At 49.1% G+C, this 131,883-nt stretch overlaps 2 protein-coding genes across 8 annotated transcripts; one reads left to right on the top strand and one right to left on the bottom strand.

Annotated features, from left to right (window-relative positions):
* The first annotated feature begins 29,568 nt into the window (after window positions 1-29,568).
* Window positions 29,569-103,062, top strand: ZNF710 (zinc finger protein 710). 7 transcript variants are annotated; one of them, XM_043922628.1, is made up of 6 exons: window positions 29,569-31,290; window positions 82,704-82,955; window positions 86,887-87,036; window positions 89,265-90,750; window positions 93,941-94,132; window positions 94,757-95,172. In XM_043922628.1, exons 4-6 carry the CDS (start codon window positions 89,293-89,295, stop codon window positions 95,144-95,146), a joined length of 2,040 nt encoding a protein of 679 aa, XP_043778563.1. In that variant the 5' UTR covers window positions 29,569-31,290; window positions 82,704-82,955; window positions 86,887-87,036; window positions 89,265-89,292; the 3' UTR covers window positions 95,147-95,172. The 7 variants fall into 7 exon arrangements, with proteins under 7 accessions (XP_043778563.1, XP_043778562.1, XP_043778561.1 ...); XM_043922627.1 differs by lacking the exon at window positions 82,704-82,955; XM_043922633.1 differs by lacking the exons at window positions 82,704-82,955; window positions 86,887-87,036 and adding an exon at window positions 100,257-103,062 and having other exon boundaries at window positions 29,572-31,290; window positions 94,757-94,931.
* Window positions 103,063-104,821: 1,759 nt separating this feature from the next.
* IDH2 (isocitrate dehydrogenase (NADP(+)) 2) lies at window positions 104,822-120,748 on the bottom strand. The gene is made up of 11 exons (XM_043922634.1): window positions 120,493-120,748; window positions 112,522-112,613; window positions 110,974-111,139; window positions 110,312-110,472; window positions 110,077-110,220; window positions 109,116-109,252; window positions 108,783-108,934; window positions 106,295-106,407; window positions 106,024-106,121; window positions 105,857-105,949; window positions 104,822-105,226 (listed from the first exon to the last, which is right to left on the bottom strand). Exons 1-11 carry the CDS (start codon window positions 120,605-120,607, stop codon window positions 105,139-105,141), a joined length of 1,359 nt encoding a protein of 452 aa, XP_043778569.1. The 5' UTR covers window positions 120,608-120,748; the 3' UTR covers window positions 104,822-105,138.
* Window positions 120,749-131,883: the final 11,135 nt, after the last annotated feature.

The following is a 131,883-nucleotide window of genomic DNA, read 5'->3' on the forward strand; positions in this document are numbered from 1 at the left end:
CCATTTCTTTCTCCAGAGGATCTTCCCAACTCAGGCATCGAACCCGGGTCTCTGGCATTCCAGGCAGATGCTTTAACCTCTGAGCCACCAGGGAGGCCCTATGGGTGACAAATTGATGCGCAATTTGGAGGTCAAAGGAAATCAACCCTGATGCGTGTTTTCCATCTCCCGCCTCCCCTGACACTCCAAGGCCTTCTCTCTGAATGACTCATATCCCCTGGGGCCTTGGGTCTCCTGGTACCTGCCCTGCTCTGGCTGAGCAGGGCTAGGTGGGACAGGGCTCCATTCTGCATTCTGGGGGTTGACATGAGGACACCTCAGTCCCTGTGAACGCCCTCTGCTGGAGGCTTCTGGGCTGGCAATGGTTGCACGCTTTGGGGGCTGGACCCAGCAGCTTTCATTTTTAATTAGAAAGATAGGATGTCTTTTCGGAGCCTCGATGGTATTAATTACAGCCTTTGTATAACAACGTGAGGTTTCATAGAGGACAGAGTTCTCTGTTCCAGAGGCACCTGGCCTCCAGGACCACACTTCCCCCCAAAAGAATTGACTTCTCCAGAATTCTGGACTCCTTCCTCTTTCTGCTCCTCAACATGAGGCTTCAGCCCTCCAGCCTGTCCTCAGGAGGACCAATCAGGCAGAACCCTGGGGCTCCTAGTGGGTTATGCTGGAAGCTGCTCCTTAACGATAGAGAATTCTAGAACTCTGATCTAAAAGCTGGACACAGGGAATTCCCTGGCCGGCCAGTGGTTAGGACTCCATGCTTTCACTGCTCAGATTGCTGTTCAATTGGTAAGTCGTGTCTGACTCTTTACGACCCTTTGCAGCACGCCAGGCTTCCCTGTCACCGCCAAGGGTGTGAGTTCAATTCCTTGTCGGGGAACTGAATCTCTGCCAGATGTGTGGCACAGACAAATAAATAAATAAAAATAAAAGCTGGATACAGATGACCATGCCATACAGTCAATTCTCCAGTAAAGAAAGAGAGTGAATTCTACTGCTATAGAATTATTCCTCAGCCTCACACTAAGAACATCATAATGGATCCAGGCACTGGACTACGGGGTTTTCAAACTTCTTCTAGCAGCCAAGTCCTGGAACCCTGCCTGCTGGGCCTTCCTGGCTCTGAGGCAGCTCTGCAGAGGCCAGGATTCCTGGGGCCACAGCTATTAAGCCCTGACTAATATCCCTTCCAACCATAAAAGTCCACACTTCACCATTCTAAGTCAATCAAATAGTATTAAATGAAGTAAGCCAAGTATATTTGAAAGTCCCAGACTCACCTTGAAACAGAAGGGGGGAGGGGATGGCACAACCCTTAAGAAATGATATAGCCCCTGAGGATGCAACAGAAACTGGTTAGAAATGATTAGCCCAAGAGGGCAGAAGATTCGACTTCCAGTAGACTGTGAGCCTCATTATACACTCATTGTGATACATTAGCCTATGCAAAACGATAGGCCCACAGGCACTATGGCAGTTCTAACTGACCAAAAACCACCAAAAACTGGGTGGGTGAACCAGTTCCTGGAAATGCCTGCCCCTTTTCCAAGAGTGTTGGAATAATCCTCCTACTTGTTAGCCTATGAAATTACCCAGTCTATAAAAACGAACCACTCTGTATTTTGGGTCTGCTCTAACTTTCTGAAATGGACCACATTCTGCCTATGGAATGTGTGTCTCTCTGAATAAACCTACTTTCCCACTTAGTTCCGCAGGCAGAGCCCTCCTTGATTGCCTACTCATATTCCTCAGAAGCGTCCTATATTAATAAATCTACTTCTTACCTATCACTTTGCCTCCTGATGAATTCTTTCTGTGCTAAGATGTAAAGAACCTGATTGTCAGTAAGTCGAGTGGGTTTAAGTCCCAGCCCATGGGTTCAGGTTCCAGTCTGAATTTTAGCTGGGCTCAAATGCCATCTGAGGTGCAATTGGGTTCGAGTCCCAATCTGTGTGTGTGGTTTCAACCCTGGGAGGGTTTGTTTCTGAATTAATGGAGACTAAAAAACTGGTGTGCTGCAGTCCATGGGGTTACAAAGAGTCCCTGGTAGCTCAGACAGTAAAGAATCCACTCACAATGTGGGGGACCTGTGTTTGATCCCTGGGTTGGGAAGATCCCCTGAAGAAGGGCATGGCAACCCACTCCAGTATTCTTGCCTGGAGAATCCCCATGGACAGAGGAGCCTTGTGGGCTACAGTCCATGGGGTTGCAAAGAGTCAGACACAACTGAGTGACTAAGCACGAAAACTGTGGTGTTGGGGAAGACTCTTGAGAGTCCCTTGGACTGCAAGGAGATCAAACCAGTCAATCCTAAAGAAAATCAACACTGAATTTTCATTGGAAGGACTGATGCTTAAGCTGAAGCTACAATATTTTGGCCACCCAATGTGAAGAGCCAACTCATTGGAAAAGACCCTGATGCTGGGAAAGATTGAAGGCAGGAGGAGAAGGGGACTGCAGAGGATGAGATGGTTGGATGGCATCACTGACTCAATGGACATGAGTTTGAGTAAGCTCTGGGAGATAGTGAAGGACAGGGAAGCCTGGCATGCTGCAGTTCATGGGGTGACAAAGAGTCAAACAAAAACAAAAACAAGCAAGGGATCATACTAAGTGCTTCAAACATGTTTCTCTATTAGTCCTCACAATAGCTCTCTCATCCCCATGAATAAAGGGAAGCTGGAAAGTTCATAAGTGATCTGCCCAAGGTCTCCAGCTGGGGGCCAAGATTCAGATTCAGGTCTGTCTGACACCTAAGTGGATTAGCCTGTCTCCATTCCACCTCTTCAGCCCCTGCCCTCTTTAACAGCCCCACCCTAGCCACCTCCTCCATCAGGGAGCCCACATTCTTTGTTGCTGACCCACCCAGGTCCCCACTGTGCCCATCCTCCAAGGCATGAAAGAGATATAGAAAAAGCATGAGGTTTTTTTGTACTTTGTTTTTTTGGCTGCTGCCACATGGCATGCAGGATCCTTAATTCCCAAACCTGTGACCCTTGCTGTGGAAGCAGAGTCTTAACCACTGGATGGCCAAGGAAGTCCCAAAAAAGGGTGTTTTTACAATGTGCAACATACACTGGAAAATGGCAGAACCTAAACCATAGAATATGAGGACCACTGGGGGCAATAAGAGGATTCTGGAGAATTTTCAAAGTGTTTCTACGTTCATTCAATGCCCACAGCCATCCTGTGAAAGAGAGCAGTGTTCACGGCCCCATCTTATCGATAAGACAAGAGACTCAGAGCGGCTGTGACCCTCCGAGGTCACACAGTTAAGGAAGGTGCCTCGGCCAGGACTGAAGGGGTCTGAGTATCTGGTTGGAGAGGCACTGGCTAGAACCCAGGTCTCAGGAAACCTGGATCAGCGCTCCTGCCATCAGCTCCAGGAACAGCAGTCTGCATAATGGTCTCATGACAACATCTCTCCACCAAGCTCTTCATCCCCAGCACAGACTGTTCTCTCCTCTTCTTTTTTCTTCTCTTCCTCTTCTCTCATCATAAATCACAGCCCTTGTCTAAGGAATAATTAATGCTGCTTGAATAAAGTAACAGCAGCTTCACTCCTCTGTTCATGTAAATAAGGATCATCGCTTGCATAGCCTGCCCATAGACACAGCTGAGGTATACCCACCACTCCGGAGGTTTGAACAATGTGCCAAACAGGTGCTCATTACATCCTCACCACACGTTTCTGAAGTAGGTTTTCATTTGCCCATTTTACAGATGAAGCAGTGGAGGCTCAGAGTGGTCACTCATGACTTGTTCAAGGTCACACAACTGTATGTGACAGAGCCCGACTTGAACGTAGGTCTACCCGAAGCTAAAGTCCATCTTCTTCATCCCATGGTTCCTATTGAGAGGTAATCAAACTGTAGCCAGATTTGGCCTTTCCTATATTTTTTAAATCTTAAAAAAAAAACATTATTTATTTATTTGGCTGTACTAGATCTTAGTTGCAGCACCAAATCTTCAGTCTTCGTTGTGGCATGCGGGATCTAGTTCCCTGACCAGGGATCGAACCCGGGCACCCTGCATTGGCAGCTTGGGGTCTTAGCCATTGGACCACCAGGGAAGTCTCTTTTTCTGTCTTTTGAACTCTTCCAGTTAACAGAATGTTTTAGCATGCTTAGAGGTTAGACCAAGCTTGGAGATGAAAATAGTAACTATTTTTTCCCATATAGTGGGTATTGCCTTCAGGCTTTGTTTTTTATAGTCATTCAGTTCCCACCAATACTTTTGAGGTGGATACTGTTTTTGTTGCTGTTGCAGTTTAGTCGTTAAGTGTCCGACTCTCTGTGACCCCATGGACTGCAGCCCGCCAGGCTCCACTGTCCATGCAATTCTCCAGGCAAGAGTACTGGAGTGGATTGCCATTTCTTTCTCCAGGGGGTCTTTCTGACCCAGAGATTGAACCCGTGTATCCGTATCCTGCTTGGCAGGCAGATTCTTTACCAGTGAGCCACCTAGGAAGCCCTAGGATACTGCTATTCCTATTTTACAGATGAGAAGACTGAGGCTCAGGGGCTCAGGTCCTTGCCACTGGCACATAGCTCGTGTGTCCTAAGACCCAGACCAGGCTGATGCCTGAGCCCTTGCCTTTAACCACGTCTCCTTACCTTGCCCACCAGATTGACGGTTCTTCCAAACACGGCATGAATTCACTCTGCCTCTAGAGATGGGCCAGGAGAGGTAAACCTGGTCAGTTAGCCCATAAGGAGACTCAGAGAGCCCTGAGTTCCCTGTCACCTTATTTCTGCCTGAGGCTGGCTGCCTCTCCCTGCAGGAAAACTGCTCTGGGTTTCAGGACCGCTGCCAGATATCAACCAGAGTGTCTGCTGGAGCCCTAGGAACATATGTGACTCGCCTATTTGGAGGTACGGAGGAGACTGGAGCTCACACTGTTTAAAAACTATTCCTGTTCTTCCAGCAAGACATGTACGCAGTGCTGAGCCTACAAAGACAGGGAGAGGAGTGGGGTGTTTGAATCAACAGTGCAGGATCCCAGAGTCTGCCTTGGGTTCACTAATGCAGAAGCAAACGGGTATTAGAGAGAGGACTCTTGGTTCCCGAGTGACAGAAGACCCTACCCAAACTGAATTAAGCAAAGTGTATTTATTGATGCATAGGACTAAAACCTCGGTGTAGGTGGAGCTTCAGGTGCAGCTGGATCAGAGGATCAAAGGACGATTAATTCCAAGTCCTGTTTCTCAGCTCTGCTCTCCTTCACGTTGGCCTCACTTTCCTGAAACAGCAAGATGGCAGCCACGGCACCCAACCTTAACAGCCTCTCAGGAAAATGGAAAAGGAAACCCAATAACTCAAACAAGTAGCTGAGTTTCACTGACTCTAGCAAGCCTGACTTGGCTCAACACCGACGCACAGAAATGGGATGTGTTGATTGGCTGGGCCTTTGGGGTTGGAGTTAGCACCCACCTAATAGCACGGACTTAGAGTGCCTTGGGGTCGATCGAGACCTCGAAGCCATATTGGGATACGTTTTAAGAAGCAGGAGAGGCGGGTGTTAGATGTCATAAAGATCGAGAAGGAGTAAGGTGAAAGCCCACCTGGGGTGACCAAATGCACAAGCAAATACACAATTATATGGTTAGGGAAAAGTGCCTAAGAGCTCCCAGACAGGTTATGCTGGAAAAGGTCTTTTGTAAATCAGTTTCACACTCCACAACAGACACATTTTTACTCAGGTGAAGAGAGGAGAGGAGAGATTTGTAATTGTCAAGTTCCCAGGCTAGCCTGAAATTTTTTATTTAATCCATTATATAGAGGAAGTGCTTGGATATTTGCAGTAAAAATTAGAAAGCAAAACTTACAACCGCGGATGACATACAAAAAAGATTTTGGATCTGAAACCTGGACTTGATTTATTAGGAGAGCTGGTGCTTGAGAAAAAGCAAGCTTAATTAATGAGAATCATCCAGCAGATGGAGACTCCAGTGGGGAACTGAAGGGGCTTCTGAACGTTTCCAAGGGCTCAGGGGGTTGGCAGCAGGGCTTCCTGCTAGGCTGAATGTCTCTTCATATATTACGGGGTTTTTTTTCTTGATAGAGGTGTGTCAAGGAGAACGTTCTTAACATCTGATTTTTACAGGTGTACAAGGAAGACTGACGTGAGTCTGCAGCTCCACCACGAGTCAGGCCATTTTGGACTCACACGTGGAATCCAAGGGAGGAGAGGAGAGCAGGAGATGGTCCCACTGCAGCTGAGCAGGGTGTCCAGGGGTGGGGGCGGGAGGGCCTGAGAGGCTGGACAGTGAACGTGAGAGGCCCGGGCCTGCAGAGGAAGTCTGTAGAGGAGAAAGCCGCCAGGTTCCCCTTATTTATCACAGACACCAGATGTCTTGAAACCCATCTCTCTCTAGCACTCAGCATTTCCCCTGTCAGACCCTCTAGATGTATGAAGGCAGCAACCAAGCCAAGCCTAAGCCCAGTGCTCCCTTTGTGGGTGGGTGAAGTCAATTCTCTGGCAGGCATGTGAGTCTCTGTTTTCATGAAGCTGGTGGATTGTATATTTGCCTTCTTCTCCTTTTCCCTGTGCTTCTTCCCCCCAACTGGCAACTGGGCCACAGAATTTCTTGGCCTAGAACATAAATCTGGGGATTTCCCAGTGGTTGTGACTAAGACTCTACACTCCCAATGCCAGGGACCCGGGTTCACCCTAATTAGGGAACTAGATCCCACATGTCATAGCCAAAATAATCCCATGAGCCACAGCTAAGACCCGGCACAGCCAATTGAGTAATTAATTATTTAAGAAATAAAAACATAAATCTGACGCCATTGCTTTACACCCCTCAAAACCTTTCAGGGTTGCCCAATGCCTACAGCAATACTTCTCCAAGTATCTTCCTTAGAACCTTCATTCTTTTTTTTTTTTTAATTTTTTTAAATTAATTAATTATTTATTTATTTTTTCAGTGGGTTTTGTCATACATTGATATGAATCAGCAATAGATTTACACGTATTCCCCATCCCGATCCCCCCTCCCACCTCCCTCTCCACCCGATTCCTCTGGGTCTTCCCAGTGCACCAGGCCCGAGCACTTGTCTCATGCATCCCACCTGGGGTGGTGACCTGTTTCACCATAGATAGTATACATGCTGTTCTTTCGCAACATCCCACCCTCACCTTCTCCCACAGAGTTCAAAAGTCTGTTCTGTACTTCTGTGTCTCTTTTTCTGTTTTGCATATAGGGTTGTCGTTACCATCTTTCCAAATTCCATATATATGTGTTAGTATGCTGTAATGTTCTTTATCTTTCTGGCTTACTTCACTCTGTATAATGGGCTCCAGTTTCATCCATCTCATTAGAACTGGTTCAAATGAATTCTTTTTAACGGCTGAGTAATATTCCATGGTGTATATGTACCACAGCTTCCTTATCCATTCATCTGCTGATGGGCATCTAGAGAACCTTCATTCTTTGATCAAATAAGTTTAAGAAATTCTCTATACCATACCCATGTTAGAGAATCCAAACACAAAATGACAAATTAAGGGCTCCAAGTAGTCTTTCGGTAAAGACTTTCATTTTTTTACCCTGCTTTTTTCTTTTTAGTTGGAAATGGTTGTTTGTTGTTGTTATTCTATTTTGTTCTTTTGGTGGTGCCGCACACAGCCTATGGGATCCTAGTTCTTTGACCAGGGATAAATTCTGGGCTCAGTGAAAGCACAGAATCCCAACCAGTGGACCACTAGGGAATTCCTTATTGATGTATAGTTGATGTACAATATTATGTGTTACAAGTGTACGGTAGAGTGATTCCCAGTTCCTAAAGGTTATAGTCCATTTATACTTATTATAAAATATTGACTATACTCCCTGTGCTATACAATATATCCTTGTAGCTTATTTTATACTCCATAGTTTGTACCTTTTAATCATCTAACCCTATGTCACTGTCCCCCTTCCCTCTCCCCACTGGGACCACTAGTTTGTTCTCTATCTCTGTGAGTCTGCTTTGCTTTTTTTTTTTTTTTAACATTTATTACTTTGTTGTATTTTTTATTCCACATACAGTAAGTCACCTATGTATGAACCTTCAAGTTTCTTTGAACTTTCAAAAATTTGAATGTGCCATGTCCGATCACATAAGACAGTTCACATGTCTAATAGTTCAAGTATCTGGCATACATTGTCACGTGCCTGCATCCTTTATAAGTGCCTGTGCTTTTCTGCACTTTACTGTACACTACTATATAGCATATATCATATAGTACTACAGCATCATTATTTCAAGCCCAGGATGTCCAAAAAGAGCGGTAGTGGTACTGATGTAGCTGGTACTCTACTGTACTTTCAAGGTCACTTACTTGTACTGTAAGGCTACTTACTATACTGTAAGATTAAAAATGTTTTCTTGGACTTCTCTGGTGGTCCAGTGGTTAAGAGCCTGCCTGCTGATGCAGGGGACTTGGGTTCAGTCCCTGGTCTACGAAGATCCCACAAGTCTCGGGGCAACTAAGCCTGTGCACCACAACTGATTCTGAGCTCTAGAGCCTGTGCTCCACAACAAAAGAAGTCACTACCATGAAAAGCCTGGCTGCTGCAACTAGAGAAAGCCTGCCCACCGCAGTGATGAACACTGGTGCAGACAAAAATAAACATTTTTTAAAAATAAAAAACAAACAAAAATGTTTTCTTTATCTTTTGAGTTTGTTTTCTATGTACTCTTGTTCAGTCACTTAACTGTGTCCAACTCTTTGTACCTCCATGGACTGTAGCATGCCAGGCTTCCCTGTCCTTCACTATCTCCCAGAGTTTGCTCAAACTCATGTCCGTTGAGTCGGCGATGCCATTCATCCATCTCATCCTCTGCCGACCCCTTCTCTTCCTGCCTTCAATCTTTCCCAGCATCAGGGTCTTTTCCAGTGAGTCAGATCTTCTCATCAGGTAGCCAAAGTATTGGAGCTTCAGCTTCAGCATCAGTCCTTCCAATGAATATTCAGGGTTGATTTCCTTTAGGATTGACTAGTTTGATCTCCTTGCAGTCCAAGGGACTCTCAAGAGTCTTCTTCAGCACCACAGCTTGAAAGTATCAATTCTTCAGTGCTCAGCCTTCTTTATAGTCCAGTTCTCACATCCATACAGGATTACTGGAAAAACCATAGCTTTGATTAGACAGACCTTTGTCAGCAAAGTAATGTCTCTGCTTTTTAATATGTGTGAAAATTGTTCCGTTCAGTTCAGTCACTCAGTCATGTCTGACGCTTTGCGACCTCATGGACTGCAGCATGCCAGGCCTCCCTGTCCATCACCAACTCCTGGAGTTTACTCAAACTCATGTCCATTGAGTCGGTGATACCATCCAACCATCTTAATCCTCTATCATTCCCTTCTCCTCCCGCCTTCAATCTTTCCCAGCATCAGGGTCTTTTCAGATGAGTCAGTTCTTCACATCAGGTGGCCAAAGTATTGGAGTTTCAGCTTCAGCATCAGTCCTTCCAATGAACACCCAGGACTGATCTCAGTTAGGATGGACTGATTGGATCTCCTTGCAGTCCAAGGGACCCTCAAGAGTCTTCTTCAAAACCACAGTTCAAAAGCATCAATTCTTTGGCACTCAGCTTTCTTTATAGTCCAATTCTCACATCCATACATGACCACTGGAAAAACCATAGCCTTGACTAGACGGATCTTTGTTGGCAAAGTAATGTCTCTGCTTTTTAATATGTTGTCTAGGTTGGTCATAACTTTTCCTCCAAGGAGCAAGCGTTTTTTAATGCTTGCTGTTGCAGTCACCATCTGCAGTGATTTTGGAGCCCCAAAAAATAAAGTCTGCCACTGTTTCCCCATCTATTTGCCATGAAGTGATGGGACCAGATGCCATGATCTTAGTTTTCTGAATGTTGAGCTTTAAGCCAACTTTTTCACTCTCCTCTTTCACTTTCATTAAGAGGCTCTTTAGTTCTTCACTTTCTGCCATAAAGATGCTGTCATCTGCATATCTGAGGTTAATGAGATTTCTCCCGGCAATCTTGAGTCCAGCTTGTGCTTCATCCAGCCCAGTGTTTCTCATGATGCACTCTGCATATAAGTTAAATAAGCAGGGTGACAATATACAGCCTTGGTGTACTCTTTCTCCTATTTGGAACCAGTCTGTTGTTCCATGTCCAGTTCTAACTGTTGCTTCCTGACCTGCATGCAGGTTTCTCAAGAGGCAGGTCAGGTGGTCTGATATTCCTATCTCTTTTAGAATTTTCCACAGTTTATGGTGATCCACACAGTCAAAGGCTTTGGCATTGTCAATAAAGCAGAAATAGATGTTTTTCTGGAACTCTCTTGCTTTTTTGATGATCCAACAGATGTTGGCAATTTGATCTCTGGTTCCTCTGCCTTTTCTAAAACCAGCTTGAACATCTGGAAGTTCACGGTTCACATATTGTTGAAGCCTGGCTTGGAGAATTTAGAGCATTACTTTACTAGCATGTGAAATGAGTGCAACTGTGTGGTAGTCTGAGCATTCTTTGGCATTGCCTTTCTTTGGGATTGGAATGAAAACTGACCTTTTCCAGTCCTGTGGCCACTGTTGAGTTTTCCTAATTTGCTGGCATATTGAGTGCAGCACTTTCACAGCATCATCTTTCAGGATTTGAAATAGCTCAACTGGAATTCCATCACCTCCACTAGCTTTGTTCATAGTGATGCTTCCTAAGGTCCACTTGACTTCATATTCCAGGACGTCTGGCTCTAGGTGAGTGATCACACCACCGTGATTATCTGGATTGTGAAGATCTTTTTTGTACAGTTCTTCTGTGAATTCTTGCCACCTCTTCTTAATATCTTCTGCTTCTGTTAGGTCCATACCATTTCTGTCCTTTATCGAATCCATCTTTGCATGAAATGTTCCCTTGGTATCTCTAATTTTCTTGAAGAGATCTCTAGTCTTTCCCATTCTATTGTTTTCCTCTATTTCTTTGCACTGATTACTGAGGAAGGCTTCCTTATCTCTCCTTGCTATTCTTTGGAACTCTGCATTCAAATAGGTATATCTTTCCTTTTCTCCTTTGCTTTTCACTTCTCCTTTCACAGCTATTTGTAAGGCCTCCTCAGACAGCCATTTTGCCTTTTTGCATTTCCTTTTCTTGGGGGTGGTCTTGATCCCTATCTCCTGTACAATGTCACGAACCTCCATCCATATTTCATCAGGCACTCTGTCTACCAAATCTAGTACCTTAAATCTATTTCTCACTTCCACTGTATAATTGTAAGGGATTTGATTTAGGTCATACCTGAATGGTCTAGTGGTTTTCCCTACTTTCTTCAATTTAAGTCTGAATTTGGCAATAAGACTTCATGCTCTGAGCTATAGTCAGCTCCCAGTCTTTTGCTGACTGTATAGAGCTTCTCCCTTTTGGCTCAAAGAACATAATCAATCTGATTTCAGTGTTGACCATCTGGTGATGTCCATGTGTAGAGTCTTCTCTTGTGTTGTTGGAAGAGGATGTTTGCTGTGACCAGTGCGTTCTCTTGGCAAAACTCTATTATCCTTTGCCCTGCTTCATTCTGTACTCCAAGGCCAAATCTGCCTGTTACTCCAGGTGTTTCTTGACTTCCCACTTTTGCATTCCAGTCCCCTATAATGAAAAGGACATCTTTCTTGGGTATTAGTTCTAGAAGGTCTTGTAGGTCTTCATAGAACCATTCAACTTTGGCTTCTTCAGCATTACTGGTCAGGGCATAGACTTGGATTACCATGATATTGAATGGTTTCCCTTGGAAACGAACAGAGATCATTCTGTCGTTTTTGAGATTGCATCCAAGTACTGCATTTTGGACTCTTTTGTTGACTATGATGGCTACTCCATTTCTTCTGAGGGATTCTTGCCCACAGTAGTAGATATAATGGTCATCTGAGTTAAATTCACCCATTCCAGTCCAGTTCACTGATTCCTAAAATGTCGATGTTTACTCTTGCCATCCCGTTTGACCACTTCCAATCTGCTTGATTCATGGACGTAACATTCCAGGTTCCTATGCAATATTGCTCTTTACAGCATTGGACCTTGCTTCCATCACCATTCACATCCACAACTGGGTGTTGTTTTTGCTTTGACTCCGTCTCTTCATTCTTTTTGGAGTTATTTCTCCACTGATCTCCAGTAGCATATTGGGTACCTACCAACCTGGGGAGTTCATCTTTCAGTGTCCTGTGTTTTTGCTTTTTCATACTGTTCACGGGGTTCTCAAGGCAAGAATACTGAAGTGGTTTGCCATTCCCTTCTCCAGTGGACCACGTTTTGTCAGGCCTCTCCACCATGACCTGTCCATCTTGGGTAGCCCTACAAGCATGGCTCACAGTTTCACTGAGTTAGACAAGGCTGTGGTCCATGTGATTAGATTGGTTAGTTTTCTGTGATTGTGGTTTTCAGTTTGTCTGCCCTCTGATGGAGAAGGATAAGAGGCTTATGGAAGCTTCCTGATAGGAGAGACTGACTGAGGGGGAAACTGGGTCTTGTTCTGATGGGCAGGGCTATGTTCAGTAAATCTTTAATCCAATTTTCTGCTGATGGGTAGGGCTGTGTTCCCTCCCTACTATTTATCTGGGGCCAAACTATGGGGAAGGTAATGAAGATAATGGCAACCTCCTTCAAAAGATCCCATGCATGTACTGTTACACTCACTGCCCCCAACCCTGCAGCAGGCCACCACGGACCCAAGCCTCCACTGGAGACTCCTGGACACTCATGGTCAAGTGTGGGTCAGTCTCTTGTGGGGTCACTGCTCCTTTCCCCTGGGTCCTGGTGCACACAAGGTTCTGCTTGAGCCCTCCAAGAGTCTTTTCCCAGTCCTTTGTAAGGTCTGTGGGAATTGTTATAACCCTACGACAGTGCTATATAGCTGACAGTGTTAGCTGGGTACCAAGGCTAACTTTGTTGGTCTTAAAAACAAGTTGGACTTATGAACATGCTCTCCTCTTGGAACGGAACTTGTTAGTATGCAGGGGACTTACTGCATACGTGATATCATACAGTATTTGTTGTAACCTTATTTGACACTGGGCCTCCCTGATAGCTCAGCTGGTAAAGAATCTGCCTGCAATGCAGGAGACCCTGGTTCAATTCCTAGGTTGGGAAGATCTGCTGGAGAAGGGATAGGCTACCCACTCCAGTATTCCTGGGCTTCCCTTGTGGCTCAGCTGGTAAATAATCCACCTGCAATGTGGGAGACCTGGGTTTGATCCCTGGGTTGGGAAGATCCTCTGGAGAAGGGAAAGGCTACACACTCCAGTATTCTGGCCTGGAGAATTCCATGGACTGTAGAGTCCGTAGGGTCACAAAGAGTTGGACACAACTGAGCGACTTTCACTTTCACTTATTTGACACTAAAGCCCTTCTTATCCAATGTCATTTAACAAACACATTTGGGGGATCACTAATCTACAAGATAAAGCCCAGATACCTCAACACAGCATCCAAAACCATTCCATTCTGGCCACAACCTCCCTTTCCAGCCTCAGCACCCAGAATTTTTCCATGGTTACACCCTAGTTCCCACCACTCTGACTACACACAAATGCTTTGCACTCTCTCTGTATTTTGGTTCATATTACTCCCCTTTTCTTCCCTTTTCATTTTTCTAAATAAAACCACCTTTCTCAGGAGCTCCACGCAGATTATTATTTTATTAATAGGAATGGCCCCCATTTGGGGGTACTTACCATGTGCCAGACCCTCTCCAGTCAGCTTTCCTCACTCAGGCCCCTTAAGCAAGATGCTGACCATGACCTTGTTGCCTTCTATGCTTTGATACCTCTTTCCACTTGGCCCCTACAGTCCCTTGTACCAATGAGCCCCCCTCTCCCTTGTCCTAGACCTCTCCCTGGTTTGGGTCTTCAGTCAAATTTCCCCTCATTGCCAACGTCCCTCTTAGAAAAGAGCTTTGCAGCACTTACTTGACAAGGATGATTGAGATCTCTGGGGTTCATTCATTCATTCTATAAGTACTGATTAAGCACTGGAGGTTTTAAGATAGGCATGGTCCCACCCTCATCGCAACCCAGGGAGGACAGGCAGGAAACACAGTGTAATGATCAATTCAATAACTGCTAATGTGCAAAGTGTTGCCAAGAAGTGGGGGGATGGGCCGATGAGAGGGGCAGAATGAGACAGGAAGAGGACAGGGCACAACCTTTAAAAGAATGGCATAGCCCAAGGACATGACATAAGCTGATTAGAACCAACTAGGTCCCAGATGGTGCTCAGTATATGTTCATTACAACACATCAAAACGTTAAATGACATACCCACAGATGCCAGGACCATAAAGGCCAAAAAGTGGGCGGTGGCCCAATGCCTGAAAATCCCCACCCCTTCCCCAAAATAGCTGGAATACTCCTCCCACTCATTGTTGTTGTTCAGTCACTAGGTCCTGTCCAACTCTTCTCGACCCCATGGACTGCAGCAAGCCAGGCTCTTCTGTCCTCCGCTATCTCCTGGAGTTTGCTCAAATTCATGTCTATGGAGTTGGTGATGCTATCTAACCATCTCGTCCTCTGCCACCCCATTCTCCTTTTGCCTTCACTCCTTCCTAGCATCAGGGTCTTTTCCAATGAGTCAGCTCTCCGCATCTGGTGGCCAAAATATTGGAGCTTCAGCTCCCATTCATTAGCCTATGAAATAACCCACCCCTATAAACACTGACAACCTCATACCCAGAGGTCTCTTGCCACTCTTGCCTTCCAAGATGGCCCACACTCTGTCTATGGAGTGTGTTTTCTCCCTGAATAAACCTTTTTTCACTCTTCTGTAGCTCTCTCTTAAATTCTTTCCTGTGGGAAGCCAAGAACCCATACTTGGCAGCCATTCCAAACATTGGGACGTGACCAACCTCTTGGGCCCCACTATCCTTCCTGCAATAATACGTGCATGCTCAGTCATGTTTGACTTTTTACAACCCCATGGACTATAACCCACCAGGCTCCTCTGTCTGTGGCATTTCCCAGGCCAGGATACTGGAGTGGGTTGCCATTTCTTCCTCCAAGAGATCTTCCTGACCCAGGGATCAAACCCACATCTCCTGCATTGGCCAGCAGATTTTTTTTTTTTTTTTTTTTTTTTTTTTACCACTGAGCCACCTAGGAAGCCTAGAAGAAGAAAAGAAACACCACTGGGCCAGCACACCCCATCCCTTGAAGGCAAGAAGGGTCTGCCTATATGCTCTGGCAGTCTCCACTATAGCCACTGCACATTTAGGAGGAGCAGAAGCTGGGGGTATCCTTGCCTGGGAAATCCTATGGACAGAGGAGCCTGGTGAGCTGCAGTCCATGGGGTCACAAAGCGTCAGACATGACTGAGTGACTGAGCATGCACACCTGCAACAACCTGATCTGGTGTCCAGGGAGGGCCTCCTGGAGGAGACGAAGGCCCATACGAGACGGGACAGCATGCGAAGGACACAGGTGGGGACCTGAGGTGCATTTAGGGGCTGCAGTGAGTACAGCAGGTGAGGGGACTTTGGAAGAGCATGGTGAGTAACAGAAAATGGCCTGGGAGTCTCCTGGAAGACTCAGCTCAGGGATGGGCCTCAAGAGGCTTGGGTATGAATCCTGATGGGGTCGTTTACTCTCTGTGGGGCCTTGGGTGAATATCTTTTCTTTAGTTTTTAATATTTACTTATTTGGCTGCACTGTTAGTCCCAGCACTCACTCACGAGCTTCAGTCTTGGTTGGGGGATGCGGGATCTTTAGTTGTAGCACATGGGATCTAGTCCCCTGACTGGGGATCAAACCCAGGCCCCCTGCATTGGAAGCACAGAGTCTTAGCCACTGGACCACGTGGGAAGTTCCTTGGGTGAGTTTCTTAACCTCTCTGTTTCCGTTTTCATAGCTGCAAATGGGGCATCTTCTCCAACACCTAGCTGAATTTAATAAGCACTTAATACAAGCCAGGCATTTTTTCAGAGAACTTTACAGGACATAACTGATTTAATCCTTACAATATTCCTAAGAGATAAGGTATTACCACTTGGCAGATAATGAAACTGAGTCACTAAATTAACCTGTGGAAGGTGACTCTGACAGGGTTTCCAGAGTTGAAAGAGATAAATAAAGTATAACATTTAACACAGTGCCTGGCACACAACACAGTCAGCCTTCCATACCTCCAGGTTCCACATTCCCAGATTCAATCCACCTTGGATATTTGGGGGGGGAAAAAACCCAGAAAGTTCCAAAAAACAAAACTTGAATTTGTCAAGCCAGTGACTATTCACATAGCTTTTACCTTGTACTGATAACTATTTGCATAGATTTTACATTTTATTAGATATTACAAGTAATCTACAGATGACTTAAAGTACAGAGGAAAATGTGCTTGTGTTATATGCAAAGTGTTACTCTCAGTCATGTCCGACTCTTTGTGATCCCGTGGACTATGGCCCACCAGGCTCCTCTGTCCGTGGGATTCTCCAGGCAAGAATACTGGAGTGGGTTGCCCTTTCCTTCTCCAGCGGATCTTCCTGACCCAGGGATCGAACCCCGGTCTCCCACCTTGCAGGCAGACTCTTTACCGATTGACCCCACCAGGGAAGCTGGTTATAATGCATAGACTGTACCATTTTGTATAAGAGACTTGAACATCATGGAAGCAAACCCCCACAGATAGTGAAGGAGGAATGTGGTGCTTAATAATTTTTACTATTTATTTTAATTTATCCTAAGGCCAGCGGGAAGCCATTAAAAGGCTGTAAGCCATTAAGAGGATGCTTTTTTTTAAAAGAATGGCTCTGAGGAGTCCAGGGTAGATGCAGAGAGAGTAATTAGAAGGCTGTTACAACTAGAAGTTCACATGCTAGGCTAAGGATTTCACATCCCACCACTAAAATATCTTGTGTGCCACAACTAGGACCTGGTGCAGCCAAATAAGTAAATAAATAAAAATACTAAAAAAGAAGAAGACTGTTACAGGGGAGGGAAATACTAGCAGCCAAATCAGACTTGTGTGAGTAGGGTAACGAATCCCTGAAAGGTATTTCCAGGGTGGAATCCATGTGTCTTGGGCATTGAGGGGCACTGAGGTTTAAAGAGGAGTGCCGGGTTTCTGGGCTTCCCAGGTGGTGCTAGTGGTAAAAAAAAAAAAAACCCGCCTGCCAATGCAGGAGACATAAGAGATGCAGATTCCATCCCTGGGTTGGGAAGGTCCCCTGGAGGAAGAAATGGAAAGCCACTCCAGTATTCTTGCCTGGGAAATCCCATGGACAGAAGAGCCTGGTGAGCTACAGTCCATGGGGTCGCAAAGAGTCAGACTCAACTGAAGTGGCTTAGCATGGTTTCTGGATGGCCTCGGATGCAGTGACATTGACAGGAGCCCAGTGTGTGGGACAGGTTAGGCATGGAGACTTGTCTATTTTGGACAAGTGACATGTAAAGAGAACATGCGAGTAGAGATGGCCAGCAGCCATGACCTGCACAAGTTCAAATCCATGACCTGTGTTGTGCTATAAGAGGCCAGGCCTTTAGCGAACAATGGACCACCTCCTGTTTGCTAGCCCTCTACTCTGCCTGACCCGGTTCTGATGCTTCACTGTCTCATTAAATCCTCCCCACACCCTGAGGGAAGCTCTGTTCTGGCCTTTCATTTAGAAATGTGGGGGACTTCCCTAGTGGTCCAGCGGTTAAGAATCTGCCTTCCAATGCAGGGGACACAAGTTCAATCCCTGGTTGAGGAACTAAGATCCCAGAGGCTGCAGGGCAACTAAACCCATGCACTACAACTGGAGATGCCCTCAAGCTGCAACAAAATATCCCACATGCCACAGGAGGATCCCATGTGCCTAAACTGCAACTTGACACAGCCAAATAACTCATAAATTAAATAATAATAATAATGAATAAAGAATGCTTTTTAAAAAGTGAAAAATGAGTTCAGGAAGGTTTGATTACTTTCCCAGTATCAAGTAGGTAGCAAGCAGAGCTGGGTTTCAACCCAGGTTGTGTTGTTGTTCAATTGCTAATTCATGTCCGACTCTTTGCAACCCCATGGACTTCAGCACACCAGGCTTCCCTGTCCTTCACTATCTCCTGGAATTTGCTCAAACTCATGTCCATTGAGTCGGTGATGCCATCCAACTATGTCGTCCTCTGTTGCCCCTTCTCCTGACTTCAATCTTCCCCAGCATCAGGGTCTTTTCTAATGAGTCAGCTCTTCACATCAGGTGGCCAAAGTATTGCAGTTTCAGCTTCAACTTCAGTCTTTTCAGTGAATATTCAGGGTTGATTTCCTTTAGGATTGACTGGTTTGCTCTCCTTGCTGTCCAAGGGACTCTCAAGAGTCTTCTCCAGCACCACAGTTCAAAAGCATCAATTCTTCAGTGTTCAGCCTTCTTTATGGTCCAGCTCTCACATCTATACATGACTCCTGGAAAAATCATAGCTTTGACTAGATGGACCTTTGTTGGCAAAGTAATGTCTCTGCTTTTTAATATGCTGCCTAGGTTTGTCATAGCTTTTCGTCCAAGGAGAAACCCAGGTTGTACTGATGCAGCAAAAGAGGTCACCATGGGCAGGTACACAAGCAGCTCCAGTGTGCGCGGGCCCACACAGTGTAGACTTCTGCTGCTCAAGAGTGGAACCAACGCTGAGGATCTAAATAGCAAAAGAGAAGATCCCAACGGGTAAAAGTGAGGGTTTCCACTCTACCCCACGTACTTCAAAATCCCTTTGTGTTCATCAGTCCTGCTCACCTCTTCCCATGGTTTCCTCTCAGCTTGAGGAAGCCCTAAAGCTAACCTTTCCCCCATGCTTTGGAGCTCAGTCCCCAAGAAGGGCACTTGCGTGGGGACACTAGACCAAATATCCTCAGTTTTGTCTGCAGACTAGGCCATCCTACCAGTTCTCTGCTTCCTTTCTCCCTGAATCGCACTCTCTTGCAGAAAAGGCAAGGAGGTAAAGTAGGACCACCCACCCCAGAAGAAGGGTTAGCATCCAACACCAACAAAATATCCAGTTGAGAGAATTTAAGTTGGGCCTCCCATTCTCCCCTCTGCTGCAGATTCCCCTAAGCTGCCTATTTCCCAAGATTGAGCAGGACCCTGGTCCAGAAGAGAAGTTGGAATCCTAATCTTCAGTGCCAGCTTTCACTCTGGATTTATTTAAATGACATGAGTGCAAACATTTTCTTCTAGTTTTGTTTCCGGTATTTTCTGTTCAGTGACCTGACTCATGTTAACTTTTAACGATTTGTCTATTGGGATTTTACAGTTTAAAAAATCATTTACATAAAAATATCTTTATGTAATTTTTAAAAAGGTATTAAACATATTTAACACTGTCTTTTCAGTTCTGTCATCACTTTTTCTTTTAAAACTATGCAAGTGATTTATGAGTATGAGGAGGAGAAGGGGGCAATAGAGGATGAGATAGTTGGATGGTAGCACCAACTCAATGGACATGAGTTAGTGCAAACTCAGGGAGATGGTGAAGGACAGGGAAGCCCGGTGTGCTGCAGTCCCTGGGGTCGCAAAGAGTCGGACATGACTTAGCAACAACAAAGTGAGTGTGCTCTTGTTGTATGATTAAAACCCTTACAGTTCAAATAAATCAAATGTCCCGTCAGTCCACTCCAAAGGCTATCAGTTTGTGTAGCTGACCGTATTCATCCTGACCACCGTCTAGGTATTTACACACCTAATACATTCACAAAAACACATAGTTTTGTTTTGTGTACATTTTTCTTCTTTATGTGAACATCATACTAACTGCAACTTGCCTTCTTTGCTTAACAATATATCTTAGAGGGGCCTCCCTGGTGGTCCAGTGGTTAAGAATCTGCCTTCCAATGCAGGGGACAGGTTTGATCCCTGGCGGGAAACTAAGATCCCAGAACTACAGTTAGAGTCGCTTTGCTACAGGAAGATTCCGCATGATAATGAAGATCCTGCTAGGACTGACACAGATAAATACATATTTTTCAAAAACAAACTAAAAATCCTCAATATATCATTTAGAGATAATTTTTGTTTTCTTGCCATGTAAAGTTTGACTTATTTATACAACCAAAAATGTTCTCTTTTTCCTTGATTTCTTCCTTTGGTTCTAAGCTTAGGGAGTCATTTCTTCTCCAGGTGCTTGAAACTGTCTATTTTCTTTCCCTCACATTTTTAAATTTGGTCTTTATTATTGTTGCCATCATTATGTCCAAATAAAATATATTTGGTGTATTAAGTGAGATGAGGATACAATTTTTTTCCCTAAATTGCCAGCCAGTTAGCCCAAAATAATTTTCTAAATTACCCTTTCTTTTCCTGATGATGGTACTTTATTACACATTACATAATGTATGTATCATTGTCTCATTCTAAAAGTCCTATTTTAAACTACTAAGACAATGACAAATTTTTGTCCTCATACCACACAATTTTAAATATCACAATTTCCTAATATGTTTTGTGGCTAGAAGGTTTATTCCCTCACCCTCACTCTCATTTTGCAAAACTTTCATTGAAATTCTACCTCTTTATTCTGCTAAATGAATTAATGAATTTTATAATCTTTTCCTTTTTTTTTGAAAAGTTAAAAAAAAAATCACATTTGGATTTTCATTAAGCCTGTAAATTAAATTGACCTTTCCATCTTTACATTATTTAGCCTTTGCACTAGACATAAAGAATGTCTCTCCCTAGTCATCTCTTCTTTTAACCTTAGGAAAAAAAATATAGATTTCTTCATAGAGAAAATGCTATATTCTGGATTAGTTTATATATCCCATGCTTCAAAACTTTAGAAAATAAACCCTCTTCCCCAGAAAACCATCTGAACTCACAACTTTGGGGAACAGCATTCTTGATATGTGTCTTAAATTCTTCCTCAACTTGTTTATTCATTAAACTAGTATTTATTTCAAGTGCCTGATATGCTTCAGGCCCAGGTTTGTGCATAGGGATACAGTAGCAAGTAAAATAGCTTTCTTTCTTTTTTCTTTTGACAGCTTTCTTTTGACAGCTCCTCTCGGCTTGTGGGATCTTAGTTCCTCCACCAGGAACTGAACTCCAGCCACGCCAGTGAAAGCCCAGAGTCCCAACCACTATCAGGAATTCCCAGATAGTTTTCGTACAATCATCTCAAAATATAATGCTTACTTTAAAAAAAAAAATCACGATCATCTCAAAATAAAAAGTTTAATTAAAAACACTAAAGTTCTCTCTTCTTAGGAAGCTGGTATTCTAGCGGGGAGAGAAGAAGGGAAACAAGTAAGCAATTAGGCATATGTCATATCAGATGGTGCGAAATGCTGCCGAGAAAAAGTGCAGTTTCGGAAAGCTGGTCAGGGGCAGACGCTCTGTCCGCTGATTTTGAACAGAAGCTGAAGGAGGTGGCTTAGATTTTCTGCTTCTGACAGAGAAAGTTCTCTATTTTTTCTCCCAGAAAATTATCTCAGAAGTATTCAAATTTGTCTACAATCTCACGTCATACTCTTTTATATTTTTTAAGTCTATTTTTATCATTTCTACCATTTCTCCCCAACTTTTATTTCTGCTTTTTTCCTTCATTATATTTGTCCATCGTATTATTTAGACCTCGTTTTTTACATAAAGAATCAACTCAAGGATGTACGTGTTATGTACTGTTTTTCTATTTTTTAATTTATTTTTTTCTGTTTCTTTTCTGATCTCTTCCTTCCTCATCTTTATTTGGGGTTTTGTTTTCATGTATTTCTCAAGTATTTAATGAGTATTTTGCTTGTTTAAATTTCTCTGGATTTAATAGTAAAATCACTTTAAAAACTAAATAACATTTTGAGTAAAGATTTGGGCACATACTGTTGATTTTCCTAGGTGTGACTCTATCTTTCTTTCCAAATTAACACAACTCCTAGTATATATAACTGAATCATTGTGTGGTATACCTGGAACTAACACCATATTGTAAATCAACTACACTTCAAAAAAAAAAGTTAGACACACACACACACACACACACCCCGAAAGAAAACTGTATTCATGCAATAAATAAATAAATAAAGGCAGTGAAGCTCACACACACAAACTCCACTTCATTCCTGATTTTCTCTTTATCCAAAAGCTTATTTGGGAGAATTTTAAATAGTCAATTTCTAACAATAATTTCTAGTGTTAGCATATTGTGAACAAAGGATGTGATCCACATGACATTTGTACTTTGAATTCATTGACTTTTCTTTGTGGAGGAAACTGTGATCCACTTTTAAAGTTATTTTCTGGATCCTGGGAAACAGGCTGAGTAACTTACAGCCCAAGCCAAAAGTCAGTATATCTTCAGGAACTCGGGAAAAGAACAAAATGTGAACAGGAAGTAAGCTTCAAAGAGGAAGTGATTTTGATACAGAGGAGACAAAGGACTGGCTTTTTTCAGTACCCACTAAAGGCCAGGCACTGTGCTGGGTGCTTTGAATGTATTGTCTCATTCTGAGGCCAAGCAGGATTCTTCAGAGCAGGAAATGGTGCCCCGGGGAGGTTAAGTAACTTCCTAAAGTCTGTTCCTTGCTCACAGTCCTGTCCCCTCGCTATGCTGAGCAGCTTCCCACTTTCCTTTCAAGACTCAGTTTAAACATCACCTTTTTTCTCAAAGAGAAGTGTTGGGCACCCCTCTTCTATTCGTGTAGAAGTCATCGCTAGTCACATCTGCCACCCTTGGTTACCTAGCCAACACATTGTGGGTTCTCAATAAATATTTATTATGAAGTGAAGAATACAGGCAAAAGGACCAACATAAAGGACCAAAAAAGAGTTCCTGTATGAAGAAAGAACACAGCAAAGCCATCAGCCTAAGGCACCCTTCTCCTACCCCAGCCAAATGGCGATGCCTCCGGGTTTACAAGTAATAAAATTGGCATTAATAGCTCATTCTGTTTGCGAAGTGTTTGCTGTCTACAGAGCATTATCCTATCTGCACTATCTTATTTGGTCTCCAAGAATGGGTTGCCCTAAGCCCCATCTTCTAGGTAAAATACTGAAGCATTTAGAAACTGAGTCTGGCCAAGGTCAGACAGGGAAGCCTGGGCTGCTGCAGTCCACGGGGTCGCAAAGAGTCGGACATGACTCAGCGACCGAACAACAAGGTCATACAGCTTGCAAGTCGCCATAACCAAGAGCTCCTCAGACTCCACTTAATGCCACATGCAAACTTGAACCCAGGTCCCTCTGATGCTAAAGCAGACCTGCAGACACACAAGTGCACGCTCACGCACACACACACCTTGCTGCCTTAGTGGAGGAGACGTTCAATTCCCCTCCTGCCTCGCTCATCATTGCGGTTTCACAATGGAGTCTTTCTTCTTCAGACAACATGTTTAATTAATGCCTTAAAGGAAATTCATGAGAGTGATCCCTGATGTTACATGCTCATTCATTCATCTGTTCTTATGGACGATAAACACTGACAGAACATTTACTGAGCCCATGGTAAGAATGCAAAGCCAGGTAATCTGCTAGCTCTGGACACTGGGACCCAGGTGAAAGTTGAGGAGGACAACTTAGAGGGACCTTCAGGACAGCTCTGCTCGCAGTCCACTCACCCCGCTTCCAGGCCTGCCTCCTCCTCCCCCACCCTCTCAGTTCCCACCCCACACCCTCTTTATCTCCCTTCACAAAAAGCCCCATTCTCTTTTTGCACAATACACTTTCACAATAGATAGTCTATTCAACCCAGAGCCCAAATCATCAGCAACCAAAATGCTTGGTTCCTCTTTCCTCCTAGGTCTTCAAACGTTTCCAGGGGAGGAGGAATAATTGCATTCTGTAGTGTAACTTCCTGTCCCTGTTTGCTTGGCTGTTTCTCCTGCAAACTGGAAGGTCCTCGAAGGCCTGGCCTGGGTCTTTTCACTATTGACTGTAGAATAAATGAGAAACCCAGGTCTTGCTCTCTAAATATATAGGTTATTGTTTAAAATAATATAATCATTAGAGAAATTTGGCAAATACTTTGAGACAAAGAAGAAAATAAAAAGTATCTAATATTCCAACAAACACACATAACTTTTTATTGATTTTTACTTATTTTAAAATTTTTGGCCACACTGTGTGGCATGCAGAATCTTAGTTCCCCAACCACGGATCAAACCCATGCTCCCTGCAATGGAAGTTTTAACCACTAGAATACCAGGGAAGTCCCACAAGTAACTTTTAAACTTGTTTGTATTTCCTTCCAAATTTTTATATGTACTTTTCAGGATAAATATTCAATATATATGTATATACAAAACTGGGCAAGACTACAATTGCATATGCAATTTTGTATCTCACTCACTACATCAGAAACATTTTTCAGGTCATTAAATATTCTTCAAAAACATGGCTTTTAATAGCAATGCAGTTACATCAAACGTGCATGCAGTAACTTCTTTAAACATTTCCTCACTGTTGAATACTTGGGTTATTTCCTTTCTTCCTTCTGTCCTTTTCCTTTTTTTTGGCTGTAATTTTTGCCAACGTAAATAACATTTTGATAAACATCCTTAACTCACATCTTTGTCCACATTGATGACTCCCCCTACAATAGACTTCTAGAACTAAAGCTATTAATCAAAAGACATAAACTTTTTCAACTTCTCTTGACTTACAATATCAAATTATTTTCCATCAGCCTTCTCATGGCAATACATGTCATCATTGTGGTTTTTATGTATTTGTGTGTTTTTAACTGTTTAGTGAAGCTAGCAGTTTCCTGTTTATGGTAGGTGGCCCATGTTTCTTTTAGCTTATTTTTAGTCTTATATTTATGCAAATAAGGCCAGTTAATTTACTGGTCCAAACAATGATGGGAATAAAGCCACCAACTATGCACCCTTGGTCATAAGGGGGATGGGGAGGTTCACCCTATCATCATTCCCTGAAAAATGATGCACAAAGGTCAGATGCTCACCCCATCTATCTAGCTACAAAGACTTGCTTTCTTTGGGTTTTTCCTACAAACCCTGAAAGTGAAAGTTGCTTAGCTGCGTCTGACTCTTTGAGACCTCACGAACTATACAGTCCACGGAATTCTCCAAGCCAGAATACTGGAGTGGGTATAGCCTATCCCTTCTCCAGGGGATCTTCCTGACCCAGGAATTGAACCAGGGTCTCCTGCATTGCAGGAGGATTCTTTACCAGCTGAGCTACCAGGGAGGTCCCCCCTGAGTCTCCCTAAATTGCTACTACACTTCTGAGAATTTTGAGCTGCTGCCCAATATGACTTCTGTGGGACTCCGGTCCCTGACTTAGTTCAGTGACTCTCCAGCTCTGGTCCTCCTGCCATCTCCTACATCCCATCCTTTCAGGAGCTCAAGGTTTGCCTCTGCTCTCTGAAACCCTTGAAGTTCCATCCCCAGGGTCCTGCATCTTCTATTGACTGGAATCCATCCAGTGGGGAGGTTTGATTCTCAAAACTGAATATTAGATGTTGCAAAGTCATTGATACATATATATGTATATACACATATATATTATACTGTTCAGTTGCTCAGTGGTGTCCAACTCTTTGTGATCCCATGGGCTGTAGCACACCAGGCTTCCCTGTTCTTCACCATTTCCCAGAGCTGGCTCAAACTCATGTCCATTGAGTCAGTGATGTCATCCAACCATCTCATCCCCTGTCATCCCCTTCTCTTCCTGCCCTTCAGTCTTTCCCAGCATCAGGGTCTTTTCCAATGAGTCAGCTCTTCAAATCAGGTGGCCAAAGTATTGGAGTTTCAGTTTTAGCATCAGTCCTTCCAATGAATATTCAGGGTTGATTTCCTTTAGGATTGGTCTTTGATCTCCTTGCGGTCCAAGGGACTGGTAATGGTGGAGAGTTCTGACAAAACGTGGTCCACTGGAGAAGGGAATGTCAAACCACTTCAGCATTCTTGCGAGAACCCCATGAACAGTATGAAAAGGCAAAAAGATATATATGTGAATATATATAGTATTTACAAAAATATTTCTTTATCTGGCTGCACGGGTCTTAGTGGCGGCATGCAGGATCTTTTAGTCATGGCATGTGGGATCTAGTTCCATGAACAGGGACGGAATCCAGGCCCCCTGTATTAGGAGCACGAAGCCTTAGCCACTGGACCACCAGGGAAGTCCTTGACATAAATTTTTAATGTTTGTTTGGTTCTGCCAATGAAAGCAACAAATTTTAATAATCATCTGCTGATCTCCCAGCAGTTACTCTGGTGAATACGTCGATTGGAATACTGAAGAGCTGTGTTTCATCCCTTTATTTGGCTTACTAGATTCCTCAGATTTTCAGAGGTTTCAGAGATGGTTACGAACATTCTTGAAGGTCTGTGACATGACTGCATCCTCCCATTAATAAACCTTATACTAACAAATATTCCCTCCCATTCCAGCCGTGGGGGCTCCTGCAAAGCCCAGGGGAGGCTTCCTTTACTGCTTCTGCATCGGAACAGCTGATTTCTTTCTCCCTCGTGTGAGTGAATCTGAAGGCTTCCTTCCTGGGTTTCAGAGGATCAGGGGACTGGGCTAAAGGTGGTGGTGTCTGTGACCGTAGGCCCTTGCGAGTACTTCCTCACGGTCATTCACACAGGCTTCACCATTTACCAAATGAAGTATCACGCATCATGTGTCATGCATCACCTGCTTTCATGCCTGCCCACAATCCCAGGAGATGGCCATTACTGAAGCTACTCAGGTGTCAGAGAAGGAAGTGGGTCACTGCCCAGACAGGTTCTTGCAGGGAGGTGATCTGAGAGAGAAAACGGGGAAGTATGAGGAGGGGATGGGCTTCCCTGGTGGCTCAGATGGTAAAGAATTTTGATCCCTGGGTCGGGAAGATCCCCTGGAGAAGGGAATGGCTACCCACTCCAGAGAATCCTGGAGAATCCCATGGACAGAGGAACCTGGTGGGCTACAGTCCATGGGGTCACAGAGTCAGGTATGACTGAGGGACTAACACACGTGAGGAGGGGATATGCGAAAGAAAAGAAGAAAACAGTGATGCTCAAAGGAACTCCCACCTAGAAACTCTGGCTGCAAATTCTGGCTCAGTCATTCCATAGCTGTGACCTTGGAAAGCTTTTTTTCTTGGAAAGCTTTTAAATTCTTCTGTGCCTCAGTCTCCTCAGCTGTAAAATGATGACCAGAATATGACATTGATCTGGCACAAAGGTGACTGTACAGTATGTTTATCACAGCGGGTCCATAAAAGGGGAAAACTGGGAATATCCCACCAGTCCAGTGATTTGTTTTTAAACAAGTAAGATAAACGCATGCTATAGGAAAATACCATTTGTTAAGAATGACAATGGATGTTTACAGACAGAAGATATCTGTGACATATTATCAAGTAAAAGTGGTTGCTATTTGGTAGGAATAACATTATGTCATTTTTGTTAATTTTCTTCAAATAATATATTTACATGTACAGTCATTCATCTGGTTAACATTTACTTTGCGTAGTTTTATTACTATGCATTTATGTGCAGATGTGTGCCTATAAAATGTCCAAGGTTATATACCAAACTGTAATGTCTCTACAGGAGTTCTTTTTCAGATTTGCTTAGCTGGTTATCAAATTCTCTCACAATGAACTTGTGTCATAAAGAAATAGTAGAAGTGCAAAAGGTTTACGACGCAGGAACTGGAATCCTGGTGTCTGCCTGGATCTAGGGGGCAGGCTGCTGATACCAAGTTCATTTGCAGGTTGCCTGGAGAACGAGGAACCCAAGCAAAGGACTAAGAGGTTTCAAGAGATTTAATGTGGGCTCTAGAGGAGTCAAAAGTCGCTCTCTCCCCCTCTCTTCTCCCCAGTGCGAACTTCTGGGTCTACTTTTCTCCATTGAGCAAACAGCCAGGCACACACTCCTACGGGCCCTCCGGGATTTTACAAGGCCCACTCGCCTCTGTTCCAATTTGCTCTTCAGGCAGGCGACATCTCCACCCATCAGGCCAGGCCTTGGTAACCACAGTTGTCACATTCTGGTCTCGTTCCTGAGACGACACCCTGGCCATCCTGGTTGGATGGAGGTGATCCCCAGCCCCAGCTACCCATGAGGACACAGGGCATCTCTGAAGGAATGCTCTCTCCACAGCCAGTTCATTACATTTCAGGTATGGTGACTCACTCAAGTTTCAACCCTTAACATAAATCTCATTTTCAGTTAGTAAGAGTGCCTCCCGTCACTCCCTAACACATAATAACAATGAATAAAAGCTATCATGTATTGGAGCTTATGTCCCAGATGCTGAGCTGGGCACGGGCTTTTTTTAGCCTCATAGAAACCCTGTGAGTCAGTTGTTTTTACCCCATTTCACAGATAAGAAAACTTACATTCAGAGAGGTCAACTGGCCCAGGAATATGCAGCAAGTCAACCTGGACCCTTAAACATAAAACACCGTTTCTGCGGCCCATAGGTCTTCTTTGTGGTTTAGTCGCTCAGTTGCATCCAACTTTTCAGACCCCATGGACTGAAGCCCACCAGCCTCCTTTGTTCCATGGGATTTCCCAGGCAAGAATACTGGAGTGGGCTGCCATTTCCTTCTCCAGAGGATCTTCCCAACCCAGGGATCAAACCCAGACAGACCCAGGCAGTCCCCTGCATTGCAGGAGGATTCTTTCTGACTGAGCCTCCAGGGAAGCCCATAGGTCTTCTTACCCTCATCTTATAAAGATGGAAACTAAGGCTATTAACCACCCAAGTTCATGATGCGAGCAAGTGGGAGAGGCAAAAGTTTTTAAATCTCCCTATCCTGCCCCTCCCCAACTCGTGCTCAGACACCCGGGTGTCCCTGCTCTGCCACTGTACTCTTCACTGCAGCCAATATTTGTGGAGGTTCCAAGAACCTAGAAGAATGTGCTCTCTTGCCTTGGCACCTTCAGACAGGATGTGCCATCACATGCATTTACCTAGACATCTAGACATAACTTCCTCCAGGAGCCATCCCTGACCACCCTAGTCCAAGCACCCCTTTTCTAGGTGCTTCCTTGGGTCATCCTTACGTGTAACATGCGGCACTATGGTTGCCTGTCTTCTTGTTTCTTCCCCTGCCAGTCTAAAGCCTAAGTGACAACCACAGCCACTGACGGTTGTTAGAGCCTTAGCACCCAGCTTGGAGTGGGCACACAGTAGGTATTCAGTAAGCATGGGTAACCCGAATGCTCCACTATCAGTGCTGTTTATTTGGAGGAAATAATTTAGGTGCACTAAGCAGAATCTAAGATGACAGAAATGTGGCTCCCTGGACACCCCATTAAGAGGGCAGAATGGGTGGGGGATGGATGCTCTGGGGTCATCCAGGGCTCAGTGCGGTGACATTAAAAACCACGGAGTCCTCCTTGCTAAGGCAAGTCCCAGGCTACTGTTTTCTCACTTCCAGTCAGAAACAAATCATGTTCTGAGTGACTGGAGTCATTGCTCACAGCACCGGGAGCTGGTTTAGGGTGGGGTGAGGGGCAGTGGCCTTGGGGCTCCAGTGTCTAAAGGCCCAGGCCTGCGGGCTGGGGGGAGGGGTGCAGAGTGGCAGGTCCTGTGTGTGTGAGTGGGGGGCGGGGGGGAGACAATGGGGCTCAGCATCTGCTCCTCGCTGGGAGAAGGGACCCTCCAGTGAAAAGCCAGGGAGAGCAGGGAAGTGTGGGAGGAATTGATGAGGAGAAGGGGTGGAGCCAAGGAGACGCAGCCGGGAGGAAGGAAGAGAAGGGGAAGGAAGAGCGGAGGGAGGGGAGAGGATCCAGGCTCTCCTTCCTCTCGGTGACTTGGTCCGGAGCCGCAGCCTGCTCTCGCATTGTTTCCTGCGGAAACGTGGGGGGCCCATGGAGACTCACGCTTCTCCCCAGCCCCTAGCAGCAGCCCCCAGTCCAAGGGCCAGGCATCCAGCAGGTGCTCAATACTTAGTTGGGCAAAAGAGACATGTGGCCCAAGTTTGCTCTGGGAACTTTTCCCCTCCCTTCTCCCCACTTCTCTGGAGAAGGCAGAGCAGGTTTTTGGGAATACGCCCAGGCGCCCCATGAATAATTGACCCTCCGTGGGGTCTCTGCCGCGTTGGGTCCGAGGGCTCGGAGTGGAGAAGCGGCTGGACGTTAGAGGCCAGTCGGGAGCCGGGGGAAGGCAAGGCTGCGCCAAGCCCCACGGCCCTGCAGGGAGGAGCTCGGGGCCCGACCCCCGCACGGCCAACGGCCACGCCTCGGCGCCCCCCAGCAGCGCGCCCGGGGGCGGAGGCCCAGGCTCTGCGCTGGGCGAGCCTGCGGGGGCCCGATCCCAGCGGCTCCTCCGAGCCCCTTCCCCACCCCGGCCCAGGCGCTCGCAGTACGCCCCGCTCCCTCGAGTCTGGACGTCCAGGGCTCTGCAAACAGCTGTTCAAAGGCTTTTTACAGTTCAGTGCTCTGCGGGGATGTTTGTTCCAAGCCCATCTGCCTACTTTAAAAATATATAAGTGAAGAACACACCCAACCTTCCACCTCTGGCTGGGGAGGGGCGGGCTCGGCGGCCCCCGCCCGCACTTCGGAAGGAACCCGCACCCGGCACCCGCGGCTGCGTTCCCCCCACCCCCATCGACTCTCCTCTCGGGAGGACGTCCCATGCTTCCCACGGGGGAGGGGGGCGTCCCCTAGGCCCCCTTTGTACCAGGCAGGACCGGGCCCCCCATTTCCATGCGAGGTTCTTATGCTCCCCCTCTCCCCCGCTTCAGTTAATCTTTGTTCCCCTTTTCTGCTGAGAGGAGAAAAAAAAAGAGAGAAAGAAAAGGAGGAAAAAAAGGCGTGACTTGATTCTCAAACGAAACTCCCACAGCAAACAAAACCCTTTTAGAGAAATAAGAAAGGAGGAAGAAGGAAGAAAAGAGGGAAGGAAAAAAAAAGAAAGGAGAGAGAAACCCCTCCAGGCTTTCAATTTGAGTGGGAGAGTTGAACCGAAAGAAAGAGAAAGAAAGGAAGAAAAACCCTCTCTGCGGTAGAAAGAGAAAAGAAAACTTGGGCTGACAAGAGGGGGGTGTTGGGGGGGGTGGAAGGAAGTGAGAAAACAAAAGAGAGATAAAAGGGCTGCTTTTCTGTCTTTCTCTTCCTCCGCGAGCTGGGTTAGGAGGAGCTGTTTTGCATCCCTTCACGTCAGCCCTGCCTCATTCCCTTCTTCCAGGGAGGGAGAGAGAGCGAGCGAGCGAGAGAGGGAGAGAGAGAGAGAGAGAGAGAGGAGAGGGAGAGAGAGGGGGAGAGAGAGAGAGAAAGAGAGGAGCCGGAGGGAGGGCGGCAGGAGCAGGCGGCGGGCGCGCGTGGAGGCGGGCGGCGGGCGCGCAGCAGCAGCCCGGGCGGTGGGCAGCCAGGAGCCCCCCCGGCCCCGGCCCGCCACGGGCCCCAGCGCAGGAGCCGCGCCCGGACCCAGGGTGAGTGTCCCGCGCGGCCCCCGGGCCCCGGCCCCGCAGCCCCGGGCGGCGCGCCGGCGGGGGCGCGGGGGGCGCGGGGGTGGGTCGCTGCGGCCGCGGCCGACCCGCCCCCCGCCTCTCCCCGGGGACGGCGGCGCGCAGGCCCTGGCCGCGCTGCAAATATGTCGTCTTTTCCTTTCACTTCCACATTCCCTCATGCCGGAGAGCTGGAGGGAGAGAGGGAGAGCCGGGGAAAGAGGGAGAGATGGCGTCTGGAGGGAGGGAGGGGGTGTGGAGGGGGAAGGGAAGGAGGGAGCGGGCGAGCGAAAGCGGGCGAGAGCGAGGAGAGCGCGCGAATGAGAGAGAGAGGAAGAGAGAGAGAAAGGGAGGGGAGAGAGAGAGAGAAGCAAAAATGAAAGGAAAGCGCGGCGGCGGCGGCGGGGCGGGAGGCCCGGAGGAGGCGGCGGCGGCGGCTCGCGGGCCCGCACGTGGGTGTCCCGGCGCCCGGTGCGCTCCCCCCGCCGCCCGCCCGGGACTCAAAGTTTCACCCCCTGGCCGCACCGCCCCGCCCCGCCGCTGCCCACAAACTTTATTCTCGGGGCGGGTGGGGTGGCTGCGCGTCCCCGCCGTCCGGGGTGGGGGAGGGCCGGGCGCGCCGCTGGGCTGTCGGGGGGCGCCCCCCCCCGGGCCGCCGCGCGCCCCCCACGCCGGGGCCGGGGACCTGTTGAAGGCGCTCGCCGTCCGGCCGGGTGTCCACGGCTCTCCTTGGTCGGTCTCGGTTCCCCTTCCTCGTCGCCCACCCTTCTCCGTCTCCTCGCGGTCATTTTCCTAATTGGACAGAGCCGTGGGGTGTGATCGCTGGCGTCAGACTGGGGGCCCCCCGAGGCTGCCAGGTGGGCGCGGGGGACTCGGGGACCGACGGGACAGCCCCAGCGTAGAGCCCACAGATCCGGCCCTGGTGCCACCGCCCCCCTAACCGCGGACTTGCTAACTAGTGCGTATCGGGTTTTTTTTTTTTTTTTTCCAACTTGCCTTTAAAGATGACTTTTATGGTCGCTGCAACTGCTTCCCTTCACTCTGTGCTGTAGTTTGGGAAGATTTAAGAGGCCAGGGAGGTCCTTGCGTGGGTTTTAACTAACCCAAAACGATCATTAATGTATCTCTTAGCTCTGCGAGGGATCGGGCAAGGCGTACTCGGAGCCCGGGTGCGTTTTCACAGGGTCACTACGAGGTGCTGGTCCTTTCCCGGTCTGAGCGGTCCAATGAGGGACCCTCCTGGAGGCCCACCCTAGAGCTGCGGGCCGAGCGCCCTAAGTGCTAAGGGCACCCAGAACGCCTTGATTTCTGCGCAAAATGGAAACTCCCAGCCGGCGCAGACCTGGAGGGGATATAGCCAGTTCCGGAGGGCTCCGGGGAAACTCAAAAGATTACCCCACAGGTGTGCGGAGAGGGACTTTGAACTGTGGGGGTCAGCCAGCCAACTTCGAAGCTGCTGTTTCAGTGCTGCCTTTGTACACGTGTAAGTAAAACAGTCAAAGTTCATTTCTGCCAAGCAGAGGGCCTGGAGCCTGCATCCCTGCTTTTGCCCTGAGACCAGGGGCCTTCAAAGGACCCGCCGGACCAGGTGGGGGAGGGGTGGTGAACCGCCCCTAATTGTCTTTAGACTTTAGAAAAGGCATTCTTAGAGTTTGTGATCAAAGCCATGGGCCAGTCCGGTTTTGATTTTTGAGACTTATGGTAGTATGGTAGTCCCTTTCTCGTTTGTTTTAAAGCTAATATTATTCTCAAGAACTTTGGTGGTGGTTCTGTCAGCTGGCCCTCCAGCCACACATCACTGTGTGCCAGGCACCTGCCAGTCTGGGAACAGGACCTCTAATTGGTCACCTGTAGCTCTAGTGACTCTAGTGTTCCAGTAATCTGCAGGAGCCGGCCTTCTTGCTTGAGGGCAGTGGGGGTACAGCTGCTCTCTTTGAGGTAGGGTGAGTTGGCCATTTGGATCATGTTTTTCTTTCCCCCAGGCTTGCCTGGTTGCCTGTATGCCCATGGAGGGAGAGGCAGTGAGTTGAAGTGGGAACGGAGGTTCCTGCTTCTCAGAGAAGATTCCTGGGTGAGTCCTTGACCTGTGGTGTGTGGCCATTGGGCCATTTCTTCTGTACTTGAGGCACTTCCATTCCAACCAGGCATTTTCTACCAGGGAGACTTATTTTAGGCTCTCCGTCTGGAGAAAAGGAGACGGACAAGGTCTGGCACGGTTTTTGAGTTGGAGGAAGGGAGACTAATGGGCCCACCAGAGATTTTGCATACCTTCTATTTTAGGTTTGCCTTGTGGCCCAGGGATGTTTCTACCAGAGTTGTGCTTGGAATGCTCAGGTTTGAAGTTGGAAGGGAGTAAATAAACAAAGGAGGAGTCAGCGCATCTCAGGATGCTGTTTACAGGCTCCTCATCTGGCTCACTCAGCCAGGGATCTGAGGGCGGGGGCTCATCTTGTTGAATTAAGGAATCTGCTGAGTCTCATGTTAATGGTGGTGGATCCTAGCCCTTAGACTGCAAAACTGGAAGAGGACCTTAGAGCTTGTCTGAAAGATAGAGACAAGAGAAAAACTTTATGCCTGAAATCACGCAGTAATTGACAGAGCCAGCACTCAAACACAGGCTTTCAGAGTCCATTTCCAATGATCTCTGTCTTTTAATATGTATTTATTTATTGGGCTGCACCCGGTCTTAGTTGTGGCATGTGGTATCTAGTTTCCTAACCAGGGATTGAACCCAGGCCCCCTGCATTGGGGGTGTGGAGTCAGTCACCGGACCACCAGGGAAGTAAGTCCCCCAAGGGCTCTTAACACAAAGCTGCTGCCGGTTCGCCTCCTGGGGCACCTGAGTCACGCTCTATCCAAAGAATGTGGCAGTGAGAACATGAAAACCTGAGATATGCTCATGACATAAGTAAATGAAGGACCTTATTTTCCGGTTGTGTTCCGCATACTGTTCTGGAGGATTTGACGGCCAGTGTGACTACGTGGGGAAACCGGGTGTTTCGGGTGTTTTAACACGGACTTCTTCAAAGTCTGCCAGTTCAGCGGGGCAGCAGTTTAGTCATCGGCTTGTGCCTAAGTCCCACTGAGCATTTTTTGATCTGGAATTCTTTCTGCCTGCTTTGTACCTCTGTGTGATTTATTTAGGCATGGTCCGGGAGAAGAATGGGGATGGAAAGGAAAGGCCAGAGACCCAAACTGGTATCTCTTCCTGGGTTACATCTCTTACTACCTTCAGTTCATGAGGTGTTCGTGATTCATTGCTAATGATCACCTGTGCCTAGAACAGGGCCCGGCACATAGTGGACCCTCCATAAATTCTTGTTGAATAAATGCACTGGGTGTTAGGAAAAAGAGTTCCCTCCCAGAAGGGACCCACAAATGACAGATGGAGGCAGAGACAGGGAGGTAATTGATGGGAGCTGCAGAGTTTTGCCGTGAGTCACGGCTTAGAACAAGCTCCAGACAGGTAAGGCAGGAGGGGCTGGGAAGAGCAAATCTCACGAGGGGTGGAGCCACTGGGTGGAGACTTGTGAAACAATAGATCTTGAATTGGACTGGATATGGGGAGGATAATAACCATAGATCTTGGGCCAGGCTTGTGTAAGTGCTCTATGTGTATCGTCTCTCTTAAGAGTCCTCACAGGTGCTAGTTGCTGCCTGCATGCTGAGTTGCTCAGTCATGTCTGACTCTTGGTGACCCTATGGACCATAGCCCACCAGGCCCCTCTGTCCATGGGATTCTCCAGGCAAGAATACTGAAGTGGATTACCATTTCCTCTTCCAGGGGGTCTTCCGACCCAGGGATTGAACTGCCTGAATTGGCAGGCGGGTTCTTTACCACTGCCTGGTTTTTCCCATTTGGCAGATTGGGGAATTGAAGCACAGAGGAGCCAGTAACTCATTCAAGGGCACAGAGCTGGTGGTTCTGAACTCAAGCAGACTGACTTCAGACTTGGCTGCCCTAGAATGATGATGAGTTTAGGTATTTCTGCCCACATCAAGGAGCTGGGCATTCAGAGCTTTGGGGTTGCTAGAAAGGACAGCAACAGAAAAATTGGAAAAGAAATTCTTGGTCTGCAATGCAGTGAGGCTGGTCAGGGAGATGGCCCTCTGCTTCCTTTATCAAGGCCCTCAAGGTGTCTGAAGAGTGTAAGAGGTTTTATTTATTTATTTTTTAAAATATTTATTTGGCTACTCTGGGTCTCAGTTGTGGCATGTGAACTCTTACTTGCTGCTTGTGGGAGCTAGTTCCCTGACCAGGGATCGAACCCTGGCCCTCAGCATTGGGGGTGCTGAATCTTAGCCATTGGACCACCAGGGAAGTCCCCTGTAAGGGAATATTTATTTTGGGGACCTAACTATTTCCCAGGCACAGTGGCTAGTTCCAGATTGGGTCTGTTTTGCGCTTGATGAAGATTTAGGAGACTTTTTTTTAAGGTTGCTTTTCAAGTTACGTTTTAGTCCACATGTATTTGAAACTGGTGGGAATTTTAAAGCCAAAAGTATCACCTTTGGCCATGGGGCCTCTAGAAAGTGTTTCCCACCCACTCAAGCCTTCCCTTCCTACTCCAAGTATGCTGGTCCAGGCTACTCAGTCCACAACAGCTGCCCTTTAAAAAAAAAATTATTTATTTTTGGTTGTGCTGGGTCTTCATTGCTGCTCTGGCGTTTCTCTAGTTGCAGCAAGCGGGGACTGCTCTACAGTTGCCGTCTGCAGGCTTCTTCCTGTGGTGGTGTCTTCTATTGTTGAGGCGCACAAGGCTTCAGTAGTTGCAGCATGTGGGCTCAGCAGTTGCAGCTCCCGGACTCTGTAGTTACAGCGCACGGGCTTAGTTGCTCCGAGGCTGGTGGGATCTTCCCTGATCAGGGATCGAACCCGAGTCTCCTGTGTTGGCAGGCGGATTCTTTGCCACTGAGCCACCAGGGAAGCCCACAACAGCTGCCCTTTTATTGACAGTCTGCCAGTCCCGTCCTCGTGGAGCTTGCAGTCTCCCTGGGAGACAGACATTAAACTAATAATTACACCAATACTCTTTAATTACAATTGTTACAAATGCTTCAAAGGAAAAAGTACAGAGACCACAGGAGCTGATAATCAAGGGGGACCTGGGGGTGGGGGGCGGGGCAGGGAGGCTTTCCTGAAGAAAAGGCGTTTAAACAACCATACAGAGGGTGGGCAAAGAGGCTTTAACCAGGTGGGACAGTCCATTAGCCTTGATGTAAGCCTTTGCTGCTCTGTATGTGGCCAGGCACCAACAGCAGCAGCATCACCTTGTTAGAAATGCAGAATCTCGGGCCTGCCCCAGACCTGCTGAATCTGCAATTTAAGATTCCCGTGCGTGGTGGAGTCTAAGAAATGCTGATGGAATCAAAGTACCAAACTGGGAGGTTCCCAGCTTTGCTGCAAGTGAGTTGGGTGACCTCAGGCAAGTCACCCACTTTGAAGTGACTTGGAGGAGTAATAACAAGGGAATTAGATCATCCCACAAGTTCTTTCGCAGGTGGTTTAGTGGTCAAGAATCCACCTGTCAGCGCAAGAGACACAAGAGATGCGGGTTCAATCCCTGGGTCGGGAAGATCCCCTGGAGGAGGAAATGGCAACCCACTCCAGTATTCGTGCCTGGAGAATCCCATGGACAGAGGAGCCCGGTGGGCTACACAAAGTGTCGGGCACAACTGAGCACACAGTGCATACACACACAGATTCCTTCTGGCTCCTCAGATCTTTGGCTTTTGCTGGTGGGTGCTGTCTCCAGGCTTATGGAGAGAGAGGACCTGGGCTTACAGAGCATCCACCTGTGCGATGCTCTTGGTCGGAGGGCCAGCAGTGGATACTAGTCCATGCTCTAGTCTGACTTCAGTGAGCAGTGAAGAGGGGCCAGGCCATTCTTCGGGGAAAAATGAGAATAATTCACAAAAAGCATGTGGAACTTCGTAGCACATACGATACTGTCTTTTTATTTTTAATATTTATATATGTATGCATCTTTATCTGACTGCACTGGGTCTTAGTTGCAGCACAAGGGGGTCTTCAGTTGTGGCATATGCACTCTTAGTTGCAGCACGTACGATCCAGTTCCCCTGACCAGGGATAGAACCCAGGCCCCCTGCCCTGAGAGCATGGAATCTTAACCACTGGACCACCAGGAAAGTCTTGGGAGACTGTGTTAAGGTGACCCAGGGATGAGTTGACCTGAAGCAAGAGAAAAATGGGCAGGGTCAAAGAGACTTTGAGAAAGAAGGGTGTAACATTTCTTACCTAAACTGAGGGCGGGAGGGACCTGCTTCACTGCTGTGCATGTGAACATAATAACGTCAAGAACTGCCATGGTGTTTTGACCCTGAGATCCTCACATGACTGTTGAGAGAACCAGAGGGCTGGAACCAGACCTTCTTGACCTTCACAGCCATGGGGGGCTTCAGTTACATCTGCAGCTGTACAGAGGGTTACATTCTAGGGCTAGCACCTGTAGCTTTCACCAGCCTCAAAGGGGTCTATAGCCTACCAGAACTAGGGACAAAGGGCTTTCTTGACTAATGTCTCCCAGCTCTTTTATTATGCGGCATTGACGATGTCCCAGGCACTATTCTCATATATGTATTAGCACTTTCCATATATGTATTAGCCCATTTAGGTTAAATACTAGGTCACACACCTAGTAAGTTTCAGAACCAGGATTGGCACCCAGGCAGTCAGGCCCCAGAGTCCCTGTGAGCAAAGCCCACCTTAGAAACAGGGCAGGTGCAACCAGGGGCTTGCCGTTGTCAGTAGGAACAGAAATTGAGATTACGGAGGCCTCCACTTTACAAGTGTCTCCCAATTGTTCATGTATAAAACTGCAAGGATTTTCCCAAGGAAACGTGTTACAAGTAGCACAGAGTTGCCAGGCTAGTCAGTGAGAGCCTGTGTCACTACTGGACTCAACTCATGATAGTTTGGAAAAAAAAAAAAAAATTAGAAAACAAAACTGCTGCAGTACTTCAAAGAAAATTAAGAATTCTAGAATCCAGGAACTTCCCTGGTGGTCCAGTGGTTAAGTCTTCACCTACCAGTGCATTGGATGCACGTTTGGTCCCTGGTCTGGAAACTAAGAACCCGCATGCCTTGCAGCTCAAAAAAAAAAAAAAAAACAACCCCAAATCCAGAACATAAAACAGAAGCAACATTGTAACAAACTCCAAAAGGCTTTAACTAAAATGGTCCCTATCACAAAAAAAGAAATCTTAAAAAAAATACAATTAATAATGTGTTTTTAAAAAATTCTTGAATTGGATAGAAGGTGTTTGAACACAGTCAAATAAGGGAGGTGAGGTGGTTGCAGGAAATTGGGGTAGATTCTGAAAGGGGGATCAAAGAATGTTAGAGGTCAAAGTGGGGCTAAATGTATGTTGAATCAGCAGCTTCAAAAGGTGAAATAACTGGCTTTTATTACCTACTAATTAATGTGTATGGCTCCCAGAACAGACCCTTCCTGCATCCCTAGGCCCCCAAGTACAGAGGCCTTTTGTATTCTCTCTTACTCATTTCTGTGCTATTTGAATATTTATCGCTATGTATTACCTTTCTAATCTGTATGTTTGTAAATGGAGTAAAAGGACTGTTAGAAGCAGGTTGATCTCTAGAGGGGGTTTTGGTTCTGTCTTCTACCACCATCATGGTAAAGGAGTTTCTGCTGTTAAATCCTAGTTTAATAGTTCCCGGATCGCTCAGTGGGTAAAGAATCCACCTGCAATGCAGGAGACGTGAGTTTGATCCCTGGGTTGGGAAGATCCCCTGGAGAAGGAAATGGCAACCCACCACAGTATTCTTGCCTGGAGAATCCTGTGGACAGAGAAGCTACAGTCCATAGGGTCACAAAGAGTCGGACACAACTGAGGAGATGGAGCAAGCCCCATTTGTATGTTTTGGGAGTACCAAGAGAACTGTTGGAAATGTGAGGGTTTTCGGTGTAGTCAGAAGCAGAGAGTAGGAGATCACATTGTGGCCCAACTGCGTTCTCTGCCTCCCGGGGTATAACAAATAGGGAATCAGAATCAGGTAAAAATGATCACTACAGAAAACATGAATGGGGACTTCTCTGGTGGGCCAATGGTTACAACTTCGCCTTCCAGTGCCAGGGGTACGTGTTCGATTCTTGGTGGAGGAGCTAAATCCCACATGCCTCGTGGCCAAAAAAACCAACATATGAGACAGAAGTAATATTGTAATAAAACCAATATATATTTTTAAGTACTAAAATCACCTTAAAAATAATTTTCTAAAAATTAAAGCAGGAATGTCCACCCTGCAGACTTACATGGGAGACTATAACTTCTGTGATGACTCTTAGTTATGTGTGGTTTGTCTTTTGAGTGGTACCTAAGCACCATCCCCAACCCCATCTTATTCCCCCTGGGGCTGCAGTGGGATGCAGTTTTGAAAGGGGAAGGTTGTCCTGCATGTGTTTGGTGTAAAAACAAAAATCATACAAACTTTAATAATGGTTGTTTTATGTGCCATGTCAGAATGTCCTCATGAGGACATGCCCAAGTTGGCCTCTCAGTAAGCCTCAGGGAGGCTTCAGAGGCTGGCAGTGCTGGTTGGTTATCCCCACCCTGTGATGGACTGCAGCATGCCAGGCTTCCCTGTCCTTCACTGTCTCCCAGAGTTTGCTCAAACTCATGTCCATTGAGTCGGTGATGCCATCCAACAATCTCATCCTCTGTTGCCCCCTTCTCCTTTTGCCTTCAGTCTTTCCCAGCGTCATGGTCTTTTCCAATGAGTTGGCTCTTTTCATCAGGTGGTCGAAGTATTGGAACTTCAGCATCAGTCTTTCCAGTGAATGTTCCAGGATGATTTCCTTCAGGATTGACTGGTTTGATCTCCAAGAGGTCCTTGCCGTCCAAGGACCTCTTAAGAGTCTTTTCCAGCATGACAATTCGAAAGCATCAAGTTTCTTCTTTTTCTCATTCTTTCTTCTCTGTTTTTTGTTTGTTTTTTCCTCTTTATTGTTTTGGAACTTATACACTCTATTTCTGTTCTTTTGATGCATGAAGACTGTATGAGGTTTAAAGTTAGTTGGTATTTATATCTTTTTTTCAAGCGATTCAAGGATCTTAGGATGCTTTATATAAAGTCACCATTGTCCCTGCTTATGTTCAGTTGTCTTGTGGTGGTTTAGCTCTGTCTTGTTTACTGTTTAATACCACAAATTAGACCTTTTCAGTGTTCTATATGGTTGGTTAACTTTTGAGTTCCACATAGTTACCATTTTGTTTACTCATATTTCTTCCCACATCTCAGGCTTTTTTTCTGAAATCAGAACATCTGTGGTGGAGGTGTTTTAATCATAAACTTCCAGTTCCTGTTTGGTTAGAATTTTATTTCATAGAGAGTGTTTACTTGGTATAAAACTTTAGCTTGACAATTGTTTTATCTGAGTACTTAAAGATGGTATTCTACTGTCTTTCGGCTTTCCTTATTGATACTGAGAAGCCCAGTTATTGATTTCAGGCAATTTCTTCTCTCTGGTTGTTTTGTTATTGTGATGGTGGTGGTGGTGGTGGTGTGTGTTCACACACGTTCACATGAGTATGTGGGTTTTTTGGTTGTTGGGGTTTTTTTGTTTTGTTTTGTTTTCAGCTTAATGTATTTAGGAGTGGATTATATTTTGTTTGGCTCAGAATTCATTAGACTTCCTGAAACCAAAGATTAGTGACTTTTATCAGTTCTAGAAAATTTTTATCCTTTATCTCTTTCACTGTTACCTATCATTCTCCCTATGATTTCTCTTTCAGAACTCTAATTAGATATATGCTAGATCTGGTTCTGCCCTTTACATCTGTTAACTTCTTTTTAATTTCAACACTTTTATAGTGTTTTCTGGGTAATTTCTTATTTGTCTTCCAGTTCACTAATTCTCTCCAGTTATCTCTGATTTTCTGTTCAGCCCTTCCACTGATGTATTTTTTTTTTCACTGATGTATTTTTAATATCAATATTAACTCACAGGTTTTAATATACTTTTTGTGTTTTAATCCATTGCAGTTATTTTCTTTGATGTTCATTTTTAAGTTTATAATCTGGGTGAGCATCGTGTTTCTTGTTTTATCATTTTTCAAATATGTGTGACTTTTAAAAATCTCTAAATCTTTACCTGGGTTTTTAAATCCTCATTTCCTTAATCATGTTATACATACCTTTCCTTTTTTTGTGTCCAGTAATTCTAGTATCTGCAGTATTTGCAGGTATGGTTCTATTGTTTGATGGTTCTGCTCACTCCCACTCATGAAGGCTTATTTCCTTATGTGTTTTGTGATTTTCTGTTGTGAGCTTATGTTTGTTAGAATTCCATCTGTGAGAATTCTTTAAGGTGTGGGATGAGAGTACATTCTTCCTGGGAAAATATGTGTTGCCTTCTGCCAGACACCTTAAAGTCTTACATATAAGTCATTATTTACAATTCTTAGCTTACAGTTTGGGGACCAGAGCCCAAACCTACAGGCAGGCTGGCTAATGACCGTGGATTGTCAGAGGAGCCTTTTTGTTGAAAATTCTGCCCACAGTTAACACTAAGCCAGATGACTTCCTACTTGCCTATATACCACCAGATACCTCACTTTGTCCTATTGTTCCTGTATTGCCAAATGTCTTTTCTCCGTATTTGGACAAAGCCCTAATCATGTCAGGCACAGTTGAAAACTCTATGTCTTTTGAGCCTTCCTCATGCCATCCCTTGCAAAATTAACCAGTCCTTGTACATTCATTCGCCCTTGTCACCTTACCTATTAGGCTGTGGGGATGTGTGTTCAGACCCCACACTGGACTCTGAACTTCTTAAAAGCGCAGAGCTGTGTCATTTATTTCTGGAGACCTAGTGCCTGGCTCACTGTTGGGCAGAGTAGTTGCTTAATAGATATCTATTGATTGAATGGAATTTATGGCAAAATCAATGTTTCTGTTCTTGAATAGTAATAAAATCACAAGCATTAACCTCCCCCGTGATCTTGGACAAGTCCAGTTTACCGCTTTGTTTTTTTGTTTCCGTTTATTTATTTTTTGGCTGTGCAGGGTCTTTGTTGCTGTGCATGGTCTTTCTCTATTTGTGGAGAGCAGGAGCTACTCTCTGGTTGTGGTACTCAAGCTTGTCATTGCAGCGGCTTCTCTTGCTGTGGAGCGCAAGCTTTAGAGCACATGGGCTTCAGCAGTCGCAGCTCCCAGGCTCTAGAGCGCAGGCTCAGTAATTGTGGCACACGGGCTTAATTGCTCTGTGGCATGTGGGATCTTCCCAGATCCGGGGTTGAACCCGTTTCTCCTGAATTAGGAGGCAGATTCTTTACCACTGAGCCACCAGGGAAGCCCACTTTACCTCTTTGGATCTGAGTGACTGAGCTTTAAAATGAAAGGATGCTTCTGAAATCTCTACCTACTCTAAGATACTGGCATTCAGCATAACTTGCATGAGTGTCAAGCGTGATAACATGAATCACCTCTTGGCTCACAAATGGAATGAAGGGATGGGAGGGCCTTAGAGAGAAACAGTATGATTCTGAGAAAATGGACATAATATGGAAGAGAAGGGACTCAAAAGTAAATTAATATGAAAGGTGACATTTTAAAATTTGTGACTTGAGACAACCTGATGGCTACATTAAAAAAAAAGAACACGCTATAACAAAATAAATTCAAACGGATTAGAGATGTTAGATGTTAAAAACGAACTCAGGGAAAATAGTTTCTAAGTACAACTTAAAACCCAGGAACCATACTTGACCCTACACAAGTAAATTTCTACAAGGCAAAATCATCATAAATAGTCAAAAGAGTCTCCTACTTCTCAAAACTTCTCAGAGAGCTAATTTTCTTTAATATCTAAAGAGGAAATCAATAAGAAAAAGACCATCACCAAATTTGTTTTAAAAAATATTTACTTCTTTGTGCCATCTCTTAGTTGTGGCGTATGGGATCCAGTTCCCTGACCAGAAATGGAGCCTGGGCCCCTGCATTGGGAGTATGGGGTCTTAGCCACTAGATCACCAGAAAAGTCCCATTAACCCAATTTTTTAAATGGGCTAATGGACCAGTCACAGAAAAGGAAATACAAATGGTTCTTAACCATATGAAGTGTTCTTTCAACCCACCAGTATTAAGAGAAGTGTTAACTCTGCTATGAAGAAGTGACAGTGGGAACAGTTACTCTCCAAATTATTAAAAGAGTATAAGTTGGTACAACCTGTATAGAGAGTGTTTTGACAATATTTATTAAAATTGCACAAGCAACTCCACTTCTGGGGATTCCTCTCACAGGTATGAGTATACGTGTGAAATGATGCATTTATCAAGATAGTTCATTGCATCATTGCTTGTAAAAGCAAAAAAAAAGCAAGGGGAATAACCTTATTGTCTATCAGTAGAAAACTGTTAAATAAATTATCCTGTGTCCATGCTCTGAAAACTCAGTGCAGCAGTAAAAAAGCGTGTGAAAGCTCCCATATATGGATGTGGTTGCCAAGCTATTAAGTAAGAAAGTGAGAGACAGAATGACCGGCTGTGTGGCATGCTGTAAGGACACCTGGGAGACTGGTAATAGTGGTTTCCCACAGCAGACGCGGACTCTTCAGCATGTTCCTTCTTCTTTTTGAATTTTTCACTTTGTGTGTATACTACCTAATTTATTTATATGGCCACACCACGTGGCTTGCAGCAACTTACTTCCCCGCCAGAGATCAAACCTGTGCCCCCTGCGGCGAAAGCGCAGAGTCCTAACCACTGGTGGTGGTGGTTCAGTTGCTAAATCATATCCAACTCTTTCTGACCCCATGGACTGAAGCATATCAGGTTTCCCTGTCCTTCACCATCTCCCGGAGTTTGCCCAAACTCATGTCCCTTGAGTTGGTGATGCCATCCAACCATCTCATTCTGTCACCCCTTCTTCTACCTTCAATCTTTCACAGCATCAGGGTCTTTTCCAGTGAGTCAATCCTTTGCATCACGTGGGCAAAGTGTTGGAGCTTCAGCATCAGTCCTTCCAATGAAAATTCAGGGTTGATTTCCTTATGTCACCTAATTTTAAAAAAAAAACTTTCTTTTCAAAGAAGGAGGTTGGGGTGGGAAGGAGGGAGGAAGAGAAGAAGGATCTCACCTTTGCTCTGCTTTTTCACATAGGCTATTTTAGTTATTCAGCTCAACAGCCCCTAAGGAGGCTACCATTTTATAGACCAAGAAACTGAAGCTTGGAAGTCTGCACTGACTTGCCCAAGTTCATGGAGAGAGCCCTGGAACCCAGCACTGAATCCAGCTCTCACTCCAGAATCGTCGGGCTCATGTCTGTAGATCAGTACTTTCTTGTTTCCTTCCTTTATTTTTAACCAACCTCTCATAGGTCAAGGACTGAAAGGCTGTGCATCAGGGCCTGGCCCCCCAGGGCAGAGGAGTGAGTGTAAAGTTCCATCCCGGGAATTCCCTGGTGGTCCAGTGGTTGAGACTCCGTGCTTCCAATGCAAGGAATTTGGGTTTGATCCCTGGTCGAGGAGCTAGGGTCACACATGCAGCACAGACAAGAAAATATTTTAAAAGTAAATTTTATCGATTTCTACTCTACAACAGTGCAAATCAGTCATAATTATATGTATACATCCCTTCCTTCTATCCCCTCCTTCTTTGGGGCTTCCCTTGTGGCTCAGATGGCAAAAAAAATCTTACCTGCAGTGCAGGAGATCCAGACCCGGATTCAGTCCCTGGTTGGGGGAGATCCCCTGGAGGAGGGAATGGCACCCCACTCCAGTATTGCCTGGAGAATCCCATGGACAGAGGAACCTGGTAGGCTACAGTCCCTGGGGTTACAAAACACTGGACAAGACTGAGCGGCTACCACTTTCACTTTTTCCTCCTTCTTGGGCCTCCCTCCCACCCCATCTCACCCCTCTAGGTTGTTACAGCACCAAGCTGGGCGCCTTGTGTTATGTATCAGCTTCCTACTAGCTGTCTGTTTTACCAACACAACATTGTAATGCAGTTATCCTCCAATTAAAAAATAAATTTAAAAAATAATTAAAAGAATAGCCATAAAAGTTTTTTTTTTTTTTAAAATGAGGTTCCACCCTACCTCTATAGCTGGCTGGCTGGCTGGCTCACAAGTCCTACTGGGCAAAGCTGGGGCAGTAGGTGGTGGAGTCAGCCCAGAACCCAGCCCTTCACATCAGACACAATGAGGAGGATGAGGGATGGGCTCTGCGGTCTTACCTTTGAAGTTCCGGGCTTTTATCAGAATGTCTGAAGCTTTACGTTATTTCAAGGGAGCTTTTATTACTGTCTGTGTGAACTGGCCTCGGGTAGGTCCCAGGTGCCAGGTGCCAAGGGAGCGCTTCCTAGTGCCTTCAGTTTGTTTTACAGCGGGGAAGTTTTCAGGGCTGATGGTACCCAGAACGTGGAACATTCTGGAAGAACAACTTTTCCTATTTTTCTTTACACAGGTGCAATTGGATGGCATCTCTTTAATTAAAAGGAAGGGGAGGTGGTTTTTTGATTTGGGGTTTTGGTTTTTGTCTGGCAGAAAACACCTGTGCTGATTTCAAAGTAGGGTATTGACTGCTTCCTCTTCGCTGAAGAGAAATTCTCTACAGAGAGCAAAGCTAAAGGTGTTGGCCGTATATAATACGAGGCTGTCATCTGTAGGCTACAGCTTCACATGGGGGGGAGAATTTGATGTCTTTAAGAGACACAGAATCATCCAGCACCAGCTGTCCTCATGGGCAGCGCCGTATTGATTATCCAAGTTGGAATCATCATTTCTGAAGGAGGAGGCAGGGTCCACTGGGGCTGAGGAATGTTCGTGGCGGTCTTTGGAACCGTGGCCTGGAGCTGGCGTGTCCAGCCCCAGGTCACTGTGCTACTCGGCATCTTTACAAAGGATGCGTCCTAGTGGTTCACGCTGCCCGTTTTTGTTTGTTAGGCCAGTGGAAGTGGAAGCACCTTGCGCATTACAGAGTGGTACCCACATTAAGTTCGCACTGGGCTGTTGCTGCTTGCATGCATGGATAGGAGGCACCCCATAAATGTTTCCCCAATGGACAGATTTTGATCTTTGAGATAGATTTTAAAGCTTTCAGTCAGAAAGAGGAATGGAGAAATTCAGACAGCTCCCATTGCTCCTCAAGTTTTCCTGATGCTTGAATAATTAAGTCCATGGCTGGTGAGCTTTTTCCTTTCTTGGGCTCTGGCTCATCTTACACAAAGGCCAGCTTCTGTAAATGGTGCACGTGTACGCCCATGCCTTCCCAACAGTTCCCAATTCTGTTGTCCTCTTGTGTCCTAGCTCACTATCTGGAAAATTTCTGTGTAACATCAGCTAAGTTCTTTTTTTTTTTTTTTTAAGGATTTTTATTATCTATTTATTTATTTGGCCTCACTGTGTGGCATGTGAGATCTTAGTTCCCTGAGCAAGGATGGAACCTGTACCCCCAGTATTGGGAGTGTGGAGTCTTAACCACTGGACCATCAGGGAAGTTCCCAGCTAAGTTCTTTTGCTTCAGCTGCAGAGCTTGTCAGAATTTCTCTTCCAAGTGCCTCTTTGGGGTCTTCTGTATCTTGGTTGTAAAAATTTGTTCCCTATGGCCAAGTAGGTGGACAAATGTCACTCAGCTCAGCAGTAACTGGCCGTTTGTTTTCATTTGTTTGTTTTTTAATTTTATTTATTTATTTGACTGTGTTGGGTCTTAGCTGCGGCCCGTGGCATCTTTCGTTGTAGCGCATGCTCAGTCGTGTGGCACAGGCTTAGTTACTCCAGGCATGCGAGATCTTAGTTCCCTGACCAGGGATCAAACCCACGTCCCCTGCATTGCAAGGCAGTTTCTTAACCACTGAACCACCAGGGAAGTCTCAGACTGGCCATTCTGTAATTCCCCCCTTTGAATTCACTGTCAAAGGAGATGGTCATTGTCCTTTCCTTGATCAAGGACGAAAGGAACGCTTGTTTTGTTTTTGCGTACATCAGCCGCTCTGCCTGCTCTCATCCCCACCCCCTGTTCTCCCCATGGTGGTCACTCTAAGGACAGAAAAGTTGGGTCCTGACTTAGCTCCCTGCTCTTGACTCACACTCGCTGCTCCCACTTGGGCTTTTTGGAGGATTTTATTTTATTTTTGTAAAGATTTATTTGTGGCTGCCCTGGCTCTTCATTGCTGCCCGGGTTTTCTCTAGTTGCAGCGATTGGGGGCTACTCTAGTTGCGGTACATGGGCTTCTCACTGTAGGAGTTTCCCTTGTTGTGGAGCACAGACTTCAGCAGTTTCGGAGCTTGGGCTCAATAGTTATGGCACATGGGCTTAGTTGCTCTGCGGCATGTGGGGTCTTCCTGCACCAGGGGTCGAACCCCTGTCCCCTACGTTTGCAGGTGGATCCTTATCCACTGAGCCACCGGGGGAGCCCTTCTGGAGGATTTTAATTCCTCTTCAGTGGAATGAATACATCTCTTAGTCCTTAAAAATATTCTTAGGTGGTTTTAAGTGTCTCTATCCAGTTTTGTTTTGTTCCAATCCAGTTCAGGTTCAAATGTCCAAGGAATGCAGAGTCTCTTGGATCTCTGCCTTTTGTTTTTTAGAAAATAGCTTTTATTGATTTTTTTTTCTTGTTACAAAGGGATTTATGGTTGTTGCAAAAAATTTAGGAAATAGAAACAAGCAAAAAGAAGAAAATTAAATTGCCTGTAATTATTAATAATTCAGTGTATGATATACCCTTCCGTATATTTAACCAGTCTCCTAAATTTAAATTTTTTTCCTCTTTTTCTCTTGTAAAGAATGCTGTGGTGAACATCCTTGGGTATTTTTTGATTAAATCACTGGCATACATTTCTAGCAGGGAATTACTGGGCCCAGGACACATTCTAATGGCCCTGAATCTAGATGGTTAAATTGGCCTCCAGAAATGTTATGTAGTATTTTTGATTCCTTTTAAGTGAATACTAAGTCTTATTCATTTATTAATAAAATTTAGTTCTGCGTTTTTAAGATACTGCTTTTCAACGTTTAACACACATTGATTAAGAGGGACTGACCTGGGAAAGGCCTGATTGACCCCGGGCACAGCTGACCCTTGAAAGAGAACCCTCGGATCCTTGCCCCTTTGTTCACAGTGGGCCTTGAGCATCGAGACTAGAGCCTTTCTTGTCTCTGACTGCAGGCCTGTGGCTCCCTAGGGAATCCTCAAGGAGCCCATCCTTAGGGTGCCCGGGGCAGCGCTGGCTTTGAGGATTCCAGACTTAGGCTGGCCTTTCTTCGGAGAAGATGCTTGTGAAACAAACATCCTGTCCTGACTCCGGAGCCCGAAGCCGGTCATGCCTGGCTGGGTTGGTGTTTGTGGGGCTGGCATGGAGGATGCCATGGTGTGCAGGCTTCAGGATTCTGCCCCAGGGGAGTACCTCTCTCCAGACCTTCAGCCCTTGCAGCCCGATTCCCCAGTCATCACCTTGGGGTGGGGTGGGGTGGGGTGGGGTGGGGGAGGTTTGATGGAATTACGGAGGAAGTAACACGTGCTTGGGCTAAATTGGGCCTTCCTGCTCCAGCTCGGGGCTTGCTCTTCCTCCTTTTCTGTTCTCTTCCTCCTCCACGCCAGCACAGTCTTTAGGGCAGTTGGCGAGGCCTCTCAGGACCTTCCCTACTTCTTGGTTCCTCCTCTCCTGTTGGCTCCTGGTGACATCTCTGCTGCTGCCCACCATCTGGACCTGGCACTGCCGGCTCTTTTCTTGCACCCGCTCTGCTCTGGTTCCCAGCCCCCCTCCTTGCTCCCCGTTCCAAGCAGGGCTGTCCCAGCTGAAGCTGCTTCTAGCCTGCCTTCCTTTCTCAGGCCTAGTGGGAAGACCCCGGGGGCTCAGGGAGGCCCAAGTCCCCCCACCCCCCAGAGACACAGCGACAGAACAAAACGCAGCCCCTAGAGGTGAGGGACATTCAGTTTCTGTGAACTTAGTGACTTGTGAGCTGGAGATGGGAGGCAGGGGTTGGGAGACAAGGCTGGAGGTTCCCCCGGGGTGGGCTTTGTTTAAAATTTAATATGCTCTTTCTTTCTCTCAACGCGCCAGCACGGCTTCCAGCTCCTTTGTCATTGTAGTCCCGTAATCTGTCTGGTGGATGCGATCTCTTATCTGCCTGGCCCTGCCTCTCGTCCCTCCATGGCCCATCCTTCTCACAGCCTCTACCCCGCTTCCGCCATTTGAGACACAGTGTTGCAGGCCTCATTCTGCAACCTTAGATTCCAGTGAAACTCCTCATCTTGCTTCTTAGCTCATTGATTTGGAGAAAACCAGGGTCCACTTTTGGTGATGGTGGACCCACCAGGGGCATGAGAAGTGGGCAGCTTTGGTGTCCAGTGAGAGATGGCGTGTGGCACCCACCCTTAGCAGGATGGGAGAGTTGGGTCCGAGGGTGAGGGTCTTGGCCCTGGGTCGCCCAAGACACAGTTGATGGTTTGCTCCCAAGTGTGCTGCTACTTCTTTTTTTTATAAAAAAATTAATTATTATTTAATTTAAAAAAATATTTATTTGGCTGCGTCAGGTCTTGGTTGCAGCACGCGGGATCTTTCATTGCAGCACATGGACTCCACAGCACTTGGGCACAGTAGTTGCAGCACATGAGCTTGGTCACCCTGGGCATGTGAGATCTTAGTTTCCTGATCAGTCCCCAACCAGGAATCGAACCCATGTCCCTTGCACTGGAAGAGTAGATTCTTAACCTCTGGGCCACCAGGGAAGTCCCTGTGTTACAACTTCTGGCCTGGCACCTTCTTGGCCTTGGGAAGCCCTGCAGGGGCTTAATCACTGAAACACAGAATTGTTCTTCTCCCCAGAGGCAGGGATGAATCTAAAGGGTTGCCTGCCACAGAAGTAGGATCACAGGCAAGTGGAGGATCTACTTCAAGCCATGGGACTCAGGATCCAAGGAGCCACGGCCTTCTGTCCTGGCTTGCCATCTTCAGCCCTGACAAGCCACAGCCTCCCCCAGCAAGCCTTGATTTCATGGCCGGAGAAGTGGGTTCATGTGCTTACTTTTTATAGGTGTGCGCTGTGCTGTATTGTTGTTCAGTCGCTAAGTTGTGTCCCGTGCGACCCCATGGACTACAGCATGCCAGGCTCCCCTGTCCCGCACTATCTACCAGAGTTTGCTCAAACTCATGTCTGTAGAGTCAGTGATGACATCCAACCATCTCATCCTCTGTTGCCGCCTCCTCCTAACTTCAGTATTTCCTGGCATCAGTGTCTTTTCCAATGAATCAGATCTTTGCATCATGTGGCCAAAGTATTGGAGCTTCAACTTCAACATCAGTCCTTCCCGTGAATATTCAGGGTTGGTTTCCTTTAGGATTGACTGGTTTGATCTTGTAGTCCAAGGGATTCTCAAGAGTATTCTCCAGTACCACAGTTTGAAAGCACCAATTCTTTTCAGTGCTCAGCCTTCTTTATGGTCTCACATATGTACATGACTACTGGAAAAACCATAGCTTTGACTATACAGACCTTGTCTGTGCTGTGTGATACCTGGTAATGATTGTTACCTGTGGACTGCAGGCATGTGAAGTCAGGGGGAGCCCTGCTCCATTGTGAGTCCTCTTTTCTCTTACAAACCTCCATCATTTTCTTTATCCCTTCGTTCAGTCAGTAAACACCAAGCACCTAGTAAACTGATATAAAGGGGAACGGCATGGTCTTTGACCCCAGCAGGCCCTCAGCCTGAAGGGATATGGGATATGCAGACAGGAGCATGAGAAGTTCGCTCTGCAGACATGGTGAAGGTGGGGAGCAGTGCAGGGAAGACTTCCTGGTGGAGGTGCTGTTTAGCTGAGTCTTAGCAGGTGAGGGAAGCAGAAGCATTCCACTGGGGGACTAGAATATACCAAGTCAGAAAGAGCAGGGGCATTCAAAAAGTCAGTGGTGGTTTGGTGTGGATGGGAGGTAGGATGTCGAGGTGGGATGGCAGAAGATGGAGCTGGAGAGGCCAATTGGGAATGTGTCCAAAGACTTGAACTTCACTCCGAGACCTGGGGGAGTCACCAGTGGGTTCTGAGCAAAGAAGCCATTGACAGATCACTCTGGTATAAGCCAGGGGACTTGGGGTTTACACTGTGATTCCATGTGGGGAAATCCCCTTGGAAAAGTTGATCTGTGGATTGAAAAACTCTTCAGAGGAATAAATACAGTATTTTTTGCTTGAATTCCTTCTCGTTTCACCTAAAATTTCTGCTCTGTATCAGCCGTTTACAGATCATTTATAAAATTATATTTTCTATGCTTGACTGTGTTTCTTAAAACTGACCCAGGAAATAATCCCAAGTAAAATTTTTCCACTGAGTTATATTCTTTTTTTTTTAAACATTTTTTTCTGGAGTATAGTTGCTTTTTTTTTTTGGCCATGCTGCACAGCATGTGGAATTTTAGTTCCCCAACCAGGGCTAGAACCTGCACCCCTAGCATTGGAAGCACAGAATCTTAACCACTGGACCACTAGGGAAGTCCCCACTGAGATGTATTATTAATACATGTTTATAGTTACTGAGGGGCTTCCCTGATAGCTCAGTTGGTAAAGAATCTGCCTGCAATGCAGGAGACCCCAGTTCGATTCCTGGGTTGGGAAGATCCATATTTTTGGACTTAACACATGGCTCAGCTGGTAAGGAATCCGCCTGCAATGCAGGAGACCTGGATTCAATCCCTGGGTTGGGAAGATCCCCTGGAGGAGGGAAAGGTTGCCCACTCCAGTATTCTGGCCTGGAGACTTCCATGGACTGTATAGTCCACGAGGTCGCAAAGAGTCGGACTCAACTGAGCGACTTTCACTTTCATAGTTACTGAATGGGATTCCCTGTGGCTCAGTGGTAAAGAATACCGCCTGAAAAAAAAAAAAAAAGAATACCGCCTGCATTACAGGAGCTGCAGAAGATGCGGATTTGATCCCTGGGTTGGGAAGATCCCCTGGAGGAGGGCATGGCAACCCACTCCAGTATTCTTACCTGGAGAATACCATGGACAGAGGAGCCCGGTGGGCCTCTGGGGCCCATGGGGTCACACAGAGTTGGACACAGTTAACTAAGTGACTAGCACGAACACTTTCCCCAATTCCAGCAAGGGAAGGATGAGGAGGACCAATGTTTGTTGAGTACCTGCTCTGGGCCAGGCACTTCTAATTCAGTGACTCTGTAAGAAACAGCATTCTTGACCCATTTTAGAGGTAGAAAAACAGATTCATGAAGGCAGCCAGCTTCCTAGGGCCTTGCACCTGTAAGGGATGGTAGTGGGATTTGAACCAGGTATGAGTGAATCTCGAATATACTCTCCATTCATCGAACCACTCTGCTACCTAATTTCCAAGACACAGAAAAGTAAAGTGGGGAACTTCCCTGGTGGTCCAGTGGTTGGGAATCTGCCTTGCAATGCAAAGGACAGGGGTTCAGTCCCTGGTCAGGGTGCTGAGATCCCACGTGCTGTGGGACTACTGCGTGCCCGCTCTCTGCAACAGGAGAACGCCGATGTGCCGCAGCGAGGACCCGGTGCTGCCAAAGGAAAAGAAAAGAAAAACAGGAGATGCAGAGGTGGGTCAGATGAGCCGCTGGAGAGCCTCTTAATTTCTAGATAAAAATTAGAGCTGAGACACCTCCCTGAGGACCATTCTTCCAAAGGGTAGTGGCTGCACTCTGGTTTGCGTGACTCTGCCCACTGTGGAGACACTGCATGGAGCAGAGGGCAGGAAGTTGTTACCCGTAAGTGACATCAGTTTGAAACAGACACATACTTGAAGGTCACTGCCCAGAACAGTCAGAGTGGTGGGCAGAGCTGCCTGGATATAGGAAGCCACTGTGGGGTGGGGGTGAAGGTTTATGGAGAAAGAGACAAGAGTCATTCCCAGGAGACAAGCCGCTCCTCTGGGGTGCTCGGCACATGCCGGCATCTCCTTGTGTGTTGCTGCATTTCCTCTGGCCCTTGCCCTCTTTGCTTAGCCATCTTATTACGTTCCCTGTGGGTCAGGATTCTCTTCCCTGATTTTCTAAGACTGCCCCCAGACTCCCCGGGGTGGGGCTCAGTGGAAGCCAGCTGAGACATCTTGTCTTCTAGCAGAGGACAGGGCTGAGCAAGGATGGAGGACAGAGAAACAGCAGAAAAGACCCCAGTGTAAAAGGACTCTTTGGGGGTTTTATTGGTTTTTTTGCGGGGAGGGGTGGTATTTTTGGCCATATCGCGTAGCGTGTGGGATCTTAGTTCCTGAACCAGGGATTGAACCTGTGCCACCCACAGTAAAAGTGTGGATTGTTGACCACTGGGCCACCAGGCAAGTCCCATGGCTCCTTGTTAGGAGTGCCTGGGCTTCGCCAGTCGCATGCTTGTGAAATGCTTCTGAAACCATGGGCCTCCCAGGAACCGCCTGGAACCACCACTCCACTTTCCTTAATGCTTGCTGTCACTCACACCTGTTCCCTCTCACCCTCTCTCATCTCTGCTGCCTCTCCCTTACCTTCCGTCCCTGTTTTCTCCCCTGTCATGGAGCAGGCTTCTTGACCTCTCTGGACTTTTCGATCCCACTCGACGAGCGGGCCGCTCGTGGGAACTCGGCCAGTCTCTCTCCAGAGTTGCTGGTGTTGGGCTGAGAGTGGCGTGAGCTGGAGGCACAGCCACCCTGTCCATTTCCAGGGGCCAGAGCCTCTCTGAATTTACAGGGGCTCTGCAGTTGATCTTGGGTTGAAAAGGCAGTTTTTGGAGTGGGCCTTAGAGATCGTGTAGAGGTAGAAGGGAAATAAAAGCCTGCATGCATCAGTTGCAGAAGTTGGATTTCATTGTTTTTCCCTTTGAGGGAAAACTCAGTGACAGTAATGGAGGGCTCATCATTAAGCATGAGGAGCGTGGAGAGATGAGGAGAGATGAGGGGGGCCCCCTGGGGAGTGAGTCTCCTCCAGCAGGGGGGCCCTCCACGGCCTGAGTGACTGTGAGCTCCTCGAGGGGCCACGGTCTTCAGGTGTAGGCACTGTTTGAGGTCCAAATCCAATTATTCCTCAAGTTCTTCCTGGTGACTTCTTAACTCTCTGGCCAGAGGGAGCTTGCAAAGATAAAGCTTGAAGCAAGCATTTTCGTTACCAAACACCGAAAGAAATCTTATTAAAAGAGTAAATCTTATGCAGAGAATTGTAAAGAAAGTGAAAACTGCCCCTAGTCTCACCCATTAGAAATTACCAACATAGGGACTTCCCTGGTGGTCCAGTGGTTAGCCTTCCAGGGCAGGGGCTGCAGGTTCCCACAGGGAACCCACAGCGGGTACATGAGATCCCAGGGGCCTCATGGCCAAAAAAGCCAAAACATGAAATAGAAACAATGTTGTAACAAATTCAGTAAAGACTTTAAAAATGGTCCACATTAAGAAAAACACTAAAAAAAAAAAAAAGAAAAATTTCCAGCACTGTTTAGTACCTTTATATATTTTTTCACAGTCTTTTTCCATCCACATGGGTAAATATATATTCTTTTAAACTGGTTACAAGCACACTGAACTTTATACCCTCCTTCATTTGACATAACATTATGGCAAGCAGAAACTTTTCAAAAGCACTAGGGCTTTCCTAGCGAGCATATGCTCTGCAGAAACTTCTGTCAGCCACCAGTAACTGAATGAAGAGCTCACTCACGGTCTGCCCAAAGTTGTGCCAGAGAGTCCTTTGATCACCAAGCAGTTAAACCTTGACAAAATATTGTAAATTTATACAGACCAGAACTAAAACCTAACTGCTTGAAAAAAAATTAAAACGCTTCCCTAGATTGCTGTTGGGTCAAGGAAGAAATAAAGAGCACAGTAACAAATATTTAGAAAGCATTGGAAACTGGAGTGCCACATAAGCGCACCTATGGGAGACAGCTGGCGCTGTTCTCATAGCCTTAAATGTTTTTATTATTAACAAGGGAGAGGGAAAAAAGAGACTAAGTATTCAGCCTGAGATCTTAGGGAAGAAAAAAAGAATAAAAAACAGCCCCTAAGGAAAATGGGAGGGGGGAAAAAGTAAAAATAAAGGCAGAAATAAGTGAATTAGAAAATTGAAATGCAGTGAAATTAGCAAGTATATTCAAGAGCTGATTCTGTGTTTGAACCAACAGTAAAGTGGCTTAACCTTCGGCAAATCTATTTGAAAAATAAAAGAGAGAAAAGAAAAGAAAATAACAATAGAAATGAGAAAGGGGACATTGCGGTAAGTAGAAAGGTTTTAAAAAATGAAAATCTGTGCACACTAGGCTTAAATTTAAAAATCTCAAACGAATGCTTTTCTGAAAATGGATGTGTTAATTGAGAAAAAATTTGCAGTCGTTATCAAAGTGCTGCCCTCTCTACCTAAAGAAGACACCAGTCCCAAGTGTTTTTACTAGGTAATTGTTTCAAATTTGATAATACTGTTAACGTTAAGCTATTCCACAACTTAGTAGAAAAGATGGAGAGCTCTCCAGTTCATTCTACAAAGCAAAATTAGCCTGATATTAAACATGGCAAAGAGACCATGTTAAAGAATGAAAGTGCTAGGAGGAAATAGAATTCAATAATATATTAAAGAAGTCATTCACCAAAACCCAATGGGGCAAGTGGGGGGAAATTGTCAATAATATAGAAAGAAGCTTAATATAGTAACTGTGTCATGCTAATGGGTTAAAGAAATAAAACCAGATTGATTCCAATATATGCAGGGGGATAATTGATTAAAATTGAACAACCATTTCTAACTAATCAATACACCAAAAAAAGGAGTAGAAAGGTGTATTCTTAGCTTGGTTAAGGATATCTACTTCAAACCAATAGCCAAAATTATAATTAACTGAGAAACACTTGAGGCATTCCTGTTAAAACTAGTAACAAAATAAGGAGGCCTGCCATCACCATCACTGATTAATATGGCTTTTAAAATGCTAATCACCAGGATAATACCGAAACAAATATATTAAAGAGTAAACATAGCAGTTTGTACAATTTATACCAAATCGTGGGCTAGAGTTTGATTTCCAAAGTTTAGAAATAAAAAAGGTCATCAAAGAAATTCAACAGATTTGACTACATTTTACAAATCGTAACTGCTGTGTCAATTCCACAGAACACTTGGGAGCTAGGGGGAAAAGATCGTCTCCTAAGACACTTAAAGGGTTAATATTTTAATTCTTCCAAGAACCTATACATACTGGTTTTAAAAATCAAGATTTAAACTAAAAGACAAAGTGAACAAACTATATATAATTAGCAAATAAAAACCCACCCCAAAGAAATGCCAGATGGTATGTTCTATGAGGTTGGATCAACTCACCAGATGACAGACACAGTATTGAATTAATATTTGTTGAACAAATAAATGGATATAACGCAAGTTTTTAAAGCGTAATACCATTTTTTTAACCTTTTGAATTAGCAAGAGGTTTTCCCCCAAGGTTTTATTATGAAAAATCTCAAATACATAGAAAAGTTGAAAGAATAGTACTGGAAATACTCATACACCACAGATTGGATGTGACAGATGTGAACATTTGGCATGTTTGCTTCAGCTGTACATGTATATGTTTTTTTTTAATGCCTGAACCATTTTTTAAGTAAGTTGCAGAGCACTTATCAACTTCCCTCCTGGATACCTCAGCTTGCAAATGCTTCATCTCCCAGAATTTAGCGATCTGTGTGGAGGGTGTGGGAAGTTGGCACTCCATGCTCTGAGGGTGTCTCTGCTGATTGCCCTAGTCCTTGAGAAAGGCACTCAGGAGTCAGTCAGGACCTTGTGATGTATAAGAAAAAAGAAGGCACATAATTATTGAGCATCAGGCTCCTTGCGAGGCGTTTTACTGATGGTCTCCTGTTAAATCCTCTTCACAGCTGTGTGATGGAGGTGTTATGCCCATTTGAGGGGAAACTGAAGTTTGAAGAGGTTAGTTCAGTAACTTGCCCAAGTTCATACTGTGGCAGTATTCGACCCAGGCCTATCTGACACGATCACATTACACAACAGTTGTCGCTTCCCTCTGTCTTTCTGCATGAATGCATGAAGGCGTTTAGTGGGTAGGGTTGGACAAGTTGGAAACAACCTGAATGTCCTTCCCTGTGAGAATGAGCAGGCAAATGGTGACCTGTGCATTCTTGCAAATGTTCTGTGTTTATGAATATGGATCATCAGTTCTGAACACGCAGCATGGAAACTTGCTCGTGTCCAATCCAGGGAAAATAAGCAGGACACCAGGCTTATACACTCCATGATTAAAACCGTGCAAAAACCATATGCTTGAAGAGGACCAGAAAGAAAAAACACAAGTCGTGGTTGAGTTAGGATGAGGAGTATTAATTTTTTGTTCACTTCCATAACTCTTTGCAGGGGATGGTTTTATGAATTTTATAATGGAAAATTTTAATCAAAACCAATTTATTCCCACTTGAAAGTTTTGTAAGTTTATGGCAGGGGAAGACTCTGCTTCATTTATTGCAGTTCTTTTATTTTCCAGTGTCCAGCCCCATGCCTGGCATATTATGGACATAATAAATGTTCTGGATGAGTGCCCACTGTGAAACCTCTCAGAGGGGCTCAGCCTAGGAACATGCTTGCAGGGAACTTCCACCAGCCAGTTGGTCTCCCCAAGAACAAGTGCAGGCCAGGTGTGTGTCCAGGGTGGGGTATTTGGAGGGTGCTTGGCCCTCCTGGCCCAAATGGAAAGTCTCCACCAAGGTGCAAGGACAATTCTGGCCAATTAGCATCTCCAGGGTATTTAGTGTTAACAAGAACCATCTGGGATAAGCAAATTCCAGCTACAGAGACAGATTTTATGTAATCTCAGAATTTCAAAATTGGTAGTGATTATCTGAACAGCTCTTATTAAGTGTTTACTAGAGACCAGGCCAAGTGCACTTGCAAAGACATACCCTCATTTAATTTTCACAACAACCATGAGAATTGGCGAGTATAACCCCCATTTTATGGATAAGGAAGCTGAGGCACGGAGGAAAAGAGGCGTGAGCCCCGGGGCAAGTCTTGGTTTTTCTAAGAATTTGACTTTCAGCAAATGACAAGCCTTCTGGGCTTTGATTTCCTGGTCTGTGGACAACAGCTGACACTAGCTGAGACTATGCTGTGTGTTGGGCCCAGCCAAGTGGAGAATATGAGACCAGCTTCAATAAATAAGCAAATTGGATTTATTCCACGGGTCTCTCTATGCCAGGGCTTTGTATCACTAGCACTTGCTCCAGTGGAATAAACCCAGTTGGTTTTATTTGGACCTCTTTTACTTTATCAAGACCAAATCTTTTGAGCCACCGGTCACTCCTGGTTCTTTCACAGAAGGGCAGCTTCTGTGGCCACACCATTTGTTATTCCCTGCTAGAGGAAACTGGTTAAAATGCAGTTCCCCGGGTACTTCCCTGGTGGTCCTATGGCTAAGACTCCACACTCCCAAAGCAGGGGGCCTGGGTTTGATCCCCGGTCAGGAAACTAGATTCCACATGCTGCAACTAAGAGATCTCACATGTCGCAATTAAGGCCCAGCACAGCTAAATAAGTAATTATTAAAAAATAAAATGCAATTCCCTGTGTCCAGTCCCGAGTTTGCAGGATCTGGGCGGGACTCAAAAGTCTGTATCTTACAATGCCTTCGGGTAGTTCCCAGTTACCAGTCTTGTTATGGCCAGCGTGGGCCAACTGTGAACTGCTGCAGCAGCCTTTCTCTTCTGAGATTTAACCTACAGAGATGCTTGGGCTGATGTAAACCAAAGCCTGTTTTCATCTGGAGGAATCCAATGGCGCTGGAACCCTGCCTAAGAACTGCAAATTTTGTGCTCTGTGAATTTCTCATTGACAGAACATTCTCTTCACACTTCAGCTTCATGGAGCTCAGTGGGTCACGTGTTGCTGAATGTAAATTCCAAGAACGCTTAAGAAACTTTAATGTATTATTTTCTGTTTTTAAGAGAGAGGAGAGGCAGGAGAGATGACTGGAAAATCAACCGCCCCCAAACAGTGGCGACTACGAATGCATGTTTGAAATATTAAGGGCGGATTTGAGGCTCTATTACCTGTGAGTAGAATTTTCACCTAAGAGGAAAGATATCCCTCTGCATTTAAAATTCTTGAATTTATAAACACAGTCATGCATTCTGAGGCCAGCGCCACGTAAAAGGATGGGCCATGGACCATCGCTGGTCTGCACAGCATTACCCAGCTAAGAAAAATTGAAAATGAGGCTTAGAAACTTACATAGTTTCACGTTGCCATGACAACATCCAAGTGAATGATTGACAGCTGCATCTTGATCAGAGTGGACCAAGATGGGCATCGCTGACTTCATGTGACAGGTGGTGGGACCAGGAGCTGCTTGTTAGTGTTAGTTCTTCCAGGGATTCAAATAAAATGGCTTTTCAACTGCAGAAAGTTTGAGAAACACATGCATGTATGCTCAGTCAGTCAGTTGTGTCCGACTCTTTCCAACCCCATGGACTGTAGCCCACCAGGCTCCTCCATGCATGGTGGTATGTTTAAAAAGTGTACTCTTAAGCTGAAGAAGTGGAAAGCAAAAGAGTCGGGGGAGAAGTGGAAGACCTCTCGCCCCCACCCTCCAAATCTCAATGGGTCAGTTCATGCAGAAGGGTGTCTACTGCCACACTAGCTGGTTCCTTACTTTTGAGTCCTTCCTCTCATGCCGTAGGATTCCTTTATCTTTTATTTAATATTTATTTGGCTGCACTGGGTCTTAGTTGCGGCTCACAGGATCTCCAGTCTTCATTATGGCACGTGGAATTTTTAGTTGCAGCATGCAAACTCTTAGTTGCAGCATGTCGGATCTAGTTCCCTGACCAGGGATCCAACCCAGGCCCCCTGCGTTGGGAGCTTGGAGTCTTAGCCTCTGGACCACCAGGGAAGTCCTCCTAGGATTCCTTTAAGCCCTGGTCTTGGAGTCTGTGGGAGAGATCTTTCGGCCCAGGGTGGAGCAAGATGGTTAAAAACTGGCCTTTGGAGTCCTGCCAGGCCTAGCCTTGAAAACTCGAGCACCGTTAGCTGTGACCTAAGTCCTCTCACTTTGCTTCACAACTCAGAGTTTAGAAAATGGGGAATGATAGGTTTTCATGCAAGATAGAAATAACATGCAGGAGGGGCTCCTCACACCCTCTACACTTGGGAGAGGGTGGGTGCTTTGTGTTGTTTGGTCTAGGGTATTTGAAAAAGTGGTTGCATTGTGGGTCTCGAGGAAGTTGCCAGCTGCCCTCCCTGTTTCCGAATTCCTCTGTGTGTGTGTGTGTGTGTTTTCTGTGCTCGTGGTGGTGGTGGTGGAGTGGAGTTGTCAGGAAACAGCCATCAGTTTCCTGCTGATTAATTCAGTTCCTGGCGGGTGCTCCCTCGCAGGCCTGGCCTCCTGCTTCCTCCGCTTACTCTGGATGGCCCCTTCTGAGCCGCCTGCCTGCCCTTGGCCAGGACACGATGCTGCCCGCTGAGCCTGGCTTTGTTCTCACCGTGGGCGGGGTGCCGGGACCCAGCTGTCTCTGGTTTTGCCTGCAGGTGTGATCCTTGGCGCACCTGGCACCTATGGGGACTCATGTCTTCCAAGTTACCCTCAGGTCGGGCTTGAGAAGTACAATGATCTGACTGCAGGCCCTAGGAAATTATGCTTTTAGGGTCCTCTGCCCCTTCAGAGGAGGAGGCCTGATGGCAGGGATCTTGGAAAGGACCCTAGGCAAGAGCAGTGGACCCCAAGATTTCCCTGACCAGATTTCCTGCCGGTGAAAGGGTAGTCTGCAGGGCCTCTGCCTGTGGTCTTCAGAAGGGAGGTGCTGGCAGGGGGAGAGTCCCGTATTGTATTGGGATTTGAGGATCCCTAGCCTGCATCTTGGGGGGCACTCGTAGGGAAGGGGGCCTGGGTTGGGCCAGGCCTGCCTTAGCCTATCACTTGGAGACCTGGCAACCCCACGGTGGTCTCACGAGCTCTGTAGGAGCCACATCCCCAGGTGTAGCCTCGGTCCTAAACACCCTGGGTGGCATCTCCACTCCACACAGTGGAGGACGCGGATGGTTGAGAATGTGGGTTCTGAAGCCTCGTCGGCCACTAGCGGAAGGCGGGTCTCCTGGGACTAGGCGGGTTTCGTCAGGCCGGCTTTGCTTTCCGCACGCAGGGCTGGAGAGGTCAGGACCACTCGGTGCCCGGACTGTGGCAGGCCCTGACCGCCTCTGGACGATGACACACACAGCACACGCAGGGGCACAGCTCCACACCCGTGTCGTCCGAGGCTGGCTCTTCGGAGGGGGAGGCAGGGACCCCGTGGCTAAGTCAACACGCCGGCCACGTGTTTGGTTAGCAAACAGGGAGCAGCAGTCAGAGCCGGCCCCTGCCTTCCTGATTCTGCCTTTCTAGCAAAACGTCCTCTGAAAAGGACAGCCAGCACCGACCATGCAATGTATGCGGGCCCTGGGACAACCTGGAAGTGAGGGCCCCTTTGTTTGAAAATTAGTGGGAATTCCTAGACAGCCAAGCTCGATTCCCGGGGCCCCAAGGGACAGCGTCCCGAGGCCACGTTGCCCAGTCTTGTGAACTGTTTTTTTTCCCCCTTAATATTTCATGTATGTATTTGGCTGCGATGGGTCTCAGCATGCGGATCTTTAGGTATGGTGTGTGGGCTCTAGTTCCCTGACCGGGGGTAGAACCCGTGCCCCCTGCAGTGGGAGCGCAGAGTCTCAGCCACGGGACCACCCATGGCTGCAGGGAAGTCCCAGCAGCCTTGTAAACCTGTGACTGAGGCCTCTAGGCTGGCAGCAGTGGGCTTCTCTTCGTTAGAGGAGGGGCTTTCTGCCCAAACCCAGCTGTGGGTTCTGAGAGGCACTGTCTCCACTCTGCCCCACCGGGCAGCTCCTCTCAAGGGCTGGAGCGATTCCCACCTCAGCTTCTCCTTTCTGTTCCTCCCTCTGTTTCTTTGTAACCTGAGAAATCTCTGAGCACCCCCCCCTTCCCTCCCCTCCATTCTTGCTGCCCTACCCCCCTCCCTCCACCTCCATTTCTCTCTTCCTCTTTCCATCCCTTTTATCTGGGTGCAAAACCCTTCCCGTGTTTGCTGTGTAACATTTTCCACCCATTCATTTGGTGCCGTTTGTTTTCCACGTCCCTTTGAAGGGCAAAGGAAGGGTGCCCCTTCGGATTTCCGAAGCCTCTCTCTGGAGTGGCCCAGGCGAGCACCTGCCCCCTACCAAGGGATGGGGGATGTCCCGCCAGTGGCCTCTGGTCGGGTCCAGATGGTCTCTGCCCACCGGGAGCCTGGAATGAATTCTCATTGTTAGCATTCGGCACTCACCGCCTCCGCTGCACGTTCAGCTGTCAGCGCTGCCGGCCACGGTGGGAAGCAAGCCTGTCCCGTTCTCCCCTGTGACACCCCTGAGCCCTGGGGATGGACCTGACGATGGCTCCCAAGGCTGCAGCTTCCATGAGGGCCTGGAGCCCCCAGTGCAGGGGGTTGGGGGGGTGGTGGGGTGCAGGGGGCCTGAGTGCAAGGGGTTAAATGGATACGCCTGGTGGGACCCTGTCCCGGCCTCCCTCACCCTCTCTGCACAGTAACCAGAAGATTTTCAAAGCAGCCATTGGCTCATGTGTCCTCTCCTAAAAGCCTCCTCAGGTTTCCCACTGCCTCTGAAAGGCACCCGGCCCTGCGTGTGGCCTTCCCCAGCCTTGCCCTCCTGAGAGGCAGGCAGCCCGGGATTCTGAAGAGATACTTGAGGCACAAGTATCTTGAAGAATGCGAGGGGTCTGGGAAGGAGAAGGTTGGTTCCCGGGCAGGCTCCTGAAGCTGGGCTTCGGGAGAGGCTGGGGAGGAGAGGCCTTGGGGCTGGACTAGAAGTAAAAGTCTGACTCATCCCCGAGGACCTGGTGCCTGGGAGATGGACTCCACCCGGGTCACGTTTGGACTGTTGGAGGGCCTTTTAAAAATCACCAGAGTCTGGGGGTAGATCATCCTGGCATTTGCGTTTGCACCCTTGAGGCCACAGGTCCAAGAATCTCTTATAAACACTTTGGGAGGCAGCTACGTTCACCACTATACCACCAATGCCGCACTTGATGAACACTTTGGGAAGGTGGCCGGAGCCAGTAGGCAGACTTGCCAGCACATGTAGTATGCTCTAGGACTTTTCTCCGTGGATGGGAAGGCCTGTCTTGCTCACTCTGCTCTGAGTCCCCGGCCAGGATGAACCAGGGAGCTCTAAGCAGACTGCAATGGTTCAGACGGTAGAGAATCCACCCGCAGTGCGGGAGACCCAGGTTCCATCCCTGGATCAGGAAGATCCCCTGAAGAAGGGGATGGCAACCCACTCCAGTATTCTTTCCTGGAGAATCCCATGGATTGTGGGGCCTGATGGGCTACAGTCCTTGGGTTCGCAAAAGAATCAGACGCGACTGAGCAACTGGCACAAGCAGACTTGGGGCCCTAGAAGGGACCTTCTTCAGAAGGGGACACCAGGCCCCATCGCCAGCGAGGACCGCCTCTGGGTAGCAGAGCCTGGGGTTTCAGACCTTTGCCTCCACCTGGCTAGAAGAGAGCTGACTAGAACGTGACAGTCAGAATGATCCCTCACAGGTGTGCTGTGTGGTTCTGACTGACCGCATCTTTTGCACTCATAATCCCCACAATTTACATCCTTTTCTCTGACCTTCAGGTGTTATTTGTTTTGTTTTTTTTGATGTGGACCACTTTTTTTTTTTTAAGTCTTTATTGAATTTGTTACAATATTGCTTCTGGTTTATGTTTTGGGATTTTTGGCCTGGGGGCCTTGTGGGATCCCTGCTCCCTGACCAGGGATCAAACCCACACCCCCTGCATTGGAAAGCAAAGTCCTAACCACGGGGTGGCCAGAGAAGTCCCTTCTCTGACCTTCAAGTGAGAGATCTGTGCTTGATGAGGAGGGGGGCAGAGCTTCAGCCCCCAAAGAACTGGGGACCTGGGGAGTGGTGGGTTCAGGCATAAAGAAATCAAACCTGGATGTTGTCTTTCCAGACCTGTAAGGGAGATAGGTTTGAGGGGGAAAGGTCCCCCTCTTCTGCCAGAGGAGGATTCAATGAGGAGACAGAGAAACAGGTAGGACCTGAAGGTTTCCACCCTCCTTGACCGCAGGCCTGGCTTGCCTGCCGACACTCTGGGCTGAGTGCTGGAGCCACTAAAGCTCTGCCTCGGCTCACAGGCAGCTAGGTGGGGCGGGGCTGAGTACAGACCGGGTACAGTACTCTGTGAACAGATTGGGATGCGCTGCAGAGGCCCATCTCTCTCTCTTTAAAAAAAAAAAAAATTCATTTGGCTCTGCCAGCTCTTAGTTATGGCATGTGAGATCTAGTTCCCTGACCAGGGATTGAACCCGAGCCCGCTGCATTGGGAGGTCAGAGTCTTAGCCGCTGGACCAACTTGGAAAGTCCCAGTGGCCTATCTCTTCAACACGAGCACATCACTTTCTTCATTGGGCAGGTTGGGTAACAAACCAAGATTGGCCCAACAAATGCAAAGAACAAGTGACAGCTCACCTGCATGGTCTGTATCCTCACCACTTTATTCTGAAAATGTCAAGCCTCACAGGAAAGCTAAGAACCTTCTTCTGGAGTCACGATCATTACCATTTTGCCACATTTGTTTTATCTTTTGTCTCACTCTCTTTCAAATGGCTTTGCTGAATCATTTGAAAGTGAGTTATAGGCAATATGATGGTTCACCCTTGAAAAGATACTTCAGCAGGTGTCTTTAGTAGGGACAAGGGTTTCCTCTACATAACTACAGTAGCATCATACCTAAAAAATTACAATTAGTCAATAAATATCTAACAAACAGTCCTATGCAAATTTTCTCAGTTGTCCTCCAAAACTGCTTTTCAGGTTCTTGTCTTGATCTAAAAAGGTTCGTGTGTAGCATTTGGTTGTTACATATTCTTAGTTCTTTTTATCTGAAATAATCTCCCTCTTTTGTGTGTGTGAATGTGTGACACTGGCTTTGAAGAGTCCAGGCAGGCCTTGTAGAGTGGATTCTGGCTTTATCTGATTGAGAACATTCAAGTATAAGTTTGCATGGTTTTGAAACTTGCCTGATAATTGCTTCGCTGTGTCTAAAAAAGTCCTAAGGCAGAAGGTAGTGAAAGTGTTAGTCGCTCAGTCATGTCCAATTCTTTGTGGTCCCATGGACTGTAGCCCGCCAGGTTCCTCTGTCCATGGGATTCTCCAGGCAAGAATACTGGAGTGGGTAGCCATTCCCTTCTCCAGGGGATGTTCCCCACCCAGGGATCAAACCCAGGTCTTCTGCATTACAGATGGATTCTTCACTGTCTCAGTCGCCGGGGAAGCCCAAGGCAGAAGGTAGAGTTGGGGTAACTCCTTTGTCCCCTATGCCCTTGTGAGTCATGGGATGCCCTGTCCAGCCACCCACAAAAAGAGGTGGCTTTAGTAACATTACATTTGTAAAATGCCTCAGCTGACTTTAGACTTTCTTTAAAGAAAGAACGGTTCACTTGATTCACAGGAAACCTAGCCTGATTGGGCAAGATTTGTTCTCATTTAGCGGGTGGGATTCTGAGAGGCTGCATCTGTACCCGGGACATATACAAGGCATGGGCAGAAGTGGCCCAGAGCCCAGCCCTGCTGACCCACGGCCGCAGTGGCCGCTGCGAGACTGTGCAGAGGCGATGCCTTTGTCGTGTCTGCCCTAGGACTGGGTAAGATACATGGTAGTGGCCCTGAGCCTCAACCCTGGACCCAACAGTGCTAGACCCTGAGTGCTGGACGGAGGCTGATACATACTCAGATAAGCGCTCACCTGTCTTGATGACTCCGAGTCTTGGATCTGAATCTAGTGACTGAACAGTGCTCTGACGTGTTGCAGTTGCTTGCCCTACTGTGAACGGTCCCAAGCTGCCCTTTGGTCATTTTTTTTTTTTAAATATGTGTGTTTTATTTGTTATATGGTTGTACCAGGTCTTAGCTGTAGCACGCAGGATCTTTGGTCAAGGCATGGGCACTCTTAGTTATGGCATGTGGATCTAGTTCCCTGACCAGGGATAGAACCTGGGCCCTCTGCATTGAGAGTGTGGTGTCTTAGCCACTGGACCACCAGGGGAGTCCCATTTGGTAAATTTTGTGCCCTGCACCCTCGCTGTCAGCCCACACAGCCTCACCAGAGCACCCCTCATACTGCCTCGCTCCTCCTCCTAATTTGCAGCTTGCATCTGCTGTGGTCTGGGAAGCCAGAGAAAGAGGCTTGTTAGAACTGGGTCCAGAGGCTGTGAGCGAGGGGCTCTGTCCCCTCAAGGGGTGACTGACACCGAAGACCCCTCTTGGAGGTGCCCACTTCAGGTTTACTTGTATAAACAGATTTTCTGTGCTTTGGTAATAATACCCTACACTTTATTCTTGGGGGAATTTGCCGTTACCAAAGAGGAGACCTCTGGGCAAGTGGGGTGTCGATCTTCCATGTTTCAAGTTATTTGTTGGTTTGGCTTGACCATGTCTTAGTTGGGGCATGTGGGGTCCAGTTCCCTAACCAGAGACCGAACCTGGGCTCCCTGCATCAGGAGCACGGAGCCTTAGTCCCTGGACCACCAGGCAAGTTCCACACGTTTCCAGTTTTAAAGGCCTAGAAAAGACCATGACATGGCAGGAGTGACTGGTGAGAACAGTGAGCGTTCTCAGGCTGGTGCGCCCTGACCACCCCGCTCCCTGCACGAAGATCATGCTGCCTCGGCCCAACTCGGCTGTGTGAATGCACCCCGGTGTCCCTGGGGATCTGGGCCTGTACTCGAGGGCGCTAGGTAGCAGCGTCCTGGTCTCTGGGTCTCCGGTCTCCTGGGGAAGGGTCCCTTAGTGTTGGGGTCTTGTTGTTAAAGCCATGTGCCAGTCTTGTGCATGTTCTTTCCCTAAGGTTCTTCCCTCTGTCTTGTTCCCCCTAATTGTGTTATCTCGGGCAGGAGCCCACTGAATTCTGTTCTTGCTTAAGGAAATTTCTATGCTCATAACCGTGTAAGGACGGTGCCCTTTCTGTTGCATGGCCCAGTCCTGCAAGGACCTTAGAGGGGTCCCAGTGTGACTTCACAGTGACTCCTTGGCCAAGCCTTGTTTTGCTTTTTGGCTTGCCCTTAATTTTGTCTTTATCAAAGATGCATATGCATCTTTTTTTTAATGTCCAACATTAAAGGGCTTAACAGAGATAAAGCAGCAGCCACCCCTGGCCCACCTTGCTCCCCTCACTCCAGCTCTCTAGACCGGCTCACTATTCTCAATTCCTTTCACTTCTCCTTTCTGATCTTCACCCCCATACTCTGAAAAAAGTACATTTATCCCACTCCTTCTCAATTTACCAATTTTGGACGTTACCTATTGCCTCTGTGTAACTGCCTGTCCTGTTAATATCATTCTATCACAATTTGGGGTTAAATTCACAATATAAATACCATTCTCTGCTGAGCTTAGCGCTGACCTATTACTTCTTTTAAAAGAATTCATTATTGTCTGGTTTCCTGTGTCTAGCTCTGTTTCTTCTCAGTACACCAAAAGATCAAGAAAACATCTATCAGGTTTTTTTTTTTTTTTTTTTTTTAATTTTTTGGCCCCACTGTACGGCATGCAGGATCTTAGTTCCCCGACCAGGGTTCAAACTCTCGTCCCTGGCACTGGCAGCCCAGAGTCTTCACTACTGGACCACCAGGAAAGTCCTTCTATCATGTCTTTTATCTGTTAGTTCATTAATCAGTTCCTTTTTTGTTTTCTGGACACTGGGCTGTCTCACCCGTGAGCTTCTTTAAAGTTTCTTGAAAACAAATGAAAATTTCGTTCATTTTGATCTATTATAGTGACTGTGCCATCTGCTCTGAAAAGGCTTTGCTGACACTGCCCACCTCCCCAAGGCTGCCCCTCCTCTGGGCGCCCCCCATCCCCACCGTAGTCCCTTGCTCTCTCCCTCACACAGACCTTAGTGCACTGAATCAATCGCCTGTTTTCTTGCCTGTCACTCCCCCCACGCTGGGAGTTCCCAAGGGCAGAGCTGAGTCCCGTTTGCTGTGGTCTCCCTAGGAATGCCCAGGGGCTGGTGGGCACATAGCAGGTGCTCAATAAATATCCATTGGACTTTGCATGTGCTGGGTTGAAATGCCAGCGTGATGATACCTTCCGGGTAGTTCAGCGATGTATCTCGCCCTGTGCTTCCTGGCGTTTTCCACATGCACCTTCTCTCAGCTTCCTTCCTCGGGTTCGGAGGCCCTTCTGGGCCTGTTAGGACTAAACAACAGTCTTTCCCAGGTGAAGCTGGCAAAAGCAGGGTTTTCATTCCCGGGTCTGTGCTGCATCCCACCCCCACTCCCCACCACCCCCCAGAGTGGCCTCAAGCATCTCGGGGCCTCGGATTGGTCCTCGTCACTTTGTAATCCCAGCCCCTGCCGCCCAGCTCCGCACAGACTGATGGCTCCATAGATGAGTGAGGTTGAGGCTCGCTCAATCAATCAATCAATAAACCAATCAGTCTTCCTCCACTCAGCCTCTCTGCTCCCAGGCATTTCTCATTATCCAGCGTCTGGATGATCAGAGGGAAAAAGAAGCCTCTGCATAAAGGTGACCCCATTTCAGGTTTTGCCGTGACTCACTGAGTATTGAGAGACAGGAAGAGCCAGAGAAGGGAAGATGAAGAGGGGGGCCAGGGACGCTCACCCGCCCCACCCTCTCAGGGGGACCTTCGGGGAGATGTTTGGTCACTAGGCTGAGGGCCGCGTGCGGGCAGGGACCATCCTGTGCACCGCGTTCTCCCCGGAGCGCAGCAATAGTCCCCATCATAGCTGGTGTCTGTCTGCAGAAAGGAGGCAAGGACAGAGCCCACATCCAGGCCAGTTTGGAAAGGGGGACTTGCGATTGTCCGGGGCACCTTCTTGGCTCTTAGTCCTGGGTCTCAGCCAGCTCAGGGAAGTTGCTGATCTGTGATGTCCACAGGGGCCCCACCCTTGGAAGGACACTGATCTGACAGCTGGCAGCCAGTGAAAAGGGAGAACCCGCCACCCTCTCACCCTCCTGAGCAGGCAGCCACTTCCTTGAGGCAGCCCCAGGAGAGGACACCTCATCCCAGGGCCCGTTCAAAGTGTCCCTCCCTCCACTGGTACCCAGCGCCTCCTGGGTGGACTCGGGCCCGGGCTGGCCTCCAGCCAGAACAGCCACCTTGCTCAGACCCTCCTCCTTGGTCCTCCTACCTGGGCTCTCAACTCTTAGACCAAAACAGGAGAACCAAGAGGGCCAAGAACCGCAGAGGCCGGGCCTCACTCACAGCGTCATGGCCCAGGGTTCTCCTGGCCTGGGCCCCCCAGCCCGGGGCTGGGGCAGGGGAGGCTGACCCTGAAATAAAGCCGATAGCTGTCGGCCTGTTCCTCCTGCTTCCCTGAGAAGAAGCGCTTCTCTTGTGGGTGTAGTGAGTTTTGGGGGGGAAGCCTTTAAAGCAACCCTTTGATGCTTCTCCAGGAAAACTGCATTTATTTTTTTGTTACTTTTAGGAATTAACTTGCGGTTCCCAGCCCCTCCCTCTCTCCCGGAAAGGAGAGAAAGAAGAAAGGGTCTGCATTGTCCCTGTGATTGGCACCTTCTGTGAATGAGGGGTCACTGCATTGGGGCTGTTCCTTTTCAAGCGCCCCCTTCTCTCCTGCACGCGGCATTCACGCTGGAACATTCTTTCTTTCAAAGCTTCTGTCTTTCTCTCCCCCTTTGTATCTCTGCTTTCCTTCTCTTCACTTTCCTGCCTTTCATTCTCAGCACTCACCCGCTCCCTCGGGGACCGCCCGCTTCTCCTTCTCTTTTTTCATCCCTTTTCTTCTTCTATTCAGTTCCTTTTCTTTTTTCTTTTTTACCCCCCCCCCCACACTTTTTTTTTAAATTCTTTTTTCCTTTTTATTTTTGAATAGTGCTTCTGTTTTCAAGGACCGGGATGAGCAGAGAAGTCGGTTTATTTGAGGAAGGGAGAGTATGGAGGTTTTAATCACACACCACCCCCTTCACCCCCCGTCCCGTGTGCTCTAGATGTGTGAAAAAGAACCACCACGCAGGACACCGGCTCCCTCTGGGCTCTCGCTTTGAGAGGGAAGGGTGTTCTGAGAGGGAAGGGTCTCCGTCAGACAAGAGGGAGCTGTTCATCACAGATCAGGTGGTTCTCGCTGAAAAACCCTGAATTGGTCACCAGGATGCAGACACGGCCCTGGGGATGGTCTCTCTGCCTGGCCCCAGAGTGGGCCTTAATGTGTGCGAAGGGGAGGACCTGAGGTGGGCGCAGAGCCCCCAGACCTCCCTTCTTTGCGGGAGCCTGGCCCCCTGGCCGGGGGAGGGCTCCGGAGGCCCTGGGAACCTGGGCCAGGGCTGAGCGCGAGGGGGGAAGGCCGAGCAGACGCAGGCAGCATCACCGGCTTTTTGGTGTGGCCCTGGGTGGTCCAGGCCTCGGGGTGGCGGGCCTGCCTCGGCTGGCCCTGGAGTCCTGCACAGGAGGCTGGAAACCTGGAACGGCAGAAAGGAGGGCTCTGGCCGCAGTGGACTGCTTCAGGCAGCTGAGCAAGCCTTGGGGGTTAGACAGGTGTGACTGATGGAAGGCCTGACGGCTCTGGAGCGCTGCAGGGCCTGATGGAGTGTTGAAGCACGGGGAAGAGGGTTTCTCTCAGGGAACCCCCTGCAGGATGAGAAAGCAGAGGCCAAAGCCCAGCATCTCTAGGGAGGAGGAGGCAGAGACTCAAGGGCAGCACTACTGGCTGGAGCCGCCTGTGCCGGTCAGGGCCAGGACCCAGCCGCATCCATGGAGGAAGGTGGAAGGACAAGTCAGTCCCACCAGGCCCAGAGGTGGCCTGAGCAGGGCGGGACAGCAGGCCACTGGAGGAAGAACATCAGAGAAGTGGATCTGAACGCCCCCCTGAAGGATGGTTTATCCAGGAGACACGGGTGGAGCACCTACTGTGTGCAAGTTCAGTGGGCAACATACCCTCAGGAGGAGGACAGCCTGGGGCTGCGAAGGGCTGGGCTGTGTCCCGCCTCTAAGTCTGTGTGACAGACCCTGCCTCCGGGGACAGGAGGTTTGTGCTCCAGCGAAGGGATGGAGGTACCCAGCGAGCAGACACATCTCTCGCAGCGTCTCCCAGAGCCGAGATCCTGGGGCCAGGCCGAGAAGGGTACCACTGCCCCCCTGGCCCCGCCCGCCTCTTAAGACACCCAGTGCCAAACCCACACCTGCCAGGGCGAGCCTGGCTGCCCATCGGGTTTTTCTGGTTTGAGCAAGAACATCTTACACACCATTAAGGTGCCTACAGCACCTGGCCTGGAGATGAAAGGGGAGCCCGGGAAGGCAGCTCGCTCCTGGCAGAGGCAAGGTGATCAGGCTTCAGAGACAGACCGGTTTCCTGGGGCCCCCAGCCACTCCCTGTTCTAGGGTGGCAGAGGGCCCGATGGTCAGTCTGCCCTTCAAGACCTGGCACAAGGAGCTGGCTCTTCTAGGAAGTCGCTTTGTGGCCCCAGGCCAATTCCCGGCAGCTAATAATAGTAGCAGACAGGCTGCTGGGTTCACACTTTACATGCTTTCATTTCTAAGGGCAGGTCCTGTTGGCACCCAGCCCCACTTTAGTCAGGAGAAAGGGGATGGGAGGAAGCAGAGGTGGGATTTGAACTCAGGCCTTCAGATTCCAAAGTCTCAGCCCTAAACCAGCACTTCTCAACCTGTCTTTAAATTATAGTAAATCTACATATGAACAAGTTGTGTTCCGAGAGCGTATTCCTTAAGTCCAGTTTGTTCGTGAGTCCAACAAAGTTAGCCTGGCTACGCAACTAACACAACTGGCCATATAGTGAAGAGTGAGGAGAGTTAGTCAGTCATATCCAGCTCTTTGCAACCCCATGGACTGTAGCCCACCAGACTCCTCTGTCCATGGCATTCTCCAGGCAAGAATACTGGAGGGGGTTGCCATTTCCTTCTCCAGGGGATCTTCCCGACCCAGGGATTGAACCCACATCTCTTGTGTCTCCTTCTTTGGTGGGCAGGTTCCTGACCACTAGTGCCACCTGGTAAGCCCCACACAGACTCTGTGCTATGCTGTGCAGACTGTGGTCGGTATTAAATTAGATAACGCTCTTAGACTTGGCACAGGCTGGCACTGGTGTTCTCAGGACCGCCAGCCAGTCTGCTAACATCAGGATTATGCCACCAGCCAAACAGGAATAAGAACACTGCCTACACAGGTGCTGCCCATACAGACGGCGGCTCAGACCGGGCGGGGAGGACCCAGTGGCATCGTGCCCGGGAGCGGCTTTGTATACCGTCAAGGGCTCTGCCTGGACGAGCAGGTGTGCTTGTTCCCCTGCCCGGCCTGTGTTTCTGGGTCCCAAAAGAGCTTGTTTCATCGTGCACTTTGGCACTCTGATCTGGGGGTGTTCGGAGGAGGCCCTGCGTGTTCCTGCACCAGGACTCTGAACACTCATGGCCACAAGGCTGGAAGGAGTGTGACCCTTGGCCCTGGCCCACTCACGTGTGCGTGTGCGTATGCGTGGTCTTCACCCAAGAAGCTTCCTGGACATTTTAGTTTTCAGGAATCGAGGCCAAAATGGGGGGTCTTCCACTCTGCCCTTCACCCTGTGACCTGGTGGGGCTGTTTGCTGAGGGTGGGTCATCCCAGCTGGTAGCATTGAGACTAAGAAGGTGCCCAGTGGTCCCAGAAACACTGCATTCTGGTGAGAGGAGAGTTGGGTGTTGTCAGTCTTTTAGAAGTGTGTTCTCTTTAAAATTATGTTTATTTTTTTTGACTGTGCTATGCGACTCGAGGGATCTTAGTTTCCCAATCAGGGATCAAACCCATGCTCCCTGCAATGGAAGCACAGAGCGCTAGCCACCTGACAGCCAGGGAATTCCCAGAAATTTGGTCTTTTGAGCCACCCCAGTGAGTTGTGAGATTTTAGAAAAGAGAAAACATCGGGCATCTGACAAGGGCTTCTCCAGGTGCACCGGGATGGACTTCCCACCTCCCCAGGGCTCCATGGAACGTCCCAAGAGACCCTCACCCCACCCCTGTCCAGCAACCCAGGGGCTCTTGTGTGGATTGAAACTGGAGCTAGAAACTTCCTTCAAGACTGGGTTCAGTTCCAGCATCTCTCCCCGTGTACCTGATTTGGTTACTTTTTGCCCCTCAAAATAGTAGCTGCTTTTTCCAAATGTTCATGCATTTACCATTCCTTTGTAGGTCTTACTGCAGATATATTTAGTGATGTTAAGAAAGTATCGGGCTTCCCCCGTGGCTCAGCGGTACAGAATCCGCCTGCAATGCGGGAGATGTGGTTCGATCCCTGGGGAGATCCCCTGGAGAAGAGAATGGCAACCCACTCCAGTGTTCTTGCCTGGAGAATCCCACGGACAGAGGAGCCCAGCGGGCTAGAGTCCATAGCGTTTGCAGAGTCGGACACGACTGAATGACTGAACACACAAGAAAATATCAGATATTTGGGGCCTGTGGGTGAATCACATAGTGTGTTTATATATATTGCAATGGTAAAAGCAAAGAATTTCCTTTTATCAAATAATGGCACCGTGCCAAGTATTTTCACTCACGTGATCTCAGCCGTCTTGTCGGAAAGGCAGCCATCCGTCCCGTTTACACTAAAGGAAACTGAGGGTCTGAGAGATGAAGCAACTTGCCCCAAGACCTTACAACCAGGAAGTGGCCTGGCTCACTCCAGGCCCTCCTGCCGCCCTCGGTCGTGGGGCCTCGCCCTGCCCTCCACCACGGCCCCCTCTGAGGAACCTCAACCCCACAGGCTGTCCCCACAGCAGGTGGTGTGCTGAGGAAACCCTCAAGTCCACCGCAAACACCTCTAGTGAAGGCCAGACGTTTGCTTGGTTTGTAATAGTTGCCTCCACTAAACTCATTTGGCCTTTGCGACACGTACCACATGCATTTGAATTTTAGCGCTTGGGGACAGGTAGTCCACAGCTTAGCACTCTGCAGGTGAGGTTTTCTAAAGCAGGGGTCCTTACCCTGCAGGATCTAATGCCTGATGGTCTGAGGTGGAGCTGATGTGATAATAATAAAGTACGCAGTACGCAGTAAATGTAATGCACTTGAATCATCCGGAAACCAACCACACCCCTGCCCTACTCCACCCCACTCCTGTCCGTGGAAAAATTGTTTTCCACGAAACCAGTTCCTGGTGCCAAAGAGCTTGGGGACTGTTCCTCTAAAGGGCCTCAGTGTCATCCTTTATGATCCAGATCAGAGGAAACTGGTCTGCACTCTGGGCTGAAACAGCCACCCTGGCCACCTTCTCTGATGTCTGTGGACCCGCCTGCCCTCAAGGCCCTCCCGCCCCACTGCCCTCTGGCCAGGTCACCCCAGAGGTTTCTGGTCTCTGCCCTCTGGTCCTCCTCCCACCTCTCCTCCAGCCTGCAGGTGAGAGGTTCCCCACCCCCTTTTAATCCTGGAGAGTACAGATCCATGGGGGCTGGCTGTGTCACCCCCGTCCTGTGGCTCCAGCCTCTTTCCCCTGCTTCCTCTCCGCAGTCTGCCCTGAACCTCTCATCTCACATCTGCATGTCGCAGGGGATGCCCCCTGGCCCCACCTTCATCCTCCTGGCTGGACCACAGTTGTCCACCCCTCACGTGGGGTCTGACCCACAACTCGCCATGTGACAGGGCGGGTCGTTAGGTGACTAAGGAGGGAACTGGCGTGGTCCTGCCGCTGATGATGGCTCACGTGGATGGCCCGTGTGTGTCTCCTCTGCGTGTGTACACTCTCGGGCTGAGTGTTTCCCCAGCTGTCCCTCCCCTCCGGAGATACTTGAAGGCATTACGTGAATGAGGGAGGCATTCTTTACTCCTCTCCTGGCATAAATCCGGACTCGACTTGGGTGTGTGGGTGACTGCAAAATAAATGTTGATTACAGCATTGGCAGACGCTGCCAGGGACGCTGCTGGGCTGGAGGCCCGGGATGAGTCACGCCGGCTGCCGTGAGCGAGGAGAGGGCTCCGCGGCCAGGCCACCCTCCTCGGCCGTCCTCGGCCCTCGGCACGTTCTCTGCCTGCTGTTCTTCTGCCTTTTCCCCTTCCCTTCATCTCTCGCTGCATCAGATGGGGAGGTGGGCGGGGGCTTCCGAGCCAGGCTCTCTCCTCGCTAGACTGTCCCAGCCTCTCTCTGTGTACTGCATCCCGTAGCTCATGCTCATTGGCCCGACGGGCTCAGCTCTGGGAAGTGGAAACCCGGATCCTATGTCATGGATGAGGGGCCCGAGGTTCCCCCAAACCAATACATAATGGGGTGAAGGTGGACCCCACAGCTTGTGGAGTCTCTGTTGACTCCCAAAGTGCCCGTTTACTTGCAAGCATCTTCCTGACACCTTTAAAAAAAAAGAAAAAGCGAAGTTGCTCTGTCTTTTTGTGGTACCTCATGCTTTTTGTGCTTTTTTCCTCTCCTGTTTCGTGGTTCTTCATCTTATCTCTGAAACCAAAATGTGAGGTCCCTGAGAGTGGGATCTGTGTGTCTGACCAGCCGCCATCACCAGCCTGGCTCAGGGCGTGGATGATGAACGGGGTGATAACATTAGCAACAGCTCCCGGTAGTCGAGTCCTTACTGTGCACCACCAGCCTTGTTATCAAACACGACACAGGCGGGCTGACTACTACCCACTTTATGTAAGGAGCTTCAACGTTTGCACATGTTGGTATCCACCAGGGGCCCGGAACCCATCCCCCACGGATACCTGCATTTCCCTTCTTTACTTTACCTTAAAGAGCACTCAGGGACTTCCCTGGTGGTCCAGTGGCTAAGACTTCTGCCCTCCCAGTGCAGGGGGCCTGGGTTCTACCCCTGGTCAGGGAACTAGAGCCCATACACTGCAGCTGAAGATCCCACATGCTACAGCTAAGACCTAGCAGAACCAAAATTAAAAAAAAAAAATTTAAGCACTTAAGTTAGACCCAAGAATGAAACCCAAACTTCACTCACTCCTCTCATGTGTATCCTAGATGAAGTGAGTTGGGTGAGTTACTCCTTTATGCCTTGGTTGCCTCCTCTGTAACGTGGGTTTGTCATCAAGATGTCATGCTTGGGACTTCCCTGGCCTTCCTTTCGTTAAGACTGCACTTCCAGTTCAGGGCCAGGGAACTAAGGCCCCACATGCTGTGTGGTGTGGCCAAAGGGAAAAGAAAAACGGGTGTCATGCTTTCTGCCCATGATCTCATCATGCAAAAAAACCTGGCCTGAAGGAAGGGCTCATAGGCGGTGGATCCTTTTGATGTCTCTGTTCCTTGTCTTACAACAAGGAAACCAAGTCCCAAGGAGGTTGAAGAACTTGCCCAAGGTCACCTAGCTCATCCATGGCAGAGATGGGGGTGTGGGCTAGGCCTGCCAGACCAAGAGCTGGGTTTCTTTCCCCTCTGTGTCAGTCACTTAAGTAGTATCCAACTCTTTGCATTGCTATGAACTGTATCCTGCCAGGCTCCTCTGTCCATGGGATTCTCCAGGCAGGAGTACTGGAGTGGGCAGCTCTTGCCTTTTTCAGGGGGATCTCCTGACTCAGTGATCAAACTCCAGTCTCCTGGATTGCAGGCAGATTCTTTAGTGGCTGAGCCACTGACCGGGGAAGGCTTGAGGGGCTGTCCTTCTATGCCTCCCCTCCCCCTCCGCTGCTGCCCACCTCTTCCTCCTTGGGCCCTGCTCCTGGTTTTCCTGATGTGCTCAGCCCACCTCTTAGGGGAGAAACAGAGAGGTCATGTCATTGACACCTCCTTGGGCTTGGCAGGCCTGGATCACTGGGCCTTGCTGCGTCCTGAGGCTGGGCCTTGCCAGCTGCTTGGATGGGGCAGGCAGGAGCTACTCCGGAAGGGCCTTTTGAGCCCCAGGACTTCGTGGCCACCAGTACTTCCTCCCTGGCCCACAATACAGCTCAGCTTCAGCAGACGCTCAAGCTGCCCGTGGACTCCTGAAGGGGTCCAGGGCCCCTTTTTTCTCCATGTGGCTCTGGTTTTCCGGGAAACTTGACAGCATTTTCTACCAGCTCCCGTGTTTTCTCTGTTACTTTGAGACACTGGGGCCTGGCTATGATCGGCTTGCTTTGTTTTCGGTGGTAGGTAAATCTGTTTCTCTTGTGTTGAAGGCAGGGGCTATGGTGTCTGGGCTGGGAGTCGCATGACCTTCCCCTCCCAGGAACACAGAAAGAAGAAAAGAAAAAGGGGCATGATTGTAAGCTGCTCAGATCGCATCTTCACCTCCTACTGGCTTGGTGACCTGGACAAGTAACAGGCTTTTCCAAACCTCAGTTGGCTTATCTGTAAAATGAAAATAAAGATGCCTAACTCCCTGGGGTGGCTAGGATTGCGCGCCTGGAAGGTAGTATAAGCTCAACTAATGGCAGCTAAAAAGAAGTTGGAAAAAACTGACAACCCTTACTTCCGTCTTCATCTGTGGAGACAGGACTGCCCTGGTGGTCCAGTGGTTAAGATTCTGCGCTTCCACTGTAGGGGGCACAGGTTCAATCCCTGCATGCCACGCGGCATGGTCAAAAAATCTAGAGTCAGAGACGTGCATCAGAGAGTCTCCACTGGTCGGTGCCACCTTTGCTCAGAGGCCATTTAGGATCACAAGGGAGAGTGAATTATGAAGAGTGGGTGTGAATTTCACTGTCGTGTTTGGAGTGAGTGGAGCTGGGTACCACAGGATCGCCGTGGGCCCCAGACGGGGACGGGGCCCTCTGTCTCATGCATACATGCACACGAGGCAAGGTGGGGCCTGGAGGAGGTGTGGGACGTGGGGCAGTGTATGTGTGGACTTCTGAACTGCAGTGATTTCCTGCGGGGACAGGGATGCAAAGGGATGCTGGGCCCAGCTTAACCCTGAGTCTGGGTCCGGGCTTGTTCTCTCCTGAAGGGGCCTCTGGTGCCTCCCCTAGCCAGACCTCAGAGAAGCAGGGCCAAGCCCCCTAGGGTGCCCCCTCTCCCAGTGAGCCCTCGTCCCCTGGACACCCCCACCTATGTTTACTTCCTCCCTGTGGTTGCGTGTGTGCTCAGTCATGTCCGACTCTTTGCAACCCTATGGACTGTAGCCTGCTAGGCTCCTCTGTCCATGGGATTTTCCAGGCAAGAATACTGGAGTGAGTTGTCATTTCTTTCTCCAGGGGTCAGTGAGGTCAATAGAGGGTCTGCATGGTGGCAAAGCAGGGGGTCCATTCTGGGATCTGTCTGAGTCTAGCCCTTGGAAAGAAAGATGGCTGGAACTGATGAAATAGGGTTTCTTTTTTCTCTTTTCTTCTTCTTTCTTCCCTCCTCCCTCCCTTTCTTACTCCCTCCCTCCCCTCTTCCCTCTCTCTCTCTTTCTTTTTAGCAAGAGATAAATAAATGTCGCCCTGAGATGACAAGAGAATATTGAAAGAGATAAAAAGGCGAGTAAAAGGGACTAGAGACCAGAAGCAAAGGACAGAGGGGGATTTGGGCTATATACCGCAATGAGGGGAGAGATGAAAGAGGAAAGAAAGAGATGGGAACGCAGGACCGAGTGGCAGAGCAGAGGATGGGGTTGCCACGGAAACAGAAGGAGGGAGAGGAAGAGGGGATGGAGAAGGCTGAGGGCTCAGTGCGGGAGGGGCCTGAGACAAGGCTGGGGAGGAGGAAGGGAAGCCAGGAGGGGCGCCCAGGTCCGAATCGGGTCCTGGTGTGGAGAAACTGAGGTTGGCAAGGAAATAAGAGCTGATCCAGAAAGCTCATCCTCACCCAAAGGTGGCAGGGTGAAGAGAGCTGGGCCTGGGCCCCTGGGGCTGGCCCAGCTGGGGTCTGCCCTGCCCTACCCATCAGGGACTGCCTCTCTTTAAGCCTCAGTTTCCACAACTGTAAAATGGAAATGGTTCTCCTCCCCAAGAAGGCTGCCTGGAAGCCTGGAAACTGCACGCACTCATCACAGGACCTGACAAAGGTCAAGCCCAATAAAAGCTCCCGATGTTCCTTCAGTTGTGATTCTTATCTTTGTCCGTGAACTTGTGAGCCCAAGTTTTGTTTGTTTTTCCCTGTTACATTACGCTGGTGATCTTTGGGTCCGGATGAGTGTCCTTGTTTCAAGAATAGACTTGCTTTTTGCTTCTGGAATTGGAGGAAAGACACAGCCTTGCAGAAACATGAAGCCTGCTGTTCCTTCTCCTGGGAACAGGGACAAGTCCTGGAGCTCAGGGAAAAGAAGCACAGACCTGGGGGAGTCCACCCAGGGCTCAGCAAGGGGCTCTTTTTTTTTTCTTCACACTTGAAATGGATGTTCTCAAAAGGCACAGCGACTCATTCTAGATGTGCGCTGTGCGAGGATGGCACTGTGGACACACAGACGTCTTCTCTGCCCTCTCATGGTCTGTGATCTAACTGGGGCACCAGACATTGAGCAAATAATTACACAATTAGATCTGTCATTGAAAATTGTGGTAAAGCCCAGGAAGGAAAAGCAGTAAACTTGTAACTGCTTAGAGCTTGGGGGACCAGACTTGGCTCGGGAGAAGGGTGGTCAGGGAAGGTTCCTGAGGAAGTGATGCCCGAGTTGAAGGCTGGAGGATGAGGGACAAAAGAGCATTCAAGGCACCGGGAATAGCTTGTGAATCTGTTAAAATAGGGGAAGGCCACATGGCTGGAGGGTGATGAATAAGGGGACAAGCAGTGCTATGAAGTTGCCACGTAAGAAAGGGCCAAATGAGCAAGTTCTTATAGGTCTTTAGTGATGTGTCTGGACTTGATGCAGCCAACAGCCTGGGGCAGCTGCCATGTTTGCTGTGGATGGATGGGTGGGTGGGTGGATGGAAATGCACTGGGAATCGAGCGCTGTCAGTTTGGTGCCCATTGTGGGGCGGGAGCCTTGGGGCCTCGGTTTCCACATCTGTAAAATGACAGCATTGGACAGGAGTGTCCCCAAAGGCCCTTCCAACCCTACTGATGAAGATGCCAAGACCAGCCTTGAAGATGAGGGGTCTTCAGCAAGGCCACGCTCCTGCTGCGGGAAAACCCAGCTTGCTTTCTTTGTGGCAAGCAAGGCATCAGGCCGGAGGAACCCTAGCCCATGGCCCTCTGGGGACCCAGTGACTTGATGTCAGAGGCACACGTCGCCCCTGTACCCGAGGAGGATGCCGTGTGTTCTGTGTGAAGCTCTATAAGCAGCTCAGTCTTTGTTCCTGGCAGTTAATTAGATGCCCTGTTATTTTGGGCTCATTTCTACAAGGGCTTCCAGGTGGCTCAGTGGTAAAGAATCTGCCTGCCAATGCAGGAGAGACAGAAGACAGGGGTTGGAGCCCTGGGTCAGGAAAAATCCCTGGAGGAGGGCATAGCAACCAAGAATACTCCAGTATTCTTCCCTGGAAGATCCCATGGACAGAGGAGCCTGGCGGGCTACAGTCCATGGGGTCGCAGAGAATCACGGGCACTCTCTACAAGAATCAGGAACCCACTCAGTTTTCCTCAGGACAAAAGGGTGAGTGAGGGTCCCCAGGCTAGCGGCAGGGGCTGGCACCTTTCAGGAAGCAGGACTCCCCAGGCCTTGCTTCTCCGGACATGCTCACTCCTTCCTCCTCGTAGGGCTGGCTCCAGCTGGCTTAGTGTCACTGCCCCTGAGTTTTGGCCTTACTCCACCTCACGTGCACCTTTGTGTATGAAGAGTTTGCTTGAGAGTGTGAGGCTTGATGCATAGCTGTGCTTCCAAGAGGGGTACCTCCATGGCCTAAGTCCATCTGGGACGTGAGAAGAAGCAGACCGGTGGCCTCAGCTCCTGTATGAACCGCCTGTGGTGGGGGGTAGGCATGGGTGTGCTGTGTGGGGGCCCTGGTCTGGGCATGGGACCCCTCGGAGTGGGGAGGAAGGGCCATCAGGTGCAGGCGTCACAACATCCATGGGAGGGCACTCTTCATTACCCTCAGGCCCAGGTTATGTGTGAGTGCCCATCAGCTCTTACTAATTCATTTTGAGAATCAGAGTGAATTGGGAAGATTTGGAGAAATATGATATCCAGGCCCCAGAGGCAGAGATTCTGATTTAACTGGCACGGGCACCGGTGCTCTCATCAGGGAGTGCCAATCAGACCCTGGGAAGCCAGGACCTCTGCCCTTGGAAGAGTTTGAATTGAGAGTGGGCCCAAGATTGTGCCTGAAGAATCCCATGGACAGAGGAGCCTGGCAGGCTACAGTCCATGGGGTTTCAAAGAGTCGGACACGACTGAGTGGACTAATACTTTGGGGGCTGCTCAGGTCACACTAATGGTAAAGAACCTGCCTTCCAGTGCAAGAAACGTAAGAGATACAGTTTTGATACCTGGGTTAGGAAGATCCCCTGGAGAAGGAAATGGCAGCCCACTCCAGTATTCTTGCCTGGAGAATCCCATGGCCAGAGGCGCCTGGTGTCTTTCTCTCCAGACAGTCCCCTGCAGTCACCGTCCTACGGGGTGGACCTTTGGTGGGGGAGAGGGCCCGTCAACAGATACAATTGTGAATCACGACAACTGTATCAGCGTTCTCTAGAGAAACAGAACCAGCAGGATATATACACAGAGAGAGAGAGATTTATTTTAAGGAATTGGCTCATGCGTTTGTGGAGGCTGGCAAGTCCAAAATCTGCAGGGCAGGCTGGCAGGCTGGAGACCCAGGCAGGATTTCTGTGATATGCAATCCCCTTCTTCTCTGGGGAAACTTTGAGGTTTTTTTTCTGAAAACTTCAGAAAAAAATCAGTTGAAAACTTCAACTGATTAGGTGAGAGCTGCCCATGTTAAGGAGGGTAATCTGCCTTACTTAAAGTCAGCTGATTGTAGATGCTAATCACATCAACCATGACATCATAACATCAGAAGATCCAGATTGTTGTTTGACCAAACAACTGGGCACCCAGCCTAGACACAGGTAAAATTAACCTCATGTTCCCAGGCTGTGGAAGAGGCCTTCGCCCTGCCCCCAGGCAAAGTAATATCTCCTGGGAGGCCATGGCTGTGTGTGTGTTCTGTGTGGGCTCAGTCGCTCAGTCGTGTCCAACTCTTTGTGACCCCATAGACTGTAGCCCACCAGGCTCCTCTTTCCAGGGAATTCTCCAGGCAAGAGTACTGGAGCAGGTTGCCATTTTCTTCTCCAGGGGATCTTCCTGACCCAGGGATTGAACTCAAGTCTCTTAGCCTCTTGCATTGGCAAGTGGACTCTTTTTTTTTTAACCAGTGAGCCACCTAGGAAGCCTGATTCCTAAAGAAGGAAAGGGTATTCACCCAGTGGGAGGAAAGGAGCAAGTCCTGCCAGGGGAGTCAGCCTGTGCAAAGGCCCTGAGGTAGGAAACAGCACTGTGTATATTTGTGTGTGTGTGTGTGTAAGATGCAGACGTACAGGAAACTTTAAAAGAGGGTCAGGTAGATTTTGGCTGAGGATGGGCTTCTGGGCTTCGCCAGCATCTCACAGTGTAACCTTGGACCAGTCCCTTCCCCCCACAGGGCCCTCCTGTGGTTTGTTGGGTTGGTGGCCCTGTATTGGAGGCCCAGCCATTCTGACCTCTGGAGCCAGAGCTTAGCAAATCTGTCCACGGAAAAAGGGGAAGCTGAGGCAGAGAGAGACTCCTGTAAGGAAGAGCCTCGGACACTTCCCTCTGGGCCACCGCACCCCCAGCCTGGCCGCCTCGTCAGCTCCAGAGTCCAGTGAGACCTTGTGGGCCCGACAGAAGTGAGACTGTGGCAAGGAGCCCTGAGGTTTGCACAAAGCTCCAGCCTTTACTTTCGCTTCCTTTTCCTTTCATGGGATGTGAGCGGAGTTTACCCTTAAGAGGGGGACAACAGAGGAAACAAAGAGGGTGGTTTTGCTCTAAGCTGAAGTCCTGTGAGTGGCTTTTTTTTTTAAACAGTCGTTTTCATACCTGACAATCCCTACCCCCCTCCCTGGGCACAGACACTGGTCCTGTCCCCGCCACTCAGAGTTCAGCCTCTCAGGACCCAGCGGCTATTCTGTGGGGGCCCTGTACCCGCCTGAGCCCAGAGTTCCTGGTGCCTCGGGTTTTAGACTGAGCTTGCTCAGAGCAGCTCCCCCTGGTGTGGGAACTTAACGCTTCTTACCATGTCCTAGGACTTCCCAGGTGGCACAGTGGTAAAGAATCCTTCTGCCAATGCAGGAGACCCAGGTTCGATCCATGGGTCAAGAAGATCCCCTAGAGAAGGGAATGGCAACCCACTCTAGTATTCTTGCCTGGAGAATTCCATGAACAGAGGAGCCTGGCGGGCTACAGTCCATGGGGTCGCAAAGAGTCAGACACCACTTAGGATCTGAACAACAGCAACAACTTTATCCTCACAACCAAGAATGGTACCCAGCACCTGGCAGTGTGTTGAGTCAGTGACTCAGGTGCAGTACTGAAGGGGTGAACCTGCCTCCCCAGCAGGAGCCAGGGCTCTGTGGGGCCTCAAAAATCATCATGAGGGTAATGGGTCACAGGGTACTACTGAGTGACATCCCAAGACTGGGCAAAAGCCCCGGAGCATTCCTGTGTCTCCAGTTGGTTTTTGAGATGTCCTGGTGGCAAGAGTGAGGCAAATAATAGCCAGATGGTCACAAAGTCTTATTGGTTCTTCCTTCCAAATGGCTCCTGTCTTGCCAGCCCCAAGCAAGACCAGGCCTCAACTGCTTTGCCCCACTGTCTGGTTCCCGGGGACATTGGTGGCCCTGAGCTCCATGACCCTCCCCTGGTGCATGAAGGCGGGGGTCTCCATGAGAGGAAAGGAGCTTTTAAAGCAGCGTGGCTGAGAGGAAGTGGGCTACCGTCTTGGGGAGGGAGGGGACCCCAGAAGACAGGCAGGTAAGCTAAGGATTAACCTGCCCTCAGATTTCCAAGAAGCTGCTTGTGCCCATTTTACAGATGAGGAAACTGAGGCCCTGAGGGACCAGGTGACTTTGTCCAGGGTCACCGAGCAAGTCACTCATTCATTCATTTGACAAGCTTGTGTCAGTGTTTTACAGGGACCTTAGCACAGCAATAGATAAGCAACAGTGAGAGCTCTGGGGGCCCTGGGGCCCTGCGGGGGGCTGAGGAGGCCTCCTGCTGGGCCTCCAGGAATGAGACTGTGTCTTTCCCCAGGGGCTGGCCTGGCCTTCAGGCCTGGGGGGTGATGCTAAACCCTGGGAAATAGGACAGCCCTATGCTTCTGGTGTCACTGGCACAGTCCCCTCCCCCTCTGCAGGCTCCTCCTCCCCCTCCCCTGCTTTTGTTTCTTGGCCTCCGCAGCCTCTCCCTCCCTCTCTCTCCCACCCCCCCCCCCCCCGCCCCCACTTCCCCGTCTCTCTCTGCTGCGGCCCTCCCTCCCCCCAGCTCCCCTTGCAGGTCTTCACACTACAGTCAAGCAGTGATTCTGTTTCCTCTGTCTCCCTGTCTTTTCCATTCCTTTTCTCTCCACCCCGGGGACCAGGGTGTCCTCGTAGGAGGCTGAGGCGCATCCCCTCCCCAGGCGGCCCCTCATCTCACAGCCCAGGCAGTGCTGAGCCCAGGGCGGTCTGAGTTCCCCTTTCTCTGGGACACTGCAGAGAGCTTTTGTTCTGAGCCCACAGGACAAGGGGTGGGAGAGAGGCCTTGCCCTGAGAAGCCACGTGCCGCAAGAGGGCCCAGGCAGATGACAAAAGGGGCCCTGAGGTGTGGGGCCCCGCCGTGGCGCACAGGTGGGGCTCGGCTCCTGCCCTGGGCAGCCTGTGCCAGGATGTTAAAAAGGAGGGCTGTGGCCTGTGAGAAGGAGCGGGGTGGCGGCGCAAAAAGATGGCCCAGGAAGGAGGGATGATGGCATCCGGGTTGCAAAGCCCCCAGCTTCCCAACCCCCGGCCCCATGTGAAATAGGCGGACAAACATGCGTGTGAAACGCTGGAGAATTAGATTCCCTCTGTCTTCTTTCTCCGGGCCTCTGTCTCAACAAACACAGCTCCTCCTTCACACACACACACACACACACACACACACACACAGCCCGCCTGGCTGCCCCAGTGAACACGCAGCCCCTTCAGCATGCATTTACAGGGTGATATGTGTCGGTTAAGCAGGGCCTGACCGGCAGGTGGGTTAATCAAGGCTCCCAGGAAGAAGTGCTTTCTGAGTGGAGACCCAAGGAGAGAGGGGCTCTAGCTGCTCTGGAAGGGGACCCCCATTGCCCAGTCCGGCTGGAGCCGTGGATCAGCCAGACAGGAGCAGATCAGAGGCTTCGCGTTTGTCCTGGGTCTGCCCGTGCATTCCTGCTGGCTCAGGAGCCTGAGGAGGGAGGGCTCAGAGCCAAGACATGGCCCCCCAGGTGGCACAGACGGCGGAGTGGAGCTGCAGGTACCGAGCCTGGATGGGCCCAGGTGCTGACCCAGTGCTGCCCTCGCTGCCGGGGCACTGTTTTGTCTTTTAGTTCCCCAACCAGGGATCGAACCCATGCCCCCTTCATTGGAAACAGAGTCTTCAGTACTGAACTGCCAGAGAAGTCCCCTCTTAGGGCACTCTTGAACTTGCTAGTTACACCTCGGATTCCCGGGCCGTGGAATGTGGTGCCCTCCACCACCCACCCCCACGGGGTTGTTTAGGATTAAAAGGCTTGCCTAGGACCTGCTGAGCGTTTGTGGTTAGTTGTTGGCAGCTCTGTTCCTGCACTTGAGCACAAACCCCTGGAGAGCAAGGACTGTGGGCAGGTCCGCTCCTACACCCAGGCACGGGCTGTAGCCTTCAGCCCCGAAGTAAAACCACCAGCCTGTTCCCGTGGGAGGGGGATGCATGGTGGCCGGGGGCAGGTTCAGCTTGCACCTGGGTTCCTGGTGTGAGCCTTGGGAGTGGCCCTTTTGCTCTTAGAAGGTCCCTCCTAACAGGGCTGGACGTTACATGACCACCCTCCCTTTGGGGGGGCCGCCCCAGACATGTGCTTCCACGGGCAGGCGCTCATCTGCCGATGTGTGTGTGCTCAGTCATGTCTGACTCTGCGACCCCATGGACTGTAGCCCTCCAGGCTCCTCTATCCGTGGATTTTCCAGGCAAGAATATGGAGTGAGTTGTCATTTCCTCTTCCAAGGGATCTTCCCAACTCAGGGATCAAACCCACGTCTCCTGCATTGGCAGGCGGTTTCTTTACCGCTTGTACCACCTGAGAAGCCCTCATCTGCCAGTGGAGTGACGTTATGGGTTTCTTTGCTCCTATTCCCTTCAGGTGCTAGAAGAGGGGTGTGGCCAGGGACTGGGGCCTGGAGAAAAGCACAGGGGATGTGGAATCTAGAAAAACAGCACTGATCCACCTATTTGTAGGGCAGCAATAGAGACACAGACATAGAGAACAGACTTGTAGAAAGGAGAGGGTGGGATGATTGAAGAGAGTAGCCTGGAAACATATATATCCCCATGGGTAAAACAGGAAGATAGTGGGAGTTCGCCATATGACGCAGGGAGCTCAACCCTGGGGCTCTGTGACAACTTAGAGGAGTGGGATGGGGTGGGGAAGTGGGAGGGAGGAGACATCTGTATACTTAAGGCTGATCCATGTTGTTGTATGGCAGAAACCAACACAACATTGTAAAGCAATTATCCTCCCATTAAAAATAAATTAGGTGGGATTTTGGGGGGAAAAGAAAGAAAAGCACAGGGGAGGGACTGACATCTCCGCCGACACGCTCATCTCATGTCCTCAGCACCCCAGGATTGAGGCATCACCTCCCCCTCGGCAGAGATGAGGAAACTGAGGCTCAGGGTATGACAAGATGAGCCTGAACCAGAAACGCAAAGTCCAGATCTGAAATCGGAATCCAGGCCAAGTCCCAGCACAGGCTGCGCCGCTACGGGTCAGTCCCTCCCCTCTGCTGGCCCTGCCCTGGGGAAGTCTGGAGAAAGTGCTGAGCTGCCTGTTTTCTCAAGCCCACAGCTGACAGGAGGGCTGCCGCTGGGCGCTGCTGGGCGCTGGGTCAGATGGGCTGCTGTCCTCCAAGGCAGTGAGGCTCCCCGCCTGGGGAGGCAGGGGGGTTGCAGTGGGCACAGCAGTCTCCTCTGGACACCACGGGGGACCTCATTGCCTTTCATCTCCAAGCACAGGGCCCCACCCAGAGCAGGGATTTAGCAAATTATCTGTTGCAATGATCAAATGAGTCTTAGTCCCTAGAGGCTGATGTAGAATCACCCAAACCTTTGATGAATGTGGGACCCCAGAATGGAGAAATCTCTCAGGTCTGTGGTTTTCATCCGAAAAGTCTGCTTCTTTGAGGACTTCCCTGGTGGTCCAGTTAATTTTATTTATTTATTTATTTAGGCCATGCCATGCAGCATGGGGGATCTGAGTTCCCCCGACTAGGGATGGAACCCTGCACTGGGTTTCCCCCTGCATTGGGAATGCAGAGTCGTAAACACTGGACCCCTCAGGGAAGTCCCCCTCCCCCATTCTTGGATGGGGAAACTGAGATGCAGAAGTGACTTTGCTTAGTCACTTGTATGTGACAGAGCTAGGACTTCAGGCCAGGCTGCCTGACTCCCTGCTGAGTGTTCTTAACAATGCGGGGTGGGAGGGTGAACTCTCTCCATCAGGGCTAGCCACCCCCTCCCCACAACCCCCAGCCTGTTCCAGAGGTTTTCCTTCCATCTGAGCCCCCTTCCACGAGAGCCCTGCTTTAAGCTTAATAGTTTAATCTTTAGCGTCCATTTCAAGGAGGCTAAAATTCCTCTCTGGGGTATTTTATTTTTAGCCAGCTTCAGGAAGGGGAAGCTCCTCTGGCCTGTTGGGGGGAGGGAGACACCAGCCGGGAGCCTGCTTCCTGAGGAAGGGCCGCCGCCATGCACCTGATCCTGGCCGGGGAGGAGAGCCGGCGAGGCAGGCAGGAGCCACCCCAGTCCTGTCTTCCCCCTTCCTCATGGAGCACCTCTGTTGTGCTGTGCTGGGCACCGAGCAGGAGGGCAGGGTGCAATCCGATGAGTACCCCAGGCCAGGGAGGAGGCCCTCCCACATCCCGGCTGTCAGGGAGAGCTGGGAAGCAGCTGCAGCAATGTCAGGGAAGCCTGGGGAGCTGGTGGGAGGAGCCAGCTCAGTGGGGCTGGGGAAAGGGCACCCGGGTGGGAGAACCCTCTGCAAAGTGCAGAGGGCACTGGTGTGGCGGGTCCCCTAGGAAGGCAGGAAGCCGACGCCCCGGCTTCGGACCCGGATGGGCGGGCTCAGTGGCTTTTGTAGAAACACCTGTTGGATCAGAGAACGTGGCTGTGAAGCTGGGAGCTGGTTTTAGCATTCACTTCAGCCAGTCATCTCCAGCTTGTTAGCCATCACAGACTCCTTTCAAATCAGATCTTTCATGAAATTCCAGGGTACATATCAGACACAGCTATATTTTAATCGGTGTAAACTTAGGTCGTTAAATGTGCAACATTTAGCTAATCAAGAGCAATGACCTGTTTTGCAAGGCACAGTCATTTAACATCAGGGCTGACAGGTGGTAACTGCTGTCTGAGCTTGGCCTCGGCACCTAATTTATTTTTGTGTATTGCCTTGTTCTTGCCCAATATATTTAAAAACCCAAAACACCACATTCACATGGCCAAGGAAATGGTGACAGTTGTTTAACAGCTCACTGTACAGTCTCAAGGTCAGTGTAAAATTAATTATACCTTGGCCACAAAGCCATTGTGTAGGGACAAGGTATATATTTCATTTGAGTAAAGATGGGTCTTTTTAACATCAGTTTTTAAAAGAGCAGAATCTTTAGTGTTTGCCATTTTGGATCCGATTCTTTGGGTAACTCCTGTACCACTGGGGAAACCCAGCCTCCCTATTTCACAGATGGGAAGACTGAGGCCAGCAAGGGGGCAGGGCTTACCCAGGACCCCCACAGGGAGATGGAGGCTAAGGAAGATCAGACACACAGAGGATGTCATGGCTCCCCGTAATTACCCAGTGCCCTGTTCCCAAGGCAGGAATAGAAAGATGTTGGGGACAGACACAGTCAGACTTGGGCAAGCCCTCGCTGAGTGTGTATCCGTCATCCCTCTGGCAGCCTTGAGCTGGCGGTGCTAATGTTCCGTTCTCTTCCCGTAGCGATGCCCTCCTAGCCAGCCGCCGCGGGATGGAGGGCTTCATGGACTCAGGGACACAGACTGATGCCGTGGTGGTGCTGTCTTTGGCTCAGGCCGCTGTGCTGGGCCTGGTCTCGGAAAATGAGCTCTTTGGAGCCACCATAAGCGCTGAAGCCTTCTACCCGGACCTGGGGCCGGAGCTGTCCGGGGCGGCCATAGGGGAGCCCCGGCCCCCCGGCCCCGACGTCTACCAGCTGGCCTGCAACGGGCGGGCCCTGGAGGAGCCGGCCGAGGAGGAGGTGCTGGAGGTGGAGGCAGCCTTCGAGAAGCACACCCGGCGGAAGACGCGGCCGCCCGTGCGCCTGGTGCCCAAGGTCAAGTTTGAGAAGGTGGAGGAGGAGGAGGAGGTCTACGAGGTGTCGGTGCCCGGCAGCGATGACAAGGATGCCGGCCCAGCAGAGGCCCCCGCCGAGGCGGCCAGCGGCGGCTGCGAGGCCCTGGTGCAGAGCAGCGCGGTCAAGATGATTGACCTCAGCATCTTCAGCCGCAAGCCCCGGACGCTGCGGCACCTGCCCCGCGCCCCGCGGCCGGAGCTGGACGTAACCCCTTTTGACCCCCACTTTCCCGACCCGGCCCGGGACGCCTTCCCCGAGCCTAGCATGGCGCTGCCCAGGCCGGAGGCCCTGCCCGTGGAGTGCAGCTTCGAGCCGCCGCACCTGCCCCCACTGAGCGACCCCGAGCCCCCCACCATGGAGTCCCCGGAACCCGTGAAGCCGGAGCAGGGCTTCGTGTGGCAGGAGGCAGGCGAGTTCGAAGCGGATGCGGCCGGCTCGACGGTGGAGCGCCACAAGAAGGCCCAGCTGGACCGGCTGGACATCAACGTGCAGATCGACGACTCGTACCTGGTGGAGGCCGGCGACCGGCAGAAGCGCTGGCAGTGTCGCATGTGCGAGAAGTCCTACACGTCCAAGTACAACCTGGTGACGCACATCCTGGGCCACAACGGCATCAAGCCACACTCGTGCCCGCACTGCAGCAAGCTCTTCAAGCAGCCCAGCCACCTGCAGACGCACCTGCTGACGCACCAGGGCACCCGGCCACACAAGTGCCAGGTGTGCCAGAAGGCCTTCACGCAGACCAGCCACCTCAAGCGCCACATGCTGCTGCACTCGGAGGTCAAGCCCTACAGCTGCCACTTCTGCGGCCGCGGCTTCGCCTACCCCAGCGAGCTCAAGGCCCACGAGGTGAAGCATGAGAGCGGCCGCTGCCACGTGTGCGTCGAGTGCGGCCTGGACTTCTCAACACTGACGCAGCTCAAGCGCCACCTGGCCTCCCACCAGGGCCCCACCCTCTACCAGTGCCTGGAGTGCGACAAGTCCTTCCACTACCGCAGCCAGCTGCAGAATCACATGCTCAAGCACCAGAACGTGCGGCCCTTCGTGTGCACCGAGTGCGGCATGGAGTTCAGCCAGATCCACCACCTCAAGCAGCACTCGCTCACCCACAAGGTAAGGGCGCCGTGCGCCACCCCGCACCCTGGCCAGACCTGGCCCCTGGGAGCTCCCGGCCAGCCACACCCCCCCCCCAGGGCCTCCTGAGTCTCTTCTTTCTCTTCCTGCCGAGCTTGCATCCAGGGCTTCCCATTGTGCTGGATGAGACCACTTAGGTGGTGAACGGTTCTTTCTTTAATATTTGTGTGCTCAGTCACTTGAGTCGTGTTCGACTCTTTGCAAACCCCGTGGACTGTACTCTCCAGGCTCCTCTGTCCATGGGGTTCTCCAGGCAAGAATAATGCAGTGGGTTGCAGTTTCCTCCTCCAGGGGATCTTCCTGACCCAAGGATCAAATTCTCGTCTCCTGCATCTCCTGTATTGCAGGCGGATTCTTAACCAGCAGACCACCAGGGAAGTCCCACATGTTTCTTATCTTTATTATATTTATTTTGATGTTGTTGTTCAGTTGCTCAGTTGTGTCTAACTCCTTGTAACCCCATGGACTGCAGCACACCAGGCTTCCCTGTCCTTCACCACCTCCTGGAGTTTGCTCAGATTCACGCCCATGGAGTCAGTGATGCCATCCAGTCATCTTATCCTCTGTTGCCCCCTTCTCCTCTTGCCATCAATGTTTCCCAGCATCGGGGTCTTTTCCAGTGAGTTGGGCTTTTGCATCAGGTGGCCAAAGCATTGGAGCTTCAGCTTCAGCATCAGTCCTTCCAATGAGTATTCAGGGTTGATTTATTTTAGGATTGACTGTTTTGATCACCTTGCTGTCCAAGGGACTGTATACGACTACTGGAAAAACCATAGCTTTGACTAGATGGACCTTTGTCAGCAAAGTGATGTTTCTGCTTTATTTTGATGAGTGTTAGGAAAAAGATGTAATTGAAATTAGTTTTTGTTTATTTGAATTTTGGGTTTTGTGTGTATGTGTGGTTTGGGGGATTTTTTTTTTTTTAAAGATATGAACAGTTTTTCTATTTAACAACCAAAGACATGTTTCTGAATGTGGTTTCTCCTTGCTAATCCTGACACCTGCAATTCAGATGCAGGTGAGCAGAGAGGACACATCTGCCACCCTGCTGGGCCCCCTTAGGTCAACAGCAAACCCTCTGGGAGACTTGCTGAGCTGCAAGCCTGGAGCTTTGCAGGAGCTTCAACCCCAGTGTCCCAGGTGCTCTGAAATTAGTTTTTTAAATAGTAAAACTTTATTCATTTTAAAACATTTGAACTGAAGTGTTTGAAGAATCCCTGCAGGACCCAAGGAGCACAGTTGGAGAATCGCTGATTTTCCATCTCACAGCTGGGAGGACCGAGGCCAGAGAGAGGCCAGGATGCCGTGGGGAAGTAGATGAGATGCTCAAGAACACAAAGGGCTCCCCTTGCCTCTTGTAATTACTCAAGTGTATCAAAAGCACGTGACTCTCTTAAGCAAATACTAAATATATTTCATTGTAGAAGGGAGTGAGGGACTTCCCTCATGGTCCAGTGGTTAAGAATCCACTTTCCAATGCAGGGGACACAGGTTTGATCCCTGGTGGGGGAACTAAGATCCCACATGCCAAAGGGCAACTAAGCCCACAGGCCACAACTACTGAGCCTGTGTGCTCTGGAGCCCATGTGCTACAACACGGACCAGATGCAGCCAAATAAATATTTAAGAAAAAAAAAAGCTTTAAAAAGGGAATGAATGTAAAGAAAAATATTTGTTATGGAGAAGTACAATTGGTTCTAGATATTATGAAATGAGGCAAAGTGGCCTGTGGAGACAGATGGTAGAGCAACACTGTCCTTGTCCAGTGTCTCTAGACATGGCCTTGACCAGTTCTCCCCTACTTTCCTCCCTCCCTGGAGGGTACTAGCCACCCTGACTTTCAGCCAACATCACCTCCTTCGAGGGGCCTTTACATCCAGACAGGCTGGAATGAGGCCTCTCAGGTCCCACCATCCCACTCTGGCACTTGGCCTGTCCTGAGGTTTCCACCCAAATCCAACCAGCTGAGTGTGCATGGAGCTGGGGCTTCCCAGGTGGCGCTAGTGGTAAAGAACCCACCTACAATGCAGGAGACATAAGCAACTCCGATTCGATCCCTGGTTCAGGAAGATCCCCTGGAGGAGGGCATGGCATCCCACTCCAGTATTCTTGCCTGGAAAATCCTATGGACAGAGGAGCCTGGCAGGCTACAGTACATGGGGTCGCAAAGAGTCGGACATGACTGACCAACAGAGCACGCATGTGCATAGAGCTACCACTCTCCAGAGCTGTGGCCTTACAGATGCTCCAGGCTGAACTCGTGTCCTTGTCTCTCACAGTGAACATTGCAGTGAGTAGGGGAGAAATACCCTGCCAAGCCAAGAATCCAGCCTGTCCCAGCCCTGGGAACTTTTTTTTTTTTAATATATATATTTTTTAATTTATTTGGCTGCACTGGGTCTTAGTTATGGCATATAAGACCTAGTTCCATGGCCAGGAATCAAACCACAGTCCCCTGCATTGGGAGCGCTGAGTCTTAGTCACCGGACTACCAAGGAAGTCCGCTTGGGAACTTTTTCTGCTGCAACAGGGATGACTGCAGATTTCATTGCAGGTGCTCCTCCATTCAACTGGTGTAGCTACCTAGACTGTAATGTTAAGAAGGATTCTGAAGCTGAATCTGGCCTCAGCCCTAAAACCAGATGATTGCTTATTTATGCCTGCAGGGGGCTTGGGTGATGAAAATAGAGAGTGAAAAGTACACGTGCTGTCTGCTTGCCATCTTTCTCCTCTCTTCGTAGAATTAAAAATCCCCACAAGTCCACAAAGTGTTAAAGAAATAAATAAATAATACTGTGAAGAAAAGGGGAAAGCAAAAATCAAAGGCTGATAAAATTGAAAACATTCCCGTGATCAGCCTCAGTGTATGCAGTGCACACATCATGCACGAAGTCAGCTCCCCAAGGGCAGGGCCCCCTGGTGGTCACACACGTCACCTTCACTGTGTCAAGCCGGCACACACAGGAGACAGTGTCTGCCGAGAAATAGACACTGGGCCCATGGGGTCGCAAAGAGTCGGACAAGACTAAGAGGCTAAGAAACAGCAAACAGCAGGAAGTCATTTCCCAGAAGCCCTGATGCTCGGGTCCGCACGAACACACTCCCAGAAGCTGTGTCCATCCTGCGGTCCTGACCATGGCTCCCACCTACTCCCTCCACCCCCCCACAGGGCGTGAAGGAGTTCAAGTGCGAGGTGTGCGGCCGGGAGTTCACCCTGCAGGCGAACATGAAGCGGCACATGCTGATCCACACCAGCGTCCGGCCCTACCAGTGTCACATCTGCTTCAAGACCTTTGTGCAGAAGCAGACCCTCAAGACCCACATGATTGTCCACTCGCCCGTGAAGCCGTTCAAATGCAAGGTACCAGACCCTCGGGCCCCGGGGCAGGACTTGCTCACAAGTGGCCCTGGCATGTGATCACAGGAGGCAGGACCCAGGCTGGGCAAAGACCCCCCACCCCACCCTACCCCACCCCCCATTGGCTGAAACTGCTGGGTTCTAGGGGGTGGCGGGTGGGTGGTGAGGGTTGAGGTCCTACAAGCTACTGAACTGCTGCTTTTCTTTGGCCGCACTGAGGCTTGTGGGATCTTAGTTCCCCAGCCAGGGTTGGAACCCAGGCCCTTGGCAGTGAAAGTGCAGAATCCTAACCACTGGACCTCTAGGGAATTCCCCTTAGTTGCCTTTTGAGAGTTGGAGGTGGGGGTGAAGGTCACAGTGCAGCCTCAGGGAAGGAGCCCAGGCCAGAGACTCAGTGCTGTCGGATCTCCCAGCCCTGGGTCTCAGCCTCGGCTCGGGGAGTGTGGGGCAGACCCGCAGGAACGGTGACCTGCAAGCAGGGGCCCAGTCCTCGGCCTCTGGGGTCACATAGGAAAGGACAAAGGGGATGCGATTCGGGCCCAGCCATGGAAGCAGGAGCGGCTGGGGGCCGGGGGAGGACAAGCCCGCAGGCTGACGAGGCCCGGGCTGGGGTGGGGTGTGTTCCAGGTGTGCGGGAAGTCCTTCAACCGCATGTACAACCTGCTGGGCCACATGCACCTTCACGCGGGTAGCAAACCCTTCAAGTGCCCCTACTGCTCCAGCAAGTTCAACCTCAAGGGCAACCTGAGCCGGCACATGAAGGTGAAGCACGGCGTCATGGACATCGGCCTGGACAGCCAAGGTGGGTGGGCCACACGCCGTGGACGGAGCAGGAGCGGTCCTGTCATGGCGCACTCAGGAGCCTCCTGTCCAATGAGGGGAGCGGGGAGGCTGGCCAGGCCCGAGACCTCACTGGGGTGGGCTCAGGTCTGGAGAGGGGGCTCCCCAGAGGGCCATCAGCGTGATAACGATGCGACATTTATGTATTCTCCAAAGGATTTACGTGGGCTCACATAAATAATAATAAAAAGAATATTTGTTGAGTGCTGTGTGCCAAGCCTTTATTAACTCATGTGACCCTCACTGTGGGGTTGGCTCTGTAATTATCACCATTCTACAGATGCAGGCATTGAAGGATAGAGAAGTTAGGGAACTCATGCAAGATCATCACTGAGACAGGGCATTTTTAACACATTATTTGACCGGAGATGTGTGAATATGTCTTTTATTACCCAGACGTTATTGACTGGAGACATAGCAATATGTTTTTAGAGAGTGATACAATTAACATCACCGTGCAAAGTTATTAAAGCTTAAAATTGATCAAGGGTTCATTATACAATTTACAATTGTCGTCATTCACATTTTGCTCTGTTAGACTTTTGTTCCAACCTTGTGTATATTATAAACACAAGTTTATTACCATAAAATTTCAAAAATGACGCATTATGAAATTTTGAGTAAAACAAGAATTTTTCGGTGGATTTTATGCAGTTACTTCCTCTGATTTTCTAAGCTACATACATACTAGTGTCTCAGAAGATGATGGTTCTTCAGAATATAGTTCTGATTCAGACAATGTATTAGACCAACAAAAAGACCAAAAAAAACCCTTAGTGTTTGATTTGGATACTCAAAGCGAAAATGAAACTCATGGTGCTGGAGAAGACTTTATAGGTGTGTCAAGTGTAACTATTGAATGTAATAATCTGCAAAGTGTTAGTGAAATAACAAAATTAATATTTGGCCAAAATAAAAATCACTGGTCAAAGGCATTAGTTTCTGCAAAAATCCCCCAGTTGATAATGAGCTTAAAAATGGAGGGGAAGGAAAGTAACAAAAGGGAAAATGCCAACTGAAAGATAAGGGAGAGCCAGGTGAGGTCACAACCCCAAGTACAAGTGGGAGGTTCTGTGGGCATGCAGAGGGGAGCCCTGAGCTTCCCAGTGGCCAAGGCAAAAAGGGTAATACAGTCAGTCACACTCTTCCTAGTGCCAGGTGGAAGGAACGCAGCCCACATACTCAGACTTTTGCTCACCTCTGCAGTTGGCAGAAGTTTCATTGGCTATGGGTTATAACATCCCCACGTGTTAGTGATGACCTCTCCCCTCAACACTGGTCAATAGTGGAAGCACCTTATTCTTTCTGGCCTCATGGGGAGGAGACACTTTAGAGATTCTACAGGAAGGAGTAGACAGCCACACTTTCAGAAGGTTTCTTGTATAGTCTGGAGCTATTTTACTTTCTGGAGTTCCTTCCAAGACGCATAGCTAGGAATGTGTGTCGACAATCACTGGGTGGGTTGACTTGCCGTGTGAGGTTACTCACAAGGAGCCAATCAGACGCTGGGGTATGGTGGAAATAACCCTGATTTAGCTTTGGAACAGTGAGTGGCCTGGGGTCTTCTGGTAGAAACAGTGTCCTCAGTTTTCCATCCTCCCTGGGTGAGGATGAAACGCTGTCGGCTACATACAGATGCTCTGGTGCACCTTCTTTCTTAGTGTGTGGTTCTAGGACCAGCAGTGTTGGCATCCCCTGGGATCTTCTAGAACTGCAGACTCACCTCCACCCCAGACCTGCTGAATCAGGATCTGCATTTCAGAAAGATCCCTCGGTGATTTGTTTGCACTGGAAAACTTGAGAAGCATTGAATGAAGTGATGGTTTTCAAATTTGAGCCAGGGAGCATGAGAATCACTGGAGGCTTGTTAAAGTGCTGAGTCTCAACCCCCAGAGCTTCTCATTCTGTAGGTCTGGAGTGGGGTCAGACCATTTGCATTTCCAAGTTCCCAGGTCAAAGGGAAGCTGCCGGTCAAGAAACTCACATTGGGAACCTCTGATCTAAGCTCTAGAGAACCGTTCTTAAACTTGACTACACATTGGAATCACTTAGAGAAGTTTTAAAGTGCTGATGCCTGAATCTCAGCCACAGAGATTCGAATATAATTGATCTGGCGTGTGGCCCAGGATCCAGATTTTTTTTTTTTAAGCACCTTAGGTAATTCTATGCACAGTAGAGTCTGAGAGCCAGTACTCTAGTGCATCTGCTAGGAAGCAAACCCACCAGGAGGGACAGAGCAGAACTGGTCCTTTGAAAGTAGCTGTCCCTACAGACCTCAGGTGTGGCTAAGGCATAAGCTCTTTCTATCTGAGGTCAGCAACCAAGGATGCCTACGGTGGCTTTCTTCCTGATTGTACCAGATGACAGACATAAAGCAGGGATTGGCATGGGAATGGCTGGGGTCCAAGTCACTCATATATAACCTTGGTCTGAGAAGCTTAGGCTTGATCTTGTGCGGGAGGAAGGTAGCATACATTCTAGACAGAGGTATCCAATAAACTATAGGACTGCAATTTAAGAGGTAGATTAATGTTTTTGCAAAAAAATAAAAATGGTACAAATTGTTCCCTGGGGCCAACTGGAACTGCCAAATAGAGTTAATCACAGAAGTTGGGAGGGTAACAAGAGACTCAAAGGTAGAAATTTTTCCTGGGTCTTTATTTTGTTGTTGTTGTTGAGTTGCTAACTTGTGTCCAACTCTTTGCGACCCCATGGACTGCCACACACCAGGCTTCCCTGTCCTCCACTATTTCCTGGAGTTTGCTCAAATTCATATCCAGAGTCGATAATGCTATCCAACCATCTCATCCTCTGTCCCCCTCTCCTCCTGCCCTCAATCTTTCCCAGCATCACAGCTCTTTGCATCAGGTGGCCAAAGTATCAGAGTTTCAGCTTCAGCACCAGTCCTTCCAGTGAATATTCAGGGTTGATTTCCTTTAGGATTGACTGGTTTCATCTCCTTGCAGTCCAAGGGACTCTCAGGAGTCTTCTCCAGCACTACAACTTGAAAGCATCAATTCTTCAGCCTTTATGTAGCTTACTTTTAATCAGCTATATGATAGGAAAGTGTGGCACTAGGATTTGAGGAAGAAACAGCCTAGGGTCTGTAAGATGTGGTGCAGTTGACCTTGTGTCAGATGCAATGGACACAAGTAACAGACACCCCATTCAGACCACCTTAAACAATAAGGAAATAAATTAAGAAATGACTTGCAGTCCAGGTTATCTGCACAGTTGACTGATTCAGCCCCTCAGCAATGACACAGTGAGACTCCCTCTGCCCACAGCATTGGCTGTGATTTTCCTCATGGTCACAAAATAGCTGCCAGTGGTCTTTAGGGCAATATGCTTCCTTGTTCACCTCCATTGGAAGAGCAAGAGCCTGCTGTCCTTTGCTCTATGAAACCAATGAGAACATTCTCAGAACTCACTAGTAGGCCTTTCCTCATGATTCATTGGCCAGAATTGGGTCCCATTCCTCATCCTGAGCCACTCATTGGCAAGGAGTGGGATTAACATTCAATCAGTGTTTCTCAACAGGGGACATTTATTTGACCATGTCTAAGAGACATTTCGGAGAAGGCAATGGCAACCCACTCCAGTACTCTTGCCTGGAGAATCCCATGGACAGAGGAGCCTGGTAGGCTGCAGTCCATGGGGTCATGAAGAGTTGGACATGACTGAGCAACTTCACTTTCACTTTTCACTTTCATGCATTGGAGAAGGCAATGGCAACCCACTCCAGTGTTCTTGCCTGGAGAATCCCAGGGACGGCGGAGCCTGGTGGGCTGCCGTCTATGGGGTCGCACAGAGTCGGACACGACTGAAGCTACTTAGCAAGCAGGCAAGCAAGGCAAGAGACATTGGGGCTTTCCCGGTGGCTCAGACGGTAAAGAATCTGCCTGCAATGCAGGAGACTCAGGTTCGATCCCTGGGTCAGGAAGATTGCCTGGAGGAGGAAATGGCAACTTATTCCAGTATTCTTGCCTGGAGAATCCTATGGACAGAGGAGCCTGACGGGCTGCAGTCCATGGGGTCGCAGAGTCAGGCACGACTGAGCAACTAACACACAAGAGACAGTTGGGTATCACAGCTGGGGTGATGTTATTGGTATCTAGCTGGCAGAGGCCACAGATGCTGTGAAACATCCTACAATGCACAGGCCAGTCCCCCCCCAAAAAAATCATGGCCCAAGGTGTTAATAATGCCAAGGTTGAAAAACCATGCCTTAGACTCATCAAGGCTACCCCTGGGCTGGGTTCTATTTCTTCCCAAACACATCTAGGTAGAATGCACACTGGGACTCAGACATAGTCCCTGCCAGCAAGCCTCCCAGTGTCCTCAGGGCCTCCCTCCCTCGAAAACTCAGAAGGCAGCCCCACCCAGGCTTCCACCTCTGTGGAGTTTTCTATCTGGCTTTGTTCCAACAATAAGAGCTTTATAAAAGATTTCAATTTGATAAAATGACAGGAGGCCTCTTAAAAGAGTTTTTATCTCATCGTCTTTGTTTACCTACCTTGAGTGTTTGGCCTTGGAGAGCAGGCCCAGAGGATACAGCTGGCACCAGGAGAAACAGCCCTTTGAGGTAGTCACAAGTAGATCAAAACAACAGCACTTGCTGGGTGCTCCTGGGCAAGTTGATTAACCTTTCTGAACTTGCTTCTGCTCTCCTAAATGGGGTCACTGTGAGCATTCAGGAGATGATACATGTGAAGTGCCTGGCATACAGTAGGTGCCAAATAAGTGGTATGGCCAACACGATACAGCACAGGAATCTTTCATGTGGGAAAGGGGATTAATGAGTCATGTTGCAAAGAATAAATAAGGTTTTAGTGACTTAGGGGGCTTCCCTGGTGGCTCAGATGACAAAGAATCTGCCTGCAAAGCGGAAGACCTGGGTTTGATCCCTCGGTTGGGAAGATCCCCTGGAGAAGGGAACGGCTACCCACTCCAGTATTCTTGACTGGAGAATTCCATGGACAGAGAAACCTGGCAGGCTACAGTCCATGGGGTGGCAAAAAGTCAGAGAAAACTGAGCAACTTTCACTTTCGTGACTTAGGCGGTGCAAGAGACCCCCCCAGAGTTCAAATCCAGGCCTGATCTCACTCGGCACACATTTGAGAAGCCACAGGAGTCAGGTCCCCCCCAGAGCAGGGCAGTGGAGGAAACCGCTGAGTCTTCTGGAAGCTGTGACTAGGAACCACTCCTTTAGTTCTGCTTCCTGTGTGGGAGTGACCGGCCCTTCCCACACGCAGCAGCCAAGCTTGACTGTGCCCTCTCTTGCAGACCCCATGATGGAGCTGACGGGCACGGACCCCTCTGAGCTCGACAGCCAGCAGGAAATGGAGGACTTCGAGGAGAACGCCTACGCCTACGCGGGTGTGGATGGCAGCGCTGAGGCCAGCGTCCTCACCGAACAGGCCATGAAAGAGATGGCCTACTACAACGTGCTATAGCACAGGCCGGGCCACCCGGAACGGGGCAAGGAGGGCGTGGGGCGTGCGGGCTGCCTCCCTGCAGCTGAGAAGTGAGCTGCCTCCCCACTGTCCTGAGCCCTGCCCTCCCACTTGGTCGTTTGCACCACTAGCGACGTGGAGACCAAATGGAGACTGTACTACTGGCCTCAGCTGGGAACCCGGAGCAGGCCCCAGACATGGTGGGGAAGGAAGGATGACCCGGGAGGCCCAGGTCCCTGTCTCCTTGGCCTGCTGCTGCGGGAGAAAGGTGGATGGGGGCCGTTTGGGGACAGGCCACTAGGGCAGAGATTCTGTCCCTCCGGGCCCAGCAGAGCTGGGGCGGCCAGTGTTGGGGAGGCCATTCTGATGGCTCCTCAGGGGCCCTGTCACTGGAGGAAGAGATCTCTTGAGCCATGTCATGTTTCTCCTCTGGACCACCTCCTGCCTCTAGGGATGGTTGAGCTGTTGTGCTGGTTGGTCAGCCCTGCTCCCCACCCTCACCCCCTCCCATCAGCCTGTGGACTGGGAAAAGCCCAGGCCCAGAGCCCCCTTCCCCACCCAGTCCACAGACAGCCAAGCAGGGCCCTCTGCCTTCTACCTCCTGGTGCCCTCCATGCTCTCTGCCAGCCAGGCATGCATGCAGCCCCTAGGAAAGCAGGGTGCAGCCCCAACCCTGGCTGACATCCTCTCCAGAAAGCCCCCATCTCACAGCCCTGTTTGGAAGTGGGTGTCCCGAAAGCGGATTCCAACAAACTGTTACCCAGGGCAGCACACCAGGGTACCCCGACAAAGCCAGGACATGCAGTTCGTGAGGCACTTGCTAACAAAGAAAGGTGGCAGCCCCCCCCAAGTGAGGGGAATAGGGAGGGGGTCACTGGGGACCAAGAGCGGCTGTCCTCAAGGAGGCCAAGGATGGCCTGTGGTGGGCGGGGGGGGGGGGGGGGGGACTGGAGTTTTTCTTATTTAAGGTCTAATAAGTATGCATTTTGAGGACGGGGACAGCCAAGAGTCACCAGAGTCCTAGGAAGAGCAACATATTTTAAAAAGGAAGACCATAGAGAAGGAAAAAAAAAAAAACACTTTTTTTTTTTTTTGAGCAAAGGTGGGTATTTTGAAGGTAATTTATTTTTTCTTTCCAAATCTACATCACCTATTCTCTTTTCTGATGGACATAATTTTCTTTTTCCCAGCGGACGCTTTCTTGTGTGCTGTGCGTGCTTTGTGGCCCAGGGACTCGGGGTGGGGATGGAGGGGGTACTTGCTGGTCTGGCCCTGGAGGGTGCGTGCAGCTGTGGGCAGGAAGCCTCAGGAGGCGAGGGCAAGAGACAGGAGAAAGCAGAGCCTGGCAGGCCCTCCACCCCTGCCTGGCCCCTCCGGCCGGTGACTCGTTCAGTGCCGCTCAGAGCAGTGGCCAGAGCTCCCATCGCCTGCCCGCTCTCAGCCCCTCTGTCCCCAGCTCCTGCCGCAGAGCTGAAGACTGCAGGGCCCCCGGGGCAGTAAAAGAGCACATTAAGGAATGCCAGGGCACCCAGACTCCCACCCACTCGCCCCCTGAGGCCCCTGTGATGGGGTGGGAGTGGGGGCAGACAGGGCCATCCGCAAAGGCACAGGAGGTGAGGCCACGGGCCCCGGGGAACAGCTGGGAGGAGGTGCCCCCAGAGCTGTGTCCTTCCTGAAGGACCAATGGCAACCCACTCCAGTCTCCTTGCCTGGAGAATCCCCATGCACAGAGGAGCCCGGCGGGCTACAGTCCATGGGGTGGCAAAGAGTTGGACACAACTGAGTCACACACACACACACGCACACACACACACACACACACACAAGCCAGGCCTCAGGGTGGCTGAGATCAGGATTGGGGGGAGGGGAGGACACAGAAGCCTCAGGATCAGGCAGCCAGGTGCCCCTTCCTTCTCCACTAGAGTTCATGCTGAGCAGCAAATGAGAGGACTGGGGGTCCTCACCCCAAGTGTGGCTGTCTAGACCCCGAGGCCCCCAGCCTCCCAGGTGCCCGCCATGACGACCCTCAGGTGGCAGTGACCCCGTCACTGTAGATGACATTTTCTCCTGCTGAGCAGAAGCGTTGTCCCCTGCAAACTACCTCTTCCCACCACGTCTTCTCCCCCCACCCCAGGTACCAAAAAACAAAAACCCTGTATCCCCTCCTCCTCCTCTTTCCGGCCACCCAGTGGCCTTGGTCTTGGAAGCCCACAGAAGGTCCGGCCCCGAGGCTGGTGCTCACCTGTCTTCCCCGCCGTCAGCACCAACCCTCCAAGAGGTTCCATACTTGAAGAACCCCCCCACCCCTGCCCTGTGCCTTGGACCTGGGCAAGGCTGAGAGAAGGAAGCAGCAGCACAACTCACAATCTGAGCTGGGGTCGAGGGCGGTGGTCTCAGCAAGGCTCCTGTCCTCACCCCGCCCCGCCCCACCCCCACCTGTTCAGAAGAGGCTCTCGAGGCCTCTCACGTGACTTGGAAACTCCTGGACAAACTCCATTCTAACTTATTTTGACATGTATACGAACCAACTGTTTTAGAAATTCCACTCGTGCAAAGCCCTACTGTGTTTTTATGTTCCTGTTTCAAAGAGAAGTTTACTTAGCAATAATTATAAATAAATGAATATTCTTTAGTGAGGTGACTGCGAGTGCTTCTTTCCATGGTTCTGGGGGTACCTGATCCTCACCCCTTCCCCGGAAGGAACCCCCTACAAGCACTTCACTCTCTAGGGGGCCCAGAGGAGCGCCTGACCATCCTTCCCGCTAGAATGGCTACCTGTAGGGTTCTGAGCCCATGAGAAAGGGGTGCCAGCCAAGACCCCAGAATTCCTACCACTTGTAGAGAAAAGCCACTTTCCCACCAACAGACCTCCAGGACAGAAGCCAGCTCCTAGTGCCAGACTGGGCTTCAGGGGCTGTGTCTTCTGGGGAGCTGCCAGCCCTTGGCTGTTCGCTGATGGGGAAGAAGGGTCAGAAACCTTGAACTTCCCCCAGGAGCTGGTCCGGTCAGAGCCAGCATGCCGGCCTTTCCTCCTCCAGCCCTGGGAGTCCAGTGATGACTGGGAAAGAATGGGCTTAAAACACCTCCATGGAGGTGGGCGCCTAGAAGCCCATCTCCAAGCTTCCAGGTATCGGGTTTCAGGAGCCTACAAGAGCCTGCCCGAATTTGGGAACCGGACTTCGGGTTGCCAAGTGTTTATTTTTTTCAAGTCAAGACCTGAGACCAGGTACGGGCTTCCCAGGTGGTGTGGTAGTGAAGAATCCACCTGCCGATGCAGGAGACGCGGGTTTGATCCCTGGGTCAGGAGGAGGAAATGGCAACCCACTCCCAGTATTCTTTCCTGGGAAATCCCATGGACGAGGAACCTGGTGGGCTACAGTCCATGGGGTCACAGAGAGTCGGACACAACTGAGCACAAGACTGCCCTTTAACAGTAAAGGGTACCTTTAACAAACAAAGGGCCTGGGTACCATCCTGGTCAGGGAACTAAGACCCCATAAGCCACATAGGACAGCAAAACAAAAATGTCACAACTCTTCCCCAGGACATTTAACACCAAAAGTAGAATATAATCCCTGCATAAAGCACAGCCCTTTAAACTGGATCTGTTTAGCTGTACTGCTTGCTTGCTTGCCAAGTCTCTTCAGTCTGACTCTCTGTGACCCTATGAACTGTAATCCACCAGGCTCCTCTGTCCGTGGGATTTTCCAGGCGAGAATACTGAAGTGGGTTGCCATGCCCTTCTTCAGGGGATCTTCCTGACCCAGGGATCGAACCGCATCTCTTACATCTTCTGCATTGGCAGGCAGGTTCTTTACCACTAGCATGTGTAACAACTCTATAATCTTACTATTCTAATTTTGCCAAAGAATAGTGAAGAAGAGCCCAGCCTGGGACTCAGTGGCCTGGACCAACCACACGGGGGCCCAGGCACACTCCCAGGCTCAAGCTCTAAGCAGCCGTGGGCAAGAGAACTGAGGGGGTTACTCTGTGGGACCTGTTGTGAGGACTGAGAAACAGGCAGATCGAGAGGTGTGGAGACATTTAGAAGGTTAAAACCAACAATAACAAAATATTGTTGGTTAAAACCAATAATAACAACAACAACAAAACACAAAGTATAACTGGAATCAACTGGGAAGTGATTACTCTCAAAAAGGAGAAGAGGATATAGAAACCAGAAAGTGCTGGGAAATTCCAGTGACCCCCGCCCCGCCCCCAAGACCTGCTGCCCGGTCACCCCCACCCCCCAACCTGGCCCCTTGACTGAACAGAGGCCTGCAGCAGCCTGGGCGTCCCAGTCCGCCCCTGCTGGAATCCACCAGCCCTTTGAAGGCCTCTGCCTCTTAAGCCCTGGCTGCCTCCTTCCCCTCAGGGACAAACACAGCAGACCTGTTTTGTGAAGAACTTTTTAGTAGCTAAATATGGCACCATGTGTTCCGAGGGCAATATAAATTACAGTATGCAAAACATACCACTGGCTGAGGTAAAACACACTGTTCCTGCCTCATGTCACCATGAGGGGAAACACACAGATACTTTTAAAAACTTCTTGCTTATAAAAAAGAAAGTCCCCTAGAAAGGCCTCCTAACAGGGACTAAGAGGCTCACCCTCCGCCGCGGGGCGTGTCGGTCGGGGGGGCAGGGGGACCCCTGGCTGCCCGCTCGCCTCCGGCCCGGCCAGCTTGGCAGCTGGCAGCATCCCTGGCCCGCTACTGCTGGCCCAGAGCTTTGTCCAGGTTGCTCTTGATGGTGTCCAGGAAGTCCGAGGTGTTCAGGAAGTGCTCGTTCAGCTTCACACTGTCGAGAGAGCACGTGCATGTGAGGGTGGTTCTGGCAGAACCCGCCTCACCCCGCCCCGTCCAGGGCAGCATCCAGACAGTAGGCCTCTCGTGCAGTTGTGGGGAGGGCTACAGGCCAGAGGCTACTACCTGGAGCCCTCTGTCAAAAGGCCACAACGGGACTTCCCTGGTGGTGCAGTGGTTAAGAATCTGCACTTCCACTGCAGGGGGCACAGGTTCGACCCCTGGTCGGGGAGCTAAGATCCTACATGCTGCATGGTGTGGGCAAAAAAAAGGGGGGGAGGGGGCCATGGCAAACTCAGTAGGAACCCATCGAGGCCTGGCTTTGCTTTTCCGGGTTACAACAGGCAGCTCAGTACAAGCTCTTCTGAGAGAAGCCGGGAGATGGTTGCGGCAGAGATTGGAAGGGATTGGAAGGTTCTGAGCAGCTGGCCTAGGGATAGGGACCCATTCACTGGGCCTGGTGTAGGGAGGCTAGTCCCAGCCATCACTCAGGGCCATGGACCTGTCCTGTCCCCTGGCAGCCAAGCTGACTTAGGAAGAAGCCTCTACAAGGGACTCTGGGCTACGTTCCACCCGACCCTGAGCCCCCGGAAGCCCAGCCCTGCCTGGACCCCACGCCACTCACTTGCTGAGGCCGTGGATGCAGCCTGCCAGGTCCTTGGTCATGGCTCCGCTCTCCACTGTCTCGACACATACCTTCTCCAGGGTCTGGGCGAACCTGCAGGGCACAGGGCAGAGTGAGACCCCAGCTGTGTGGAGCCGGGGCCCAGAACCTACCCAGGACCAACTCACCTGATGAGGTCCTGGTTCCCGTCTAACTTGCCCCGGTGTTCCAGGCCACGCGTCCATGCAAAGATGCTGGCGATGGGGTTGGTGCTGGTCGGCCGGCCCTGGAGGAAGAGGTTGCAGGGCGATGAAGAGCCAAGCAGCCAATGAAAAGGCCCCCTGGACACAGCTGCTCCCTTCTAGACTGATAGGACCAGGCCCATGCTCCCCGCCCTCAGGGCCAGCGGGCTCGGGCTCCGGGGATGGACGGGCACGCGGCCACTGCCCTGGCACTCACCTTCTGGTGCTCCCGATAGTGGCGGGTGACCGTGCCATGAGCAGCCTCAGCCTCAATGGTCTTCCCATCCGGGCAGACCAGCACAGACGTCATCAGACCAAGGGAGCCAAAGCCTGGAGAGCAGGAAGACCCTCCTGAGTGCCAGCACCTCTCCTCAGGCACTTGTGCTGGGTCTCCAGGGCCCAGCACAGGGCAGGTGGCACTCAGAGGTGGTTCTCATCTGCCTGCTGGCATACATCCACATCCCCTACCTCCAGGTGCCCCAGAATCTATGGCCCCCCAGGGCACAAGCCCATCCCCACCCCCGCCAAAGTTCTACCCACCCACCCTGGCAGGTGACCAAGAGGCTCATTCAAGCAGGAAGAATAAAGCCTGTGGCCAGCTATTTTACAGTCATCACTTGATCTGCTCTTTTGAGTATGTGGGTGTTAGTCACTCAGTCGTGTCCGACTCTTCGCAACCCCACAGGCTGTAGCCCGCCAGGCTCCTCTGTCCATGGAATTCTCCAGGCAAGAATACTGGAATGGGTTGCCATGCCCTCCTCCAGGGGATCTTGCCAACCCAGGGATCAAACCTAGGTCTTCCAAGTTGCAGGAGATTCTTTACTGTTTGAGCCACCCAGGAAGCTCTCTGCTCTTTTAGGCCACTTGAAAGTTTTACAATTTGGGACTTTCCTGGTGGTCCAGTGGATAAAACTCATCACTCACAATGCAGGGGGCATAGGTTCGATCCCCGGTCAGAGACCTAGATCCCACATGACGAAAGTAAAGATCCCAAAGGGCAGCAACAAAGATCAAAGATCCTGTATGCCACAACAAAGACCTGGCACAGTCAAATAAACAATAAATATTTAAAAATTTTAAAAAAGCTTTGTGATCTACTTCCAAATTTTTTCAAATCCAGATGTCAACGTTTACTAGGGCCAAGATCTCCTGCACTTCAAAAGCAACCCACAGCACCATAATAAGAACTGCAAATGCCCAAGAAAGAAAAAGTGGGCAACTTCTAGAGGGAAATTATTTGCCCAAGAATTTTTGCTGTTGGGGCAGAGAAAGGGGGATCCCTTCTCCATTTTCACCTGGGACCTTCACACTCACTAGTTCTTACACACTTCATGCCTTTCTCTTGTGTGCTAGGGCTTGTCATCCTTCCATCCAAGATAGAAATTGTTCCAGTCAGAGGATCACACTGAACCTTTCAAAATAAAGTCAACGGTTTTTATGAAGCATGGGTACCCTCTGCCTTTTCACTGCAGCCTGACGTGGGCTTCACTTTTTCCTCATGGGAGCCAGACCTCGCCCCCCTCTCTCACAGAGCCTGGTTTCTCTTCCACTTCTTGTGCATACATGTTGCCTCTTCCCACTATCTTTCTTGCTCTCAGTCCCAATAAGATGAATGCATGTGTGCGTGCTCAGTCGTATCTGTTTGTGACTCCATGAACTGTAGCCCACCAGGCTCCTCTGTCCATGGGATTCTCAGGCAAGAATACTGAAGTGAGTTGCCATTTCATTCTCCAGAGGATCTTCTTGGACCAGGGATCGAACCCTCATCTCCTGCATTGGCAGGCAGATTGTTTACCACTGAATGACCTGGGAAGCCCCTCGTTCCCATTACAACTGGGTTATTTCTTTCTGTTCCTCCCTAACGGCTTCACCCAGGCTTTCTGCTGCAACTCAGCTTGTCTTTTAGAATGCTTTAGGGCTGGGGGGTCTGCCATCATCCCCCAATATTCTCTGATATCCGAAAGGTTTACTGTGCAAAACAAATTCTTTGCAATTTAAAGAGCATCTGGTTGTACTGGCTTGGCTAAAAACTTGGCCAAAAATGTTACAGAAAAACCTGAACAAACTTTTCGGTCAACTGAATACTTACTCCCGTCTTCCTACTAGAGCCAAACCTCGTCCAAATCTGGAGCCAAGCAGAGTCACCTGGCCTTTCCATGTGCTGTGCTGTGCTAAGTCACTTCAGCCGTGTCTGACTCCTTGTGACCCCATGGACTGTAGCCCACCAGGCTCCTCTCTCCATGGGATTCTCCAGGCAAGAATACTGGAGTGGGCTGCCATGCCCTTCTCCAGGGGATCTTCCCAACCCAGGGATTGAACCCGTGTCTCTTGAGTCTCCTGCATGGACAGGAACATCTCTTGCATGGATAGGTCCTTTCATGGATGGGAACAACCTCAGGGCTAACAAGCCTGGCCATTAGGATGTAAATTGCTGGGTACTACTTCCTCTGGAACGGCAGCCTTAGCGATACCCCAGTCCAAACATAACAGATGACCCTTCCTCACTCAGACACCAGAAAGCCCCTGGTCCATGTGTCTACAGCAGATCCTGTGATGAGCAGGCAAGCCCCAGTCCTGCTGCTCCACTGGAGCAGTTTCCTCCCAAAAGGATGTGCAAACCAGCGCCGCCCCCCCCCTCCTGGCTCACCCTCTCTTCCAGCAAGGAAAAACCGACGGTCCACCCTCCATCCCCGTGGGAAGCGTACCCTGGGCCAGGATGTCCGACTGCACGTCTCCGTCATAGTTCTTGCAGGCCCACACAAAGCCGCCCGAAGACTTGAGGACCTGAGCCACCATGTCATCAATGAGCCGGTGCTCATACCAGATCTTATGTTTGTCGAACTCAGTCTTATAGTGCCTGGGAGCAAAGGGGCTTGTGTGAGAAGAGGGCAGGAGGCTGACAGGTTGAGGAATCCCTCCGTGAGTCTCAGGGCCAAGAAAGACACACTGGGACAGCCTCCGGGGGTGGGTAAGGGCTGAGGGGACCAGGAAGGAGGGTCATGGACTCCCTGGGAAACAGTAAAGGGAGAAGCCATTACTTCTCAAAGATGGCCTGGAAGATGTCCTTGAAGCGCCCGTCGTAGGCTTTCAGGATGGTGTTCTTCGTGCTCATGTAAAGCGGCCACTTCTTCTGGATGGCATACTGGAAGCAGCTGTGTGCAAAACCTGAGATGGACTGCAGGGAGAGAGAGGTCCCTGGAGTGGTCCCCCAGGGCAGGCCCAGCCTTGGGAACCACATTCCCCTCCCCACACTCGACCCAGGCAGTCAGGGTTCACCCAGCCCCTCTGCAGTGAGGATTCCATGGACAGAGGACCCTGGCAGGCTACAGACATGGAGAGTCAGACACGACTGAGCGACTAACACTTTCACTTTTTCTTTTCCTGGAGTGAGCATCTGCTGTTGCTGCTAGCCCAGCACCCTACTCCCAATTACTGGGAGGAAGCAGACACCCAGCTTTACTTGGGAAAGCTACCACCTTCCCCATTTCTTTAAACCATATGGCTAGGGTGGGGCCATGGCCTCAGCCCACCTGCTTGTCTCTTCTGTGTCCCGGGCCTTCATGACTGGCTGGGAGAGGGCCATGTGACCCAGGCCATCTACTTTTGCCGGAACCAGGAGCCAAAAAGGCTCTTTTCTGCTAGGATAGCCAGGCTGACAGGGATAAGCCCGGAGCCAGTGTTAGCCATTTCTTCACAGCCTAAGAATGAGGCCAACCACAGAGGAAAGGAAAGCCAAGAAATGGGGGTAGGGAGGGAAAGAAGCGCTTACCCAGTTTGCTGTAAACCAAGAGCTGACAACCAATATGCCCCAAGACGCACCCAAGAATGAGCACAGGATGCTAGGCGTACCATAGGGCCCCCTAAACACACTTAAAGATGCATTTGCTCTCAGGCCTCAGACCTTCAGGCCAACAACACAGGAAGAGTCAGAACCACCAACCCGATGTGGCTAGAGACAGAGACATAGGCGGGGGAGGGAGCCCAGGAGCTACTGCTCACCTCATCCGTGTTGTACATGCCCATGCCCACGCCACCAGCGGGAAAGTTGTACACCTCCCATTCCTTAGGGCCGCTGCCATCTTTCGGGGTGAAGACCACCTTGAATGTGCCAGCCCGGTCAACCACAAAGTCTGTGGCCTTGTACTGCAGAGAAGAGAAGATGGCTCAGGCCCAGGGGTCCAGCTAGGGGCGGGGTGTCCCAGGCCCTTGGAGCCCCACTCCCACCGGGGCCGACCTGGTCGCCGTGGGCATGCCTGCCAATGGTGATGGGCTTGGTCCAGCCAGGGACGAGACGCGGGATGTTCTTACAGATGATGGGCTCCCGGAAGACAGTTCCCCCAAGGATGTTCCGGATGGTTCCATTGGGGCTCTTCCACATCTTCTTCAGCTTGAACTCTATGAGGACAAAGATGAAGTGGCCCCACTGCAGCCCCCACCTTCCAACCAGGATCTGAACCCTAAGCAAGAATATAGCTAGAAGGGGGCTCCTAAAACCACCCCGGGGAAGCAGCAGAGTCAAGAGTGGCCATGGGCACTCCTGAATCAGATTTCTTAGCTTCAAGATCCAGCCGTGCCACCTCAAGCAAGTGCCCATAAAACAGCACTGTTGATAAAACACCTGGCCTTTTGGGTTGTTGTGAGACTTAAATGCATGTTATGTGTAAAGTGCCCAGAAGAGTGGCTGGCACATGGTAAGTGCCCTGTCAGCCGTTATCACTGCCACTTCACACTAGGATGGAGCTCAGTCTGATGGACCTAGCAACACACAGCCTCAGTCCAGAGGCTGTGGTTCCAGCCCCACCCACCAGGTTCAGCCTAAATTACTAAGACGGTGATGCTCTAATTCCTTGTCCCAACCCCCACTGTCCCAGCCGCCCCACCCCCACCCCCTCACACCTTCCACACGGGCCTCGTCAGGGGTGATGGTGGCACACTTCACAGCCACACTGTACTTCTGGGTGGCCAACGCGGAGTCGATGGTGACCTGATCATTGGTCTGGTCACGGTTCGGGAGCCCCAGGTCGAAATACTTGAGCTGGACGTCCACGTGGGGCAGGATGAGCTAGAGACAGACGGCCGGGGCCAGGCATCAGCCCAGAGTGACGGGAATCAGGGGCACGTGGGGACACCCCGTCCAGGAAGGGAAGAGCAAAGACATCAGAGGACTGGCCAAAGCCGGCAGGAGGCTGGGGCTCTGCAGAGAGGCTGGCAGACCAGGCTGCAGCCCCTTGGAGGGCTCTTCCCCAGCGTGGACCACATAAAACACCACCAATCCCCCATGGTGGCCCATCAACTCAGCCAAACCCCACTCCAAACACATCTAGAGTTCTCCCAATAGTGGGTTCCCTCTCCTTCCCCATTCAGAAGTGGCCATTCTCAACCTTGTTCTTGGGGACAGACACACATGGGTCTTCACATGGACCGTGTGTTCCGCCGGGCAGACCCAGCCCACTGAGACTCTGGAGAAGTCAAGCAGCCACCCTGGGAACCACCTGCAGTGGTGGCTCAAACACATCACAGTTCCCAACAGACACCACGCCACAACTCACGATAACATCCCTGGACCGCTAAGGGAAGGTTCATGATCCCTGTTCATCTTTCACTTCCTCAAGGGAGTGCATTGGAATGCAGGGGATCAAGACAACATACTCAACTGTACTTCAATAAAAAATAAATTAAAAACAAAGAAGAAACTCCTGAAGGGTAAGTCAACCTGTGCCAGCTCTCTGAAAGGAGATAAATATTCACTCTGCAACACAGACTGAATTCCTCCAGGGTGTTTCTTGTATTTCCTGTATCTGTATATATGTGTTAATTAATCTGAAGAGTAAAACAAAAGCTTAATTCAGCCAAAAAAAAAGACATGATATGTGATTAGGTTTAATCACATTCTTTAAAATGCTTTAACCTTGGTAAAAGACACAGATGACTGAGGACAGTACCGTCCCTGATCTAAGTCCACACACCACAACTATTGAACCTGCACCACAGCTAAAGTCCATAGCCTGAAACAAAAAATTCCCCCTTGATACAGTGAAGACCTGATACAGCCAAATAAATAAGTATTTTAAAAAATAATAAGAGCAGAGACTCCCCCAATGATCCAGTGGTTGAGAACCTGCCTTCCAATGCAGAGGATGTGGGTTCAATCCCTGGTCTGGGAAATAAGATCCCACGTGCTGTGGAACTGAGCCCGAGAGCCACAACTAAGACCCAATGCAGCCAAACAAATAAATACTTAAAAAACAAATAAAATAACAAGGCCCATGAGTGGTCTGGACATGACAGAAGAGTGGGCGGAAGGAGACAAACAGGGTGCTCCTGCCCACCAGGGTGATGGGTGAACCCCGGGGACCTGAAGCAGGGCTCAGAAGACGGGAGCTGGGACTGATCACTGAGCCCGGCCGGCCACGTGCAAGGCTGCCCACTTTGGGACGGATCTACCTTCTCCTTGATGAACTGCCAGATAATACGGGTCATCTCATCACCGTCCATCTCCACCACTGGCTTCGCCACCTTGATCCTCTTGTCGGCATCTAGAACCAGACACATCATATCACAGCATATCACAGCCGTGAGAAGAGGTTGGCAGGAGAGCCTTTCTCCTGGCCAGACCCACCCTTCACCCCGCAGGGAGGAGTGTCAGCCAGGTCCCACTGCCCAGCGTTCACTCCCCCTCCTGCAGAAGCAGCACGTAAATTATGTGCAGCCGGATGACTCACTCTCCAAAGATGTGCAAACAGATTTTTTTTTTAATCTAAAAAGGAAGAAAAATGAGACCCAGGGAGCATGGCTTGTGTCAGGGTCAGGATAGATCCCAGGGCCTTGGCTCAAGCATAGCTTCTGGATGCCCCTGTGGGCCAGATGGAGAGAAGCAGAAAGCAAACACAGGCTCCAAATATTTCTTCCCCCAGGGAACGGCTAGCACTGCTCCAGCTCCTCCCAAGGTGCAGTGGGGACTTTGGACCTTCAGCATATGTCTGGTCTAAAGCAGGGGTGGCCCTGCAGAAACCTGTTGGACCTGTTGGGCTGTTGTAGAGCTAGCTCGCTTAATTTTCAGATGCATCTTCTATGAGTCAATGTGATGAGAGCCAATCAATTTCTTTTAATGTACTTGTTGTTCAGTCGCTCAGTCGTGTCCAACACTTTGGGACCCTGTGGACTATTGCCTGCCAGGCTCCTTTGTCCATGCATGGAATTCTCCAGGCAAAAATACTGGAGCAGGTTGCCATTTCCTTCTCCAGAGGATCTTCCTGACCCAGGGATCGAACCCATGTCTCTTTCTTGGCAGGTGGAATCTTCACCACTGAGCTACCAGGGGAAGACCTTTAAACGTACTAAAGCTACCGTAATCAGAATCCCTAAAGAGAAGTCCATTTGGGGCCAGTCCTAAAGGTTTCAGCCTCAGCCTGGGCTCCACTCAAGCTCTGAGCTTCAGGCACAGCAGCCTGTGGACACCACACCTCAGTGGGGGAGTTCAATGTCAAGACCACAACAGGCAGCCCTCAGAGACCACAGGGCCCGCTTATTCACAACCAGGTGTCAAGGGTAAATGGCCCTTCCTGGAACACCTCAACACAACAGTGCCTATCCTTAAAGAGTGAGGAAAGGAAAACCAACTCAGATGGTAAAGAATCCACCTGTCATGCAGGAGACCTGGGTTAGATCCCTGGGTTGGGAAGATTTCCTGGAGAAGGGAAAGGCAACCCACTCCAGTATTTTTGCCTGGAGAATCCCATGGACAGAGGAGCTTGGTGGGCTACAGTCCATGGGGTCACAAAGAGTCGGACACGACTGAGCGACTAACCCTATCACTATCACCATTGATAACAGAGGGAGCAAGAGGCATTATTATCAAAGTGTCAGCCTTCCTCAAAGCAGCTGCCCAAAGGAGCTGGGAACAGGGATCAGGGGTGTGGGCCACAGCAGCAGAGGCTCATTTTGTGTGTGGGGTGGGTCATTTTGTAGTGGGTCTTTTTTTTTTTTCTTTTTTTTTTAATGCTGTTTGGTGACCAAGGCTTAAAAAACAGGCCCTTTCAACAGCAACAACAAACCTGATTAATAAAGGGGCAAAGGACTTGAATAGCTATGTCTCAAAAAACTGTCAATAAGCTCATAAAAATATGTTCAACATCACTAATCATTAGGGAAATGCAAACCAAAACCACAATGAGATACCACCTCACACCCCTTAAGATAGCTACTATCAAAACAAAAACAAAAGCCACAGAGTAGCAAGTGTTGATGAGGATATAAAGAAATTGGAACCCGTGTACATTGCTAGTGAGAATGGAAAATGGTGGGGCCACAATGGGAAACAGTATGACAGTTCCTCAAAACATTTTTTAAATAACTAAAAGCCAGGTCTCAAAAAGTTATCCGTATAACCATGTTCACAACAGAGTTATTCACAATAGCCAAGAGGTGGAAGCAACCCAAGTGTCCATCAACAGATGAATGGAGAAATAGAGTGTGATATGAACATTCAAGAGGAAAAAAGAACCTTTTGGAAACTAATCCAGGATGTTTAAGAAAAAACATTCCACCAAAAAGTTAAACTATGTCCATGATTCTGAGTTTTTTCCAAAACTGGGCCCCACACCACTTAAACATGGATGTACTTGCTTTCAAACTAAAAAAGGATGTGCTTCCAAGTTTCAGGGATGGATCTGGCCCTACCTCAATAGGCTTTGCCACTTGTTCTTTTGTTTCAAATTCCACAAAGGTAAATTCCCTTTGGATCAGACTTACAATGTGTGTACTTATATAAATAACATCACCACCTTTCCCAAATACTTGTTTTTGAGAAGATCTTTGATTTAAAAAGCTTCTCTATTGGAATGGCTAAAGAAGATGTGGTACATATATACAGTGGAATGTTACTCTGCCATTAAAAAGAATGAAAGAATACCTTTTGCAGCAACATGGATGTACCTAGACAGTGTCATACTGAGTGAAGCAAGTCAGACAGAGAAAGAAAAACATCATATGACATCCCTTATATGTGGAATCTAAACAACACTGTCAATCAGCTATATCCCAATACAAAATAAAAAGTTAAAAAAAAAAAGTTTTTATTTTATTTCTAATTACATGCATTATTACTTTTGGAAATTACAATGCAGCTAGTAACAGAGACTTATTTAACCCATTAAGTCAAACTGGGGACCTCATAAACTGTAACTCCTACAACAATTCTCCATAAGTATATGACAAATGCCTGCTCCTATGGAAACTTTATGTATTACTCAAATACTTTTTCAATCCAGCTGTGACTAACATTTTTGGGAAGTAACTCATAATAAATTAGAAACAGTATTAAGTATGTAAGGATTTAATAACTATATCACCTAACCTTTTCACAATTCCTATACCTGACTCAGAAGAACAATACATTTTAATCTGAATATTTTTTAAAATGTGCTATATACAGACAATGAAAGCCTATTCAGCCTTAAAAAGGAAGGAATGCTGACATGTGTTAAACATGGAAAAAACCTGAGGAATTCTGCTAAGTGAAACAAGACAGTCACACAAAACACAAATATTGTCCAATTCTACTTATATGAGGTACCTAGAGTGGTCAGAATTACAGAAACAGAAAGTAGAATGGTGGTTACCAGGGGCTGGGGGGAGGAACGGAAGCAGAGTTGTTTAATGGGTACCGAGTTTCAGTTTTGCAAGATGAAAAAGCTGTGGAAACTGCTGAACAACAAGGTGAATGTATTTTACTCCGCTGAACTGCACATATAAAAATGGTTAAGGTGGAAGTTTTTGTTATGCGGTTTTACCACCATAAAAAATAAGAAATTAAAAAAAAACAACAGAAGATTATACATAAAAATCCAGTCCCTCTTAAAGAAGGAGTCACTTCATCCCACCGAGCCCCTGCTCGCCCACAGGAAGGATGAAGGACAGGCTGATAGAGGTCAGCCTCACCCTCCACCCCAGCCCTGCCACATGCCCTCCAGAGCACCCCAAGTCATCGGAGTTTGAAAGCTTGCCTATTGTTTAGCCACTATGGTGGAGACAACCCCACCATCTGCCTCTCTCTGGGAGACAGGTGGTGACAGGTGACCTGAAATCCAAGTAACAGTCACCATGAAATCTTCTGACGACCTGCTGCACAAACACTGTCCCCTTGGGCCGAGTGTGGGATGGAATTACACCAGTCCCAAGAGGTCCGTTAGGCCAGCTCCCCAGCCGGGGAACATGGAGTAAGGATTTCAAGACCCAGCCCCGGTTTCAGGATCTTCTTGCTTCTCGAGTAAAGAGATCTAGCTTCCGGGCTAAAGGGCACTTCCAAGACGGGCACCCCCTCGCCGCCCTCTGTCTATGTAACTGGTTTCACCACATTCCCACCCACACTCCTGTCAGCAGAGAGACCTAGTAGAATGTGGGGGGAAGCCCCCAATTCCTGAGGGTTCAAGAAGGCAGGGCAGCAATTCCAGAAGAGGCTCCAGCATTTTCTTTGGTGTCATTCTTCACGTCTCCCTTTCCCTGGCATCCACGTCCAAACCATCACAAACATTCTACTGGCTCTTCCTACAAAATAAGATCAGAATCCAACCGCCACCAAGGTCCAAGCTGCCCTCCTACCAGGTCCCAGATGCTAGCAACGCTCCTGTTAAAATGTAAATCAAGTTACACTCCTCTCAAAGCCCTGAAAAGCCTCCTCTTTCACTCAGAAAAGGCCAAAATCCTCCAAAATGACCTACAGGCCCCACCCCCAACACCCACAGCCTGACCTCATCTCCCATCACGCACTCTGAGCCAGCCTGACTTTCTGCTTCTCCAACAAGCAAAGGTGCCCTCCTGCATCACGGCGTTGGCATCGACATTCCCTCTTCCCCTGAACACTAAATGGCCTGTATTCATTCCCTTATTCCCTCAGAACAGGAAGTCCCCTACGTATGAACCTTCAAGATGCAAACTTTCAAAGATGCGAACATGCATCTGGGTCCAGAAGGAACCGGAATCCATGCCACCAGCATCAGGCGCGAGTGACGCTGCAGCTTGCCCTCCGTCTCCTGTTGCTGACGGCCCCTCCGCTCTACCATCTCCCGCCTCCAGTCAGTAACTCTTCCTGCCTGTTCACTCGATGCCGGCACCTGTATGCCAGCGTTGTACTGTACTCCTGTACTTTTCAAGGCACTGTTCTGTACGATTAACAATGTTTTTCTTTTTTATGGGCTATTTATGTGAAAAGTATTATAAACCTATTACAATACAGTACTAAATAGCCCATTGTGTTAGCTGGGTACCTAAGCTAACTTTGTTGGACTTACGAACAAATGGGTCTTAGGAACGTACTCTCCAAACAGAACTAGGTCATATGCAGGGGCCTTGCTATCCTTCATTCACTGGGGTCTTATCTGGCAGCACTACCCAAACCTTCACCCATATCTTTCTCCCTTATTTGTTCTCCTTAGCTCTTGTCACCATACATCACACTAGCCAACTTCTACCTTGTCTACTGTCCTTCCTCACATTAGAATTTAAGCTCCATAAGGACAGAAATCTTTGTCCCTTATGCCCAGCTCTGTCCCCAGAGTGTCCCTGGCACAGTGCCTGGCACATAGTAGAAGCACAATATTTGCTGAAGTCCATGAATGAATGTCAAGCTACGGTCAATCCAGTCTGGTCAGGGCTGCCCTGTCATAACCTACTCTTTGGATAGAAAGTTACTCCATCTCCTCCCCCATCCCGGGATGCACTACCACACAGAGGCCAGTGAGTTCTCACCACGAAATGGCTCCAGACCATCATAAGTGTACTTGGGTGGCCTCTCTGCCAGGTAATGGGCTGGAGTAACTCACTATTTATCGTGTGTTAATATTTGCCATCTGTTGGCATTTTAAACATGGGTTTACAGAAGTGTAAACTCCAGAGCAAGTCACAAGGCTGACTTCCAGTAATCAGAGAGCAATTTCCAACACCCCATCCTGGAATCAGTAAAAGAGGCCACAGCTTTCCATAAAGGATCTGGGGGGCAGGCCCCAGGCCCTTCCAGAAGTTTTTCTTCAAAACCTACAGGGCCGAAACATGACCACCCAAAACACCCCTGATGGGGTACATGCATGCTAAGTCGCTTCGGTGTGTCCAACTCTCAGCAACCTCATAGATGCCAGGTTCCTCTGTCCATGGGATGCTCCAGGCAAGAATACTGGAGTGGGTTGCCATGCCCTCCTCAGGGGATCTTCCCAATCCAGGGCCTCAATCTGCATCTCTTATGTCTCCTGCATTGGCAGATGGTTTCTTTACCGCTAGCGCCACATCTGATGGGGTAGCTATGGTCTTATCTGATGCAGCTGAAACAAGGCTCAGTGGAGAACACATAAGAACACTACTGATAGGTCTGCACAACGTTGAACAGCTGTTAAATAATTTCCTCTGAAACCTAAAAGGGCAAACAAGTCACCAAGATCTGAAGCAGGTCACGGAGATCTGAAAAGTTGAGGAACAGGGGGGTGAGGAAATTAAGAAGTTCCCAGGCTAGAAGCAGAGAGAAGGAAGGCCAGATAAAGATCCCACTGAGCGGTTGAGAAGAGCCCACCCTCACTTCCCCAGGCTAACTTATCAGAACCACCACCAGCAGTCGCAGGAGGCCTGTGAGTTGCAAAACTAGAAAGAGACACATGTGTGAATTACCCGGCAGCAAAAACACAGGAGTATTTTAGCCAAAGCATATTCTTTTCTTGTCATCAAGGGGAATGCCGAGTATTCTGTCTCCAGCAGCGTTGCCAAGTAACAAGCTAGCAGAGGTCACAACTGTACGGTCGCATGCATGTCCAACTCAAACACCAGGCTTTCTCCTCATTAATAACCAAACCCCTCTTAGGGGCTTCTGAAAGGACCTACCACTGGCTGCTCTTTTTATGTGTTACCAAAATTCAGGCCCCCAAAGGGGCTCTGTTTTCTTGTTTATGTGGGGTTTTTAAAATTTATTTATTTTTTATTTTTTTACCATATGTGCAGAAGAAAAAATAAAAAGGAGAAGTGGAGAATGTATCTAACTCCTGCCATATTTTGCTGAAGGTCGTGCCATATGGGAAACTTTGTCTGGGGTCTGGGGACACATGGAACCTTGAGTTGCAGGGCTGGCTCCTTAAAGACAAATTCCATGAGTATACAAAAACAGAAATGCCCCTTTCTCCTTGAAAGGAGAGGGAGGGAGCCAGGGCCTTTCTAGGTTCTGGTCAGCTGCTTCCACACTAGGTTAAAGATTACCTACTCCAGCAGTAAGACCAAGTTGCCTGGGCCCCACCCCCTTGTCCTCACTCCAAGGGGCTGCGGGCCAGGTCAGGAGAGGGGTTTCCATGGCAACAGGCAGTAGCCAGGGCCAAGAGACCTACATTGTTCCCTGCCTTTTGCAGCCAGCGATGGAGAGGCAGGGGGCAGACCAATGTCAGAGGGGCAAGGCTGCCTTGGTAATGGAAGTTCAGGCTACGTCCTGCTTATTATGCCCTGCTTATCAAGACTACTGTCGTTTCGGGACTTCCTTGGTGGTCCAGTGGCTAAGACTCCGTGCTCCAAATACAGGGGGCCCGAGTTCAATCCCGGATAAGGGAACTAGATCCCATATGCCGAAACGAAGACCTGGCACGGCCGAACAAAAAAAAAAAGACTTCTGCCGTCTCTCCGAAGCAGGGGACTAAGGGTACCACCGAAGTTATGACGCACGATTTGGGAAAGTGACATTTTGGCTCGGTTGCCAGGTCTCCTGGTCGGGTGAGCTAGGCAGGGCCCAGGAGTGGCGCGGGAGCCGGCTGGCGAGAAGAGGCCGGTCAAGCCAAGGGCAGGCCCCAGGATGGAGCTTCAAGTGCGTCGTCAAGGAGAATGGGGGCGTCCAAACAAAGCGAAAATAAAAAGGACGTTCCTCCAGCTGTAGCCTAAAAGGCTCCAAAAATAGCTGACAAGCGCCTGACAGCGAGCAGGGATTACCTAGCGCCCAGGGTGAGAAGGAAGGGGAAGTGGCTGCCTCCTCCCTCCGCTCCTTTGTCTGATCAGGGACCGCGCCGCGACCCTCCCTCTCGCTGGGGAGCGGGCCAGGCGCTCCGGCACCCACTCGGTTGCTTTGTCTCCCTCCAGGAGCTCAGGACGGACAGGATACCCCCCGAGCCCGGGATACCCCCAGAACTCTCTGCGGGAAAATCTGGGGACTCAGGGCTGCAAGGGCCGAGATCGCCCCGGGCCACCAGCTGCCACCTTTCTTCAAGTCCCCACCCCTGCGACTGGCACGGCCTGGAAGGTGCGGCAGGGGAGCAAGCCCCCGTCCGCCGGCTCTTTGTGTGCCCTACCCCGCCGTCCCCGCCCGCGGGCGTCCCGGGTCGCGCTCGCTGGTCCCCGCCCGGAAGGCCGCCACGTCGCGGTGCCGGGCGCGCACCCCGCCCGGACCCTCCTCGTGGCACTCACAGTGGCGCCGCGGCTGCTCTTGCAAGTTGGGGGCTGTCAAGGCTGCTGGCGCCCAGGCCGACCCGGAGCCAGAGGCTCTGCAGAGCGAGCGTACGACCCGCAGGTAACCAGCCATCCAGAGCGGGTGGGCGGTCGGACAGGCGGATGAGCGAGCGAAGGAACTGGGGTAGGCGAGATTCGAGCGCCGGCTGTTGCTAGCGGCTGCCTGGCGGCGGGCTGCGGAGGCCTGAGAAGCGCGGGCCGCGCGGGCAGGGCCGGGGCGGGGCTGCCGGGGCCGCCACCCTATTGGGCCTCACCGGGAGGAGGCGGAGTCAGGCCGGTGGACTCCTCCCCTGGCCCTGCGCCAGCCGAGGCTCCGCCCCCGCACCCGGCGCGCGGTTCGCTGGGCACCGGAGGAGACTCGGCTCCACTGGAGCGAGGGGCGAGTGAGACCGTGATCCCTCTACGGGTAAAGGCCAGACTCTGGAACACGCCGAGACCGACTGGCACCCGGGAGCAGGGGATGGGAGCTGGAGGATTGGGGGAGCCGTTAGCGAGGAAAAACTCTCACTCCAGGATGCCCTATTTAAACCAGAGTGTCAATTGCTGACGCATCAGCTTAAGCCCAAAAAGGCAAATCTGAACAAACAACTGCATCCTTCGCATTGGCTGGGCTGAAATTTCCGGGCGCATTAACCAGTGCGGGTTCCGCGTTCTGGAACTAAGACCGTGGCCACCTCGGGTCTTCTCGGATTCGCTCTCAGATCCTCCTACGCGTTAGGTAGACTGACCCGACTCAAGAACTGGAGTCCCACTGCTTCAGCAGTTCAAGCTGCTAGTCCTCGAAGTCATTCAGCGTTGCCAGAGTCTGTACCCTCCCTTCCGAGAGGGGAACGATAACAGTAACAAGGCTGCTAGAAGACTTGGGTGAAAAAACATATGTTAAAGCCTTGGGACACACCCTGTACAACCACCGATGCTTATCAGGCAGTACTCAAGTAACCTGGCTGAATAATCTACCAGGCGCGTTTTAGCCTGCTTTCATAGGAAAGACAGTACTGGTTGGTTCGGCAATAAACAATCAAAGTCTCAGCTGGGGCTGGGTTTTATTTAGAAACATCTGAGGCCAGCCCCCCACTTTCCCAGTTACACCAGCTCCCTCCAGTGCTAGCCATCTCTTTCTGCCCTGTGTTCCCAGCTCTCCCCTTCATTGCCTCAGAGTCAACATTGCCAGATGGAGCTGGGCCAGCAAAGTGACCTTGAATTACTGACTTCAAAGCTTCCTTCTCCCTGTCTCAGCCAGGCAGAGCTACCGCTTTGGCCCAGAGATCTAGTAGGCTGGACCCAAAGCGGGGCTGTTTGGGAGCCCCCCAAAGTCTAAGGCCTTATTCAGAGGCCTGACTTTGAGCCAGCATGCCCCAGAATAACCCATCATCCCTTTCATTTTGTTCCCAATTCTCTTGCTCAAAACCCAAGTAGAAAAAAGAAAAAAGCAAAAACCCACAAGCAGAGACCATGGAAGCCTCTGGTATTTGGCTTTCATGCCATCCTAGTAGCATCAGGTAAAAAGGCCTCACTGTTTATACCTATAAACTGGGAGAATGCCCTCCCCCCCAGCCTCCTTTTGGCCCAAAAGATCAGCTTCTGTTATGTTCAACTTACCTGTACTGCCACTTCTGAAATGGTTATAAAGAAATTGCTCTCCACATTTTGTTTCTTTATATTGTGGACCAGGGTATCGGAGGCCTGGCAAGAGGCAGTACTAAAGCCTCAGCATATTCCAGAGTCTGGCCCTTACCTATAGAGGGATCAGGGTGGGAACACATGAGTCCTTTGCAAGCACAGCAGCAGCCCAGGATAGTCAAGGCAAAATATTCAGATTAAATTCCTCTCACTGCCCCACCTCCCAGGGCTCCAGCTCCATGGCAGCCTTGTCCATCCAGTATCCATTTGGTGAGGCAGTTGGTGTCAGCTACATTGGTTCAGAAAGGTTACGACACTTGCTCAAAAAGACACAGCTGGGAAGTAGCAGAACTCCGGTTCATACGCATGAAAGTGAAGTGTCAGTCATGTCTGACTCTTTGTGACCCTGAGGGTAAAGACTGAGTGATATGCATTTTGTTTGCTAGGCTCCTCTGTGCATGGGATTCTCCAGGGAAGAATACTGGAGTGAATAGCCATTCCTTCTCAGGGATCAAACCTGGGTCTCCCACAATACAGGTAGCTTCTTTACTGTCTGAGCCACCAGGGAAGCCAGTTCATATCTATATACCTGGCTAGTAGCCCATCATTCTTTTAAGGAAAAAGAGGAGGAACCAGAGTCCCTGTTTATTGCACTTGTTTGGAAGTCTTGGAGGTGATAACTACTGGCCCTGAAGCCACCTCAGAGAAAGATGATGTTTCAAGGAAAGGTACTTAGATCCTCCAGTTTGGGGTCAGCAAAATTGGAAACTCCCACCCTTGCACATTTTTAGTCAAACTTCAACTAAGTTGTTGAGTCTAGGTCATGTGCAAATTCCCTGTTTAGTTCAGTTCATTCACTCAGTCGTATCCGACTCTTTGCGACCCCATGGACTGCAGCACGCCAGGCTTCCCTGTCCATCACCAACTCCCAGAGTTTATTCAAACTCATGTCCATCAAGTCGGTGATGCCATCCAACCATCTCATCCTCTGTCGTCCCCTTCTCCCACTTTCAATCTTTCCCAGCATCAGGGTCATTTCAAATGAGTCACCTCTTTGCATCAGGTGGCCAAAGTACTGGAGTTTCAGCTTCAGCATCAGTCCTTCCAATGAACACTCAGAACTGATCTCCTTTAGGATGGACTGACTGGATCTCCTTGGGACTTTCAAGAGTTTTTTCCAACACCACAGTTTAAAAGCATCAGTTCTTCAGTGCTCAGCTTTCTTTTTAGTCCAACTCTCACATCCATACATGACTACTGGAAAAACCATAACCTTGACTAGATGGACCTTTGTTGGCAAAGTAATGTCTCTGCTTTTTAACATGTTGTCTAGGTTGGTCATAACTTTCCTTCCAAGGAGTAAGCGTCTTTTAATTTCATGGCTGCAGTCACCATCTGCAGTGATTTGGGAGCCTAAAAAAATAAAGTCTGACACTGCTTCCACTGTTTCCCCATCTATTTGCCATGAAATGATGGGACCCCATGCCATGATCTTAGTTTTCTGAATGTTGAGCTTTAAGCCAACTTTTTCACTCTCTTCTTTCACTTTCATCAAGAGGCTCTTTAGTTCTTCTTCGCTTTCTGCCATAAGGGTAGTGTCATCTGCATATCTGAGGTTATTGATATTTCTCCCGGCAATCTTGATTCCAGCTTGTGCTTCTTCTAGCCCAGCGTTTCTCGTGATGTACTCTGCATATAAGTTAAATAAGCAGGGTGACAATATACAGCCTTGACGTACTCCTTTTCCTATTTGGAACCAGTCTGTTGGTCCATGTCCAGTTCTAACTGTTGCTTCCTGACCTGCATACAGGTTTCTCAAAAGGCAGGTCAGGTGGTCTGGTATTCCCATCTCTTTCAGAATTTTCCACAGTTTATTGTGATCCACACAGTCAAAGGCTTTGGCATAGTCAATAAAGCAGAAATAGATGTTTTTCTGGAACTCTCTTGCTTTTTCGATGATCCAATGGATATTGGCAATTTGATCTCTGGTTCCTCTTCCTTTTCTAAAACCAGCTTGAACATCTGGAAGTTCTCGGGTCATGTATTGCTGAAGCCTGGCTTGGAGAATTTTGAGCATTACTTTACTAGCGTGTGAGATGAGTGCAATTGTGTGGTAGTTTGAGCATTCTTTGGGATTGCCTTTCTTAGGGATTGGAATGAAAACTGACCTTTTCCAGTCCTGTGGCCACTGCTGAGTTTTCCAAATTTTACCCTTAGGAAGCCACAAATCAAGCACAAACCAAACATAACAGACGAGTGTCTCAAGAGGAGTTTAGATGACACATCAGGCATCCGGCGACAAGAAAACCACCTCTGGTGGAGGAGACCCTGGTGAGCTCAGAGCAGAAACACCTATCACGTGTGTTCTCACAGGTGTTTAAGACATGGGAGGGGCTTCTCGGGTGGCTCAGTAGTAAAGAACCTTCCTGCTAATGCAGGAGACACCAGTTCTATCCCTGGTCTGGGAGGATCCCACAAGTTGCAGAGCAACTAAGCCCTTGTTCCACAACTACTGAGCCTGTGCTCTAGAGTCCGGGAAGGGAAACTTCTGAGCCCACCTGTAGCAACTACTGAAATCCACATGCCCTAAAGCCTGTGCTCCACAAGAGAAGCCACCGCAGTGAGAAGCCCACGTGCTACAATTACAGAGCAGCCCCTGCTCTCTGCAACTAGCGAAAAAGCCCAAGCACCAACAAAGACCTATCACAGTCAAAATAAATAGATAAATTAAAAAGAAAAAAAAGACAGGGAGGAAGCTGACCAGGCAGACAAGGAGAGTGAGGGCCTTGCACTTCCTGCTGGTGGACACTTGAGGGGTTTCGTTTCACCCTATGTTTGTTTCATGTTCTGTTTGTCGGCAGAGGGGTAACATCTGGGAACATCTGGCCCAGCAGTGAGGGGATGTCAGAGAGTAGGGGAGCAGGCCTGGGGAAGGGAGACCAGGGTTCCTGAACCAGAGACAGGCCTGACACAGGGCCCAGGCGGGACCCTCAAGAAGGAGCAACATGGTAGAGGCGGTGTAGAGATGGCATCTGTAGGAATTGCAGCTTGCTGGAAGCGGGCGGAGGCACAGTGACTCAGACTTCCATTGCTGGCACTGGGAGAATGGTGATGCCATTATTAGAAGTCAGAAAATGGGAAGGGGGAGCGTTGTGGGGGAGGTGTTGATAGCAGAGCTATTTATGGTCATCTCTAAAGTGATTTCCCTGCCAGTAGTCTGTGCTCACTCCCCCTCCCTTCTGCCCTCCCCGCCAGCCACTTCCAGCCTTGTCATCCTGAAGCACAGGCCTGAGCAGACACTCCACTCAAATTAGGGAAGTAGCTCTCCACCGCCTGATACAATAAAATCTGAAGAGCTTATAGCAATTCATAACCTTCACTTACCTCTCCACCCTTCTCTTCTACTATTCCTTCTCTGCACGAACCCTAGATTTAGCCATTCCCCTGAGTAGTCCTTGACTCTGAGCAGTTGCTCTGTCACTTCCTTCCATCAACTGGGTTCTTTTTACCGCCGCCACCACCGCCCCCCCCCCCCCAATAGACAGACCCGACTCATCCTTGTTGGCCAAGTACAAGTTCAACTTCTCAAGCCTGCACTGTCCCTTGGGGATAAGGGGGAGAGGCACAACATTCATTTACACTTGAATCATATTGAAAGGTAAACAGACCCCTCCCTCGTAAAAAAAGAACAGGAACCACTACTCTGATTTTAGCTTTGTAAAATAAATCTATGGACAGTAACAGGCGAAGTCCAGAAACAAATTTGGAAGATTTTAAAACACTAATTTCATGAAATTTTCTCTTAGGTTACTTAAGTTAATCCTCAAAATTCCTAATAAAACCAGAGATCCAAAGTTGGAGGAAGGTGAAATGATTGAAAGGCATTAAAAAGAACCAAAGGCTTCATTACTCTATTGGTAACAGAATCCCAGAGCATAAAGTTTTCTCCCTGTTTGTAGAAATCTTTTGTTATGATTCTCATTGCCTGTTTAAGTCTGAGCCTCAGTTTCTTCAAGTACAAATGGGGATAATAACAATACCTACTCCTAGCAGTTATGGGTGGTTTAGTCACTAAGTCGTGTCCGACTTAGCATGTGACCCATGGACCATAGCCCTCCCAGCTCCTCTGTCCTTGGGATATACCAGGCAAGAATACTGGAGTGGGTTGCCATTTCCTTCTCCAGGGGATCTTCCTGACCCAAGGATTGAACCTGGGTCTCCTGCATTGCAGGGTTGTCTCCTGCATTGTAGGCAAATTCTTAAGATTAAATAAATTCATGCAGATAAAATGCTTAGAATGGGAACTTCCCTGCTGGTCCAGAGGCTGAGACTCCTTCCTCCCAATGCAGGGGGCCCAGGTTCAGTCCCTGGTGAGGGAACTGGATCCCACATGCTGCAACTAAAAAAAAAGAGAGAAAGAAAAGATCCCACATGTCGCAACTAAAGATCTCAAGTACTGCAACTAAAACCCAGCACAGCCGAATAAATAAATGAACAAATAAGAAAGAATGAAGTAGATATTTGCTGATATAGAAAAACGCATTGTGACATATTAAGTGAAAATAGAACGTTGCAGATAAATATCCTATTTTAGGGCTTCCCAGATGGTACTGGAAGAAAAGGTGATGACAGAGGATGAGATGGTTGGATGGCATCACCAACTCAATGGACATGAGTTTGAGTAAACTCTGGGAGTTGGTGATGGACAGGGAGGCCTGGGGTGCTGCAGTCCATGGGGTCGCAAAGAGTCAGACACGACTGAGTGACTGAACTGAACTGAGGTGGTATTGGTTCAATCCCTGGATTGAGAAGATCCCCTGGAGGAAGGTAGAGCAACCCATTCCAGTATTCTTGCCTGGTATATCCCATGGACAGAGGAGCCTGACAGGCTACGACTAAAGTGAGTTATTACGCACACATGCATCCTATCTTATCATACATACATATACAGGAAAAATAAGAGGCACAGATACCAAAGACAGTCTGGGAGAGGGATATAGTCAGAGACTCCCGATTTTTTACTGTATACAATTCTATGGGGGTTGACAATTACATAAGAAAATATGAAACCAGAAAAAGAACAATCAAGATATCTGTAGATAGGCCTTCCCTGGTGGTCCAGGGGCCATGCAGGGGAGGCGCTATCCATCTCTGTTCTTGGGAAGATCCCACAGGCTGCAGAGCAGCTAAGCCAGAGCGCCTAGAGCCTGTGCTCCAAAACAGTAGAAGCCCCACGGTAGCGAAAGTCTGTTCATAGCACGCAAGACCCAGCACAGCCCAAATAAATAAATAATAAATAAATTGTCTTTAAAAAGATATCTATGGATGTAGATAATTAGATTCTTTTTAATTTTGTAACAAATTGTCACAGTAGTTTATGTGCTGTGCAGAGTGCCTCTTATCCCAGCATTATTCCCTCTGGCAGCTTTCTTTAGATAGAAGCTTTTCCTCCGTCCTTGGGGAAAGCAAAGAGTTAAAGAGGCTGGGGGAGGGAAAGAGGAAGTGAGGTAAGGGAAAGAGGGGCGAGGGCCGCTGGGGTACAGCTGCGGTGCCTGGCTGCCCGCCTCCCACCTCAAACATACACCCCCACCCCACCCCGCCCCCACCACGCCCCGCCTCCCGCCCCGCCTCCCCCGCGGATCCGGCTCCGACTGGAAGCCGCTAGCTAGCTAGGGTGCTGGGCTGTTCCTGGGACACCCGAGGAGGAAAATTCAGAACTCAATGAATGTAAAGTTAGGTGGAGCTTAGGACAAGATGGTGCAATATAGCAGCAACCAACGGTTCTCAGGGTGTGGTCCGCGGACCCTGAGGAAGAGGGGGGACCACGAGATCTAAATTATGATCATAGTAGTAATATGATCAATAAACTGATCATAGTATGATCAGTTACATTTCTCACTGTGCTAACATTTGCCCAAATGATGCAAAAGCAACGGTGGGGATAACTGCTTACAACTTAGCCAGAGTCATGACAAGAGGCACCAAACTGTGGTGATTTTATTGCTCACCACATGAACTCTCTTTTCTTTTTTTAAAGTCCATTAATAAGATCTTAATAAAGCAGTAAAAATTAATTATGTGATTAGATCATAACTCGGGTACAGCTCTTTCTAATATTTTATATTATATATATATATGTATATATATATATATAATACAAATGGAAATACATACAAAACACTTGTGCTGCAGACCCATGTAAAATGGTTGTCTCCTGGAGAAGAACTTGGAACTGGAGTGCTTTATTTAAGTTGTGAGCTGTACCAGCTGCTTTCTTCACAGAACATCATTTTAACTGGAAAGAACAACTGATAGAGAAGCCATTCAGACACAAGTATCTGGCAGATATTTTCTCAAAAATGAATGAAATGAACCAGTCACTTCAAGAGAATAGCTTATAGTGTCTGTTACCAATGATTTTTTTTTTTTTGCAACAAAAATGAAATTGAATTTTATTAAAATTAAAATATTTTGCTTTCAGAAAGACAATCATTTTCCCCTTTCTAATTTTATTTTTATTGCATTATAGTTACTTTATAAAGGTTGTGTTAGTTTCTGCTGCCCAGCAAAGTGAATCAGCTCCAATAATTTTTTTAAACTGGAGCTTTCAAGGGAAAACTGAAATTTTAGAAAACTTGTAGATACAGTGAGTTGAGCGCTTTCCAATATGTAATAGTGTTTCTAATGAGATTAGTGATACTAACAAATGTGATTTTTTCTTTTTCATGTTGTATAAGGAACTGTGTCAACTTTGGGAAGATCTGCATAACTCCGTGAGCCAGTATTTTCCAAATGATCAACGCATGATGTTAAAAAGTCTTGCATGGGTAAAGAGAATGGATTTGAATGTGAGAGGTCTGAATGTAACAGAGGAGAAAAGCACATTTGTATGGTTTCAGATTCCACATTGCAATTAACCTTTGAGAAAGTATCACTCATACATTTTGTTATAGTAAGTGAATACCCTGGGTCAGGTCTTACACAGCCTCAATGACTGGCAAACCAGGATTGGGCAGTGGCCCAAACTGGAATGCACCCTGAAAGAGGCCACCAGGGACTCTGCCCAGCTCAGCCCACGCAGGTCACAGAGCACCTGGTGCTTGCAATGCCTACTGTGGTGGGAAGCACCGCCCCGGAGCCCCCCAGGCCCAGACCATGGTGCAGGTCTGGTACATGGACAAGTCCCAAGATGACCTGAGGTATCCCCATGGCCTGGAGCCCAGTCTGCAGCAGCTGTGCCAGCTTGGAGTCCTTTACTGGAAGTTGACAAAAATGAGAATGATCCAGAATTAGAAAGAAATCATAAAGAGAAACCACTCAGGATCGGGATTGGGAATACATGTAAATCCATGGCTGATTCATATCAATGTATGACAAAACCCACTGGAAAAAAAATAATAATAATAAAAAAAATTAAAAAAAAAGAGAAACCACTCCTAGATAGATATATTAACCATACACAAAAATAACCTTCCAGATTATGAAGAAAAGGTTAAGATGTTTTGGGACTTCCCTGGTGGTCAAGTTTTTAAGACTCTTCGCTCCCAGCCCAGTGGGCCTGGGTTCGACCCCTGGTTAGTGAACTAGATCCTGTATGCTACAACTAAGAGCCCACCCGCCACAACTAAGACCCTGCATAGCCAAATAAATTTAAATTAAATTAAAAGCCAAATAAATTAAAAGTCTACTTTTCAATACATTTAAAAATATTGGGAAAAAAAGATGTTTTTCTGGGAACATTTGCACTAGGATGTAAAATTTGCTACAGTTTGGATGGCAGTGGATACTACTATGAAAGAGATAAAGAGGACTCATGGATTCAGATGGGGGCTACAAGCCATGAAATTAAAAGATGCTTGCTCCTTGGAAAGAAAGCTATGACAAACCTAGACAGTGTATTAAAAAAGCAGAGATATCATTTTGCTGACAAAGGTCTGTATAGTCAAAGCTGTGGTTTTTTTCCACAACTCATTTACAGATGTGAGAGTTGAACCATAAAGAAGGCTGAGTGCTGAAGACTTGATGCTTTTGAATTGTGGTGCTGAAGACTCTTGAGAGTCCCTTGGACTGCAAGGAAGTCAAACCAGTCAATCTTATAGGAAATCAAGCCTGAGTATTCATTGGAAGGCCTGATGCTGCAGCTGAAGCTCCAATACTTTGGCTACTGGATGCGAAGAACTGACTCATTGGAAAAGACCCTCATGCTGGAAAAGATTGAAGGCACAATAAAAAGGGGATGGCAGAGAATGAGATAGTTAGATTCCATCATGGACTCAATGGACACGAATTTGAGCAAACTCTGGGAGATAGTGGAGGACACAGAAGCCTGGCGTGAGGCAATCCATGGGGTCGAAAAGCGTCGGACACAACTTAGCAACTGAACAACAATAACATGGAGTCAGATTTTTATGAAGAAAGGAAAGGTGATAATGCTCCTTGCAATCATTTATCACTGCTTCACACTGGATGAAAAGAACTGTGTGACTATTGTGTGGATGTTTGTGGGAGAACCAGTGTGGACTGCATACAGCCAGTCAGCTGACCATTTCCATGCTCAAGGACGGTACATGAAATTTTTGGCACGAACAGCAAGAGGTGCTTCCTGGGTCCTATTACATTCCTCGTAAAGATCCTAAACGTGATAACTGAGCAGAAAATCATTGTCTCTTTGCTTTTATATTATAGATTCGAAGCTAGATTATCTCCTTTGCAGATTATTTGATCAGAATATTTTCTGATCCACAACTGCGGGTATATGAACAAATCACAGTCATTGGCCCTAACTTGATCAAGATCAATGGTTCAGACGCGTGTTCAATTTTAACTGAAATGAAAGTTTTATCTGCTGAACTATAAATGCTTACATGTGTTATCTGGGCATGATTTTTAGACTTTAAGCCAGGCATCAGTCAATGCCATGCCTGCCTTATAAGAAAGTTGTGGTAGAGAATATATTTGATCTTTGCCCCTATTTCCTGGCACAGAGCTCACAAAACCGTTGAAATTTCCTGAGAGATAGGAGTTTCCTTCTGTTATTCACAGGTAATTCTTTTTGAGCATCTCAAGTCCACTGAGACAGAATCTCCTGTGCTCGGGACCCCTTTGGACCTCACCCTATGTACCTCTTCATCTGGCTGTTTATCTGAGGCCTTTATATATCCTTTATAATAAATTGAGAAATGTGAATCAGCATTTCCTGAGTTTTGTGAGTTGTCCTAAGGAATTATGGGGCGCAGGGAAAGGGTCATGTAAATCCCCAGTTTTTAGCGGGTGAATAAAAAATGCAACTGTCCCTGGTTGGTGATAAGCACCAGTGTTGCAGATCTGAGCTCTTAATCTGTAGGATCTAATGCTTTCTGCAAGCAGATAGTGTCAGAATTAGTTAAACTGTAGGAATTTCAGTCCTGCTGAATTGTTCAATGAAAGAAAACAGACTAGAGATGTAGGTAGGTAATCGCAGGTAATAGATGTAATAGTAGGTAACACAACTAACTAGATATTGGACACTTTGTTTTCCCCAAAAAATTATACCTTGTAGTGAGGAGTGGAAGGGCTTCCCAGCTGGCGCTAGTGGTAAAGAACCCATCTGCCAATGCAGGAGATGCAAGGAACATGGGTTCAATCCCTGGGTTGGGAAGATTCCCCGAAGGAGGGCACGGAAACCCACTCCAGGATTCTTGCCTGAAGAATCCCATGGACAGAGGAGCCTGGCGGGCTACAGTCAATGGG

Source organism: Cervus elaphus, chromosome 13 (assembly GCF_910594005.1).
Source record: "Cervus elaphus chromosome 13, mCerEla1.1, whole genome shotgun sequence".
NCBI classification, from domain to species: Eukaryota; Metazoa; Chordata; class Mammalia; order Artiodactyla; family Cervidae; genus Cervus; species Cervus elaphus.

Coding starts and splice junctions, on each gene's coding strand:
- ZNF710 (XM_043922628.1), top strand. CDS start 89,293: ATGGAGGGCTTCATGGACTCAGGGACACAGACTGATGCCGTGGTGGTG. Junction 90,751..93,940: donor AGCACTCGCTCACCCACAAG/GTAAGGGCGCCG, acceptor ACCCCCCCACAG/GGCGTGAAGGAGTTCAAGTG. Junction 94,133..94,756: donor TGAAGCCGTTCAAATGCAAG/GTACCAGACCCT, acceptor GGTGTGTTCCAG/GTGTGCGGGAAGTCCTTCAA.
- IDH2 (XM_043922634.1), bottom strand. CDS start 120,607: ATGGCTGGTTACCTGCGGGTCGTACGCTCGCTCTGCAGAGCCTCTGGC. Junction 112,614..120,492: donor AGAGCAGCCGCGGCGCCACT/GTGAGTGCCACG, acceptor GTCTGGTTCTAG/ATGCCGACAAGAGGATCAAG. Junction 111,140..112,521: donor GGCAGTTCATCAAGGAGAAG/GTAGATCCGTCC, acceptor GTCTGTCTCTAG/CTCATCCTGCCCCACGTGGA.